General features: G+C 52.7%; 1 protein-coding gene across 1 annotated transcript; it reads right to left on the reverse strand.

Moving 5' to 3' along the window:
- Positions 1-22714: 22714 nt before the first annotated feature.
- Shisal1 (shisa like 1) lies at positions 22715-84128 on the reverse strand. Its single transcript, XM_036208205.1, has 5 exons — positions 83843-84128; positions 59006-59101; positions 55578-55791; positions 44249-44569; positions 22715-23177 (listed from the first exon to the last, which is right to left on the reverse strand). Coding segments are annotated over exons 2-5 (603 nt in total). The 5' UTR covers positions 59073-59101; positions 83843-84128; the 3' UTR covers positions 22715-23176.
- Between the last annotated feature and the right edge of the window lie 59096 nt (positions 84129-143224).

A 143224-nucleotide genomic window follows, 5' to 3' on the forward strand; every position in this document is an offset into this window, starting at 1 on the left:
TCCACTTGCTCAGGAGGGATGTCTGTGAAAGCTGTCAAGAGCTTAGCTCTTCATGAATCTGGGCCCAGACCACGCAGCACCACACCACGTCTGTAGTTCCCTTGCAGCCCCGCTACTGTAAGGCTTCTGAATGACTTGGGGAGTCTGTGTCCTATCAATCTCTGAGTCTAGATACAGCTCCCTATAAACTGTACCTTCAAAGGTCCAGCAGCTTACATCATAACTTCAGGGGCCTGGGGTGTGAACACATCTGTTAGGGACACTCTTCAGCTTGATGGAGTCTTGGCAAGGGCCCTGGAGGGACATTTGGGGTCTCTGTAGGGCTGTCCCCAGGGACAGTCAGCAGGAACATGGTCTCCAGGGCAGTACTGGACAGTGGGAGAGGTGGGGAGAACAGACTCACTGAGGGCACAAGCCTCACCCCTATGTCCACAGTGCACCCTCACCCGACCTCACCCCACCCCCGCTGCTCTAATGTCTAGAGTTCCGCCTGTCGGCTCTCAGATGAGCTGTCCCAATTTTGGTCACCCCATTACTGTCTCAAGTCACCCTTCATTCTCTGTCCCACGTTGACTTTCTCCGCCATCATCTTTTTCCCACTGATGCTGTGGTTTCCCGTGAGTCTCTCCCCTGTGGGCAGGAGCCCTGTCTCATTCGAGGTACCCTGTGTCTAGAGCAGGGCACAGACTTCAGAAAGAACTTGGTCGGATGGAGAAGTTTGATTCATTTGACCACGGACAGACTGACTACCAGACAGTAGTGAGCTCCCAACCCTGGTGGCATGTAGGCGGCATCTAGGGACAGATGACTCCTCCGACCTGCGCCCCCTGCCTCTCAAGACCCCGAGTCAGCCCTATCCTTCCTCAGGCATTCCTGTGGTCCTGAAAAACAAGAGGCAGCGGCAGCCTGTGTCTGAGCCATGCAGACACACGTTACTGAAGGAAGGATAACTATTCATTACCGACCTCAGACATTAGCCGGGGAGCCACAAATAGACATCTCTAGCAACTGTTCCAGCCTGCGGGGCTCTCTACACTTTCCTCCCTCGTCACATCTCACCACCTCCTGCTCCGAGAATTGGATATTTGCCAGGCGCTTGGTTATTTCCTGGGGGGATTAATGAGAAGGTGGGGTGTCCGAAAGCCGACAGGATGTTATTCTGAAAGCGCGTATGTCAGTATGTCAACCCCCACCCCTACCCCCGCCATCTGAGCACCCCAAGGCCACTTGTACAGGCAGCAGCAGACAGAAGAGTACAAGGCCTCCTCTTGGAACAGGCAGCAGCAGACAGAAGAGCCATGAGTGACAAGAGCCTCTGGCTGGGAGGCACCCTCGTGAAGCTGGGGCTTCAGCTTGGGTACAGCACTCCGACTTTATTCTCTCGTGTGCAATTGGCCGGAGTCCATCTGCACCCAGCTGAGGACAGGTGTGTGGATAACACCCTTCCCCACCCTTGGCTCCTGGCAGCTGTGTTCATGCAGCTGCTATTCCTCTCTTCCCTGCCCATTCCCTTCTCCCAGCAAGGCTCCAGGATACGATGCTCCGGATAGGCAGGGATTAGTCTGAATGATATAGAAGAAAATGGAAATAATAACTGGATGTTATAAAGCATATGCTAAGGAAATACTAACTAACACAAAGTGGAATTGAGCTAAAGGAGTACTCAGTGCTGAGTGGTATACACCACCCAGATGGTCATAGAAACGGCAAGAAGGACATATCTGTGCCTCTAACATAACTAAGCTTTAGGTTTGTCCAGAGCATATTTCTTAAGATTCTGTCAGAAGGTCACTAAGACTGTTGCCAATTAGGCTCTATTCACATAACAAAAGGAGAGATTCCCTTGGCTCACAGCCAGCCACCAGACCCATCCTCACATCAAAGAGCCTCTCTATAGGGCACTTCAAAGGGGACAATACTGGGTCAGGGCTGCATTAAGTCCATCATTATGCTCTGTGCCTCTTATCTGGAAGAGCATAATTTTGCCAGGCGGGCAGGACGACCCTGGCATTGGCCCAGGAAAAGCAGCCTTAGTCAGTCAGGATTTCTACATTGTAAGTCTCCCGGTTTGTCCTGACAACCAAGCCCCGGAGCTCTGTCTCTGTGGAGCACGGATAACTGCTCAAAGTGTAACTTGGGGCCATGAACTTATATAAACAGGGATATCCGTTCAGGGCCAGTTCCCTTTTGTGCATTAGCCAGAATGGGTAACGCACTATTATTAAAGAGTTTTTCCTTATTAATCTCTGAGTGCTTGGAATGATTTCTTGCTGGGAAGGCCCATTAATTGTTCAACACTAACCCAGAGTGCTGCATCACCTCTCAGCCATCCAGCCTTCGGGAGCATTTGTTCCCAACATTACATCTCCCCCTTATCTGCCCTGGCACCCCCAGGGGCTGCACATTATGACTTGCTCCAACCTGTCTGGTAGATCCTCCTTGCCCTCTCCACCTGTTGGTCCCCTTAACCTTGAATGTGTTGGGGTTCTTTTGAGTTCTGTATCTTTTTTCACTCCCTGCCCCCCATTATTGATCTGATCTAGCTTGGTGGCTTTACATGCCACGGAGATGTCCAGGTCTCAGCTGTCACCTCCAGTTGGGTTTCTACCTGTCTCCATGGCCTTGACACTTGCATGTGAGAGCTAATTCCAACTCCCCTGCTTCTCAGAGTTTAAGAGCCCCAGGTTCATCCACAAGGCTCCCACCCCAGTCTCAGGCTATCGGAAAAGCCTGCAGCTCTGTCTTCTGAAAGCATCTGAACCTGCTTGCTTCTCCCCACTGCCATCTGCCCCTGCTGGTCCTCCTCCACCCTGGCTCCCTGCAGTCAATGTTTCCCCAGCACTCCGGATCCTTATAAATGGGAAGCCACAGCTCACCACCCCTAGCCTCCAGACCTCCCTGAGCCATCCTGCCTTATACTGGAGGTACAGCTCAAGTCCTTACCAAGGTCCCTAGAGTCCATTCAGGGTCCCCCTGTGTTTCCTCTCATGTTAGCTCCCTGCACTCTCCTCTGCTCTTCACGTAATCACACTGCCTACCTTGAGATTCCCCTGACATGCACCAGGCACCCCCACCCCAGGACCTTTGCACTTGACATTCCTCTTCTTGGATGCCATGCTCCAAGATACCCATTGGGCTCAAGCCTTCACCTCCCTTAATTCTGCTCACACTGCACACTCTTGCCTTGCTCCTACTCGGTCTTCTCTGAGTGTCCACTGCCTCCCTTCATATAATGTTTAATTAGTTATCATTGCTTTTCCATCCTCTATTGTTGGAATGGAGGCTCCTTCAAGGGTATATAGTAAGCGGTCAATGTACATTTGCTGGGTCCTAAGTCAACAGGTGAGCGTGTGTAAAAAGGTGTGTGCACAAGCTGACCCCGGCAGACACACCATGATGCTAGTTGTCAGCTGTGGGGTTCATTGCTAATCTTTCTGACCTTCAACATTGTCGTCCATAGAAAGGAGTAATGGTGGGACCAACTTCTGAGGTTAGTTACAAAGAAACAAGGCAATGGACTACCATGGCGCCCAGTGCTGAGCTGTGAGCAAAGCATGTCTCTGTTTTCCTGTGATAGTGATATCGCCAGGATGCTGGATATCAATTGTTACTGCTTCTCATGGTGTCCCTGAAGCAGGGGGAGCATGAAAACGCAACTTGTGTGGTGCTTGCTCAGGATTTCAGGAGCATCTTTCTCTCCTGGGGCAGCTCCTTCCTCACCTGTCCGTCAACGGGAACATGGCTGTTCAGCTGTGACAAAATGCTACTCACAGGCTACTTCCTAGGACTGTCACTGATGGTTAAGGGCTGGAGACTTACCCCAAGGAATTGAGGACTGAGGAACAAGGACTGATGTGATTCATATGGGAAACACAGGTGACAGGCATCCACAGGTACACCAGCTTCGCTGTCCTGCATGGTGGCCCAGGACGTGGGTAGATAGTTGTAAGGGTACAAGATGAATGAATGGGCAGTATATTGGTCACTTTTCTCATTGGGGTGACGAAATGCCAGACAAGAGAGACTTAAGGGAAGAGGAATCCATTTTGGCTCACAGCTTAAGGACAGGGTCCACAGTGGAGGGGAGGCGTGGTACAGGAAGATGAGGCAGCTGCTGTTCACACCACTTCTGCAGTCAGGATGGAGAAAGAGCTGAATGCTGGGGCTTAGCTGGCAATCTTTCTCACGCTCTATCTTAGTCTTACAGAGTGATCAATTTCTCTTTTTTGTTCAGTCTCGAACTCCCAGCACGTGGGATGGTTCCACCCACATCCAGGCTGGGTCTTCCTTCCTTAGTGAAAGCTTCATGGAAACACCTTATAGGCACACCAGAAGTGTGTTTCCATGTCGGTTCTAAATCTGGTTAAGTTGACAATGAAGATTAATCATCATAGACAAATAAATGGTGAGGCGGATGGATGGGTGGGCAGATGTGTGTAGGTGTATAAATGTGTATGTCTCTAAGTATGGCAGATGGATGGTGTGGTGATTGAATAAAAATGGCATAGGGGCTGGAGAGATGGCTCAGTGGTTAAGAGCACCTGCTGCTCTTCCAGAGGACCTGGGTTCAACTCTCAGTACCCACATGGCAGCTCACAACTGTCTGTAACTCCAGTTCCAGAAATCTGACACCCTCACACAGACCTACATGCAGGCAAAACACCAATGCACATAAAAAATAAAAATAAATTTATAAAATATGATCTTGATAGGCTCATTATATTTGAATGTTTAGCCACTTAGGGAGTGGCACTGTTTGAGAAGGATTTAGAGATGTGGCCTTGTTGGAAGAAGTCTGTCACTGGGGATTAACTTTGCGTTTTCAAAAACCCATACCACACCCAGTCTTGCTTGCTCTCTGCCTATGGATCAGGATGTAGTTCTCAACTACTCCGGCATCATGTCTACTGCATGCCACCTGGCTTCCTGCCATAATGATAATGGATTAAACCTCTGGAATGGTAAGCAAGCCTCCAATTAAGTGCTTTCTCTTAAAAGAGTTGCCTTGGCCATGGTATCTCTTCACAGTGATAATACAGTGGCTAAGACAGATAGATATGTGGTTGGATAGGTGGGTGCGTGGATGGACGGATGGGCAGGTAGGTAGGTGGTGGGTGGAGAGATAGATGGATGGGTAGGTAGGTGGGTGAATGGATAGATGAATTAATAGTGGGTGGATGAATGGAAATATATGTAGTCCAGGCAAGGACAGGAAAACTAGTTGGTCTTGTCAATCAAGGGTCACTAGAGAAACAAGGGTGACCAAGGTACTATTTTGTCTGTAGACTCAGCTGCTATCTGTCCTCTGTCTCTGGGTGACAGTAGACATATTGCCTTCCCCACTGGTGCCTCTGTTTCCTCATTACCAAATGAGATATTTGGACTGGATGCTCACTGATGTTCCCTCCATTTCCCAGTCTCATGAACCCATGATTCTGTGTGCGCTACATGGACCTGGAGGGCTGTGGTGATTTCCAGAGACTCCCACAGTCTCTGCTACCCTGTGTGGTCTTACTACTTCCTCGTAAAGAGGAAAGCTGTTTCTCCTCCCTGTGGTGGTATCGTGTTCCCCAAAATATTGTGCACCCTAATAAACTTATCTGGGGTCAGAGACAGAACAGCCACAATATTAAACACGAGGATAGGCAGTGGTAGCACATGCCTTTAATCCCAGCATTCCAGAGGCAGAAATCCATCTGTTCAAGGATACAGCCAAGCATGGTGACACACGCCTTTAATCCCAGGGAGTGATGGTAGAAAACAGAAAGGTAAATAAGGCGTGAGGGCCAGAAACTAGAAGCATTTGGCTGGTTAAGCTTTCAGGCTTTGGAGCAGCAGTTCAGCTGAGATCCATTCAAATGAGGACTCAGAGGCTTCCAGTCTGAGGAAACAGGATCAGCTGAGGAACTGGAGAGGTGAGGTAGCTGTGGATTGTTCTGCTTCTCTGATCTTCCAGCGTTCACTCCAATAACTGGCTTCAGATTTGTTTTTATTAATAAGAACTTTTAAGATTCCTGCTATATCTGGCATACACCTTTAATCTCAATACCAACCATAGAAGACCTGGAGGTCTATACAGACAGGCAGTGATGAGGAGGTCATGTGGCTGGGTTTACAACCAATGAGAAGGCAGAACAGAAACTCTATAAGAAAAGACAGGACACAGGAAGTAGCTCTCTTGTGGAGAGGAAAGACAGCAGCAGTGAAGGCTAAGGTTTTCAGCTCTCCTCTATTGCTCTGACCTCTTGGCTATTAACTCTGTATTTGGCTCTGTGTTTCTTATTTAACAAAACGGTTACATCTACATCTCCCCATGAATCTGAGCTGGCCCCGAGGCTGACAGAACCTAGTAGAAGTGACCCTCTTCCAACCACTCTCTTTGGAGTGTTCCTCCTTAGAACCAGACCATCATCATGTGAAGGCGCTCAAGCCGCCACAAAGAGAGGCCCGTGGAAGAGAGCTGAGGTCCCATTCCATGGTTGCCAGCATTAGCCACCAGCCAAGGGAGGTCATGTGGAGCCTCACACCATCACACCCCACGCCCCAGCCGACACCACACAGAGCAACCGAAGGGGAAGCATAGCCCACGGCTTTGCCACAGAGCAGGGTTGTGGGTGACTGCTGCTCTATGTTGTGCTAGTTTAGCAGAATGCTCCATAGCCAATACTTTACAATGAACAAAAATGTATGTTCTTGCAGTTCTGCTGCCCAGAAGTCCAAGATGGAGTCCAGCATCTTGCTGCACTCTCAAATGGTGGAAGGCAAAGGGCAGAGAGCCTAAGAGTACCCCCACTTGCCTTTTTATGGTGGTGTGAATCCTCTCTGGAAGGTACAGCTACTGTGACCTAAGCATGTTCTAGAAGCCTCCACCTCACAGTATAGTCACTTAGGGGATCAAGTTTCCAGCGGTGGAATGCTGGGGGTGGGGTGGGGTGGGTGGGCAGGGTGTTTCAAATCAAAGCACCAGTTTCAGCTGGAGTGGCTCGATGCACAGGCAGAGAGCCCAACCACCGTCCAGAGGAGACCATGGCTGAAAAGTGGATTTTTAAGCAACATAAATAAACTAAATGCATCCATAGATTTTTTTACACAGATGCCAAATGGGTTAACATATGCACGCTTTGCTTTCTTGGCCGCCTCTTTGGTTCTGTTTTCCTATTTTGTTTGGCTCCTTTTTTCTTTCCCACCCAGCCCATCCTTGGGCCAACCGGGCTCTGATTAATTCTTCTGAGGCTTATGGTAGCATGCACCAGTGTTCACAGATGCATGTGGAGAGGTGTCAGGGTTCACGGTGCTGCAAAAACATGGATCAACTATATGCCTTGGCCGTCTTAGGTCTTCTCTGCTTTGTTAATTGACAGATCCCTTGTGAGAATCCTTTTAAATCCACTGCACAACACCCTGCAATTCATCCTTCTAAATAGTTGCACGGAATTCCAGGCCCTTCCATCCGTCAGCAGCGGCCTGAGCCAGTGTGGGTGCCTGTGATGGCACATTGTGTATGCCCCAGGGAGTTTATGAGTCACCTGTTAGAGTCAGCAAAGGTTCAGAATGGGAACTTTCCATAGACGTATTATGCCCCTCCTCCCACCCCACCACCCACAGCTCAGGGACCATCCTGGAAGAGAGGGTGGAAAGACTGTAAGAGCCAGAGGTCAGGCAGGACCAAGATGGAACAGTGTCTCCTGGACATGACAGGACCGCTGCACACATGAACTCCCAGCAGCGGTTGTCTGCGCAAGATCAAGCCAGTCAACACTGCAGCATGGAGGGAAGGAGCTCAGAGCCTCCACCCCTAGCTGAGGAGCTATGGACACTTGAGGGCCTCTGGGGAGGGAGAGTCAGTTTTCTCTCAGGGTGTCACTAGCCCCTGGTAGGTCAACCATGCTCCAGTGGGTGGCCACGCATGTAAGAATGTATGTGCAGCTCATTGGCTTTTATTTTGAAAGAAGAGAGAGAGCATGAGGTTGGAAGTGTATGGGGAGGGGGGTGAAAGTGGGTTTGGGAGGAGTTGGAGAAGGATTGGAGAAGAATATGATCAAAATACATTGTACAAAATTCTCAAGAATGAATAACATTTTTTAAAAAGCACATTATATTGAAAACAAAGATAATATGTGTTCAGAATATTGATCGAGAGCCTCCTTTGCATTGTAGGTACTCTGGAAGTTGTTGACTGTTGCTATGGGACGTGACCCAGTGATGCACGGCACATCTCTCCCAAGATAGTACTTGGGGATGACATGTTGGCATTTCAAGTTGGCTATGGGCGAGTGTGCCCCACGGAGCCTGGCAAGCACCGCATCTCAGGGCCAGATGGATTGTTTTGTTGACTGTCTAGACTTGAGCAAGTCACAGAGGGAACATTACCAACCCGGTCAACTTCAAGGTGTGTCATGTCTGTGGCTACTGTGTGGTGAACAGCAGGATGAAGCTGGAGAAATGTTCTTAAGATCTGAAAAACCCTTACTATACCCAGAAAGAGGCGGTTTGTGCCTCCGTGCCAAGGAGTGAGGCACCTTCCCACACCACTGATCCACTTCCATCTCACTGCACCAGTAAAAATCACACTGAGTGTTCTGGATGGAAATTGTTCATTAGTTGCTAACACATCCTGGAGGCTATCCCCTGTAGATAGAACACACGCACACACACACACACACACACACACACACACACACACACACACACACACAGAATTCCATTCTGTTCATTTCATGTAGGATCAGAGGGGGTGCTCCTTTCTAGGTTGTTTCTAGACTCTTCTCTAGAGTACAGAACAGGTGCCTACTCATAGACTTGCCCACAAAGGACTTGTAGAATTGTTTCTGCCAGTCCGGTGGGCACCCAGCTCATCATTTCACCAGATCCCTGGCCTGATGGCAGCTTCTCATGATCAATGCCTCTCCATGTCCCTCACACTTCCCTGTTGAGCCCCTGTTCCCGTCTGTCAGTGTGCCCATGTTCTCAGTGGGTTAAAACCAAGACTTGCTTGTGGCTTTTGTGTTCTGGGTCTCTGCTTTGTGTGTTGATGTTGACCGTGTCATCTTCTATCGGCTAAAAATTGAATTTTTTTTTTTTTTATGGCTAACTGTTCATTGTGTCTCTTGTAACATCAAGGCATCTAGTATCGGTTAGGAATATTTCCCTAAGTCTAGCAATTTTATATGTCTCTGCAGGACTTCTTGTTTCATTTTCAGTCTGTCTTAGTCACTTTCTGTTGTTGTGACAAAACACCCATGACCAAGGCAACTTATAAAAGAAAGTGTTAAACTGGACCTGTACTTCCAGACGGTTAGAGTCTGCAATGGCTAAGTGAAGGCATGGTGGCAATGGTGGCAGGAATGGCTGAGAGCTTACTTCTTTGTTCCATAAGTAGGAGGCAGGAGGCAGAAAGAGAGAGGAGAGAGAGAGAGAGAGAGAGAGAGAGAGAGAGAGAGAGAGAGAACTGGGAATGGTGAGGGCTCTTGAAACCTCAAAGCCCCACCCACAGTGACACACTTTCTGCAACAAGGCCACATCCCCTAATCCTTCCCAAACAGTTCCACCAAGTGTTCAAACATACAAGCCCATGGGCCATTCTCATTCAGACCTGCACAGATCATCAAGGAGACAGGACAAAGGGTGCCCAGTTTCCCCAGCCAAGTGTCACAGTGGCTTCTCACCAATCCACATTAGATTCTGTGTGAATGATGGGTGTGGTTTTCTTATGCCTACATATTGAGCTTAATTTTTTTCAATTGTTTTTAATTCTCCACCTATACAATCATGACAAGTTTTCAGGACACAGGTGTAATGCAGCCATATTGCTGGATCCTAACAACTCCCTCAGGGGAGGGGGTGAGAAGGTGCAGTGTCAATGACACAGACGTCAGGAGTCAGTTGAAGGCAAACAACAAACTCATTTATTTAATAAGGGGAAGGCCTTATATACCTTCCTCCTAGCACCCAGTCTGTGTCGCAATATGATGACATCACATGGTCGTCCCTCATTGGCTGGGCATGATCAGGAACTCTGACAGCTCCTGTTGCTAGGCCCTCAGGCAGACTCCAGGTTGGCTCATAAGAAGTACGTTGTATATCTGCCTTGGCGACTGGTCTGAGCCAATTCCTTCAACTCTGTGGGCCTGTCCTACTACACAGCCAGGTTCTTGACTCTGTCCAGTTTCTGGAAGAGTCTGCTCTCTCCTCTCTGATAGATCCTGAGTAAAGCTTTTTTTTTTTTTTTCATAACATTTTTATTGATTATTTGGGAATTTCATACAACACACCCTGATTACACTCATTTCCTATTCCTTCCATGTCCATCCTCCCAACTGTGCCTTCCCCAATAGAAGAAAAAAGAAAAAAAATACAAGTCCAACTTGTGTTGCCCATATACACACTGGTGCACGGTCAAACTCCCAGTGACCAGCTCCTTAAAGAAAACTGAGTCCTTCCCCACCACCCAACCCTGCCAATCAACTGTGAAGAGCTACACTTTAGCATTCTCATCACAATTTGTAAGGATTCTCTTCAATAGCTTCCTGCCTAGACCGTTTCTTGTTCTTGTTCTTTTCTTTTCTTTTTTTTTTTTTGAGGGTGGGGGTGCAGTTGTCAGAGAAGCCTTCAATGTCTTTCATTCTCAATTATGAGTCTGGAGTCATCGATATCACTGCAAAAGGAGCTTCCCCTGCCCATAACAGCCAATGGCAGCAGGAATCGTGGACTTCCATATGGTTTCTGACAGTAGCAGGGACCACAGACATCCACACAGCCTCTGGTGGCACAGAGCATGGACTTCCACGTGGCCTTTGGTGGCAGCAGAGACCACAGACATCTATAGTCTTTATTGTCTGTACTTTACTCGGCATTCTGACCTTCTAAACTCCCGCATGACTGGCCTGCTAATCTTTGCTCAAAGCATTTGTGGGCTTCTTCAGCTCTCAGCTCCAAACTCTTCCACATCCCCCAACCAGTTCCAAATGCCTAAGAACCACATGGCCAGGTTTGTTACAGCAGCCCTGTGCTGTGGAATAATCCTCTTGTACATTCTAAAGATTTGTCACCCGAATTGGTTTAATAAAACACTGATTGGCCAGTAGCCAGGCAGGAAGTACAGGTGGGGCGACCAAACTGAGGATGATGGGAAGGAGAAGGGAGGAGTCAGGAGTTGCCAGCCAGACACAGAGGGAGCAGGAGATGAACGTGCCATGTTAATAAAGGTACCACCACGTGGCAGAGCATACATAAGGAATATGGGTGAACTTAAAATGTAAGAGCTAGTTAGTAATAAGCCTGAGCTATCAGCTGAGCATTTATAAGTAATGTTCAGCCTCTGAGTGGGTTGTTTGGGATTGGGCAGTTGGGACAGGAAAACTGCCATTTACAGCACTGTTTCTCTATATTGCTTCTTTACATCAGTTGCCTTTTCTGTGCTGTGAGCAAACAGGCACAGCAAGTCTTGGAAGAGAGACTTATTTTGGCTTGTGGGTTGAGGTGATTCAGTCCATCAGGGTGGGGAAAATGGCAGCAGGTGACTCCACGGTGATGGGGGCTTGTGGCAGATGCCTGCTGGTATCTCAGCAGGACAGGGAACAGAAGGCTGGAAGCAGGACCATGCTGTAACCCCTCCCTCCTCAGAGACCTACTTCCCCGAGACTGATCCCACCAGCTAAAGATGCCATAGCTTCCCCAAATGGAATGAATCATCAGCCAGGAACTAAATGTTCAAAACACCAAGCCCCTGAGGGACATTTCACTTTCAAACATCCCTGTCATTTATAAACAATAAAAATATATGGGGCTTGACACATTGCCTAACCATACTGAAGAGTCAACCACATGATTGGGTTTGAAGGCCAAGATCAAGGTGCCTGTATGCATGGTGCTGGGTAGTGGCTACCCTCCATCTCTCAGGTACCCTTGTTGCGGGCTCTCTGGGGAAGCATGCTGTGTGCTCACACAGTGAAAGGAACAGAGGCCATAAGGGGCATGATAAGAAAAGTCAGAAGAAAACCTGACTGAAGTCCTTTATAAGATCACTATCCCATTCATGTTGGCTTCATGATCCCAATTTCATCCCCAACAGGACCCACCTCTCAGTGCTGTGGAGCTGGTCCCCCAGATCCCTCCATGTGAGTCTCAGGAATTCAGGTCCATCAAACCACAGTGGTCTCTCATCTTTTTTATGCTTGTTTCACATGTGGTGGCATTTTTTTATTTTTTTATTTTTTTGGAGCTGAGTATCGAACCCAGGGCCTTGCACTTGCTAGGCAAGCGTTCTACCACCGAGCTAAATCCCCAACCCCATAGTGGTATCTTTTAACAGCCTCCTTCCAAGACTCTGTGGTCCTAACTTTCATCCTGATGAGTTTTGCTGAGGACTGATGGGCTGTATTAACTTCTCTTGTAAAACCATCCCTTGGCCTCACAGCCCCCTTTGTTGTGTTTAGTCTCTTCCCCCCTTGGTCACACGTCTATCATGGTTGCTCTTTTCCTTCTGTTTTGTGTTTCTCTTACCCTTCTATTTTTAATCTGTGGGAGGTGTGGCTCACTCACTAGCCTTCAGCTAGCTAAGCTCCAGCATCAATTTGGACGCAGTTGCTGATCATGAGCTGTCTGTTTCTTAGTCATTCAACTCTTTTCCTTCCCTTCCCCTCCCCTCCCCTCCAATCCCCTCTTGTCCCTTCCCTTTCCCTCCCCTCCTCTCCCTTCCCCCTCCTTTCCTTCCATTCCCCTCTTCCCTTCCCTGGTTCATCAATACAAGCTCTGGTTGGTTGGCTGGTTTGAGTTAGTGACCACGGTATGTTTTCCTGCTGATTCTCTCCTATACACTCATGCTGTGAATATCTTTATGAATACCTGTGTTTTTTATTTCAGCAGCATTCTCATTTATTTATTTTTCTGTGCATGCACACACGTGCATGCATGTATATGTCACAGCACACATGTGGAGACATTGTGCTTCTGTTAGAGCTTTTCATTCACAAGTGTTTAATGGGGTCACTGTGGGGCTTGGGTTTAAATGTTTTAACTGTGTGTTCTTGTACTCTCTGTTGTGTTTGCAAATATGTAACTATGTAGACCAGGCTGGCCTGTAACTATGTAGACCAGGCTGGCCTGTAACTATGTAGACCACGCTGGCCTCAAACTCACAGAGATCCTCCTGCCTCTGTCTCTTAAGTGCTGGGACTAAAGGCCTGACCTGCTCCTCCCTCATAACCATTTTCAATTCCCTCCTGCCCTCCCACCAATACCTGGTAATCATTAATATATTAGCCATATCTTTGATAAACTTTAGGCATGTTGTAGAAATGGAACCATCCAGTATGTAACTTCTACATAATATACAGTATATTACAGTATATAACTTCTATATAATATATAGTATATTACATTATTATAACTTCTACATAATATACAGTATATTACAGTATATAACTTCTATATAATATATAGTATATTACATTATTATAACTTCTACATAATATACAGTATATAACTTCTATATAATATACAGTATATTACATTATTATAACTTCTACATAATATACAGTATATAACTTCTATATAATATACAGTATATTACATTATTATAACTTCTATATAATATACAGTATATTACAGTATATAACTTCTATATAATATACAGGATATTACATTATTACAACTTCTATATAATATATGGTCTATTACAGTATGTAACTTCTACATAATATATAATATATCACAGTATATAGCTTCTATATAATATGCAGTAGATTACAGTATATAACTCCTATATAATACACAGTATATTACAGTACATAACTTCTATACAATAAACAGTATATAGCTTCCATATAATATAGTTTATTACAGTATATTATATACAGTATATATATATTATAATATATAACTTTCCCCCCTCTGAACACTAATTTTCACATTTTTGTATATATCAGTAGTTTGCTTTTATTGCTATCTAGTGTTCTGTGGGATGGATGTACCACAGTTTTTTTAGTCACTGGCCTGGAGAAGAAAATCTGTTTCTTGTCTGATACTCTCATAAGCAGAGCGGACCTGAGCAGTGCAGGCTTTCATGTGGATTTTAGTTTTGAATCATCTGGAACAGATGCCTGGAGTGTGACTTCTGGGTTACATACTAGTCTCATGTTCAGTTTTAAAAGATTGATCTTTTATTTTTAATTACCTGCAAGTGGGGTGTGTGTGTGTGTGTGTGTGTGTGTGTGTGTGTGTGATACTATGTGCACTAAAGTGCGGTGTCTGTGGAGGCCAGAAGAGGGCATCATATCCCCTGGAACTGGATTTACATGTGGCTGCTGGTAATTCAGGTCTTCTGAAAGAGCAGTCAGTGCTCTTAACTACTCCCCACCTCACTTAGAAAGACTCTGACTAGTTATTCCCAGAGTGGCTGTTTGACACCCCACTGTGATGCGGATGTCACCCCCTTCTCCACGTGCCCACTAGTGTTTGCTGTAGTTCTTGATTTTTGCTGCTCTGCTGGGTGTTTTGTGATGTTGCAGTGCAGTTTCAGTTTGGATTTCTCTGTCACGAGGTCTTACACTTCCTTGTTTCCTTCCGTATTTAACACAAGGTGTGTTATTTTCATACAGTTGCTGTGATAAACACCATGACCAGAGGCCACATGGGGAGGGAGGTTCCTTCTTTCATTTTGTTCCCCTCCCCCTCTTACAATTCTAGGTCACAGTCCATCACTGAGGGAAGTCAGGACAGGAACTCAAGGCAGGAACCTGGAGCAGAAACTATGAAAGAACATTGCTTATTGCCTTGCTCTCTGGTTCATGCTCAGCTACATTTCTTATCAACCCAGGACCACCTACCTGCTCAAGAATGATATCCCCCACAGTGGGCTGGGCCTCCTACATTAATCATCAGTCCAGGCAATCCCCATGGACACACCCACAGGCCAGGCTGGTGGAGGCAATTCTTCACAACTTGAAAATCAAGATTAGCCTCACAAAGGTAAGACTCGGGCTCTGAAAGTGGAAATGAAGCAAGATTCGGGCAAATGAGAAGACATCCCATGTTCATGGATTGGAAGATGTGGTGGTGTTCAGATGGCCATGTTCTCCAGGCTGATCTGAAGGCACAATACCCAAATGACTTCACTGAGTGGACCATGTGGCAGATCCTAAAGTTCACATGTTCCACAATGAACCAGAACAGCCCAGACAGTATGGAAGAGAACAGAGAGGGCTCAGATGTCTACCAAGCCATGCTAGTCAGGACAATGTGTTCTTGGCATTAGGAGATGGATTATTCACTGGGATAGAATTTGGAGTTCAGAAATAAACCCCACATTTATAATGAGTTGATTTTGACACAGGATGATTTCTCACAGTACTGGGACTACTGGATATACACGTGCAAAAGAATGAAGTTGGACCTAAAATTCACCATATGCAAAATTAATTCAGGGTGGACCAAAGACATATATGAAGAGGCTAACTTGTCAGGCTGAGAGAAATCTTCATGAACTTAAATTAAGTTTTTTTGTTTGTTTTGTTTTGTACAAGGCTAAAAGCACAGCCAATAAAATAAAAATAGGTTAATTGGCCTCCATCAGAATCATTTGCCTTCTGTGTTCTCTTTAGTGAATGTCTCTTCATGTCTAGTTTTATTATTTTTTCTAACCATTTTCTCATCTCTTCTTCCCCTTCTCTCTCTTGCTCCCCCTTCTCTGAGATAGGGTCAAACAAATCTCGGGCTAACCTCCAACTTGCTGTGTCAGTGAGGATGATTCTGAAGGTCTCATCCTCCTGCTTCTGCCCCCGAAACCCTGAGATTACAAGCCATGCTTCACCACGCCCAATTCATGTGGTGCTGGGGGATCGAACACAGGGCTTTGTGCCCTCGAGATGAGCATTCTACAAACTGAGATACATCCCCAGCCCCTAATGTGGTGCTTTCTTGTTTAGTTTGGAATCTCCTTTATATGTTTTGGCCCACTGGTTATTTGTTGCCTATGTGTCTGCAAACGTTTTCCTCTCATCTATATAGGGCTTGTCTTTTCTTCTTTTTAATGGGACCTTTCACAAAGCAGAGCTTTGGGGAGAAAGAATTGACTTTTTTTTTTCATCATGCTAGGTCTTTCAATCCACGATCAAGGTATGTCTCTCTTTGGCTTAGAATTTCTTTGATTTCTTTTGGTGGTTTGTTTGTTTGTTTGTTTGTTTGGGGGTATTTAAATCATGCATGTTACTTTTATACCTGCATCTGAGTAATTAATTGGGGGGGGGGAGGCAGCTTGTGGCTGTTATAGCATTTTAAACATTCCTGTTCTTATATTTGGTATTAGTAGGTAAAAATCAATTCGTTAATGACCTCTCATCCAGTGTTCTGCAGCATTTTGAACTCCAGACCAGAGCCCCCAGACTCTGGTCCTCTTCCCTCCTCAGCCCACAGTGGCAAGTTCCACGGCTTCTGAATCTCTGTAAATTCCTTGGAATTTTCTCCATCATATGCAAGGAGGGATTTCTTTTTTTCCTTTGATACCTTCTCACCCTGGCTTCCAGCCTCCAGTACTACCCTGAGCAATGGATGGGTGCAGGCATTTTGCCTTGTTTCTGGAGTCATTTGCTTTTGATTCTTGAGCAACCGTGTTTTGGTTTCAGGTTCATAACACCACCAGCTGTCTTCCCCCCCCCCCCCCCCCCCCGCCACACACACACACTTAGTGTCCCCAATTCCAACATTACACTAGAGTCATGTTCACACCATGGTCAGTGACCTGTGTTCAGGAGTCATCATCACTAGGCTTCTGGGTTTTGTAGAGGGTCCGTGCACTTCCAGCTCTGTATCCTGGGTTTTGACACAGGTGTAGTGATAGGGACCCAGCCTGATGGCACCACATGGGCTACTCCAGCTCAGCACTTAGACCAGCAGTTCAGTCCCGCCCAGACTCCCAAACCTTCTGCGGTCTTCATCCTCATCATGTGGTCCAGGTTGCACCCACTCAGAACAGGATCTGCCTGGCTCTGTTTTCTGTTCTTGACCTCGAACAAATCTTGAGGTCTTCAGGATGGACCTGTGACCCCACCCTCTACCCCTCAGCTGAGCCCCCAGACTCTGGTCCTCTTCCCTCCTCAGCCCACAGTGGCAAGTTCCACAGCTCGGGTTCCCAGCCTGTGTTTGAAACATCAAAACGAACTTCAATCAGGAGAACAGTTAACTTTTCTCCTTTATTAAAACTAAGGACGTCATTATAAAAACCACTATATAGAAAGACAAACACAGCGAGACAACGCCAGTGTAAAACGTATCATTGTTACATCGGATTCGGAGGGGGAAGATTATCTGATATCAGTATTTTTGTTTTTGGTTTTCCCGGTCATGGGCTCAGAGAGAGACCCCCATGCCCTGTCAACAGGAGCCTGGCTCTTCTAACATAGAGATACCTTCCTGCCCCACCCTGCCTACCTGCTCTGTCCCATTGACCCAGGGAGAAACAAGTCCTTTGTAGGAAGGTCCCTTGCCCCTCTAGGGTGGCCAGGCTCTTACCCTACAGCTTTGTTGGTTATTGCACGTTGCCCGTATGCTCACCCATGGATATTAGATAGGGATATTACCGCCTAGCTTGAACACAGGCAGGGAGGAGAAATTTGAAGGGACTGGATATGAGAAACTGCGAGATGCAAGCCTAAGAGCTCACCCTAGTCAAGTACCAGCTGTGACCAAATGTGAGGCGTGTGGCCCTGTGACTCCAGTTGCTGATCTTTTGTTTAAGGTTGACATTGACTACAAGGGGACTCTATGCTTTGGAGGGTAGTTTTAGTTTGTCAAGGGTAAATGGGTCAGGGCTTTGACATAATTATAGATAGGAAGGAGTGTTAGCCACTAGTGGTTAAATTCACCCACTCACTAAGCATTTCTAGCACCGACTACCTGGCAGGAATTTGGACTGGAAACAGGGTGGGGTGGGACAGGCAACGCCACCTCCAAGGTCACTTTTGTGGGAGGGATAGATAAATGTTCTGTGTTTATTTTGCAGACGAGAGTGTTTCTGTTAGGCATGGCGAGTCAGGTCTGCAGTGGTGGACCCTGCCTCTCACTGGGCCACTGTGTGTTCTCTGATGCAACCCATCTGTCTACACAGGAGGCGCTTCTGGTGGATGCTGGCAACAGAGCAAGGTGGCAGGGGATACTCAGCAAGTGTCTGCGCAACAGCTGAGGATTTGTGCAGCGTGTGGGTGGTACACATCCCTGCGCTGATGGCCTCAGCTGCCAATCTTTCCAACCACAGCCTGTGAAGTGCAGGCACCTTGTTGAGGCTACCGAAAGGGTAGGAAACCATGGGGACCATGGGAACACCCGACACAGAGTAGGCATGAGGGCTCATTTTGTTTCCTTTTCTCTTCCTTCCTTCCTTCTTTCCTTCCTTCCTTCCTTTCTTTCTTCTCTCTCTCTCTCTCTCTCTCTCTCTCTCTCTCTTTCTCTCTCTCTCTCTCTGTTTTTGTTTTTGTTTTTTTGTTTTTCAAGACAGGGTTTCTCTGTGTAGTTTTGGTGCCTGTCCTGGATCTAGCTCTACAGCCCAGGCTGGCCTCCAACTCACAGAGATCTGCCTGGCTCTGCCTCCCGAGTGCTGGGATTAAAGGTGTGTGCTGCCACCACCTGGCTGAAGGCTCATTTTCTAGGGATATAGGATACCACCTTTGACCTGTGACATCATCTCCTCATAGTCCTCTGACAAGGCAGACATTGGCACACACATGGTGAGCAGTGTGACTCAGCCCAAGGCCGCCACTAACCCAGCAGAGCTCCCTGGCAGACAGTGTGCTCTCTCCCTGCCCTTCACATACACAGGAAATGCCCAGGAGGCCACTAAGATAGTAACCTGTGCCCAAATGCCAGGGGAACCTCATGTTTACCTCCCCAGCAATTCCTGTTAATGAGAACCAAACAGCCATATGGAAAAACTTGCACGGACCTGGGGGGGGGCACTAGACAGGATGAGTGAGAACCATCTCTTGACTGAAGACAACCTCAACCATCTCCCCTGGCTTGTTTTCCTATTATCCCAGATCTTTTCCACTTTGGAGCTAAAGTTGCCTGATGGGGTTTTTGGATGACCCAGGAAGTGGCCCTGCTTTAGGAGCACAGCTGTACACACCAATGTTGTCTGCAGTATCTGAGATTGTGAGAGACCAGATCAGAATCATGTGTGTGCATGTATGTGTGAGTTCACATGTAGGTGTATGCGTATACATGTGAGTATATTTGTGGACATATGTGAACATGTACATGTGGCATACATGGGTATGCATGCTTACACAGGGGTCTATATCTGTTCTCATATATATATATATATATATATATATATATATATATATGTGTGTATGTATGTATATATATGTGTGTGTGTGTTCATAGGTGTTTATTACTGAACCTGTAAACATGTGTAAATTACACTCACAGGTGTGTGTATACATGTGCACACATGGATGTGTACATATTCATATACATGTGAACATGCATGTGCATGTGTGGACACACAAATGCATACAAGTTATATTCATGTGGGTGGGTGAATGTACACATATGTGTGCATACGTGTGTGTGTGTGTGTGTGTGTGTGTGTGTGTGTGTGTGCGCGCGTGTGCTCCTGTTTGGATTAAGGCCCATTACACACTGGTGAGAGTCACCATCAGATGCTTGGCCACTCCCACATGGGGTGTGCAAGCCATCTCCTAGGAGACTATAGCCAGCTAGGGAGGAGTTCTGAATGGAGGTCCCAGGTCATACAGATGACAGAGCATAAAACTGCTCATAGAGGACACACAGTTCCCAGTGAGAAATGCCAGACAGATACAAGGACGTCTCATGACTTTCCTTGGGCACACGGTGTCACCGGCTTCTCTGCTTCCTGGGGCTACTTGTTATAACAGGAGTGTACTGTGGCCCGAGAGTCATAGAAAAAAAGGGGGGGGTGTCAACACAGGCATCCGGAGCAGGCAGCCGTGGGAACTGAGGCAGCCATGACAGCTCAATAAATATTCAGGGACTTGTCTCTACTCTGTGTCTTTTCAGGACATGCTACTAACTGGCCCATCTGCCAGCCACAGACACCACAGGCTGGGAACAGATTTTCATCGTGGCCACCTGGGGTCCTGCATCTCACCCCAGGACTCACACCCACATGGACACAGCTCTTGCCTTCAGTAGCTCTATGAGGCGGCATGGGGTAAGACCCTGACCTTTAACCCTGGCTTGCCAAATGAGGAAAGGAGGCTCGGGGAGGTTGGGTGGGTGATCCAGTGTTACCCAGCTGGGAAGGAGCAGGGTTACCAGTGCCTGGAAAGTCAAAGTCTATGCTGATTTCTGGCCATGGGAGCACTCCTGTGTCCTGGACAGTGTCTAGACTCTTAGCCTCAGACACATAGATGAGAGATGCAGGCCCTCAACCAGAATCTTCATGGAAGCCTTCAGCTATTCCCTAAGAGACCTCTGCTGGAGAACCCCACCCCCACCCTGTACCCTGCTGTCTGCATGGCCATGGCCTCCTGTGTCTGAGGAAGGAGGAGGCTTCACAGAGGAAGTAGCCCTGAGCCCTGCGCAAGCAGCCATAAGAGTATTACCCAGAGCCACCCAACGCCAGAAATCCTCTTGACATCTGATCTGACTCCTTCCTTCCTCTCACTATTGGGGAAACTGAGGCAGGAGGGCCCCAGGTCTTGCCTGTGATCTCTTTCCTCAGGTGACATTAGAATCTGCAGCTTGGGGGAAGGATGCCTTTTCCTGCAGAGGCTCTGCATAGGTGGGGGCTGATCCAGCCGGTCTATTGCTAAAACCCTCCAGGGCAGTGGCTGTACACACACCCCCTCGGATGCTGCAGGATGCGGGAGAGGGCCCATGTCCACCTTTAATCAAGATCCAAGCATAGACTTTCCAGGCTGTGTGCGGGGCACAGCAGGGCATCTAAGAGCAACCCGACTCGGTGCAGGGACAGAGGCCTTGGACCCAGTAGGGCCTCTCAAGCCTGCAGAGTGACAGCTTCCATGTCCACCAATGGGACCATCTCTCCCTCATGTGGGGCTGAGAGGATGAAGAGCCAACCAGAGTGGGAAGAGGGGTTTTTTGTTTGTTTGTTTTTCGAGACAGGGTGCCTCTGTGTAGCTTTGTGCCTTTCCTGGAACTCGCTTTGAAGACTAGGCTGGCCTCGAACTCACAGAGATCTGCCTGGCTCTGCCTCCCGAGTGCTGGGATTAAAGGCATGCACCACCACTGCTCGGCCAGAGTGGGAAGAGTTTTATGTCTAGCATACAGTACTATCGATGGAAAAGCAGTGTGTGTGTGTGTGTGTGTGTGTGTGTGTGTGTGTGTGTGCATGTGTGCATGTGCATGTAAACCATTGTGGGAACCACAGAGATCTGCATGCAGAATTGTCCCTTTACCTCTGCTGCATGTGAGTCCTGGCCACCCTAGCTTGTTTGCTTCTAGGAACTCAACAGGATTGTGGCTCTTGTGGCCCTTGGCTCTTCTCTAGGTCCCATTGCTGGTCTTGCATGTGATTTGGCCCCAGGCTTAAACATCCCTGACCACCCAAGCCTCCACACATAGCCTCCACAATATGCCTTTGTGATCCCCAAGGGCACCTCCACACTGACTCTTCCTTGCTGCCCCTTGCTCACTGTCCCCCACAGTGTGGCGGGCGGGTGGCCAGCCCATGTGGGGTTACCACCGATCAAGTGAGGATGCAGCTTCAGGAAGAATGGATCACAGGGAGGGCAGGAACACTTTGGCCTCACTCATAGGGGTGGGGTGGCTATGTCTACAATTGGCAACGTGGCCTCTAGAGAGCCACAGGGTTAGTTACTCCAGGGGGATGTCTTTTCTTCTGTGTGCCCAAGGAGAGTGGGTCAATGATGATGAGCTCTGTGGGCAGATGTTATAGGTACTCAGGTTTACTTGGAAAACCCCCATTTTAAGTAGATAGATTCATAGAACCCTCTGTTCTGGGTTTCCTTAGGACCCTTCATCCCATCTATGTGGTTCTTCTCCCTTCAAGATGCAGCACCCCAGGGGAGAGCCTGGCATTCCTCACCCCTGGATCTGATCGCTGCCTGACCTAGTGCACAGCAAGTGTGTGGCTAGTGTGAGCTTCTCAGGGAGGCTCAGGTGGTGATGGTGGAGGATCTGGGTTGTGGAGGTGCTGCACTCACTGTAGAAATGTTAGGCATGTGCTCCAATGACCATACTGAGGACCTGGGCTACGGAGCCTGTTACACCCTGGGATTCAAAACCTGGACTTGGGTTCCTGTCACCCTGGGGCCTCCACAACTATGGAACTGGCCATGTCCTGACCATATGACTGTGTCACCCTTCTCCAAGCTGTACTGTTTCCAGAGGTGTTACACGCCCACCCCCCAGGAACTGTGATGGTGCACACAACACATCCAACCTAGGCTGCCCAAAGCCAGCTGAGATATTTCCTCATTCCTGCTGCTATGGGAACAGATTTCACCAGAACCTATCCTCACTGGTATGCTTCAGTTCCCACTACCTGTGGCACAAGAAGGCTGGGCCCTGTGCCTGCCCACTCTACCAGCCCACAGTTGCTGGCCACTGCAAGAGGTCTGAGTCTCAGACAAGGACACAGGGAAGACTCTTCAGCCACATGGTGACCTGTGTCCATCGGAGAACCTACAGTCAGTGGCGATGGGGCTCGATTAAAAACTAGCTGAATGAACACATAGAAAGAACACCCTGATCATACACGTGCGCGCACACACTCACGGTCAATATTCCAACACGGATAGGCCTAAGGGGGCCGCTATTGGAGGGAGTGGAGGCAGGAAAAACGTCAGTGTTTGGACCATGGTGCAAGTCATGGCCCCAAATCCTTCTGGCTGGGGTCAGCCAGGGCAGCTAAGTGTTGGTCATCTCAGTCCACACCAAGTCTCTTCTCAGAAGCCACCAGCCCAGAAAAGAACTATTGCTTGCAGACAGGTGGCTCAGAGCCCCTTTCCTGCACCCTGTTTGCCCCCGGACCCTGAGTTTGCTCCTAATCTCAGAAGTCCTCGGAAGGGGGTTCTGGGCACAGGTGGTTTTTCCTCTTCTATTACCACACCATTGCCCCGGCTCTCCCTGGTGTCTTGGTTGAAGCTGTTCTTGGAGGCTGCACCAGGTGCTCTGGGTCTAACCTCCTCCATCCTGAGGCACAGCAAAAGGGTTTTCTGGAGAGAGTGGAAGAGAGAAGTATCAAGCATTAGAGTGAGGAGAAACCAAGAACACATGTCATTTGTACTTTAGACACAAGAAATTCTGTGATACTGTGGTTGCATGGGAGACTAGAGCTCCTGGCCCATGCAATAAGACAAGAAAACATGTACAGAGTGCCAGGATTTAAATACGAAAACCCAACTCACGATTAACTGTATATAATCTATCTGGAAAAATCTAACAGAGCCAGCAGGCTGCTTATCAGAACAGAGATTACAATAATTCTCACTCTAAGCCATGAGATCAACTTATAAGACTCAGTGGGGTTCATCTCCTACAGCTTGACTATATATCTTGGCTGGAGACAGTTCCAGTGAACACCTGTCATCACACATAATTATTTTGCTGTTAGTTTTTTTAGGCTTCCAAAGTACTCTGATTTGGATGAAAATGAATATAGCATCCTTTTGTAATGCGCTAACAACTATTCAAAACAGATACGGAAACCATTCATATGGATAACAAAACCCATTGTGCCTCTTGGACTCATAACACTGGAAGGGTCTCCATGGCTTTGGACATGATGAAGTCATGAAAAGGAACCCAAGGCATTCCTGGACCAGGGATGGGCCAGGAGACCAATGGGTAAGGACAAGGATGTAAGAGAGTCCTGAAGACTGAGGGCCCTCAGGGGATGAGCCAGGCTATAGGCCAGACAACAGGGAGCAGGAACAAACCCATCTATGCCTGCTCTACAGATCACCATGCTAAGAAGAACTACCCAGGGCTGGTGAGCTGGCTCAAAAGTAAACATGCTAGCCACCAAACCTAGTAACCCACACGGTGAAAGGGGATTGCTGACTCTTTTTTTTTTTTTTTGAGACAGGGTTTCTCTGTATCTTTGGAGGCTGTCCTGGAACTTGCTTTGTAGACCAGGCTGGCCTCGAACTCACAGAGATCCACCTGCCTCTGCCTCCTGAGTGCTAGGATTACAGGCATGCGCCACCACCGCCCAGCAAGAGCTGACTCTTACACAGGCACAGCAATGTACACACCCTCACACAGACATACACAAAATAAAGAGATGAATGTAATTTTGAAAAAATAAAAATAAAAATAAAACAGCTACCCAATTACAAATCCCTGTCTTCCCAGAGGCCTTTGCAAACTAGAGTGACGATATGACAGGGTGATATCTTCTAGCTTGCAAGAAGGCCAAGGTGATTGGCTGTTTCCTTATCCTGTTTTTCCAGGGCCTAGAATGGCAACTGGCACCCAGTAGGACTCAATAAATACTTGTGGAATGAACGAATGGATGAATGAATGAACCAATTTAAAGCCTAGGTATGGGAACCATCTTTCCAAGGTGAAGTCAGCAGTAAGAGTTGTTTGAATTACTATCCCTGTGAGCCTTAAATAAGTCACCAGAGACTAGGCTTGGGCCTGTGAGGGGGCACAGAGGAGGCACTTGCTCTAGGAGTATGTTTGAAAAAGCCCAAAGGTTCTGACAAGCACAGAAGAGAATGGAAATGAAAACAGAGAAATGGTATAAATAACAGATCGTAGGAGGGACGAGGTGAGGAGGAGGCGGTGTGGATAAACGAGGTCTGACTCATTTAGAGTTGGGGGTCTGAAGAATTCCTCAGCCGTTAAAGTCAAATCAGAAATGTGAAGGGGCCCAGGACCAGAGAATACAGGGATCAGGAAACAAGGGGGGAGAAAGGCAAAGACACCGAAGACCGACATTGTTCACTGTGGGAAGAAAATAAACGCCGTATCACAAAATAAACGATTAAGCCTATTGCATCCCATTATAATCATGGAGGTAACCATGGCATCCAAACACAGCTTTCCAAGTGATCAGAAGACATTTACACGGAAAATAAAACAAAGAAAAACCCAGGCCATATGGGGGGAAGTTGACAGCCCCCACCAAAGCTATAAACGCAAAAATGTATCATAAACCGGGACGACAGGAAGGGGACTGAGTGTGTCTGCGGCAGCAGTAGACATTAATGAGCCATACGAACTTGCTAAAAAAGAAAAGATGCTAAGCGGGATCGCAGATGCATCCCACTTTGAGCCAAGCAACTCCAGAAGAGCCTGCACTCCACACCTCTGGAGCCTACGCTTCAAAAGGCTCAGGTGATAGGCTCTGCTTCCTGCACCCCACCCCATCTCAAAAGAAAGCGTGCGTGGTGATACACACAACAGTATACCAAGAGGAGCTCTGGGTCACGGTCGGACTGTCAGACACAGCCGAAGTTGGGTCTAGCTGGGACGGAGTCCAGTTCAGTGCTCTCCTGAGGCACAGTCCTGGGGTCCGTCCTCAGCACTGAATCAACTGGGTGTGGTGGGGTTCTAGGTTACCCAGGCTACACGATACCTAAGATGAAATGGGGGGAGGCAGGGCAAGAGGCAGAGAGAATGAGCTAAGCAAGTACAGTGTGTGAGAATGGTAGGAACACCTAACCGTGAGGTCCAACACTAGTGAATCCCTGTGCACAAGACAGCACAGCTTTGGTATTTGCTCCACAGGAACAGCCAGGAATGCAGGAGAAAAGGAGGCAGAGTGTGCTGTTGTTGGTACACCCAGTTCTGCTCTCTCCGTGGCAGATGGAGTGGCCAGCATAAGGGAACCCCCCCCCCCCCACACACACACGCAGATGCTGACACACACACACACACACACACACACACACACACACACACAGAGATCACATACACACAGATGCACACACACACAGATACACACACATGGCGGGAGGGGGGAGAGATGCTGACAATCAGGCTTAAATTTCAAACAGCAGAAATAAAACATTATCTGGTCATAATATAATATAATTTGAACAAAAAAAACAAGTCAGGTGTAAGTGATACATACTTAGAATCTCAGCTTTCAAGATACAGAGGCAGGAGGATTGCTGCAACTTTTAAGGCCAGCCTGGGCTACATAGCAAGACTCTAAATAGACTAACAAATCAATAAATGGCTGGGGCTCAGCTGGTGAAGTGCTTGCCACACAAGTGTGAGGACCTGAGTTCAGAGACCCACATAAAAAGCTGGGTGCTATGGCAGGCTCCTGTAATCCCAGAACTGAGGAGGCAGGTAGGAGGATTCCTGGACCTCATGACCATCCAATCCAGACAAATTAGTGAGCTAGGTTCAGTGAGAGACCTTGTCTCAAATAGTAAGGAAAAAAGCAATTGAGGAAGACACATGATGTTACCTTGTAGCCGCCACATACATGTGCATACACATGTACATATACACATGAACACATACCAGAAAACCCCACAAAACAAAATAAAGTCTACCCCTAAAGATTTTATAAACTCCTTTAAATCATCCAAGTCAAAGAGAGTGAGAGAGTGAAGAGTCAAAATCACAAAACATCAGACAAGAAAAACAGGAATTTCAAAATTGGCCAAAAATGAAAATAACATTTCCAAAGCTGAGTGATGCAGCCAAAGCTGCACCAGGAGGTGGTTTCATAGCCTTAACTAAGCTCTTCAGAAACATGAAAACGCAGATGATTTACCAAGCTCAAACAGATAGAAAGGACAAAAACAAACAAACAAAACCAAAGAAGACACAGGAAAGCTAGAAAGAGATTAAAATAGAAATATCAGCCCAAAGGTGACTCTTAGAAACAAATCTAGATATTGATTCTTTGGAAAGCAATGGGCTATGTGAACAGCTGGGGATTCCAACACAGCAGAAAGTGGAAGAGACAAAAGGGGAGATGGTATCTGGGGAGGGAGTACCCATGTGCTTTCTGTCCAATTCCAATCTCCAACAAGAATTGCATCACAGTCTCCAGAGACCCCCATGCTGCTAAATCTATGACTAGCAATTGCCATCTCTGCCCCCCCTCCAGTACTGGTCTAGTGGTATTGACACAGTGATGCCTCCTGTTCTAGTATGCTCCTTGATTCTTCTTGGCTTCTGAGGATACTCTTGCCCAGGTCCCTGACTGCCAACCCTCCTAGACATCTTCACCAGCTCAGATTGTCTCAGCATTTCCCAAGGACTTTAATACTATCTACACTGTGCTGTTCTAATTTGTTTTCTGTAGCAGTGATAAACACCATGACCATGACCAACTTGGAGAGGAAAGGGTTTATTCTATCTTACAGGTTACAATCCACCATGGAGGGAAGCCAAGGCAAGAACTCAAGGCAGGAGCTTGAGTAGAAACCGATGAAAGAATATTGCTTAGTGGCTTGCTCCCAGACTCACCTTGGGCTACCTTCCTTACACCTTACCACGGTGGGCTGGGCCCTCCTACATCAATTAATAATCAAGAAAATGCTTCACAGACATGGCCACCAGCCAATCTGATGGAGGCCATTTTTCAGCGGACCTTCCTTCTTCCTGGGTGTGTTTCGGGTTGACAAGCAGGGATTAATCATCACAGGCTAATGTTATTTTTCTTGTTGCAGTGGCTCTGAGAAGTGAAACATACAAATGCGCCATCTGGGTCAGCTTAGGTCCAGCTATCGATGATCAGGAGATGCAGGGCCCACCGACACCGGCTCATCTAGCTTCCTCACCCAGGCTAGAAGTTTAGAGTAAAAAATTACTAACTGCCAAGCTTGCCTAGTGACCCGAAGATGTGACTCAGTCATGCACCCCAAAAGCTTTAAAATAAACAGGATGTAGGATGTACAGATAAACCCATGCACCTGTTTTGTAGGCGACAGATGACATGTACGACTGTACCCCTGCTTACTCAGCCAGTGAGGGAAGAAGAGAAGGGCCTGACTTGGGACTACAGAAATAGTCCTTTGGGTTCCTGCTGTGGGGCCCGTGTGCTGACCAAATTTACAAAGTCCAAATAAACTAACCCTTTGCTACTCCATTGTTAGTGGTTGTTACGAGTGGGGTTCCTCATTGCCCACAGTGGCCAAATTCCTGAACAGAAGCAATTTAGAGCATGGTCCACAGTTTGAGGATCTAGTCCATCATGGCAGGGAAGGGCATGGTAAAATAGTCCCACACTGTAGGCTTCTGGCTCACATCTGGAAGGATCCAAAAGCAGACGGTTGATAGGAAGTGGAAGCCAATCCCAGTTACCCACTTCCTCTGCTGAGGCTCCGCCTCTCAGAGGTGATGCTGGTGACGTCAGTGTATGAATGGGAGATGAGTGACATGAGGAGGTCTTGTCACAGTGGCCACCTGTGTCCCATGGTGGCTGAGAAGGGGAGATGACCTCTGCCAAACATCTCCAGGCTGGCACGTTGGTCTTTTGCCTTCAGACCCAGCTGGGACTGGATCTCATTCCTTTTGGTGCGTGTGATGGTTGACACCCATTGTGAACTTTGACCTAGGAATGACCTAGGAGACAAACCTCTGGGCATGCATGCGTGGAAGCAGGTAGATGAGCCTAATTGAGGTGGGGAGATCTGCCCTGAATGTAGGTGGCAGAGTTATGTGTGTGTGTGTGTGGTGGTGGTGGTGGGGGGGTCCTAGGTGACTAAAAAGTAGAGGTCAGCAGGATCTCTCCTCTCTCTGCCTCCTTACTGGATGTTGGTGTGACCTCCCGCTTCCTCCCACCCTGCCTTTCCTGCTATGATGGAATAAACTCTTCCACTATCAAGTGGCTTTTGTCCAGCATTTTGTCAAAGCATGGAGAAAACTGTGGCCCTGATTCCTACACCCTCATCTGGAACCCTAGCTGCCCTGTAGATCCCTGGGTCCCTGGCTTGCTGAGGCCCGTGTAAGTGCCTCCATGCTGTGTGATCTATCATTATCAGCCACTATTGATGCAGGAAACTCAGGCCATTTACCCAGCATGCTCTATCCATTCTCTCCCATTGGAACCTATTGGCGGCCACGGTCAGACCACACCTCCACCTTCCAGCTCAAACTGCTCTCTCTGTGGCAGCTCCCACCCTGCTGACAGCTGGAGTCATTTACACTGTGTCTCTCCCTAAGCAGGGATTAGTGTTGGGTTGGTCACACTGAAATCCCGGGGCCACTACGGTGCCCAGCACCTAGAAGGCACTGATTAACCTGATTGAACCAATAAACCAACCGAAGAAGGCCAGACTCCCATGGGACAGATGTCTGTGTCCTGATCCAGTGATGCCACTCAGTCCCTTCAGTCACAGGGTGAGAAAGTCATATGTCCAGCAACAGAGGTCACAGCTGAAGGCTGTGCCAGCTCAGAGACACCCAGGGGGACTGAACCAGAGATCAGAGTGGCCAGGATGCTGAGGCTGACCCAGGACCTCAGGTGTCTGGTTTTAATGTCCTTGGTTCTTGGTGTCCTTCCCAGGGTGTTATCAGTGACCCAGCTGGCGTCAATACATGCTGAGTGAGATGACCTCAGCACGGAAGTCCCAGCCTCCTGCCGGATGCCCCACCCACCCCACCCCTGTGCTTCCCAGGCACCTTACTTTTTTATCATACCTCATATCAAACTCGTAGACATCCCTCTAAACTCCCTCCTCCCTCCCTCCATCATCCTGCCTTCCTGCAGCTCTGCCCTCGCCCCCTCTTGTCTTTCACCCCCAGGCACAATAATCCATCGCCAGTGGACTCCCTGAGTCCACTTTCAAAACAGTTCAAGCACACCAAGAAAGTTTCTTCCAGGACCACTGGACTTCACATATGCATGCATGGTAGATCTCTTTTGCTGGTCCCATGCTTCTCCATGAGGCCACCTTGGTACCATGATGGTGAGTATCTGTGTGTGATGGGTATGGTATGCCTCCCCACCTCCTCTCCAGCCAGGGCCACCTTACTTCTCCTTCAGTGTCTGGGTACCTCTGCCTCAGGGCCTCTGCTCCTCTGGTCCCTCTGCTTGGACTGCTGGTCTGGCCATTAAGGTGGGAACTCAGTTTTCCACAGCCTCTAGTCCCAGTACAGATGGCTTTTTCACACCTGGATTTATTACATGGGTGCTGAGGACTGGACTCTGGTCCTCACATTTGCATGGCGAGCACTTTACTGACTGAGGTCAATGTAACCCCATTCCCTACCACGCGACTACATTTTAAATAATACCTTGTATGTAATGAAATATTAAAAAAAATACATTTGGGAAGAATCCATTCTATACAGGCTTTCTCAGTGGGTTCAGTCCTGATGTCTGGGCTGGGACCTCAGGGCCTCTCATTGCTGGACTGTACCTCTTCCAAGTTCATGGATTCTGTTCCAAAGGTCTCTCCAGAAATCCCAGTATACTTTTCACAAGCTAGACACATGCTCCCCTTTTCACTGGGAAACTCCTACACATCCATCAAGAACCCTCTTGGATGTCCTTTGCTGAAGCTTCCCTACCTCCCACAGGCATCAATAACATGTTACCCCATATCCCACATCACTATAGAGGGGTCTGGGTTGTTATTGAGCACTATCAAGCAGACCTAGGGTTCGAAATGGTGTGCGACTCTGGGCAAGTTATTGAACATCTGGAGGCCTCAGGTACCCCACCTGATGCCACTCCGGGCCTGCAGGAGTTTTTCTCAGCTGGCTGGGGACCACTGTGACATGCCTCGGCTAGACATTAGCCACAGCATAAACCAAGCATGTTGGGATGCCTGGCCTTGGCCTAGGCTTCTGGAAGGAACTGTTGGCTTTCATGGTGCCCACAGTTGGTCACGGGGAGCCCAGGATTAAGAAACTGTCCCTGACTGGCTACAGGCACCTGTCCCCCAGGGGTGCCTGTCCCCCCAGAAGTCTTGCTGGCCTCAGGCGCTCACTGGCTCTAGCCCCAGGACCAGCCATACGCCTTCCCTCAGAGTCAATGACACTGTCTCCCATGTGACTTTCGGAAGCCTGTCCTAACAGTCTTTTCCAGCCTATCTGAGCTGGTGCTGGGATCAGGGGACTAAGACACACGTCGCTGTCACCCTCCAGGACTCTGAGCCAGGACAGAACACGAGGACCCCAGATAGGAACGGGGTGGGGGGGTTACCTGCCATGTTAGCTACATCAAAAATGGGGTCCTAGGGGACCTGTCTTGGTCCTCAGCTCAGTGGGGGCCTGAGGAGGAAGTTGGGTAATGCTGGGGGATGGGTAGGCAGGGGACAGCCTGGTTGAAGACATTCAGAAAGTCATAGTGGGCCCAATAGGAGGAGCAATGGCTACTATAGACTTGGGCTCTAGATGAAGGTCCTCGGACTCCATCCTAGGGTTATAGGATTCTGGAAAATTCTGAGAAAGGCAAGTTAGGGATGGGCAGTGCTCCTGAGCCTCCTCAGAGTGCCGTCCCCTGTGCTGGTAAGCCTCATCCTCAGTAGCCCATTTTCAAAATTTACTAGGAAAGGACTTGGGCTCTGAGGGACTCTGCGGGGCTGACAGTTGGCTTACCAAGGGCCAATGGCGAGCTGGAGCGGGAGGGGGCGGAGCGGGGGAAGGCTTGGAGTCCAGTCTGTGCTGCTAACCACTGGACCACCCCGCCATTCTGTAGGGTGTCACGTCACGCACGCACAGGCGGGAGCACAGGAGGAGCTGTGCAGCTGGCAGGCGGAGTGGGCTGGCGTCTGCAGCCCGGTTGAGATGAGATGGAACACCTGGCAATTTGAATAGTAATGAAAGCTTCCAGAATGCCAGGAGAGTCTGGAACAATGAAAGCGAAGGAGAGATGAGAGGCTTCCGTCTAACTGCCGGTGAAGTGTGGACGCGGCTCCTGAGATGGCAATCGCTCATGGCCATTTAGCGCTGGCTGGCTGCCGCCGGGCCAGGGCAGGAACCGTGACACATTTCCTGGGGGGTGTTCTCCCAGCAACCCCACAGTTGGGACAGCTTTAAGTACATTTTTCCAAGGGAGCGGAAGGCAGGGGTGCTGGAAGAAGCATGGCGGGGACCAGATGCAGTGCCAGGGCACGGTGGCAGCCTGGGCAGCAGATGTGGTCCCAGCAGGTGGCAGGTCTCCAGTAGGAGATGCTCTTCCTGCAAAAGGATGGCGAGTTACCCGCCTGAGGATGCCACATGCTCACCACGGTGGGGCTGGATGAGGATGTGAGCAGGCCAAGCCCCTCCTTTAAACTGCAAGAGAGCTGAGTGCACACCCACCCCTGACCGCTGTCATATACCTGAGTAGACATATGTGAGCAAGGCCTCTAAGGTCCCCTGTCCGGATGCCTGGGAACTGTGGTCCCACCTTGCAAGTCAGAGAGCTTACTGCTGGGATTCCACTCTGGGTCCTAACAAGAGGCAGGGTCACACTCATCCGGCTGGGCACACTCAGGAGAGTCTTAGAGATGAAAGGGTCTTAGAAGCAGTGATTCAAGAGAAGGTTCAGCAGTTAAGAGCACTGGCTGCTCTTGCAGAGGACCCAGATTCGATTCCCAGTACCCACATGGAGGTTCACAACTGCCTGGAACTCCAGTTCCAGAAGCTCCAACTCCCTCTTCTGGCCCCAGCAGGAACTAGCCATGCAAGCAGTAAGTACACAGACCTAGGCTGAGCACCCATACATACATGAAATTTTTAAAAAATAAAATAAAATAAACCAAAAAACAAAACAAAACAAAACATAGACAGAGGTCAGACAGCAGTGGCTATGGCCAGTGAGGGCAAGTACCTCAAGAAGTCCTCCTAGAGCCTCCCAAAGGAGCAGACCTGCCACCTTGATGTAGGTGTCACAGCATCCCATGGCTCCAGGGACCAAGCCCAGGGCCCCTCGGCTCTGGTGTCCCTCAGCTCCGGCCTCACACTGTAGAAGTGTGTGTCTTTGCCTCTGTACCCAGCCTGACTGCAGCTCAGCTTTGGGTCCCTTCCCTGTTTTGAGTGAGTCTTGGGTGATCAGCAAGAATTCAGGCCCTGATTTTGGCCACTAGCAGCATGGACCAGGTCCTGGTTAGCCCTTAGGATGAGACTGTCTCCCTTCCTCCCAGCTACTGTCACCTGTCACCTGCCTCCAGGGGCCTTCTCCCTCAACTCACCCACTCAGCAGGGATGTGCATGGGTACTACGGAAGTAAGGAGAGCATCTCTGAACAAGAGGACAGCAGTGACCTTCAGAAGCCAGTGGCCTGTAAGGACCTTTACTCCAAGAGTAACAAGTCAGCCTGCCAACCTGCCTCCTGGAGCAAGGAGGTTTCCAGGTTCAGGTTCAACCAGCATGAGGTATCAGTAACCCATCGGTTCCAACACAGGCACCAGAGTGAGACAGAGGTGTGTGGAGCAGCTGCCCACCAGCAAGTACTTTAGTAAGGGTCCCTTGGGTCACTCAGCAGGACAGACATCGGCCATGGTCTCAGTGTAGAAGAGATGAGTAACGAGGGTGGTGTGGAAGAGCATGATTCTGGCTTGCACTCATCTGTGCTGGGGACATGGAGGCTTTGAGGGACCAACTTCTCCTGGGCTGTTTGACCTTGGATGTGCTCATGACCTTTCAGAACCCCAGGACCATTAAATGGCAGGAAGAACTCCCACCTGGGAGGTTGGGAGGGTGGAATGGCCTTCACCTCTCTCCACCCGGGGTCTGGATCCCTTTCACTCCCCACTGGGTCTCCCTGAGAAAGGTTGACGCCTTTCAATGACGATGCTGTCAGCAGAGAGTTGTCTTCCAGCGTCCACTTTTCCTGAGGACATTATGGTACAGTGAAGAATTTCATGTGTGAGATGAAGGTGTGGATCAGTTGGGAGAGGGCTTGCCTAGCATGTGTGAAGTCCCATGCTCCATCCCCAGAACCACATAAACCGGCTATGGGCAGAGAGGAGGATCAGAAGTCCAGGGCCAGCCTGGGCTACATGAGACTCTGTCTCAAAGCAAAGACCTTTAACATGAGCCCTGTTCTCTCCTTCAGAAGGGGGCTATCTGGCAGCTGAGGGAATGCCCTTGTCCTGCTGGCCAGGGAGCCTCTGCGGGGTTGCAGCCTGGAGGAAGGGCCAGGCATCTCTATGGCACAGGGCAGCAGGCAGCACATCTTGGAAACGGGGCTGCAGGGTGGGTTGGGGGCTCTGGAGCTCCCTGATTCTAGTCCTTCCTCTACCCTCCTCCCTGCCGCCTCTCTCAGCTGTGGGAGGCTCAGGCCTTTTAACACACACATCCTGGCAGTTAATTTTTAATGTCCCACTGGTCAATAATTGATGGTACCGCTTTAACAGGAAACTTGTGTTTTACATCAGCTGCCGCTCGGGCTGTCCTCTTCCCTCAAAGACCTCTGTCTGGAACTGCCCGCCTCCCCCGTGGGAATTAAGCCACCTTTACCTCCTGCGCCAAAGCTTTCAAAGCACGTACCCACTCTTGTCCCATTAGCTTCCTCAGCAGCCCAAGAAGGTCAGGAGGTTCTGCAGAAAGCAGACGTGGCGGGTCACAGCTGCCCACGGTTAAACAGCAGGAGTGAGTGGAGGGTACCCTGGCCCTATGAACTCCGATGACTCAGGGCATGCCCTGTCCCCCTCCTGTGGACCAAGTGGCTAGGGCTCTTACTGTGGACACAGGGAGAGCGGGTCATCAGAAGAAGGAGTGCCACCCCCTCCCCCACCCCTGCATCAGAGGAATGGCCTCAGCAGGGTTCTGAGGGATGAAGAGGAGTTTGCTGTGGCTGGGATTGAGTCTGTTCTGAGTGCTCAGCCTGGCCTGCAGCCCAGTCTCGAGTGTATGTCTTGTGAATCATGGGGCGCAAATATCATCTATTGTGCCTACGTGTGTCACTCCTTGTGCCTAATTATCCATGACAGTTGGTCACTCTGGTCCCACTTGCCCTCTCTCAAGTCTGGGTGCAGACTGAGACCTGTTCCTTCTCTCTGCTGTCCATCCTGTGAACCATTCAGTCTGCCCAGCGCAGACTCCCTGTCATGGTGAACTTTAGCAGTTGGCTTCACACAAACTTGGAGTTGCCAGGGAAGAAGGATCCTCAATGGAAGAACTGCCCAGATCAGACAAGCCTGTGGGCATATCCATCCACAGGGCATTTTCCTGATTGCTAATTGCTCTAGGAGGGCCCAGCCCACTGTGGGTGGTGTCATCCCTAGGCAGGTGGGCCTGGGCTGTAGAATTGAGCAGGCCGAGCAAGCCTGGGGGAGCAGCCACTGAACAGCATTCTTCTGTACTTTCGCTCGCCTGCCAGAGTTCCTGCTTCGGCCTCCCCAGATGTAACCCATAAGCCAAACAAGCTCTTTCTCCCCTCAAGTTGCTTTTGGTCTGTTTTATCAGAGCTCCAGAAAGCTTAAGACACCCTCCTGCTGCCCTCTCACAGGGGTGGGGTGTGGAGAGAAGCTCCATCCAGGGTCAAACCCAAGCACGGTGCGTGAACACATTCATTTCCTGCCTGGTATACAAGGACATACACTGTCACACAGACATCGCAGCACACCCACGTGCTGGTATGGTACACATTCAACTATGAATCAGAGAATACAGACACACACACACACACACACACACACATAGACATGAACATACATAGGCACACACACACAGCACATATGCACACAGACAGACAGACACACACACAGACATGAACATACATAGGCACACACACACACACAGACATGAACATACATAGGCACACACACAGCACATATGCACACAGACACACACACAGACATGAACATACATAGGCACACACATAGCACATATGCACACAGACAGACAGACACACACACACACACACACACACACACACACACACACACCACCCCTTGTCCTTGTCCGCTGCTGCCAGAACAGCCAGAGACAAGCCATCTTTCAGGGGTGGTGGCCTACCCAGCATCCCTCCTGGGCCAGCGGGCCTGCTGGAGACCCACTAGGCCTTTGGGCATCTCATATCTCCTGTTTCCCTGCGACTTGTCCTGCCTACTCAGAATCCTCTTCTCCCCTGAAACCCAGAGTGCCCAGCCCTCAGTACAGTGAGTGACCCGCCATGCCTTGCCCCAGTCTCTCTGGCGTCTACTGGACTCTCTTACCTGCCCTGCTTCCACCTCTTCCAGGTCCCATCCACCTCTAGAACAGCCCTTGCAGCCCCCACCCCTGGCCTGGGCACAGCCACTGCTCTTCTTGGTACCTCCTGCCCACTGTGGTACTAGCCCTCCCCACCCAACCCCCACCTGGCAGCTCAGATTCCTCAGACTAATGGACGACGATGATGACGCTGCTCCTGTCCCCAGGCTCCACAAAGAGTTCTGCCCCCCTCCTCCTGCTGTCAGTTGGGAGACACACTGCCACACTGCCATCGACTGACTAATGGCTTTCAGGAAGACAGTAACGGTCCATTACATGCATGTATTGATCGGGACACATCTGGATTTGAGCTCTGCGAGGCAACAAAGATGCATCCCTGGGAACACGAAAGTAGCCACAGTTAGAGGCAGGGGACACAGTGATCACAAGAGAGAGCCTGGGAGGGGCTGCTCTGGAGGCGTGTCGGCCAGTCCTCCCTCTACCCTCTGACCCCTGACCCCGTCCTATGGAGTAAGGTGTGCCATAGGAGAGTCCGGCTGCCACACTCTGGGGGTACTGGTCAGGGAATGACTATTTAGGCTATTGGGCACGTCAGGTCAGGAGGTCATGGGAGGAGGAGGTGGAAGTGTCAGTGGAAGTGAAGCCTGTCCCCCTGCTAAGTAGCAGCCAAGGGTCCCTAGATTGGAGGTGTCCCTTGTCTCCATGAAACTCCAGTAAAGTGTCTTAGGGGGTCATCTGGCTGGGGTAGGAGTGTTGGAAAGGAGGACTGGAGAGTGATGGAGACTGGGGGTGCTGGGGTTGTGGGCCCTGCACAGCTGTGCATCCCGGCTCTTCCCACTCAGAACCACAGTGCCCAGCTCCAGGTGTTGAGGCTTTCTGAGCCCCAGAAAATGGTAAACAGCTGGAAGAGGATGCTGGAGTCCAAAGATCCAGGGACCAAGCCGATAGCAACAGACTCAACCCCAGGTCCCTTCTTCTATGTGCCTGGGGAAATAATGACTTCCAGCTGGGGTGGGGCATGGAGCAGCGTCCCTTCCTCCAATTCACGTGAGTGGGAAGAAACAGGCAGGTGTGGGCGGTTGGGGTCCTTCTCATGGGTAGGTTGCTGTGGCTCAGAGTGTGGTTATAGGGATTCTATCGTGGACGTGGAGGGATGTCCCCTCCCTTCATGGTGGGGTCATACCTGGCCTTTATGAAATGCCTCTTTATTAATGACTCATGGGCTGGCATCTCTACTTAACACAATTACTGTGTTAGGACATTTTAATGAAAGTTTCATACAAGTGTGTGGGTTGGGTTCCTGCGGTCTCCACACCAGGGTGCAGGCCTGTGTGAGGATAGCTAACTAGGAAATGGATGCCTGTCACCAAGCTCCCAGCAGACCTTCCCAGTCTCCCAATGTCCTCACTCGCTCAGGTAGGCAGATAGTGGCTTACTTAAAGATGCAGGGACCCAGATACAAAGGCTGTCCTACCCCAACCTGCTGAGAAGCTCCTGGCCTTCCAGACGGACAGTCTACTGGGGACCGAGGCTGGAAGAGGCACCCACGACCTCCCTGCTCCATCAAGGTCACTCTGGAGTGGCCTTTGAAGTGGCTTCCCTGCTCATCTCTAAGGTGTGTTTGCCCTTGAAGGAAGGCATTGATTTTTCCAAGCGAAGAAGGTGGAGGTTAGTGTGGGCCGTCTCTGAGTCGGGGACAGCTTCTGAAGGCTCCGGGCTCTGCCTTGTCTCGTGACTCCTAACCCTTAACATGGGGCCTGCACCCAACAGCTGGCCTCCAACAGGCACTGCTTGTCTGTGATGTCTGTGGAACCCTTGCCACCACTCAGGTTGGCACGGAAGCAGGCTGGGGCCAGGAAGCCGATGAAGAGGAGCCTGTGATGGCCCCTTCAGGGACAAAGGATCCAGCAGCACAGAAAAAGTGGCCAGTCCAGCTGTCCAGCCTCCCCTGGAATGGTCTGGAGCTGGGAGGAGCTCATAAACTGACCTTTGAGAACCACGGTGGCCCCATGTGCTGACCATCAGCTGCCTGCCTGTAGGTGACTCTGTAGACAGCATTACTTGTTAACGTGTGCAGAAGAGACACGTTTGTCCCCAGAGAGGTCACAGGTCAAGGGGCAGGTGAGGCTATTTGAGGTGGCCACATTCCAGAACTGGGATCCCCATGCCCAGTGACAGGAAAATAGTTGGCAGGCACTGAACATCCTGTCCTCAGAGGCCAGCAGGATCCCCACACACTGGCCCAATCCCAGCACACTGGGCAGAGCACACGTGCCTGCTTTTGAGGTGCAAACACCCCAGCTCACTGTCACTAAGTGCAGAAGGGAAACCCCATCCTGTAGGTATCTTCCAGGTAGACAAGATGGACCAGTACATACATTCCCTAACTCAGGAGCACAGCCACAGCTGATGCAAGAAAGTAGCAAGAAGTGTGGAGTTTTGAAGGGGTGCCCTTTCCATGTCTATTACACTGTATTTAATCATCAGTTTATACAGTTTGGCTTTTTTAGTCATTTAACAGGAGGCTTCCAAATTCCCACCATCTTCCTAGCCAGTCTTGGCATGGGGCAGGAAACTCCATTGCACGTGGGACACCCGTAGGAAACTGAGCATCCAGGCTGAGCTGTGGCGCTCAGAGCAGGCCTGGGTTTTTCTAGAAAAGCAACTTGACTGAAAGTTAATTAAAAATGTATCTAGTAAACAGTAAGAGGGGGGTGGAGGAGAACCCCACGGAACCAAGGTTTGAGAAACAAATGCTGCTTTATGGAAGCAGAGACAATTACCCGTGGTCTTGGAGGCAGTAAAAGAGATGGGGGGGGGTGTTCACGGAGAGCAGAGACAGCACGAATTAATGACATTGCCGTGACGATTAAAGAGATAGCGCCCCAGAGCTGCATCGTGAACCCATCGGTGGTGCCACCGGGCCCGGCAGCTGTGCGTGGAACCATCAGACTCCACTCCAGGCTCAGGCTGGAGTCCCTCCGGAGGAAGCGGCTCACTTTGAGGAGGGGCCCTGAGCCAGCGGAGTGTTGGTTGGACCCCTTGTCTCCCACGGCCCCTGCCACTCTGTCACTGTTATTTGTCACAGCAAAAGAAAAGAGAAGGGAAAAAGAACACTGCCTTAAATGCCGCTCTGTGGGGAGCCAAGTTAATGCCAGCACACGGGATCTTCACAACTGAGTAGATGCTAAAATGATGTTTAGAGACATTAAGGAAATTCGCGCGATAATGGCCAATTTACTGTGAATAAAGCTAGAATGCAAAGTCCCCGCACTTCTTTGAAGGGAAGGCAAAAAGCAGGCACAGGGGACAGCAGGAAACCAAACAGCAGCCAGGTGGGCCTGATGGCTTTCCCTTCTCCATCGTTGACTAATTAAGTAACGGCAATAATAATAACTCGTGTTCCCCGAGAAACTTTCCATACCTGGAACACTGGAATCCTCCATAGGAGTCTATGAGGTGATCTGGTTTGCACCCATTTCACATATGGGAACACAGAGGCTCCAAGATGCTGAATGAATGATTGGCCTGAGGTTCCCCCACTGGCCCCAAGAGGCGGGCGTGTATGAAGCCAGGTCCAATTCCAAGACAACTGCCCTCAACACTCAAGTATGTTAGAGTCTGACCAGGAAATGTGGGGATTAAACTGATTGGAAATAAGCGTGGGTGCTGCACAACTGCACTGCCCCGGCCTCCTGTGGTGGGGAGGGCAAGACAGCTAGACCAGAGAGCAGGTGGTTGGCTGGTTGGGTAGAATGTCAGGGTGGGCAGGAGGGCAGGCAGGTGGGTGGGCAGGGGTTGGGCAGGCAGGTTGGGAGGTGGGTGTGCAGGGGATAGGCAGGGGGTGGGTTGGTGGGTGGGCAGGGATGAGCATGTGGTGGGTAGGCAGGGGGTGGGCAGGTAGGTGGCCTAGTTGATGGGCAGGGAGTGGACTGATGAGTGGGCAGGAGGTGGGATGGTGGTTGGGCAGGCAAGTGGGTAGGCTAGTGGGTGGGCAGGGGGTAGGCTGGCAGGTGAGCAGGGAGTGGGGTGGCAGATGGGTAGGCGGGTGAGCTGGTGGGTGGGCATGTGGTGGGCTGGTGGGTGGGAGAGGGTAGGCTGGCGGGTGGGCAGGTGGGTGGACAGGGGGTAGGCTGGTGGGTGGGCAGGTGGGTGGGCTGGTGGGTGGGCAGGGGGTGGGCAGGGGTGGGCATGTGGTGGTCTGGCAGGTGGCTACTTCTGCTGCGTCCTTGAGTACTAGACCAAGCTTGGCGCCGGAATAAAAGACAGGATAAGGACCCTGAAGCCTGAGCCCCTGGGCCAAGCAAGACAATGAACTGGTCGTCTGAGGCTTTGCAGGAGGGTTTGGAACAGCAGGAGCCCGGGCTGATTGAGTTCAGATCACTTCTGCCCCCATGCCAGAGAGCTTCTTATGGGGCAACTCAGAGCCCTAGGCTTCCAGGGATGGGGAAGGGAAGGGAGCTAGCCCTACAGGTTTCTTGGGAGAGGAGCTTGTTGGGTTGGGAGCAGCAGCTGCCCAGGCCCTGGGACACTGTCAGGGAGGCCGCTGTGCTGGGTGAGCATGTGAAAAGGATTTTGATTCCATTAGCTGGTTTTGATTTATGTTTTAAAAGGGTCACTCTGCTGTGAGGGACAAAGGATAGGGCAGCGAGAGACAGGCAGGAGGCTCTCGCCTCAGTGTGGGCAAGAGGGGGGATGGTCAGCCAGACAAGCATTCTTCTAAGCTGGCTGGAGTCAGTCCCACCGGCATGTAAGTGCTGACCGCTGACTGGCTAGGGTCAGTCACCCAATTGCTATGTGCCTCAGTTTCCTAGACATAAGTGGTGTGGAGCGTGGGGCAGGGGACCTAGCAGGCAAGCTGTGCAGATATTTGAAATACTCCCTCCTAGTTGAAGGGGAGGAAAGACAGAGAAGTCACAAGACTCAGACACCCACCAGGAGGTGATAAAACAGTGACTGGCAGCTGAGGAGAGGAGACTCCTCCCTAGTGCTGACTGTGAGGTGCACAGGGAACTCCAGGGAGCATTGTGAGCCACCATATACTGGAGTGGGCTTTTAGGTGATGTCGCTCCCGAGTCACCGGAGCTACAGCTCTGCCTTCAGCAACCACATGGCCCACACCCATACTGTATGTGCTTCGGTTTACCCATCTGGGAGGTGAGGATAACTCCAACCCTGAGATCCTGATGAGCTAGCTGACAAATGCCCAGTGGGACTGGGAAGGTGTGTCTGTGATTGTGGGCATGCTCTTGAGCATCTTCCCCCAGATATGTGCCAATGACTACTACATCAGCAGGGGGACAGGACCAGAGAGGAGACCTAGAAGCCTGGGTAGGCCCGTGGTCTGGGGCTAGCAGCTGCCACAATCTGCAGCCAAGAGAAAGGCTGGAGAGCTTCCTCCCGAGGAAGGCAGAGCCCTGGGGAAGGCAAAGAGAGGTTCAAGGTGTGGAGGGCACTGGGGCCTCAGGGAGCTGAGTCTTGGATCACCTGAACAGAGACTGAGTCTGAAAAGCTGGACAGAAGTTCCTCTGTAAAATTCAATGAAGGCCACCGGGCAGTGGTGGCACACGCCTTTAATCCCAGCACTCGGGAGGCAGAGGCAGACGGATCTTTGTGAGTTCGAGGCCAGCCTGGTCTCCAAAGCGAGTTCCAGGAAAGGCACAAAGCTACACAGAGAAACCCTGTCTAGAAAAAAAATAATCAAGGAAGGCAGTGAGTCTCCAGCTCACCCAGGGCTTCCCTGTTTCCTAACTCAGAGACATGGGACAGGACAGCTGGCTGAGGCTCCATATGCCCGGCTGTTTAATTGGCACCTGGTTCTGCCTTCGGCCAGGCAGTCACTTTGCTCAAGAGGAAGATAATTGGAGTCAGTGTTCACAGGGCCTGAGGGCCCAGTGCTGTGCCACAACCCCCAGGGTCTCCAGTATTGGTGTAGAAGTGGCAATTTAGGGGCTACCAAGCCCCAGCTGGGAGCCACAGCCCTGATGGTGACCCTGCTGCTAGTGGGTGGTCAGTGGTGCAGCTTACCCATCTCCCCCATAGCAGGGCAGGGGTACCCTAGAGCCTGGGCAGCTGAGACCACCCACCCACAGCTGCCAGGATCTTCATCTTGCAGGGAACTTTGACCTGCTCTGCCTAGCTGGCCACCTGGCCTTGAACCTCAGTTTCCCAATAGAGTCCAGATCTACTGCTCAAGCTCAGCTTACAGAAAGCCTCCCCAGGGGGCAAGGTGACATATGGGTCTGCCACCATCACCTGGCTCCTCTGCTGGAGGCTTTGTGCCCTAGCAAGGGGAGGCTGTGTGCCAGAGAAGCCAGAGAAGCAGGCAGCCAAGATGCTGCTTTCTACACACGTCAGGATGAAGAGAGAGAAGCCGCAGGCTGAGCTCAGAAGATGTCCTCCATAGTCCTGTCCCTCTAGTCTCCCAGAGGATTCTGGGGGTGATAAAGGAGGTTCCACATGGTTGTCCAACCCTTTTCCCTTGCTTCTCTCCTGACAAAACTGAAGCTTCATCCAACATCACAGCACATCCGAGGGCAGAAAGGGACTGGGAGGTGGTGTGTGAACGTGGCCAGTGACTAGAACATCCCTCACAACACATCATACCCTATGGGCTTCTAGGCTATGGTTTAATGGGCAACCGGTTGGCCCAGGCACAACTTCCCAAGTCTATAGAGGGAACCAGGAAGGCAGGGACATCTGAGCTCCACAGTGTGTGAGTCCCACATGCCCGGGCAGACACCTTCCCTTCGAGTCGACTAACTAGCTTTTGTACAATTCCGAGCTCTGGGCACAGTCCTGCTGCCTCCTCTACTTCTGTATCCCAAAGGTGCAGCATGGCACTTGGCATACGGTCAGTGCACCGTGTTCATGTTGATGATAGCCAGTGTGGGAAGGGTGTAAGTGCTCACAGCAGGTAAGCCAGGGCCATCGGGAACAGAGGTGGCGACTCAGAACCATGGGCCTCCATGAAGGCAAACACCCCAGCTGTGAGTATAGAACACTAATAACCTTCAGGAAGTCTTGCCATTGGGCACAGTCAAGAGTCTGCTCACCTAGCTTTCCCTGCGTCTGAATGTTGGCTCTCCATGCCCTCCCCTCCTACCACAGGAGCCAGCCCAGAGCCCATCCAAGGGAAGACAGACAGTGGCTGTCTCCTGCATGATAGACAGGCAGTTACTTGTTCTGTAAGCACAGGAGGCTGTAAGTGCATCTGATTAATTATTCACGCCATTCATTATTGAAAAGGTCGCTACCTGGGAGCCGCTCCAGCAGTGGCTAACAAGTTCGTCCCTACCTCCCAGGAGAAACAGCAAAGGTTCGCGGGGTGCTTACTATGTGCCAGGCACCCCCAGAATAACCCAAGGAGGGGTACACAGCCCCAACTTCTCATGAGGACTGGGAGGTCAAAGGGTGACAGAACTGTCTGAGGCTGTAGCACTGGGAAGTGACAAAGACTGCCTTGTGCTGGTCAGTCGCCCACAGAGCCCAGTGGTTCCTGTGCTGGGGGGTACAAGTCATGGACAAGAAGGCACAAGATTTCCTTGTAGCCTGAGATCTGGCCGTGACCTCCAGAGATACTGTGCCCAGAGTCTGAGTACTCTGAGTCTATGCCCACAGTTACTATCTAGGCCCCCAGACACTGTCTACCCATGACCCTGGGCAGAGGAGCAGGCCACGCCTGTCTCTGTCCTTATAAGACACCCATTCTCAAAGCCTCAACTCAGGGCAACAATGCTGCCATCCTCTGCCATCACCATCATCCTGGAATGTAGGGCAGGGATGACAGCTGCCCAGATCTGGCCATCCCCAAAGCCAATCCCTTGATATGTCACCTCCCTTGCCAGCATCCTTCTCTCTTCCGAGTCACCACAGGACAGCCTGCCTGAGTCACCTCCAGGTGTGTACAGAAAAGGAACTAAAGACCAGGTTTATATCCTGGTCTCATGCTGGAAACTCTTCCCTCAACCCCTGGACGAGCTTCTCTTTCTTTTGACCAAACCACAAAAACTTGAAAAGCCATCCAACTTCGCCTTTCACCTTGGTAACTAGGAAACTCAAGTGACGACCTGTCTTTGGCTTCTCCTCTAGACCAGGACTGGCTGCATTCAAGTCCTCCTTGGCAAACAGTAGGGACAGCAAATAGCCTGGTCCCCCATGATCCAAACGCAGCGGCAGGGATAGCGTCAAGTCCACCCAAGCTGTTATTGCAAACACTCACCAGGCAGATGAGCTTTGGAAGGCCATCAGGGGTGGGCTGTGTGTGTCTCCCCGCAGCGTGTGCACAGCCTGGGGGGCTTGTGGCAGGGCACCAGGGGGAGGCTGCTGCGGCTGCGGGGCTGGCTGTCCTGGTCGAGGGGCTCGAGCAGGGTTCCCCCACCGCCTGGGGTCCTGTTTCATCCACCTTCCGTGGATGCCCCACCGGGTCAGGTAAACCTTGCAAATGTCGTAGTTCATGGCGGAATAATAGAGCAAATCCAGGACCAGCAGGGTGAGCACGAAGAAGCCGTAGATCCACACTCCCAGCAGCGCTGTGTAGTTGCTGGAGAAGGAGAAGCAGAGACTGAGCCACACTCCTAACAGCACCAGCCCCGTGTGCCAGCATCCACCACAGGTGGACAGACACTGCAAGGCATCAGGGTTCACCCCCCATCACCTGCCTTGCCTCCCTCCCACCCCAGTGTCCAACTGCCCTGAACCTGACTGTGCTCTAGGCTAGACTCCCTGGGTCCTTTCCTAGCTGGCACTCTGCAAGAGCTTTCTAAGCTGGGTATTGGGGCTCCCATAACTAGGGCCCCTACCTCATCCCACTTTGCCCTGTATGTGCCATGGCTTTGCACATGCCACAACTGCCCCAGGGCACTCCTCATCCATCTGTCCTGGCCTCTCTCCCAAGGGCAGAAGGTAGAGGCCCATACATCTCAGAACCCCATACTAACTGCCCTCTGAGGGGGTGCTACGCCTCCAGGCCCTCTGCAGAACTCCCTTCCCAGTAGTCTGGGATACCCACATCAGCTCAGCACCCACCCTCACTAAGGTCCTTTCATTCTGATCACAGGGGAACCTTAATCTCCTCCACGACTTTTATTTTTTTAAAGAGAGGGCCTTATGTAGCGCAGGCTGGCTTTGAGCTTGCTATGCTATGTAGCCAAGGATAGCCCTGGATTTCTGATCATCCTTCCTCCACTTCCAGAGTGTTGGGATGACAAGTGCTTGGCTTGTGTGGTGATGGGAATGGGACCTTCATATATGCTAGGGAAACGCTACCCACTGAGCCACAATCCTGACCTCTCCCATCACCCCTCTATTCCCTCACACAGCATTTCCCCCACAGAGGCTGCAGAGGTGGCAAGAGCCATCAGGATTCAGCACTTGACATGCTCTCAACCCGCTGCCAGCCCTGATGACTCTTTGCATATTGGTTGAGCACTGAAGCACACATCTGGCCACTCCTAGCCCAGGGCCTTTGCACAGACCATGTCCTCTACGGGCTAGCCTTTTCTACATCCCCACCCCCCCCCCCTCACTTGAGACTCTCCCAACCCTCCAATCCTTCAGTAAGCCCAGACTCTCCTCTGGCCCCTATCACCTGGGGTATATCTGTTCCCCTCACGTCCCCTCCCCCAGCTTGGGATCTTAGTCCCCTAGAGTGGGCTGGCTCTGGGTTTGCCACTGCAGCTGGATTGTTGAGCTCCTGACAGCACCCGCCAGGGACTGGGGCTGTTTAAAGGGACTGACTTATCAACTGCTCAAGTGACACCCACCTCAGTCTGTCCCCTGCCATGGGCATCTGCTTGAGTGGGCGTGGGCCAGCCAGAGTGTCGAGAAGAGGCTGACCAAGCAGGATGGATACCTCTACTCCAGGGGTTCCTGCGGCTCTGTCAAGACAGGCCCCTGGAGTGCTGAAGCCCCTGGAGGCCCTGTCTGGGACTGGGGCTCCTGCCTGCCTGAGCTAGGAGCCTTGGCCTCCTCTGTCTACTTTGCCCTGTGGTCTAGGAGAAACTCCGCCCATCCATCTCCAGGTCTGTAGGGTACTGCCTAAGTCTCTCCTCAACTTAGGTTCCTGCCTCTGCATCTTCCAAGGCTGCTGCCTAGCTCCAGCTGTGGCATCTGGAGGTGAGGTGGTGGCTATCCCCTGCCCAGCCCTGTCAGGATGGAAGCAGTCCCAATATGCCCACTTTCATCCTCTACTCAGGGGAATGTTTCTCAGCTGGCCAAGTTCTTGGACTGATTTCCCTTCCAAGTCAGGGCAGTGGGGGCGGGGCTAATGGTGAGGCTTTGCTAAGCTGTGCGCATGGTGCTCAGAACTCAGTACCACTCAGGACTTGGGCTCAGGACCACTCAGTGCTCAGTTCCCCAGTAAATCCTAAACACTGGAAGTCTTAGCTCCTTCCTGCAAGCCCACCTCTCAGACAATAATACCACCCACAGGTGTGAATAACTGACAGGCAAGTTCTGGGCTTTTTATTGACGGACACTAGCTTTACCTGGGAGTGTCAGGGCACAGCAGAGAATGTCTGCCCCGAAGAAAAAGGCCAAGAGCCCAACTCAGCCCTTATAGGCTGGAGTCTCATGGGAGACAGATGCCTAGGCGGGCTCTGGTCCCAGGCACCCAGCTCTCCCCAGATTTCTCTCTCTTGCAGCCCCCATGGCAGGGCTCTGAGAACCAGGCTGTTCCTGGTGGTTCCCATGGCAGCAGCCTGGGGACTGAGGAGGCGGGGAGGGAGCAGGGCCGCTCTCTGCAGATGCTGCTTGGCATCCAGAGCAAGAGGGGTGGTGGCCCTGTCTGGAGCTAGGAACACTCCAAAAGTGAGCCTGGGGCAAGGGGCAGCCGAAGGTTCCTCTTCTCTGCATAGTGCTAAGAAGGAAGAAAATGGACCTGCCATGCCTAAGAGGGAAACTGGGCAGGGAGAGCCACCTCTAAGGGACCAAAGTCTACTCTAAGATCCCCCAGCCATGTCAGCAGTATCGGGACATGAATTCTTAGGAGCACCTGAGCCAAACCCAACACAAACAGTTCCAGAGGTGTCCCACGCAAGACTTAGGGACCAAGCCACCCCACCTGTGATACATCCCTGCTGGGCTCATCTCCCTGTTTCATGCACACCCAACTGACCCTGGTGCTAGGTCACAGTTTAGCCAATAGAAAGCCTCCTGGAGTTTCATGTGGGTCCCAACATCACCAGGCTTCTGAGGTCACACTGTGGCCCATTTTCATTTGTCCCATGAGACTGGGGACTCCCCGAGGGCAGGTAGGGATCAAACTTGTCTTTGCATGCCCAACACAGTGTTGTGTAGTATAGACACAGTGAGAACTGAGGATGGGCAGGTCATGGGTGGATGTGATACTGACCAGCACTGGCCGGGTGTTAATAGTGGTCTGCATAGCATACCAATGGTAAACAGGGACACTTTCAGTTCTGAGCCTGTGCCACGTGCCCTGGTCTCAGAGTGATGACCCCATTTTACAGATGAGCCCCGCAGGTGAGTAGTGCCACCACTCACAGTGACTAATTCACTCCCATTTTATAGAAGTGGAAACTGAGGTTCATCTCTCTAAGACTATGGAAAGTGAATTTTGAAGAGCTGAATTTGGGTCCCAGGGGCTCCCACCTGCAGAGCCCATGTCTCCATGGTAAGGCTCACCGGGCCACTTCCATGATGTCTTCTGTGTTCCTGCTTTATTGTTGAACTCAGCAAAGGGATGTTCCCATTCCACCCAGCCAACCCAAACAGCTGGCCAGGGATGCTGCAACCAGGGTCTTCCTGCTGTGATTGACAGACTGGACTACTGCTCCCATAACTTCCTGGTGCGGACGGATATTTCCATCCCAGGACAGAAGTGTAGAGCCAAGTCTCTACAACCTCAGAGTATGCTGAATCCTGGGAAATCCCAAGGTCAAATCTAAGGCAGACACCAGCGAGGGAGTCTCTGGCTTCTGTGCTCTCATCCAGACTCCACCTGTCCCAGGAATTAAGAACAAGTCCTGTACCCTCTCCCTTGAGTATTCTGCCTAATGAAAGGTTGATTGTTGCACCTGTGTGTGTGGCTTGGCCATAGGCCTCTACCTACCTGTTTATTCCTTCTTCTACAGAGGGTGCTGACTACAGGGAACATGCCCTGTGTGTGGTAGGTAGAGTGTCAGGACCACAGAGCTCTCCGCCACAGCTTGCAGCCCCCAGGCTATGCCCTCCATGGCCTGCCAGCTGCAAGGATTTGAGTCTTTAATTTTTAAAATGTAATTTAAAATATGCAATCTGGAAATTAACTGCATCCAGATGCCAGGGCTTGGCCCCCTCCTTCGTGGAGGGAGAAGACAAAAGACAGAGGCTGTGGTGGGGCATCTGTGACTGCCCAGCCTCAGACAGTGGCAGGCGCCGTGTGCGGGTCTGTGTGACTCAGCTTCCTTGGGGTTTCCAACGTGATAACAGAACCTTACCGCTGGAGGAATTACAGTGTGTCTGTGGAGCAGAGTGGCTACGTCAGCAGCCATCAACAGACAGCTGTAGCCTGGCCTGGCCTGGGATGGAAATCCCCATCCCCACCAGGAAGTCATGGGAATAATGGTCCCGTCTATCAATCAGAGCAGGAAGACCCTGGCTGTAGCATCCCTGCCCAGCTGGTCGGGTTGACTGGGTAGGAATGGGAACATCCCTCTACAGAGTTCATTCATAAAGCAGGAACACAGAAGACATTATGGAAATGGCCCAGTCAGCCTTACCATGGAGACATGGGCTCTGCAGGTGGGAGCCCCTGGGACCCAAATTCAGCCCTTCAAAATTCACTTTCCATAGTCTTAGGGAGATGAACCTCGGTTTCTGCTTTGAAGTAGGAGTAACTACATGTCCTACTTTGGGGGTGTAACTGTGAGGTCTCGCAAACTGACATGAGGTCCAGGGAATAAAAGGGACCTTGGAGGCTGGGGCTTAGCTCAGCTGGTAGAGTTTTGTTTTGTTTTTTGTTTTTCTTGGAGTGCATGAAGCCGTGGGTTTTAGCCCCAGTACTACATAAAAGGTTCATGTTGGCAGATGTCTGTAATCTTAGCACTTGGAAGGTGGAGACAGGAAGATTAGGCCTTCAAGGCCATCCTTGTCTACATAGAGCGTTGGTGACTAGCCTGGGTGACATAAGAAAGACCCTGTCTCAAACAAAACAAAAAGAGAGAAAAGACCGATGAGTCTCATGTGACACACAGAGGAAGCCAGGCTGTGGTAGCACACACCTGTGATCCCAGTACTTGGAGGGCTGAAGCACAAGGATGTCCAGTTCATGGCTAGCCTGGGCTACAGAATGAGACCCTATCTCTAAACAACCACAAATAAAAACCACAGGGAAGTACTCAATGGCCTCAGATAGGCATAGTACCTTGCCTAAGGCCACACAACAAGACGGAGTTCAGTCGGTGCAGCTGTGGGTGGCACAAGCCTGAATCGTAGGTTTAGTAACCTGGAAGGTAGAGTTCACATCTGTCAGAAATGCCCTCTTCCTTGCCAGGGAGATGCTCCAGTGGAGTCAGCTGCTGTCATTCCTGGCCCTGATGCTCATAAGATTCACCAAAGGGTTGGACCACCAGGTCAGGAAGCAACATGCTGCACACGAGAGCCCCCTGGACCTAGTGGCACACCCAGCCTCTCTCCAGGGCTGGGGCAGAACTGAGTTGGCACTGGTTAGAGCCATGTGAGCAGAGGTGCCATGGTCATTCCTAGTGAAAGCCACGAAGTGAGTGGCACATGACATCACTGTCCCTTTGCCACAGATCATCCTGCTCTAGATGGGGACCCCTACACCAGGCTGGGCCATGACACCCCGTGTGCAGAGCCACTAGTGTCCCAGGAGGACGTCACCTCGGTGCAGCTGGATCCAGGTGACAGCTGGATATGTGTTGCTGTGGCCTTGTGTGCTGTGTGGTTTCAGCCAAACTTCCACCCTCTCTGGGCCTCAGCCCTGGTGATGGAGCTTGTTCACGTGCAATCTCCCTGTATGGACAGGAGGGAAGTCCTGGGGGTGTCTGTCTGGAGTTAGAGGGCAGGGTATTCAGGCAAGGAACCATGGTAGTTCTAGATCTTCTCAAGCATGATGATGTGTAAGGAGCTTGGTGGGACTGTGGGGTACATACAATGACTCAGTGATTCCCACACTATGTTGGCCAGCCAGGTTCAGAGTTCAAAGCATGCCGGGAGGCCGCGGGAGGAGCCACATGGAGAGAGCAGAGTGCTGGGACTCAGGCTGATAACTCCACACTGAGGATGTCTCTGTGAGCACTAAGAAAGGAGGGCTTTGGCAGAGCCCAAGAAGGAGAGGCCTGGAGGAGCCTGTGAGGCCCAGGAGTGCCTGCTGTTCCGTCTCCCTGGAGACCCCATCCCTAAACCTGCAGGCCCCTCTTCCCAAGCCACCTCCTGGTGTCCTGTCCTTGGAGAGAGAGACAGAGACAGAGAGACAGAGAAATAGAAAGAGACAGAGACAGAGAAGGGGGAATGAGGGAGGTGGGAGGGAAGGAGGGAGAGGGAGGGAGAGAGAGACAGAGAGACAGAGAGACAGAGAGAGAGACAGAGAGAGACAGAGAGAGAGAGAGAGAGAGAGAGAGAGAGAGAGAGAGAGAGCTAGCTGTCTGCTCTCTCCTGCTGCTCTAACAAAGGCCTTCCCTGACTCTTCAGGGGCAAGGCCTGTCAGGGAGGGGTGCAGGGGGTGCCTGGCTGGCCCTCATTTGGCCCTTGGCTGCCTGCATGGCTGGAAGCAGGCATCTTTGCTGCGGTGGTGGGATTGGCAAAGCAGTTTCCTTTCATTCCATGGCTTGCCTTTCTGCCAGGCAGCCGGAACCGTCACACACCGCTCCTCCGTTCATCCAAAAAACACAAATAAATAAGACAGCAGAGAGCCTCCTTCGGCTAGGTCACCAGCCCGCCCCCTGCTGACTCACGGTAGAGAAGGTGGAGCCTGCACTCTGAACAGGGCCCTCTGGGGTCACCACAGCTGGCTTGAGCCATCAGGCTGAGCCCCCACAGGTTTGGATCTGCCTGAGATTCCGGGTCTCTGGCCTCAGTAAAGATGTGACAACATCCCTGGTTTCAGACAAGGCCTGGCTTCCTGGACATGTGTATGGAGTGACAGAATAAGGGCTCCCATGTCCCCAGCCTCAACTCTTGTCATCACCTGGTGGGGCCTAGGACAAGAGACCTCCTCAGTATGTTTCTGGTCCTTCCCTTCTTCTACCCCGGGGCCTATGAGGTTGATGAAGACTCCAGGGTGGCTGTGACCCTGGTGTGGCAAAGACCCTAAATGGTAGTACAGCCAACAGGTGGTTTCCCACTGTGAGCCCACCCTACAGGGATCGTCTTTGGCTCTCTTTCAGGCTGTCATCCTGACCTCTGCTCCTGTCGCTCCCTCTGCTCCTGACTCTACCTGGAAGCCAAGCCCTGCGGCAGCTCCTTGGACCTGGGTCCTCCCCACCAAGTCCCTGAGCCTGGAAGCAGGACAGAGGGTTCCCATGGCCCCTCGGTGGGATTTGCTTCCCTCGCAGGCCACATTCTGGCTTTTGTGGATGGATTAGGTTCCCAGGGGCTTTGTCCCAAGAACAGCCCCTGGGATACAAAGGCAGCTTAGAGCCCTCAGGAACAGATTCCGGTCCCAACCAATTGGGAGGCCCTGGCCCTGCCTGGAAAACCCCATTCCTGGCTGGGAGGCTCTGACCTTGGCTGACAAGCGCTGTCTCATCTGGGAAGCCAGGCCTAATAAGGTCTCATCCCCATCCCCTCCTCCTCTGCAAGGAGTCTGCCCAGAGTTACCCTTCCCTCCTCCCGTGCTGACTCCACTTTGCTTCTAGTTCTGGCTGCCTCATCGCCCTTAGAAGAGGCACTGGCTTGATGGTGAGGAGCAGGGCCCCAGCTGCCTGTATGGGCTCACTTCACAGTCTTAGAGGGCCATGCTCTCATCTGTGGTAACAGGGCAGGGCAGGGGAGGGGGTATCAGAAAGATGGCTACTTACTAAGGAGGATGTCCTAGGACTGCAGCCTCCACATCTGTCTGCAAGGGTGTGTGGGATGCTCCTGACATCTGGCAGGTACAGGCCGGGGATAGTCCTACAGGACCTAGGTGATCTCACAGCACAGAATGACCAGACCCCAGCATCAGGGTGTCTTATGGGTAATCCCTACCTGGGCCTCTCCCCAAAGGTCTGCCTCTATCAGAAGACTCTCCAGAGTTCCTAAGGGGCCTTCCAGAATCCTAGGATCACTGTGGTCACCTCGCGTGTCAAACTAGCTGTGGTTGGGAGTCCCTGTGGCCTGTACCTCAGGATGGACAGCACAGAGACTCACAGAGGCTGTACCCCAGCTGTGCTTCTGACGGCCGAGGGATAAAAACTCAGGCTAAGCCCTGGAGCGTCACTGTTCCCACTCCCTCTGGGGGAAGGCCCTTGTATTGGCAGCCAGCAGCTACAGCCAGGCCCCTGTGCCTGCTTTGTGGGAAACCCTGTGTGAGCAGATTATAGAAACCTGTGGGCTCCTAAGGGAGTCTCCCAGACCCCAGGTGCCAGACCTCGAGGAAGACTGGTTATGGAGCTTTCATGGGCTCCTGTAGCACCCTGACCTCCCAACCTCAGTCCTGGTACCATACTTCTTCCTCCTGGAGTTAGCCCGTGGTCTCACAGAAGGCTTAGGCCAAATTCCAGGCTTGGTTCCAGCCTTGCTGTGATGGACGGGGGCTTGCTGAGCTCCTTCACACACAGGATTATTCCGAGTCCCAAGCAGATGGCAGGATATTCAGGGGGAAGCACCGTGCATCTGAGAAAGGAGCTCTCAGGAGCTGGCCGCAGTGGGAGGAGGAGGGGTTTGGATGGTAGTCAAAGTCTGCATCTCCTGCCCACCCAAAGGAAAGAGGCACCTTCCCCAGCGTGAGCAGCGTCTGGTAGCAAAACCCCAAGCTCCAGCGTCAGACAGAGGTGGAGGCTCCGTTCCGCAGCCCTGCTGCCCCCAGCACTACCCTGGACCTTATCTACAGTCACTCCATTATACCCCTATCCAGTCCATCATTCCCACCAGGGAAAAAATATGCTTCGACACCAGGAGTCAGCCCCGTGTGTACTGGGAAAGTATTTGAAACTTCCCATAAGGCCAAGGAAGATAAGAATGCCTGACCATTGACCCATTTTAGAGATACTAGTCTATGCAGCTGGAAAAGAAAGAAAGGAAGGAAGGAGGGAGGGAGGGAGGGAGGGAGGGAGGGAGGGAGGAAGGAAGGAAGGAAGGAAGGAAGGAAGGAAGGAAGGAAGGAAGGAAGGAAGGAAGAGCTGAGGCCAGAAAATGCGGAAGCAAGCCTGGCATCAAGGCCCATTCTGTGATCCCAGGACTAGGAGGCTGCGTCCAAGTTCCAGGGCCTTCCTGCGAGCTCCTGCCTCAACAGCAAGGAAGAAGGGATACAAAGTTACTGCTTCCAAGTGGCATGATGGGATCCAGGAGAGAATCAATTGAGGAAGTATAAGGAAAACTGAGGAGGCTATTCATAAATAAAGATTCCTAATTTTTATCATCTATAGTCAGAAGAGGACCAGGAAAGAGGCTATTTCTGACAGCAACATGAAAAGAACAAGCTAGAAACAAATGCAGATGACATGCATGACTTCCCTAGGGAGGAAAATCAAAAGCATTACAAAAGAAAATGTGAAGGGCTGGGCTTAGCTCAGCAGTGGTGAACAGTTGCCTAGAAAATTTGAATCAGTGGGCAAAGAGGCTGCTGTGTGTCTTTTTCTTTTTTCCTTTCAAGACAAAGTTTCTCTGTGTAACCCTGGTTGTCCTGAAACTCACTGTGCAGACCAGGCTGGCCTCGAACTCACAGGTCTACCTGCCTCTGCCTCCCAAGGCATCTGACACTACCACTCCCAGCTGTGTTCTTGAGGAGAAACAGTAAACACCAAAAAAAAAAAAAAAAAAAAAAAAAGAAAGAAAAAGAAAAAAGAAAAAATATTACAAACATTATTTCTTATATGAAGCTGTAACTCAGTAACTGCAATAGAGGATACTAATAGGATTTTGGGGTTTGTTTTTGTGGGGGAGGGGGAGCAGGGGAATCACATAAGCACATTCTAAAACTCAGGTGCTAAAGAGCCTGGGATGTGCACCCAGGGTTGACTAATCCACAGAAACACTAAGACAGACTAGAAGTCAGCAGCTCACCAGCATAACACTAGCATATGACATGGACCAGTGAAGGTCACGGAGCTATGACACTCTGTCCTGGGGCTTATGTGCGGCCTGTCACAGCGGAGGGTGAGTTTGAATGCCACGCCAGAAACAGTTCAGAAGGGACATGGGGCCTTTTTGGTCTTTGAAAGTGTGATGCTCCTCACAGCCGCCAGCGCTGGTGGTGCTGCCGGGGAAGTCTGTGGAATCTTTAGGGCAGGAAGACTTGCTGAAGGAAGTGAGTCACCAGGATCCTGCCTTGAGTCTTTATAACCTGGATCCACCTCCTCTTCACCCCCTGCTTCTCAGGTACAGTGTGACCAGCCAGCTTGCTTTTTTTCTGCCACACATTCCCTGCCTGCTGCGATGTCTTCCCTGCCACGATGGACTGTATCCCCAGACACCGTGAGCCAGAATAAGCCCTTTCTCCCTGAGGTGGCTTTAGTGAGGGTATTTTATCATAGCGGAAAAAAACGTAAGACGCTCTCTATATGGAAGTGATCATAAAACCAGTTCTTGTTGAAAAAGTTACACCAAAATAAACCTGACCTAAACAACAGACTGGAGACTGGGAGGCAAAATTTGAAACGCAAAATAGAAGACATAGGAAACATTTTCAATGATCTTAGAAGTAAAGGCCTTTCTCAACAAGGGCAAACATTAGACACCATTAAAGAAAAACAAATAAGTGAATGTCCCGTGACTGTAAGACTGTTGAGTATGTGCAAAAAAAAAAAAAAAAAAAAATCTCAAAGTGAAAGGCATGCTGGAAAATATTTGTATCACATTTCCTTCATATATAAAGAGTTCCTGGTAAAAATAAGAAAAACAGCAAGAATGTAACAGAAAAAGAAAATGGCAAAACTACATCAACAGCCAGTACACCAGAAACTCAGTGACCTTGAACACAGTGAAGGACAGCCACCCGTGTGCAAAGAGAAGAGTGCCACTATGACCCACCACGCTCCTCTCAGTACAGCCCCCTGCTGCTCTGCCAGTAAATTCCTCTTGGAGACCTGATCTCAACGGGTTACCTCCAAAGCGTCAATCGCTACGTCAACGCTACCACCAATATTATTGGATGGAAACGGGGTAAGCAAAGCCAGCAAACAGTTCCAGTAAAATTCCAAGCTTCACAGACTTGACCCCACTCAACTTCTTCAGCAGAGCTGCCAGGTGGACACCCTATACCCATTTCTCAGGTGGGAACAATAAAGCTCGGAGTCAAGTCAGGAACCTAGGTTGCCTGAAGTCCTTGCAGGCAACCTCCTTCTCGGGGGCCTGCCCCCTTGCACCCGCTGTGTTGAGCATTCCCAGGGCAGGGGTGGGCAGTGGCCAGAGCAGTTGGGGGTGGGTGGGGTGAGTGGGGTACTCACTTGTGCATGTAGCCCTCGGGGCCGGCTGTGAGGTTTGCCTGCATGACCGCCTGGAACTCTGTCTCGTTGCAGCAATATTTGAAGACGGTGTTGTTATGGTGACAGCAGAGGACGAAAGTTTTGTTGTCTGAGAGCCGGGGGCAGTGGAAGCCAAAGTGGTAGCGGCCTTTGTGGTCGGTGTAAGGCTCACAGACCCGGAAATGTGCCGACAGAACTGGAACACAGAGACACCAGGTTCACCAGGGTCCCCTTGGCAGCCCACGGGTGCCGAGCAGAAGGGACTGGCAGCCTGTTCCAGGCTCCTGCTGGCTCCTCCCTTCTCTAGGAAGTCTTCAAGGTCCAGGAAGAGCCTCACCTCTACCCCAAAGCCTCCTGGGCCCCTGGGCCCCAGCTCTGTCACAACCACAGCTCTGCTATCCCAGGCTGGATGTTCCTTAGGGCTCCTTAAAGCTCACGCATAGGTGGGTCCCCTCCTGCACCTCAGCCCTTCGTGACTAGGCACCTGTTCTGTGTCCCAAGGGCCTCCCCACTTAATCCACATAGCCACCTTAGCAGGCAGGCTTGTGATGTCACTTTGCAGATAGAGAAACTGAGGCTCAGAGGCCTAAAGGACTTGGTGGAGCTGGTCAGTGGTGATGGTAACAGGATTCAAACCCAGCTCCTGCAATCTCAATCTCCTCTCTCTCTCTCTCTCTCTCTCTCTCTCTCTCTCTCTCTCTCTCTCCCCCTCCCCCTCTCTCCCTCTCTCCCTCTCCCCCCCTCTCTCTCTGTCTCTCTCTCTCTCAGCTTGCTCCAGAGTAGGCTGGGTGTGACCTAAGCTTTCCTGGGTGTCAGGCTGCATAGGGGTGTAGGTCCTAGGGTCCACCTGTATTGAAAGTGCCAGCTCCTATGTGCCTCACATTCTAGAAGCCGTTGCCCCAGACCCGAGCTAGGTCCTATCTGGGTCCCACACATACAGGCCTGTGCTGGCCCCAGATCCTCCCCACCCCTGGCCCACAGAAGGAGGCCCCTGTTCAGCCCCTGCTGCTGCAAACCAGGATGAACTAACTGATGGTGATACACAGGACTGAATACGAACAAAACAACAATGGAAAAGCTGGAGCGGCTGCCTCTGGTTTAATTAGTATCTTCATAAAGGGCTCACTGTATCTAATTTGTATCGCTAAAAAGGGGCTTCTTGGCGCAGGCATCTCCCAGGCACAAAGGCCCTGGCTTCTTAGAGCTGCCACAAGAAGCCTTGTCGGCTGAGAGGTTATTAGATTGCAGCCCACACAGCGCCACCGCAGGGGACCCCAGCGGGCCAGCTGGCAGGGGGGTGGGCACCCTGAGAGCTGGCACCTAGGTTGGCTCCAAAGGCCCTTTCCTGAAGGATGGTTCCTCCTTGTGGACACAAGCGGGGTGTGTGTGGGGCAGGGTTAGTGGCTCTGCAGGCTCCAGCCCACTCTTGTTCTTGAGAAGAGCCTCCTAGGGGCACAGAGGCCACTTGGTGTGATGTCCCAAGGAGACATCTCATCTACTCCCACCATACAGGAAGAGAAAGAAGAGTGAGGCTCAGAGCCTTGGCTCACCAAGCATGTTAATCAGAATGGAGGGAGGCTCTTTGGCCCCTCCGCAGCTCAGAGCTCTGGGATGGGGCGGGGATGGGGTGGGGTGTCAATCTATTCTGATAGGCCCCTGCCACGGGGATGTCCATGTGCTTGGGCTGGGAACCACTGGCCCTGAGCAACTGCACACATTGGCTTTAACAGTGAGAGGGCAGAGGAGCACAGTCAAGTCCCGTGACTCCTGCGTGACTTGAAGCCCTGTTGTGGCTCTGTGTGCTCAGTGTGGGCACCTGGGGATACTGGACACACCTCGAGTGCCAGCTGACAGAACAAGCCTGGCTCTGGAGCTGGCCTCTCAGCCATAAGACACAGCATACAGCAGAAGGCCGTCAGGCCTTTGCAGAGGCAATTGTGGACATGGAGGTGAGAGTGGCAGGTCCTGCCCAGGGCCCACCTCACAGTCCCATAGCCATCCCTGGATGCTATGGCTACTGTCCTTAGTCATTTGCCAGTGACCAGAAGACCCTGCTGCTTCCCTAGGGACAGAGGAGCCCTGAGCTGGGGCCACGATTGCTGGGTGGATGCCCAGGTAGAGGGTGGTACCCCAAGCTCTTAGTTCCCCTGGCCTCCTCTCCTCGTTGGAGAAGGATCAGCACCCCTGTGGTGGGGGCTTCAAGGAGCTCTTTGCACACTTGCACGTGCAGGCTCACTGCCTCCAGCTCTTGCGGGTTCCAGCATCCCAGCACTTGTGTGAAGCATGGTGAACCCCAACTCTGTAGTCAGACCGTCTCCAGCTGCGTGACTCCCCACCCACTTGCCTCTCTGAGTCCCTGACCCCAATGGAGACAAAAAAGGACGGGTTCTTCACACCCAGGGCGATGAGGACCAGCCACCCCCCCCCCCATCACATGGGGAAAGCTGAGGAGGTGAGGACCAGGGCTCCCCATCACATGAGGAAGAGCTGGGGAGGTGAGGACCAGGGCCCCCCATCACATGGAGAAGAGCTGGGGAGGTGAGGACCAGGGCCCCCCCATCACATGGGGAAGAGCTTGGAGTGGGGGTGCCCCTGACTCTGGCCTTAGTTTAGCCTCTACTCTTCTCTCCTGGGAGTCCTGTCCCCACGCCACCCCTTCACAATCTCCCTCTGAGCTACACCCCAAGCAAAGGGTGAGGGAAGGAAACCACCTCATCAATGGCTTGGCCACCGTGTGGGGAGTTTCAGAGAAGAGAGAGAGAGAGCCACACACAACAGACAGAAAGAGACAGAGACACACAATTGAGAAAGAGATATGAGAGACGTGGGAAGGAAACCGAGAGACACATAGAGAGGTGGAAAATATACAAAGACACAGAATGGCACAGAGACAGAGGAGGAGAGAGGGTGATGCACAGACAGACATACAGGGCCAGGAGAGCCTTTGTGCAGGGCCGGACTCGGACTAGGTCCTGGCTAGCCAGCTGGGCTGTCTCTGTTCTTGGCTCAGCTCTAGTCTGGAGGCACCGAGGGTCTGGTTTCTGAGTCCAAGCTTGCCTGCAGCTTCAATCCAGGGACTGACTAGGATCAGGAGGGTGTGGCTCCAGTGCCCGGGGTCTGCATCCTGGCCTCTCTACTAGCTATGTTCTCTAGCCTCAGTTTCTCACCTACCAAAGTGGTACACGGGCATTGCCTACTTTTGTCTTGCAGAACTAGAGGAACAAATGTGAGCGCAGGCTCCTGGGCAGCCCCATTGTCCCCAGCATCCAACAGCTCATCCCCTGATGGAGATCAGCATCAGGAGACTAAGATACCCTTGCCCTGTCGGCACACAGAACCCCAGATGCAGCCCCGCTCTGGAAGGGACCCCCCACTCCCCGCTAGCCGCTGGGCCCCACAGAGGTTTTTACCTGCAGGAAATAGCAGAGAGAAAACTGCGAGCACGTTCCGGGACCGCTGGCCACAACTGGTCATCATCCGGCTGGCATTGACCCGTCCGGCGCTGCCTGTGGAAGACACAGAGAGTCTCGGCAACTGTCTCCCCACACTTGCTTCGTTACCCGCAGCGGAGGGACAGCAGACAGGCAGCAGCCGGTAGGAGCTTTCGGGGGAGCCGGGGCGGGCGGATGGAGGATGGAAACACCTCCATCCAATTTCCTCTCTGGAATGAATGACCTTCCCCCAGCAGCCCCGTCACCTCCTTTGCTTTTCACAGCAAAATGAGACTTAATCAAAGGATGCCGACAGCTCAGGTGGTGAAATCACCAACTAAAGTATCCAGGCAGGGGGGGCGGGGGTGACAAGTCTACTACCTCTGCCACCTCAGGGCTTGAGACCCTGCCTCCTGGCTGGGTCTCTGAGGATGACTTCCATTAACCTTTCTGCAAGTAGACACTGACCAGGCCACCCTTCTAGGCACCAGGGACATAGCAGCGCTTAGAGAGAAAGCAAATGGTGGAGGAGGAAGCCTTCTCTGATGGTGTGTGTCCCACTGTGGAAGCCACAGCGTTCACAGGTAAGCAAGAGACGATGCCGGGAGACTTGGAACACAGCACAGGCTCCACTGTGTACTCACAGCCCCCCCCCATACCCACAGCCTTTATTTATAGCAGTCCAAATAACCTAAGTCTCCACAGATTTGAGGGAATTGACAACACACATGTATCTACACTGTAGAATACTACTCAGCCTTAAAAAAGGAAGGCAAGGAGCTAGGGGAATACAGCTCAGTGGTAGAGTGTTTGCCTAGTATGTACAAGGCCCTGGGTTCAATTCCCACTACTGCAAAAATGCAAGGAAGAAGCCTCGGAAACACTCTACAATATGGAAGAATTTGTTGGCCGTTGTGTTTGGTGAAATAAGACAGATCTAGCTCACTCTCACCCAGGGAAAGTGCAGAAACAGGCACCTAGAACTTGGCGACCACCAGTCGACATGATGCCTAGGTAGCAGACCTTGGCTGTACACCCCTATCCCTGCCATCTTCAGGGTAGACTCCTGACCAGCATCCCAAGGACAGACAGGGATAATGCCCAAGTGCACTGTCAAAAACACAGTTCAGCACGGGAAGGGCCATGCCCAGGGTGCCCCTCTCTCAACCCATACGGTTCCCAACCCTTACTCAACCTTCTGCAGCCAACTTGGTGCCACCCTGCCCTCAGACACTCTCCACCTGGCCGCAGAGGGCATAGGAAACCCACCTCAGGCGTGACCCAGGGAACACTGTACTCTGCCTCCATAGGGACCAGCCAGGGTTGGCTGAAGGCCCCTGGGGTGATCCAGAGGTTGGCATCTGGCTCTAGGTCAAGCATATAAGTGAAGAGCCCTTCTCCTGGTAGCCTGGGCCTTGGGGTACATATATGTACCTCTAGGGACAGGTGCTGACCTTGGGCAGAGGGGACAGGCTTGACGATCAGACAAATGTCACCAAAGCTCAGCACTGTGAGTCCTGGTGGAGGCATAGCTCCTATGAGTCTTAGAGGGGGGCTGTGTACCTCCTTCTATTCTCTCTTAAGCTGTAAGCTGCTTAATTGCTCTGAACTTGGCCTCCTGCCCCAGCCCTCCTGGGAGAAAGAGCAGAGATTAAGGCCTTTGAGGGCACTTAGGAAAGATTTCAGTATGGAAACCCACAGGGTCAGCTCTGAAAAACGTACTGTGAGGGGAAAGCATCTCTGAGATACGCACGCCACCCAGGGGCACTACAGACTCAGAGAAGGACAGGCCTGGGGAGACTGGCTGGGTGTTCAGGTGCCTATCACCCCCCCACACTTTTGGGCCTGTGGTGTGGGACTGCCCCACTTCGGTCTCTGTATCAGGGAGGGGCTGGGGGGAGGAGTTGAATCTAAGAGCTGTTAGGTATCCACCTCAACCCACCTCTCAGTTTCCACTCCCAGCAAAGGCTGGTGCTGAGGCTGATGTTCATGCTGGGGTGAGTCCAAGCCCTGCCATCTTGGAGTCACAGACCTACTGGCCCCTCTAGGATGTCTGCCCTTATTCAACATACCCTTCAACCCAGACCTGTGGAATCTCAAGCTCTTCTGAAACCAATGTATCAATTCACTGAAATGGACTCAGAGCTCACTCTACCTCCCATTGCACCCAGGGCCTGTGAGGCCTTTTGGGAAATGCATGCCATTGGCCTCCTCTGAGATGTGTGCTCCTGTATCCCAGCACTTTGAGGACTGACCAGGCCCTGGGTTTGGCTCTGAGCACATGAAGGAGCAAGTCACTGTCCATGAAGTGGGCTGTTCCTGGTACCCATAGTTGGACTTTTGAGGGCTCATCCCTGGGTTCCTCTGTCAGGCCAGAAGGGACCTGGGCTAGGGCCTGACTGCAAGGCCCAAGCAGGGGGCTTAGTTTAGGGTTCCCAGGCCCTGTGGGAATCCTGGCCCTACAGGATCCCAGCCTCAGATCCTCAGGCCTCTCTGGGATGGTGGCATGCTGCCGTCCTCAGGGCCAACTGTGTACACTTCAGCCTGTGGTCCCAGTGGATCCTGCCCATGGCTGACTCTGACCGTGAGCCAGCCTGAAGTCTCAATGGTCTTCAGCTCCATGGTCCAACATAGCAGTCAGCCCCCACCTGGGTCTGGCCTCAGAGTAGTAAACCAGGACTGAACACCCTGTCAGGGAGGGAGCATCGCGCCGTCAGCTACTCCTACCTGGGACATGCAGAAAGTGACATCTGCTGGATTTCACTCCACTGGAGAAGGGTAGGGACTCCCCTCTGTCCTGCCTCTGAGGGCTGTGACACCCCTAGAGGTGGCTTCTTGATGCTGGCTGGGTCTCCACTGAGCATGCTCCGCTCTGCACATCATAGTATCATCTCAGCTAATGTTCATACTAACCTAATACATGCAGACCAGTTCAGCCAACAGGAAATGAAAACTGAGAGGTGGAGTGACCTGCCCCATCTCACACAGCCACTCAGCCCCGAGACGGGAGGCAAAGGACATTCTACCTCTAAGTGCCAAAACAGTGTGGAGGCCCATGAGGCCTCCCAGGGAGTGCATGGCGCCAGCTCATCTGAGACTTATCCTTGTGTGTTCCAGCACCTTGAAAACCGGTCAACTGCCTAAGATGGTAGCTCTACAGTCAACAATCAAACCCCTGAGTAGTCATAGAGTGATGTGGAACTTCCCCGGCTGAGGTTTGACAGGGTCCAGGATCATGGCTGGCACGCACCACCACAACCCACTCTCTCCATGGGTCAGCTGGGGACTGGTGCTCTAAGATTTCTGGGTTATTTTTAAACACCAAATTCGGCGAGGCTGGGAGGGGAGGAAGAAGGGCATGTGAAGAGAAACAGACCTTGGTGAGATGGATGGGACCCCACCGCCAAGAATGGATCTGTTTTCCCGTCAGCGGGGCTCTGCGGGGCGAGGGCATGGTGAGTAAGGGACAGCAGGGATTGGCGGGGAGATACTGGAGGGCCTCATCAATGGCCCATGGCCTGGACACTCAGCAACTTCTGGTGCTTCTTGCTGCCTGTTTGCAGTCCTGATGTCAGCCTGCTGGGTGTGAGCAGGGTGTCCCGATGGCCTAGAGTCGGGGCCAGCCAGGCTTGTGGGTGGACCTCAAGGCCAGCCACTCCATCTGTGTCTACTTTCTGGCTTTGACATCTTTTAAAACCAACCACACCTCTAGTGACTTAGAGAACCGCCTTCAGTCTTCTGGGCTCTAGAACAAGGTAGAAACTGACTAAAGTCACATGGTAACTGTACTGCCCCAAGACTCTTCCTTTAGCATGAAGCCCTTGCACAAGGCTGCAGCCAGTATCCTTGCCTTTAGCTCTCTGCATCAGCATCACCCACCCATCCAGCTCCCAGGCAGCCACGGTCCACATTCCACAGTGCACATCAGACCTCTCACCCACCCTAGAGATCAAGACCTTGCTCCCCACTGGGGCCTCTGCCTCACTGCCCCATACCACCTGTTGCAGAGATTTCTGCCTCCAGGGCCTGTGGCTCCCCTGAACCTTTGCAGGGGCTGCCTCTCAACCCCAGGTCCCCCCTCCACACACACACCCTGCAGCCTGGGCCAGAGGCTCAATGGGTAGAGTCCGCCCTCAACTTTCCTTCCAGATTCCTGCCCCTCAAGAGACCCGCCCCCCAAATGGTGCCCCACCCTGAATGTCCAGATGCCTGGACAGGGACTGTGGTGCTCATGTGGTTTGTGTCCTGTCTTGACAGTGAAGTGAGGGGCCAGCGGCCTGCTGCTCGGTAGACAGGAACCACACAGACAAGTCACTGGTCACCCGCAGTCCCTGAAGCGCATGAAGGAGCCAAAAGCTGTAGTGAGGGAGTTCTCCTATGCTTTCTGGGTTCCAAGTGGCCTCAGGTGAAGGCCCAGGGTCTTGCCTGTGCTGTTGCCACCCACGCCCGGGTAAATTGTCTGAGATGTCTACATCAGATCTGCCTATGTGACACAGGTCAATGCCATCTTGCCTCTGAAGTAACCATGGTACTCCATGAACACCAGATGAGCTGCCATAGGGAGCCACACAGAAGTGATAGATACAGTCCCATGGCCATGGATGAAGGGCCTGGTAGGAACTGGCATTCAACCAGTCACATGATGAGCTAGTGTTTAAACTTGGGCCCCATGACTAGTGGTACTGATGTTAGTGCTAGCCTAAATAATTCCACCAGGCCTAGGCCCTCCAGGGTCCCATGCACAGTCTTGTGGGCAGATGGGAGCCATAAACAGGAAACGCAGGTGGCAGTTAGCAGGACCCACCTGGGTTAGGACAGAGATCAGCATCTTCCCCACTCACCTTGGTTCACCATACCAGTCTGTGCCAGAGACTGTGTGTGGGTGGAGGGAACAGAGGGCCAGGGACGAAGTGTCAAACCTGAGTCTGTACATCAGAAACCAGGATGTGAGGCTATGGGGACATGGGCCCATGTACACTCAGACACACACATCAAGACAACACATATGCCCACATGTCTGCTCAGCATATATACAAGCCAAGAAACATGCACTCATGCACGCACACACATCCCACACCCCAGAGACATGGATATGTACACCCAGGGCCCAAGAGCCACCCCCACAGTCTTGTGTGTACACATTATGAGGGACAATTGTCACTCAAGTTCCTGATGCTGTTCCCAGCAGTCAGCCTGACGTCAGTTTCCTGAGTTTGGGTTTTTAGGACAATATGTACCTGGCACTTAGGACACGTCACCGTGAGCTTGAAGGCAGATCAAAGCTTGTGCTTGTAATCTGTCTGAGGCAGTAGGAGGAACAAGGGTGAGTTCACTCACTGTGCTAGCCAGAGTGGGGTGGCTGCAGTCTGGGATGGAGAAGAGGCAGGAGAGGTGACCTACCTGCAGGAGAGGTGACCAGCTGCAACCAGGATGCACGGTCCCTACCCTAGGACAGCTTCTGTGAGCCTGTCCCTGCTGATGCCAACCCTGTGTCCCCCTGTTCAGACCACTTTGCTTTGGCTCTTTGTCTTATGGGGCAGTGGGTATGGCTCCTGGTAGGCATCTCAGAAACCCGAGCTGAGGTGCCTGAGTGGAGCCGCATCTCCTTTTAGGAGATCCACAATCCAGAGCTCAGAGAGGCCAAGAGATGTGCCGGAGCTCGAGGGTGTTATCCTGCAAGCTGAATTGCTGCTGCTTGGCTCCAGTGACAGAGCGACTCACCCTGGATTCGATATGCGGACCCCGCTCTGCATCAGTACAGATGGCTTTGAACGGGAGCCTTAGCACTGAGCCCTGAGCAGGGCAAGCTGCTTTACTGCTCTGTTTCCTGGTGTGTGACAAGGGACTCCTGCCACCCACCTTGCAGAGGGTAGTGAGGCTAGACAGAGGGCCCAAAGCTCGCCGGGCAACGGACACATCTGGCAACGGCTCTGAGCTCATAGATGGAGCTGCTCATATGCAGCTCCCAAAGGCAATGATTAAGTCCCGAGAGGCTCTATTGCCCCTTTACAAACACAAGGTAGGGCTGTGCTGATGCCACCCTTGATCTCCCTGGCTCTGCCAGGCTCTTCCTCAGCCCCCACCGCCTTTACTAGGCTTGCTGGTGATGGCTGGTGACGGGCTTCACAGCCTGGCAGTCTCCCAGACTTTTAACTCCACCTCTGTATTTTTGCACACAGCAGACACTAAATAAGTATCCATTTTTCCCTCAGAGTAGGAACTCTGCAGACACCCTGGACATTGGCAAAGCTTTAGAAACTTCTAGATGAAAAAACAAACAAACAAACAAACAACAAACAAAACCCAGAGGCAGACAGAGGCCAGGTGAGAAGGTTAGCTCCTTCTGCTGTACCACTCAGTTGGGAGCCAGCTGAACCTGCAGCCTCATCCAATCAAGGAGTCCCAGCTCCAAGGCTGGTGGGACAGGCACCAGGCTCAGAGCCTCAACATGCACCATGTCACCTTCTTGTCAGGTGAGGGAGGGGAGAAGGCTCGTATACTTGTGTCTAACTGGGGAAGAATGCAGTTTCCCGCTTCCCTAAGCCCCCCTTCCAGAGAAGAGTTTATCCCCACTCCAGGCTCCCTTACCTCGGCGTCTGCTCCCCACCTCACAGCCAACCAGGCTCTAGGGGCTTCTGAGCCCAACCAGGGCTGCTCCACCGCCCCCTTCCAAAGCCTCTCCTCTCTGTACCCATCCGCAGTCCCGTGTGCGCCGCTTGCTACGTGTTTGAGGCCCAGGCCCCCATCGCCACCCTGCTTCATGGGGGAGGAAACTAAGGCCTGAAGGGAGGCTTTGTGGAGATGGCTAACTGTGGCTTTCCAGGCATGCTGAAGGGGCACGGGGCCCTGCTCTTTGGGGGCCACAACCAGCTCTCCACTGGGCCTCAGTCTCCCATTACCCCCAGGTAAAAGGAGGGTCTCGCTGACATGATCCTTTCCCTTTTCCGGATGGCCAGCCTCTACCTCAGGCATCCCAGCAGTCAGCTGTTCAGAGGAGGGAAACCAGCCTCAGGAGCCCTAGGTGCGGAAAGAGATGTGACTTGAGGAATGTCCCTTACAGTGACAAGTGGGAGGCAAGGCGGGCACACGCACTGCCTATCAGAGTGTGATCTGGCATCTCTCCGAGACCTCCCTTGGTGCCAGGGGCCTTCTCCAGGGAGAAAAGCAAGGCCCTGAGCTTGTTTCCTATCTGTAATGAGGGCAGCCCACACATCCTAAGGGACATGGGGAGGGCTAAGGAGGAGATGAGGCATTGATTGACTGATTGATTTATTGATTGATTCACTCATTCACTCATTCATTCATTCACTTCTTCATTCATCTACCCAAACACTCGCTCCCTCATACTGCATGTGAGACTAGCCTGGGAACCCCAGACCTGCAGGGAGCTAAACAGATAAAAATCTTGAGGGCAGAGGGAGGGCCTAGACTGGTCTAGGTCAAAAGCCCTAGAAGTTGGGGTCTAGTAGATAAGCAGACCCAAATCAGACCACAGCGGACTGAGTCCGTATGAGAGGGCACGTTGCCAGCAGTGAGCCCATCATGCAAAGTCCCTGAGGCAGGAGGTGGATTTAAACTGTGGGAGTAGGGTAGAAAGAGAGAGGTGAGGCTGGGATAGCAGGCCAGCAGGGCCTGGTGAGTGCTCTGGGCACAAGGAGGCTATCACATGCTTCTTCAGAGTCACCCCACAGCTCACAGAGGCTGCCAGCCCTGGGGTGCAGGGGAGGAGGGGGGGAGGTGGAGAGGCTGCACCATGGAACACCTACTATGTACTCAGGGAGGGGCTCGAGAGGAGTGTGGCCCACTGCCCCCTCGGGACCTGATCTGTCCCCGTGTTCTGCCTAGCAACACTGGGCTGGCCTACTGGGTGGGCATGGAGGGACAGAAGAGCGTTCCTGGACACTGGGTGGGGAGGGGACCTCATGGAACAGCACATGTGTCTAATGCCAGCTGTCACCAGGGTCAGAGATCCTAAGGTCGGTCAACCTTCCAGAAGTTGAAGAAGTGGGAAGGCCTGGGTCAGCACCTGAACCTCCCCACCACCCACCACCACCATGTCTTGCTGGTCCATGGAGCATCCAACTTACCCCCACCTCAGGCCTGCAGCTCTCAACACACACCAGGCCCTGGTCTCTTACCTAGCTCTCTCTTCCCAGCCACCTTCCATGCTAGACTCTTGCATAAGGACATGGACACACAGAGAGGGTCAGCACTAGCCCAAAGTCACACAGCAAGGGGTGGCAGAGCAAGGACACAGGCAGGCCATGAGCCAGCTGCCTGTGCACCCCTACAGAGCATCTGCCCCTCAACACCCAGGCTCCTACCACTGGCCTCAACCATCTTTACCTTGTTCTAGAAACACAAGACATTCCCTATTTGCACAGTTCTGCGAGGCAGGGGCCAGAAATATCTGCACACACTGGCTGCAATCCCTCTGCAGCCGCTGGCCTCTCTCCTGGCTCTCTTGCCACCAGCCCTAAACCCCAAGAAAGGCGAGAAGCTAGGTCAGGCCTTGTTTAGGCAAAAGAGGCTTCCAGCCCGCCAACCTGCCAGCCCGCCACGCCACCCACCATGAGTGTATGTGGGAGGAGTCTGGCTGCTCCTGTGGCGGGAGAAGCTAGGAACATGTCACCAGTGACACCTCCCACTCCATACTCTCTGTAGTCCAGACTATGGGCTCCCTATTCCATGGGGGCCCCTTTAGCACCCAGTGAGAGTCCCAGTTCTCAGATGAGTAGACCGAGACAGTCCTGTGAAATGTCCCAGGTGTGGCAGGGTTCTGGGGGTCCTTTAGCTGGGGCTTAGCACACATGTGAATCCCCAAGTCTTGTCTGGGAGGAGGCAGGTGTCACTGTGTGGACTCCCTCCCCTGTGCCCTCAGTGTCCTGAGGTGGGCAAGACATAAAGAACTTCAGCATCAGCAATGAGAACAGATATCTCAGGAGCCCAGAGAGGTAGCAGGAACCCTAGGGAGCTGGTCATCACTGGTTGACTTCATGCTGACTTGGCCAAATTCCTGTCCTGATTCCATGATGGCTGTCATCATCACCCACCCTTTAACCCACTGCCCAGAGTACAGGTCATGTCCTGCTTGTCCATGGAGTACCTAACTTACCCCTACTCAGGCCTGAAGTTCTCAGCACACACCAGGCCCTGGTCTCTCACCTAGCTTTTTCTTCCTAGTCACCTTCCATGCTAGACTCTTGCATAAGGACACGGACACACAGAGAGGGTCAGTACTAGCCCAAAGTCACACAGCAAGGGGTGAAAGAGCCAGAACATGGGCAGGCCCGAAGGGCTTCTGTGGGGCCTCTCTGCAGGGAGAGTCACCCTTTCCTGCTCTTTGAGATACTTCAGGCTGGACACAACCCTGGACCCTGCACCCCGGTTTCCACATCGACCCTGTTCCTGGCTGCCCCACCTCACAACACCTCCCACACCAGATCTGTGTGGCTCAGTCCCCTTGCCTGCCTGGGACTGTCATCCCCACAGCAGCCTGCACTTCAGCTTCTGGGTGGTATTAAGAGCCCAGCCATAAAGGAGGCCAGCTCCCTGAGCTCCTGCCCGCTGCCCCTGGAATCCACCCTCCTGAGCCAGGCCAGAGATAAACCTTTTTTTTTTTTTATCCTTCTTGGCAGGCAGCACACATGGGTCTGTGTGCCCTTATCTAGCCATAATCCAGATGGACTGTGGCAGCCCAGAGTGGCTGAGTGCCACGCAGGGCACACAGTCATGTGACCACCTTGAGGTTGGGGCTGGGAGGTTACATCATCCTTGAGGTTAGGGGTGCTATGGTGTCCCCCAGTGCATAAGCAAGGGTACAGGGTGGGAGTAATGTGCCCAGTTAGCTCTCGACAAAGCTGAGACCCAAACCCAGGGAGCTGACAGGGAGCAGGAAGGGCTGTGAGTTTGGAGTCTGAACGCAGGTTCGAATCTCAGCTCCGACACTTCTTAGCCATACTTCCCTCGGGGAGTCACTTCACCTTTCACTTGGGCCACCAGGCTACTTTTGTCACTGTCCCCTGAGAGCCACGGAGGTACAAAGTTGACACCACATCAAGATCTTCTTCTTCCCCTTTTGACAGAGGCCGAGTCCCATGGAAACCAGCCAGGTGCCAGCCGAGCAAAGAGCACCAGGGTCAGGAGGGGCCTCACAGGGAGGTTCACTGTATCACGTCCTGGGTCCTTCACCCTCTACCCACCCAGATGCCAGGTCTAAGGAGTGCGGCTTACACCCCCTTCTTAGCCTAGGGGAGAAGCCCAAGGGCACCGAGTTCTAGAATGGTCTCACAGTGGCGCTGTTTATGAGCAAGACCTGGAAATAGCCCAAGGCAAGAAGATGAAAAAAACATTGTCTCAAGATGGCCAAATGCCAGAGCTTCCTCAACTGTCACAGCAAAGAATGGTCGCACCAGACATCCAGGCCACTCCAGCCATGTGAAACCAAGGGAGATGCTTCCAGCCCCAAGACTGAGCTCAGATTGACACTCTTTCACAAGGCTGAAGAGAGCTATGAAATGTATATCTACTGGATGTATCAGAATACATCCAGCTTGTGACAAGGCCCATGGAGGAGAATGGGGGGGGGGGCTCCGAGGGGACCCACAGCAGCTGGAGCCTGGCCCTGGTGAAGACAGACAGACAGACAGACAGACAGGGATATTCACTGTATCACCGCCCAACAATAAACAGGTAACCACTGACGGCACCACATGGCTATAGATGGGAGAGAGCCAGAAGCCAAGGGCAGCAACAGATCTGATTCCACGGTCTAGATCCCTCAAAACAATACAGAGCAACTCAGAAAAGTCCTACATAAATAGATAGATAGATAGATAGATAGATAGATAGATAGATAGATAGATAGATAGATAGACAAACAAACAAACAAACAAACAAACAAATAAATAAATAAATAAAACAAGACGGGGCCCAGGGAGACGGCTCAGTGGGAAAAGTGTCTTGTTACGCAAGCAAAAGGACCTGATTTTGGGCCCCCAGCACCCATGTAAAAAGCCAAGTGCAGTAGCAGGTGATTGTCCTCCCAACACTGAGGAAGCAGAGATGGGTGGATCCCTGAAGCTCAATGGCCGGCTGTATTTTGTGAGCACTAAGGTTGAGACAATGAGTGGCCCTGTCTCAAAACATAAGACGGAAAGGCAATTGAGGAAGCTCCGAAAGATACCAATGTTGAACTCTGCCCTACACACATACAAACACACACACACACACACACTTAAAAGTAAAATATAAATGTCTCAAGAGTGACAGGAAGACCCATGTCTACAGAGAACTGAGGCACACTGGGGCTCTGGAACCCAACTGGTGTTTCCTAGGGCCCTGGCTCTGACCCCAGGAGAGACTCCCCCCGTCCCGGCATCCTTCACGTGAGCCCCAGAACTCTGTCCCTTGGGAGATTCAGTTTCCTCACTTGTCAACAAGGACCAACAATCACAAATGTCCCCATATCTCAGTGCTTTGGTCTAACCTGGTAATTCTACTCCCAGAGCCCAGGTCACCTCTCACCAGCCCCACCGCATGGCTAAGGGACACCTGGCCTCTTGGGGGTTCACTCTTTCCACTGTAAATAGTTCTTCTTGGTGCCGGGGAAGGAATAGGCCTGTGCTTTCCTCCTTTCCTCCAAGAGTTCACAGTCCAAGTGGGTGGACACCACAGGGTGTGTGTGTGTGTGTGTGTGTGTGTGTGTGTGTGTGTGTGTGTGTGTGTGTGTGTAGGGGTTCTCCTGAGGATCACATGCCCACAGCAGGAGGGGGAACCAAGTAGATTTTTCTAAGACCTACCTGGAGGGGCCATCATTCCTAGGAGAGGCCTTTGTTTTGGATTCAGAATGGGAAGAGACTAGAACAGCAGGCAGGCCAGCTGGCTGGGGGATGCTCTGGGACAAGGGAAGAGTGCCAAGGATGACAAGGAGCATGGCTCTCCAGCTTGGGACCTTGGGCCAATGAGGAACCTCTCCCAGCCTCTGTGTTCCCATCTGTCTAATGGGATGGTGCTCGGGTCCCTCGGTTTCATGTCCATGCACTAAGGGTTTCATCTCCTGCTTGGCAGTATTGGAAGGTGGTCGTCAGTTCTCACTGAGCCTAGGTGAGAAGTCCTCCAGCCGCTGGGGGCATGCATGAAAGGGGTGCTGAGGCCTCAGCCCCTCTCCTTCCCCTTACTGCCTTTTGTTCTCAGTCAGCAAGTAAAGCAGTTTCCTCTACATTCCTACCACAATGCTCTGCCTTACCAGAGGCCCGAAGCGACAGGGCCAACAGACCACCGTGGGCTGATGGTCTAAAATGATGAGCCCAAATAACTCTTCTTTGTTTTAAGTTGATTGCCTTGGGTATTTTGTTGCAGGTGTGGAAAGCAGATTCCCCAGACAGGGCTGATTACCATGCCCGGAGTGTGGCTTGTTACAGATGATGGGTGGTGGGTTAGGAAGGCAAAAAAATCACGGCTCCAAGACCTGCTCGAGTTCAAACACTGCTGGTCTGATCAGAGGCCATACAGCCTTTCCTGTAAGGGGCGCTGGAGGGTGTTTCTAGGTCTCTGCCAGTCCTGTAGGTGGGAAATGGCTGTGGACAGAGCTAGTGAAAGGCAGATGCTTGTGTTCAATAAAGCTTTATTAACACAAACCATCAACCCAAGTTTGCAAGCCCTCAGGCTACCCCTGGCCCGGCAGGTCCTCTTCTCCTGGGAGCTGGGCGGAAGTGCAAGCTCTGGATTACCCCATCCTGCCTGGGAACGTGGCTACATGCTAACAGCTCGGGTGTCACAGCTCCCTGTGTCTGCAGGGTTGAGCTGCCCTAAGCTGGAGTACCCTCGGGGAACCATGTTGAACCCAGGGTGTGAGGGGGTGGGTGACAGTGCCAACTATAACAAATCAAGTCACCAAGGCAGCTAATTGACGGCAGCGGCTGCTGTTCCAACCAGAGGCTTGTCATCTGTGATCAAGTGAAGTTGCCTCTAGGCCAATCAACTTCAAATTTATGCAAATAGGACCTCCACAGAGATGGCAGAGCCACTCTCCCCACCCCAATCACAGTCAGCCTCTCAGCCAGCCTGGAGGACTGTGGCCACTCACACATCTGTCCCCAACTTGGTCCATAGCTGGTACTAATGAGCCCCGACTCACACTCCACATGACTGGCACTAAAGCTGCCAACTGTGAGCCAAGCAAGACTTGGATGTTCTTCCCAACAGTGGCAGTGGCCCCATAGATGACCTTTGACCTGGCTACTGGCCTCGGTGGGCCAGGCCAAACTGTTCTCATTAACTGTCATCCAGGATGGCTTCTCAGAGGCCTGGCTGATCACAGAGAGGACCAGGCACTTCGAAAGGCTGCAAGGAGTGGTTCTTGAGCCCCTTGGTGGGCATATGCAGCTCTTACTGGCCCAGACCTGAGCAGGCAGGTCTCTCCCTGCTGGCTTGCAATCCCGCGGCCCGTGGCACCCCAAGTGTGTCAGGCCTCCATCAGAATTCCTCAGTGGCCCGAACCCCAAATCTGTCTTGGATTATCACCTCTCTGACTTGCTTTTCACCCCAGCATGAGTCACTGGGCTTTGGGAAGTGAGACCTGTAGAGTAGGTAAATGACTCCCCAACCTGTACCCCAAACCAGACACCAGCTAAGACACAAATGTCCTATCTGAGCCAGCCATGTGGGGCCCTCACTCCTTACCCAGGCATGCCTAGGTCACTGTGTCACAGCTTCCTTTCCTCAGGACCAGACCAAACCCTCTGATCATCTCACCTGGAAGTGGGAGATCCTTGGCTCCCAAGGGTGTTCTTCTCCGGCCTGTTCCTCCTCCTAGGTCAGACCCCAGGGCTTCTGCCTGAGGGTTCCCTCCTCTGGCCCCCTCACAACAGAGAAAGCATCACTTACTGCCTCCCCTTCCCTGTACTCCTCAATCACCATCCCCCCAACCCCTGTGACCTGGAGACTAGAGATCTAACCACATTGGCGTAAGAGTAGCCTATCAGTAGCCTGTCTGTGGGCACCCGGCCTGCCCCTCCCACCACTGCCCAAGATGCCAAGAGGGGGATGATGGAAGGACCCTCTATCAACCAACCCAGCTCTGGGGGCACACACCTTGGGGAGAGCTCACTTTGGGGGACCTATCTGGGGAACTTCCTTTGTGGGGGTGGGTGGCTCACCTTAGGGGAACTTAGAAACTGTGCCTGTTAGTTTCTTCACCAACTCTACACAAGCTGCAGTTATCTGGGAACATCACCTGAGCAAAGGCCTCCATCAGACTGGCCTATGGGCATGACTGTGGTGCATTTTCTTGAATGATTGATGTGGGAGGGACCAGCTCACAGTGGGCGGTACCTTGTGGTCCTGGGTACTGTAAGAAAGCACCACCGTGAGCAAGCCATGAGAACCAAGCCAATAAACAGCATTCCTTCCTGCTTCAGCCCCTGTTCCCAGGTTCCTCCTGCCTTGACTTCCTGCTCTGACCCCCTTCCCCCCCCTCCCCCCGGTGGTGGAGGTGGAGGTGGTGGAGTGTGATCTGGGGTGTGTGAGCCAAACACAGCACTTCTTCATATTGGGTTAGCTCAGTGTTTTATCACAGCAACGGAAAGCTAACCAAGAAAAAAGCTCACTTTGGGGGCTCTCTCCAGGTGGGGACCTGGGGGGGGGCAGAGCCCCATCATGCACACGCAGAAGGCACCACGCCCCTCTAGCCCACCCTAGGAGACTTGGCCTTTTCCAACTGGAAGGTGTCTGGTTATGGAGAGGAAACTGCCATGTCTTGCAGCCTCGGTTGATGTCTGGGTATGCAGCATTCCGGAGGTCTAATTAGCACCACTTGGGGGGACTGTGGGCTCAGAACTTTCTTCCACCGGGGAGGTGACGTCAGAGGCTTTTGTGAAAGAGCTTGGCCTGCAAAAACACAGGGGGAACTGGCAACAGAGAGGAACTGGGTGGTTGGGTGCCCGCAGAGCTCAGCCACAGCTACATCCTTTAAGGACAAAGCGAAGTCAGTCTGGAAGAGAGGACCCTGCATACATGACTTAGCCCTTAGGGTGGCTTGAGGGTGAATCTTTGACCTTGGAGTGGTCCCTCTCCCTGACCGTCCTCTGTGTGTGCTCGGGGAAGACAAGGAATGGCCAGGGTCACTTGTGAGCCTCAGAGGAGAACCCAGGTCTGACCTGAGACATTGCCACTTGCAGGGGGCATGCGCCCTGTGGCCGGGTCACATGCAGCAGATGGGAACTGGGGCCATCTCAGACTTCCTGCCACGGGGCTGTCTCTACAGAGTCTCCAACTAATCCAGCCCCATCCAGGTGGCTCCTTCGTGGCCCAGGGTGGGCACTCAAGATACCTGGGACTCAAAGGTTCCCTGGTGCTCTGGCATTGATCCCATTGTCACCTGGGGAAACACCCCCTGTCCCAGGGACTGGAATCCATAGAGTCAGAGCCCCGACAGAGGTTGATCTGCTTCCACACAGTGGAACCAGGAAGCAAAGACTATCCTGGGCACCTGCTGTGCACCGGGTGCCACAAACCTCGGCACCTTAAATATTCAAAAAAGGAGGGGCCCCCTCCTCTCGTTTGCAGGACAGAAAACTAAGCCCACAGAGATGCTTTGCCTGCCTAAGATCACATGACAGCCGGGTTCCTCCTGGGGCTTAGACTAAGCTGATCTGGTCTCCACAGTTCAGAACATTTCTGAGCCTTGGCTCACCATGGCTTTGGACTTAGAGAGAAAGTGGGGTTTAGGGGAGAAAGCTGCCAGTCCCTGAACCAACCAGCTTCGGCCACCAGGAGTCCCCTCCCATACCTGTGACACATTTGAGCCACCAGCATTCCCACGGCCCAGAGGTGCCTATAGACACCTGCAGACATCAGCTCCCTACAGCCCCCGGACACCCCCTCAGGGAGCCACTCAGACACCCCCTCAGTGGGCCACTCAGGCCACCCAGGAAGTGTCAGCTTTCTGGCCTGGTCCCTCCTCCACGACTCTGCCCTGCCTCTGCATTCAGTATGTCACTTTAAAATAATTAGCTTGTGGCTCAGGTTCCAGCTGTGGGATAATGAAGAGTGGACAGCTCCACACGCCTGGGAAAGAAGGTGCTCACAGACATGGAGGTGCTACACCTTCCAGGACCACCTCCTGACCCCGGGGACAAGGCAGTAGAGACTGATCGGGCTTCAGTGCCAACCCCCACCAAGATCGGCGCGACCAGGAGCGTGACACTTTACCCAAAGCCTCATTTTTCTTCCTCTTTTCTCCCTCCTGTCCTTCGACTCACCCTTCAGATTAGAACTGTTTACTGAGCAGCTACTACGTATGCCCCCATCCTAGGGCCTGGGGAAACGTGCCAGACTAATCTTGGGGGCATCCTGGGTCCCTGGTATGCAGGGCCTTGGTCCGGTGCTTTTCCTGGGAGCTCCCCACCCCAGCAGCCTGGGGAGCACAAAGCCCACTGCCAGTGTTGACTCCCCAAGGCTGAAGCAGGGTGAGGCCCTTCAGCAAGCCCCCAGGTGTCCAGCTGGAAGTGGGTGCAGAGGAGGCGGCTGTGGGCAGGGAGGGCTGGAGTGGACAATGGGGAGGGGAGAGGCCTGGCTAGCCTTGGCCATGTTACAAATAAACTCCAGCCCAGCCGCTTCCCAGCCACGCGGAGGGAGAGAAAATAGCTTTCACACTGTATTTGCTGATTTTTTTTTTCACTCTGCTGCTTCTAAATCGATCCCGAACAGATTGTCCGATTGTTTGGATTTCAGGGGAGAAGTCGCACGCCTTTAGGCTGGTCTCTCTCCTGGTGACATTCTCCCCTCCTCTTTTAGCCGGGGTTTAGATGGAGACCCAAGGCTGTCTTGGGCTCATCCTGGGACCTGGGATCAGCAGGTGATGGGTAAGGGACTGGCTCCATAAGGGAGGGTTCTGCGTTCCACAGGGGCACCCCTGACTATGGATCCACAACGACAGGATGCCCAGGATATCTCTGCTTCCCTAAGAAGGACAGGCTCCTCCAGGCACCATGGGACCATGGAGCCTCACCCCCCAACTCCCTTGTCCAGGAGAGCACTGTAGACACAAAGCTGAGCCACAGACACAAAAGGACTACATCAGCTCTGTGATCCTGTTGCCCACAGCAGGCAGGGTAGCAACACACCCTCTTGGGGGCTCATAAGACCATATTGCACAGAGGACTGGGTCACCTGTCCTGCTAGGATGAGTTGATTAGTAATGTCTGCTTTGGGCACAGCAGTGGGTGGTGGTGACATTCATTCCACTTATTGTCATTCTAAGCCTATGCGCTGAAAGGCAGCTCTGTGCTGTATCTGAGTGGGTGGGATTCTCTGACCTCTGCTTCCACTCAGTGTTCCAAGGATGCTTTGGGATAGCCAGGCCACAATGTGGTGTGTGTGTGTGTGTGTGTGTGTGTGTGTGTGTGTGTGTGTGTCTCAAACTCATTCCTCAATGCTCTACTGTTGCTCCTTTTGCCTCTCTATCCCCCCCACCAGCACCTGGGGTATAACCTCCTCCAGGCAGGCCTCCTTGATGTCCCTACCCCTGCCAGACAGAGTTGCTCCATGTCTGTCGTCCTCAATATCTGTGAATCCCCTCACAAAGCAACCGTGCCCCAGGGAAGAGCAGGGGACTGTCGCAGCCCCACTAGAGGCTCTAACCCTGTTGGGCAGGTGTCCTAGAGGTCAGACACATGAGACAACGGACCCTCTCTGTCCTACTTTCCTGTGCTTCTTCTAGCCGAGGGAACCAGGCTTCGAGCGCTTCCCCCCTCATCTCATACCCTAGATGAAGCCCGACCACTCGGAGAAAGGTTCTGTACCTCTCCTGCAGCCCGTCCCTTCCCCAGGATGGCTACCTTGTCTTGCTGTCCCAGGCATTTAGGAAACAGGAGGTGAGGAAAGGACACTGTGCCCTCAGCCGTCTGATGTTGACCCACTTTACAAAGAAGTAAACTGAGGTAGAGAGGGGAAAAGGTACCAGGTGAGGCCACCACGCTGAGGGTGGGCCCAAGACAGAGACGGTCCTCCCTTCCCTCATCTGCTGACCAAGGCATTCTCCTCCTGCAGGTGGGAGAGGGAACGGAGCTGGCTGGGCTCCAGTCAGTCCTGCCTTAGAAAGACTCTGCTGGGACTGGCCATGAACCGGAAACAGGTGCTGTTTGCAGAGTAGCGGTATAGAGCTGCGGTCAGGAGGTGGGGGGGTGTCGCCCAGCCACTGGGGCTCCAGGGGAGCTAGCAAAGTTGCCTGGCCCTGTGGCTGCTTTTCAGCACCTCTGGCTTCTGCTGTCCCTTCTCTGTTCTGTGCCCTGGGCTCTTGAGAAGGACTGCCATCGAGGATTGTGTGGCGCTCACTCCTGTGCCTTGATGCTCCTGGGCCCCAAACCCACCCATTCCTGCAGCTCTGAGCCCAGGCTCCTCCTCTGATTTTGTTCCCCTTACAGGCGGCAGGTGCCCTCTGGACGCATGCACGCGCACAGTCTCTGCTCCCAGGGCTCTGAGCAATGACAGCACAAGGTGGCCTCTTGCGTGATGGGGAGGAAAGAGTCAGAGACAGTCCAGCATGATGGGGAAGGAAGTTCAGGCTGAAGAATGTGGCTCTGCCCAGCTGCGGGACCAAACTTTGGGACACCAAGGAGTCTGGGCCTCAGGTTGGGCCACCAATCCAATCAACAAATAGTGGCAGAGAGGAGGGGGGGGTGCTGCCTCTGCACTAGCCTTTTGAAGTTTCCCTGGGCTGCCCTGACATGAAGCTGTGGTGGTCCCCTGCCACGATCCAGTCATTCATTCATTCACTCATCTACTCACTCCTCACTCACTCATTCACTTGGCCATCCCTCTCTCCCTTCAGTTAGAACAGAGAATAGAATAGAGAAGGCTAGCTCTCCCCTGCCCTGACCTCTATAGCGTCTGTGTCATCCCATGACAGTGTGTACTGAGCATTTATTACGTACCAGACACACCTCAATCCCACAGGAACAATGAGACGAAGAAACTGGGGGCCAGAGAGGAGTCAGAGCTGGGGTGGGACAGAGGAGCCATTGATGGAACTGGTGGGGGGACTCAGAATGCCACAGTGCCTGCCTGCATCCTCTCTGCACCTGTGCGTCGGCTGTCACTGTGTTCATCCAGATACACCTGACGTTAAGATCCTGGGGCTCGGAAAGAAGCCCAAGGCACCTGGCTGGCTGACAGGAGTGGAGAGTCCCAGTCTGTCCCTGCCTCTTCACCCCCTGCTCAGCAGTTGCCATGGTGCCGGGGCAGGGATGACGCTGGGTTTCAGCATCCTTTCCTGATACTCCAGTGACAGCTACCATTGTGGATACGGCTGCTGCAGGGGCCAGGGCACCATGGGCTTGCTTCTTCCGGGTCTCCTCAACGTTGAGGCAGCAATGGCAACAGAGTGACAGGGATTTACATCACAGAGTGTGGCTTCTGAGAGGGCTGGCCCGGACCACTGAAGGCGGCAACAAGTGCATTCTCCACAGTCGCCCATTTTGCAGGTGAGCAAACTGAGGCTGCAGGGCTGCATAACTTACCCGGGGTCCCCCAGTGAGCAGCATGCGGAGGAAAGGCATGTCCAGAATGGAGCTCAGTATTGCCTCCAGGACTCCCAGGACTTGTTGCCTTGGTGATGGGCCCCAGCACAACAGCTGGGCTCGGTCCCAAAAGGGCTCCGATTCCAGGCAGTTACACCCAGCAATGCCACATCCCGGACCTGCTCCCAGAAGCCTGAACCATCTAAACACCACAGCAATCTAAACAAGGTGATGGGGTTGTGGGCTTCCTGCTGTGCTGACACAGGCTGAGCCTCTGGGGCCCAGATGCTGCCCTGCCTACAGACTCATAAAGCCTCCATCAGCCTGTTTCCAGGTGTGTAGAGTGGGGCTCAGAGTACGGGTGGGCTTGGGCAGCCCCAGGCCCCACATCCCGAAGTCCAGTCCCTACCACAGCTCAGGAGGGAGGGCTCCCGAGCCAGTGTCTGAAGCTCTTCAGTTTAGTGATGAGTTTCAATAACAGCCTCTATGCTACCCCCACCCTCCCAGAGACCTCTCAGTCCAGGGTCATGCCGCATCTGTCTGTGACTGGCCAGAGTCCCTCCGGCTCTCAGGTCTCAGCTCTCCTGAGAGAATCAGAAATCTGCTTCAAGCTGTCTAAGGGTGTCAGGTGACAATGGGCACAAAGGGCTAGGAAACAGACACATGTCAGGCTAGATTGCAACAAAGGAAATGTATTCAAGCCTGAAGATGTCACTTTGGGGCCAGGCCTCTATGGGACATATAACATTCCTTTTAGAAATATCCTCTACCTCCTCTGCTGGGCATGACTCCTGCACACCCTTCAAGATGCCAGCTGAGGCTCCCCTCTCCAACAGCCCTCCCGGGCCCCTCTTGGGTACCTCTGTATTCCTGCTTCCAATCTGCCCAGCGTAGCAGGGCAAGTGGGTCAAATTCTCTCTGCCGCTCTGAGCCTGGCTCCACACAGGCATGCAACGTGCTCTGGGAGTTGGGAGTGAATGAACGCTAACTATACGCTTGTTCTCAGCTGGATTCCAGCTGCAGGTTCCCAATGAGCAGTCCTCATCGCTGAGGAAGCATGCCTGGGGGCACGGACGAAATGCTGGAAGGACTCTGCCTTTCATTTGTGCTGATGTCTAAGAAAGCAGTGTTTTATCACGAGCCCCTCATGCATCCAGGAGCTTCAGGACCTGGCACAGGAGTTGAACTCTCCCAACCCTACTTCCCAGTACAGGGCTCTCAGCCAGGGCTGCTCTGCCCTCCTGTAGCCTTCCTCTGTCTATTCCTAAGAGGCCGCCCGGCAGGAATAAGCAGATTACGGAGCTGGCGTTTAAAAGACCGTGATTGCCCTTGTTTTCCAGAGAAGTGTGAACAACCAAAAATTTTTTTCTCTCCCAGGGCTCACAGAACTTAATTCACTGTTAAATGGGTGTCATTTGGGATGTTCAAAGACTATTTCTCTATTCTCCAAGATGTGTGTACCCATGTCTTCTGGGGTCAGCCATGCAGGCATCTGGAGGGTGGTGCTCAGCCCTCCCACAAGGGGGCAAGAGCAAGGTGCTGGGCACATGGGGAACTGTATGCCCTATTCATTGAGACTTACTTTGAAAATACAGATGGGAAAAGACACAGATGGATGAGTGTTCGCATGGCCAGGGAAGGGATTCCAAGGTAATTCTCAAGACTTGGCCTGGGTTGGGTGGGGGGAGTAGAGAAAGTCCACCTTTTAAGGCATTTGCACCTGAACCTCCAGGCTCTGAGTGACCCCCACTATCACTGGCTTGATAACCTTGGCTCTCAAGGACCTCCTGGAGATATGACCTGTCCACTCAGATTCCCAGTGTCCACATCTATCTATCCATCTCTGAAATAGGCTATGGAGAGCGGGGTTCACAGGCTACAGTTGTCAATGCCCTCAGAACTTTCCAAGGCAAGGTGTCCCCAACCTGCCAGGGACAGGCTAAGTCAAGATACCTAGAGAAGGACGTGATTATCCTCAAAGGGAGGGAGTGGACTGAGGTGTGTGTCTATGGGGGCAACATCAGCAGGACCAGCGCAGCTGAGACAGCCAGGGCCCGGTTGGAGATGGTCCATTCAGACAGCCAGTGCTGAATGAGGACCTGCCCCTGGTTGTATCTAGATGGGGCTTCCTAGGGGTAAGTCTGACAGGCCTAAGTTCCCTGCCACCTTGAGGGGGGGATGGGTATCATCTAAAAGCAGCTACAGCAAGGGGCCTGGAATGTGGTGAGCTTGCTGGAAGGAGGCAAGGGTAGGAAAGAGAAGGAGGAGGGAAGACCTTATCCACCAGGCCGGTAAGAGCAGCACCCACAGGACAGGGGACACACGACGCACCAAGGAGGTGTGACCCAGCACAGGCAGGACAACCTCCTCAGTCACACCTGCTGCCGAGCTTCTAGAAACCACTGTATAGGACAGTGGCTGGGAAGTAAGGCTCCATGATGCTTAGGGATTGCCATAGCAATGGAGGATGAATTATCAGAGGTAGAGCACCTCCAAGAAGGAAGGAACCACATTCTGAGACCTGCACAAGGAGAGCAAACAGGGTGACACAGGCGAGAAGCCCCCCAGTAGTGTCTGCGGAGCCAACTCCTTCCTCTCTCGAGGGTCCAAGGCTAGGTTCCACACAATGTGGCCTGGTCCTTCTGTAGCAGGGTGTCAGCTGAGCTCTGATTAGCAGCCTCTCCAAGCCAGGTCCTCAAATTTGTACAAAAGAACCAGCAAATGTATCCTGGGCGGTGGGGGTGGGGTGGGGGGTGGGGGTGTGGGTGGGGGTGGGGCTCGTGTGAGAGTCCATAAGACACACAGCACCAAGCTGGGCTTTGCTCCGAACAATGGCCCTTCCTGGCGCCGCCTGCCTCACGGAATCCCATCGCTGCAGCTTAGAGTCTGTGTCAGCGAAGTCCCTTCCTGCAGGCACAGGCAGCTGACACAGCCAGGCCGGGAGTCCACCTGCCACCTTCCCCCAGAAGCCAGGCCCCAGGCACAGGGCGCAGGAGAAGGGCCAACAAGGGCTGCGTCTATGCTAGAGGGGCCCATTCCTTCCTCTGCACACCTCTTCCCAGTGCTCCCCTCTGGGAGCCTTGAGACCTAGGAAAGCTTTGCTCCTCACTGACCGCCCTACTCCCCATCTCCACTCCCAGGCTGAAGATGGGGGTGTCCGTTCCTAGGGCCCTGCCATATCACCTCCTCTGCCCTCCCTATCTTATAGTGTGGCCTCCCAACCCTCCCTGGTTAATGGGGGCCTGTCCCCTCCCTTCCCTCCACAAGTTTGCTTGTGGAGAGTTCACCTCCCTTCCTCTAGCTAATCCTTGACTCTCTCCACCCTACCCTCTCCTGCATGCATGCCCACCTCTTGTGCCCCCGCGATCAAATGGCTCATCCGGGCCTCTCCTCAGCTGCTACCTTGGGAGCCATCAAGGGCAAGGCCCAGGCACGGGGGCCACTGAAGAAGGGCAGTGAGGGAACAGATGGATGGCAGGTGATAGGGAGTGGCCCCTCAGCTGCCTTCCGTTTGGACAGGTCCCAACTGCTTTCTTTTCTCTAGCCTCCTCCATAAAGGGCTGAGCAAGCAGAATTGCCCTCAACCCCAACCTTGCCCCTCCTCCCAGCCCAGCTGCCCCAGTAAGCCCCAGGCTGGATGGCAGAACAGCAGGGTGACCGTTCTCAGGAGCTTATCTCCTGGACTCCCAGTCTGTCAGTTCTGTGGCCACCCTGATAGACGACAGAGACAGCGCAGGAACCCAGAGTGCCTGTGAGGTTAACAGTACCATCTCCCCCACCCCCACACACCTTGGCTGGCCCACAATGGTGGCTCCCGCCTGTAATCCCAGCCCTTTGGCGGCTGAAGGAGGAGGATGGCAATGAATTTAAAGCCATCCTGAGCTACAGCATGAGTTCCAGGCCATCCTGGGCTACAGCGTGAGATCATGTTTCCACAAAACAAAAGACTAAGCTAAAACAAAATTAAAAAGAAATCCTGATCGAACGCTTTGGGCTTAGCTTGAGCCGCGAGGTTCAGGGGCCGCTGGGCAACAGAACTTTCTAGTCATCTCCCAGCTTCTCCCTCCACCAGGACAGGCCCCTCAAGCAGCCCTGTGTAGAGGAAAGAAAGATTTCCCTAGGGCATTTTCAATCACCCCCCCCAACCCATAGGGCATAGACAGTCTCAAAGGGTCCCAGGCACCTTTAGGCAGTTGGCATGAAGCAAGAGAACAAAGTGACAGAGGGGTAAAGTTCTGGGTTGCCTGACTCTGGGTGGAGCCCAACTTGCAGGATCACCAATATTTAGAGTCATAGAGTGTCAGTGACCAGGGCATCTTAGACAGCATCCGGGGAAAGAGGTCCAAAGACCGGCCTGGGGTCACACATCACCACTCCTCACAGGGAACTTCCCCTTCTGTCTTACAGATGAGGAGGAGATGGTCTCAGAGGAGTTGAGAGCCTTGCTCAAGGTCACACAGCCTCAAGAGAGGTTCCTGTAGTTTCCCACGCGCAAGGCACTTTTCTCTTCCTATGCTGGTCCGGGGTTCCTGGGCAGGAGCACTCACTAAACCCAAGGCTTCAGAAAACAGAAAAGTCTTGGTGGGGGGGCAAGGATTCTTAAATATAAATACTCTCGGGACTCATTATGTAACTGTGGTTGTCCATCCCTCCATGGCCCCAGGGGTCTGACTGGGGCAAAAAGCACCCACTTTGGCACCCACCCAGGGACCAGAGCCTGGGGGACCCCGTCAATAACCAGACTCCGTTTGGCCCATCAGGCAGTCAGCGCTGCTCCTTCCGATGAGAACAGTTGGAGGCGCCAGGATACGCTGTACCCCCCTTCCTTTCTTTTCCCCTCTGGCTGGATAAGAAATACTAATACTAATAATGATAATAATAATTAGAATAAATAGAACCCGAAGACGCTGGGGTCTCGTCGCTATGACAACGGCTGGTGCTAATGAGCTTTTCGGAGGCCGCCGCCGGGCCACCCAATCCCGGGCGCGGGATTACTATCAATCCGGCCCTGGAAGGCGGCGGCGGCTCAGCCTGGGGGTCCCCGGTGTAGCCAAGCCGGGAACCCAGGCAAGCCAGCGGCTCCCAGCGCGGCTCCATAGCCCTGCCCCGCGCGCACTGGGTCCCCAGCCGTCCGCGCTCCACGGCGACTCCCAGCCTGGCCCCGCTGCGGTCTGGGACAGTTGCCCGGATCCGGAGACCACCACTTCGCCCCGCCCCGGCGTCCCCGGCGCCCCTGACGCTGTCCGGCCCGCACCCGCCGCCGCGCGTGGACCCCGCAGCCCCGCGCCCAGCTCACCTCGTGCCCGCGCCGGTCTCTCCTCGCTATGCAGCCGGGAGCCGGCGCCCGCGGGAGCCGCCTGCAGGGGCGCGGGGCTGCCCACGCGCGCCGCCGCAACAGTTGTCTGCCAGGCTGCGGGCGCGTGGGGCTCCGGGGCTCCGGCCGCGCTCCGCCCGCTGCGCTGAGCCCCACGCGCGTCCCGCGCCGCGTTCAGCCCGGCCGCCGCGCCCTCTGCTGCCCTGTGCCGGCTCGGCCTGCGCTCCGCACGCTGCTGCCTCTCTCTGCCTTTCTCTCTCTCTCTCTCTCTCTCTCTCTCTCTCTCTCTCTCTCTCTCTCTCTCTCTCTCTCTCTTTCTCTCTCTCTCTCTCTCCACCCCCCGCATCCCCCCCCCACGCCCTAGTCTCTTCCCTTCTCCACCTTGCTCTCGCTCCGCCTTTGTTTTTTTTTTTTTCCCTACATCTCTCTCTTCTGGCTCTTTCTCCTCACCCTCCCCTTTCTTCCCTCTCTCTCATCCTTTCGCTTTCTTCCTAGCTTTCTACTTTTTCCTCTCCCACTCCGTCTCCCCCTCCTCCTCTCCTCCAGTTTCTTCCTTCCCTCCCCTCTCCCCCTCCCCAACCTCCACCAGGGGGATCTCCTCAATTCCCCTTATCTCCTCCTTCCCAGATGGATACCTGCTTGCTCCGAGAAAGAAAGACTCCTGGGAAAGACTCCAATATCAGCAATTGCCTGCAGGATCCAGCCTCTTCTCCTGCCAGGACAGACCCCCCTGCTCGGTGCAGTCAGTGGCGTTCTGACCTCACCCGCAGGGCGCACATCTCTGGCCTGCCACCCCTGAGCCAGGCAGTCAGCGTCAGACTTGGTTGGAGTTTCCCTGGTGGAAGGCTTCCCTAGCCTCCTAGACCTACCTGGGTCTAAGGCCTCACCCTATGTCTCTCCCCAGAACACCCCTAGTTTTGACTTCACCCCCATTTCATCTCCAGTCTGAAGGGCAGGGAGGTGCTGGACTCCACCCTCAAGCCCGTGGGCCTCTATTTTCCCACGGCCTGGACAACCTCAGAAAGGCCTGTGGGTAGCTCAGGGTGAATCTGCATTCCTCTCAGGACACAGCCGGGACAGAGCATCTTTACCATTCACTGAAGAAGGGGAAGACTCTTGAGTACCTGGAAAGGCAGACACCCCGCCCCAGATCCACCCCTCCAGGCCCAAACTGCTGCCACCCACATTTCAGGGTCACCTTTGATTTTTTGAGACCTCCGTGGAACCTTAAGGAAAACTGGCCTGAGCACTAAGTAGTTCCTTTCCACTGTCCTGACAGACAGACAGGCTCAGAGAGGTTAGGATAGTACCTTAGAGCCACACAGCTGACAAGGGGCAGAATGAAGGCTGAAGCCAACTGGAGCCAAACAGCCTCATTCATCTCTCCAGGTACTCACATAGATGGGGAGGGATCCTTCCAGAACCCCCCCCCCCCCACTGTAGAATCAGACTGAACTTTCTGCAGGCCCCATGGCATGCTGGAACCTGCCTGGCACTTCGGCTGCTTTTGAAGCTAAGGGGACTCCGAGAGATGCCAGATGGGAAGGACCAGTGGGGGTCTCTCACCCAAGCCTGTGTCAGCCAAGGCCTTGGTGTCCATCTGTCAGTATCCAAGCCCTTGTTCCCTTCGTGGATATAGCCTGGACTGACTCACGGGACCCACCTGAGACCAGGGCTGCCCTTGGGAACTGCTTCAGCCAATGGCCAGGGCACCAAAGCTGCCTAGGCTGGGTGAGGCCAGGCTCTGGAGAGGGCCTGGGTGGCAAAGCCTGTAACTGGGGGAGGGCATGGAAGGGAGGGAGTCCCCAGCACTCGGGGGTTTTGGACATAAACCAAAGCGACTCTGTGTTCCTTCTTGGCCACATGGCCTTGGGCTGGCACAAACCTCTCCTTCCAAAGAGGAAGTTGAAGAAGGAAGGACCCTACTTCAGCTGACGTCAAAGATGGCGGAAGCCCCTCTGAGCTCTCTGGTCTGTATCAGCATGGAGACCAGAGATTCTGAGACAACTTTAGGTCCTGGTAGTAGCAGGCTAGGTAAGTGTGGGCTCTCTGGCTCTGTTGAGACCCTGGCCTCAAGCTCTCAGCAGTGGAGGCTGAGACCGGAAACACCCCCATGTGGACAGCAGGGAGCAGGATATGCTGGGGGGAGCAGAGCATGCTGGGGGGGTCAGGATGTAGCACGTGATACACTGTATGGGATGCCTGTGGGTGATATCTGATACGTGTGTGTCAGGTGTGGGTATTGTGCAGTATATGTTGTGTGTGTTGGAACTGTATTATGTTTGTGTGTGTCGTCTGCATATACATTTGCATGTGTGTTGTATGGTACGATATGGGGTATTTGCATATGTGGTGTGATGAGGCATTAGGTATGGTGTGATGTGTGTATGGTGTATCTGGTGTGTGCAGGGAACTGGACGTAGCAGAAGTGTGTGTGTGTGTGTGTGTGTGTGTGTGTGTGTGTGTGTGTGTAAATTTGTGGTGTGTGTTAGGTGAGGTGAGTACGTCATGGTGTAGATAGTATCTGAGGGGATGTGTCAACAGATATTTGGACACGGGGTGGGTGGGATGAATGGGTAACTCACTTCTCCATATACTCCCATGTAGCCTCCAGGTATGGCATGCTTGCATGTGTCTCACACATGGGGCAGGCTATCTTGGGTGAAAGGGATCTGTGGATGGTGCATTCCAGGTGGAGGTGTCCTCTTTCTCCCTCCAACATGGATGCAGAGCAGGCTCATGTTGCAGTGAGTGGGGTCTCCCTGAAGACATGTGGGGCTTGCTGCCCTGAACCTCACAGGTTGCTAGGGACAGCTGATGCCTGGCCTTTGGCTAGCCCAATTCCACAGGACACAGCCCAGGTCTCCAACCCTTGATCATTCCTCTGCAGTCAGCCTGTGCCAGCCACACTGAGGCCAGCCTGTGCCCATGAGGTCCTTCACACCTCCCTTACACATGTACTTCCTCCACAGGTATGGGACCCGAACCTGTGCCCACTCCCCCCACCCTCACTGTGCAGGTGTCCAGACCTTGAACAAAGTCCCTACACCTCCCCAAGTCTCAGTTTCTTCAGTGGGAAGATTAACAACAGACCACATCACATCAGCCATGTGAGCCCAATGAGAAAGCACTGCTTTAGTAGGTCCTTGGTCCCGCCAGTGCCCTCCTGCCCTTTATAGAGAAGGAGGCTTTGTCCTTTGCCTGGCCCCACCCCATTTCACTCTCCCTTGCTTCCGCATCCCAGGGCCCTGTGGTTGCTATAATAATGACCATGCATGAAGCAGCTTAACATCTCACACATCTATTCCCGTTCCTTACAGTTCTGAAGCCTAAGTCAACAGTTCTGCTGGCCCCGGACCAAGATGTGTCTGAGGAGCTGTATTTCCCTGAGGGGCTCCAGGAGAGGGCCCTTCCTGCACCTGCAGTCCAGGTGACCCCAGGATCCTTCACTGGTAGGTATTGCTTCAGCTTGCACCAGGGGCTACCCCAACTGTCCCTGTTAACCTTCTGTCTCGGCATCTTTAACTCAACCCCATGCGTACCTATTTCTTCTTTTCTTTTTTTGTTCTTTTTAGACAGGGTCTCAGATAGTCCAGGCTGGTCTCAGACTTCCAAGGGTGACCTTGAACTTCCTGCCTCCACTCTCCAAGGGCTAGGATTATAGGCAGGCACCACCAGGCACGGTTTATGTGTTGCTGGGCAAGGAATCTAATGTGCGTGCTTGACGCACACACACGCTACCAACTGAGCCACACCCTGGCCTCCATTTCTCCTCCTCTTATTCCATTTTATTGACATAATTTGTATGTGCGCACACACTCACATGCCATGGTGCGCATGTGGAGGTCGGAGGAGGATTTTCAGGAGTCAGTTCTCACCTCCCACTCTGTGGGTCCCAGGGATTAAACTCAGGTCTGTCTGGCTTGGCAGGAAGGCTTTTACCCACTGAGCCATCTTGCCGGCCCTTGAGGGACTAACAACAGACTCAAGAGTGGGACTGGGGTACCAAGGGGAGAGGGGAGTGTTTCCCAGCCTCCTCCGAGTTGCATCTGCAGAGCAGGGTGCAGGGAGTATCAGGAGAGACAGACAGCTCACCGGTCATCTATGGAGCCATCAATACATCTGGGCTGAGTCCCCTCCTCCAGCCGGTGCTGAGCTGGGAGGTGGGTTTGATTTCTTCAGAGCTGACCAAACAGCTGCTCTCCCCCCATCTGGGCATCTGCAATGGGAAGCCCAGCTCTGCACCCCAGCACCAACCCTCATCCCCCAGCCTTATTTACTATTTCTCAGCCTTCGGGAGGCCTGCTCCCCCGCAAAAGCAACTGCTCACCGGGCAGGCAAGCAGGCAGGCAGGCGACCGGCAGGCGGGTCGGCCTGAGGATGACTCATGCTCTCTCTCCGAGGAGAGCAGCCTTTTCAAAGGGCTGGCTGGGGAGGAAGCTAAATTTAAAGCCAGGCTTCCCGAGAAGATCACCTGCCACGTCAAAATCGTTGCCATTTAATTAGAAGTTGGGGGCATAAGGCTTTCCACCCTGCTCTCTCTGGAATCCTCCTGGGGAAGGCTGAGGGGGAGGCGCAGCCCCAGGGGGCAAGAGCCAGCTGACTCCCCAGCTGTGACATGTCTCTCCCAGACTTCCTTCAGGGAGTGGCCCCCACCTTCCAGAGACCATCAGTCCCTTCCTTCCTCCTCTTCAAGCTTTTAGGGTTCTAACCCTGGGCCCCAATTCCCCAGTGTACAATACACACAGAGCTCAAGAAGTCTAGAGTAAAGATAAGGCTGCACCAGGCCTCAGCTCTGTCTTCAGACACATGCTGGACCGCGAGACTTTCCATGGGACTTTCTAGTCCTTGCATTGGGGGGTGGGGAGCCCTGTTGGCTTGCTTATCCACAAAGGATGAGAGGCCTGTGCTAGAAGAAATACCTGGAGGAGCCCTGGACTGCTTCCTGGTGGGAGATTACGGACCCTGAGGTGAAAGTCACCCAGGCAAAGCTGACTGGCTACTGCTGCCCTTCCTGCCTGGGTCAGAAGGTGAGACCAGCTACCCACAGCTGCACGTTTCCCAGTGTCTTCTGGGGCCACAGATCACAGCATAGCTGTGACCACCCTGTGCTGTAGGAACAGGCCTGCCAAAGCCAGGCTGCTCAGAGGCTTAGAAAGCCAGCTATGGTATCAGCCCTGAGCCAGGCTCTCCCATGATACTACCAGGGCTGTGTGTGTCCTTGGCTTCACTGCACATATCAGGGAGGTACATGCGGCTGACAAACCAGGTCAGACACACTGAAGTGAGCAGGATGCAGATGCCACAGCCGTCTCGGGGACTTGGGAGCTCAGACTTGAAGAACGGGCCCAGGGGTCCAGAAAACCTCCCAGACCACATGCCCTGCAGAATGGCCAAAGACCTGATTGTCTACACTGGGACTCCCAATTAGAGACTCCCAATCCTTCACTCTGTCCCAGCCTGCTCCCTCTTCACTGCAGCTGTCATGACCACTTCCCCTGCTAGTCCTGAAAGAGGTGAGGCAGGGCAGTGCCCATTGCTCACAGCTAAGACAGGCGCTTATGACTCACCCAGGTTCAAGATGGCCCCCGCTGCTGACCCGGGACTTTACAGCCAGGAAGAAAAGTGCAGACATTACAAAGGATGTTGATCTATTGAGTGTAGGATGAGGAAGCTATGAGATGTGATGACTATACCCCACGAGCCCTTAAGAACAGAAGACGACTCCAATGCCCCAGTGTGGGAGGGGTTGGGTGTGAGACCCCCAGATGCTGATGAGGTTCCCCAGGTGAGGAAGGGAGAAGCTAAGGGCATTCTGGGAGGCAGGACTTTGTAAGTGTAAGGGCCTGGGTTCCACCTGAGGATATCATTATGACAGCCTGTGTGGCCTGAGCAGATAAACCCCAGAGCCTGTTGGAGGTCTCTCTGCCGCTGACTGTGAGGGCCACCAAGGGATGCCAAGCCTAACTTTCTAACCAGCATACTCAGGAAAGGGCCATGCCTGTGGTCTCTGAATACATCAAGCCTGATAGCTCACCTGTCCCACTGCAACAGAACTGAGCCAGCAGAGCCCTGACCTGCTAGCCCCCTGCTTTGCAGACCTGTGGTCTAGCCTGTGAAGTGGGACCTGGTCTGGCGTTTATCCTAGGAAGACAAGGAACTGCCAGCATCAGAGGAAGCAGCAAGGGCCCTCCGGCTCCCAATGTACTGAGCTGCTCAGGTTGGGCCAGCTATGTAGGACATCAGGCTACCAGGGGGCATCTGCCTCTAGGGTCAGTAAGAAGTCAATGGATAGGTCACCTACTTCACTACCCCAAACTGGAAAACAAGAGCCCCCGGGGATGAGTGTCACGCCTCAGTTTCTCCATCTGTGCCTTCACTGATAGTTCCCCACCCCACCTCCCACCCCACCCCCAGGAAGCACCAGGCTCCATTCTCAGGGTGGAATGCACACCAAATTGTAACAAGTCCAGGGGAGGTGCTGTTACAGCCTGTCCTGGCAATCAGCTTCCCAGGTGACAAGATGACAATTGGGGTGAGAAGCCAAGGTGTGGGCTTCCATGCAGGCTTCAGTGACACTCTGAACCCTTGGGCCTGAGCCCTAGCTCACTGTGTGCCAGCTGGTGACCTAGTCAGAGGGTCTCCCAAAGCCCCGATTCTCACTGCTTATTCACAACAGGAAGAGTTCATGCTGGGAAAGGCCAGCCCAGGCCTTGGGGACATTGGTTTGTATGGGCAGTGACAACCTCCCTCATTTGGTCCATGTGGGTTTGGATTCTCCACGGCTGGTGGCTCTCACAGATTGTCTCATCTTCCCACGGAAGCATCATAGTCCCAATCCAGAGGCCACAAAAATGAATAGGGCATATATCAGCTGGCCGGCTGCAAACCCTAGCCACAGACCTAACCTCCACCCAGTCCTGATTCTCCTTGGCAGACCCAGAATTCTGGTGCCAACATAAGACTAATTATGCCTCTGGCACAAATAGAAACCTTCCTGGCTCACCAAGTGTCCTTGAGAAGTGCAGGGAGCAGGTCCAGGTCCAACCTTGTGTTTAGGCTATAGGAAGGGGGCTCAGAGAATTTGTCTAACTGGCCTCAGGCCACACAGCTCAGATACTGGGCAGGAGGAGCAATCTGCGGATTCCCATTGGCCTGGGCTACCCCTTCGTGGGAGATGGGGCTCTGTCTTAGAAGGTTATTGTGGTGGGCTTAGCTCCACAAGCCAGTTGTCTGAAGTTTCCAAGGGCCAAGCAAGGCACCCCTGACCAGAACAGGAGCTTCCGCTTGGCTATGTAGCTTCACGTCACAACCTGACACTCTGCCGCTCTCTCTGACCTGCTTGTTGGGGCTGGAAGTTGCCCTCTAGGGTTAGGTGAGAGGGCAGACACAATAGCATGTCTGTGTAACTGAAAGCCAGGAAGGGTGATCTACTCCGGCTCCCAGTACCATTCAGATACCCCGCAAATCTTCACAGCTGTTGTGGAAGTCACTTCTGAGTTCCTGGGCGAGAACAGAGCAAGCCCAGAGATGTGAAGTGACTGGCATAGAGTCACACAGCCTGGACCACCACTCTCTGCAGACTGCTACCCAAGGCCCTGGAATAGGGGCATGCTTCTCTACCTTCTAGACCTCAACTTCTCAGCTTGCTCCATGCTAACTGCCAGCCAATAATGCAAGGCTCTGGCAAGCTTGGCCTTGCTGGCTTCTGGATGATTCTGCCCAGGCATGGGGATGCAGGCTATCCAAGGTTCAAGGACTCAAGCACCAGGGCCCCATGGGATTCCAAGCCTCTCCAACACCCTAGACTGTTGGCTTGGCCTCCCCAGCGACCTTCATGACTAAAAAATTGTGTTTCTGTACAGCTCAGGGAGTGAAAGGCTTGGATTCTAATCTTGAGAGACTCCCAGGAGAGAGCAAGCCATATACTGACCACTGGCCAGCCACAGTGGCTCATGTATTTGAAGATTCTAAACATCCAAAAGGCCTGGTGGGGTGTGGGATGGAAGGCTGAGGGAGTATGTGTCATGGCCAATGGCCTAGGGGCATCCACAGACCCTGTCCGAGGGTTTTCCTAGCTGATTTACCAGCTAAGCCTCGGTTCCTCTGGAGCAGGGGAATGAAAGGAAATGCCTAGGTTTGCATACCTTAGCCAGGCCTAGGTCCCTTTACATGTTTTCTCCTGAGTCTCACCAGCTCACCATGAGCAAGGTATGAGTTATACATAGCAAAGGCTACAGAGGATCAGAGAGGTTAAGTATCTCTCTCAAGGTCACACAGCGGACCCCAACCTTGGAGGTGAAGAGGTACCCTTACCTAGCCCTCCCCACCCAAGCCATGCAAGGGGCCAGAGCTGTAAAGGAAGATTCATTCATAGTTGACTCCCAGTCTCCCTTGACTACTGGATCCCAGACAAAAGAGACAGGCTGCCTTCTTCCCCCAAAGCACCATGGGAGCATCCTGGACCACCTGCCAAAGTGGAACCCAGAGTCACAGCCCATCATTGACTCTAGGAAAGGCTGAGACTAACTGCAAATGAGGAGCCTGGAGATGAGAATTGGACGCTTGCCTCAGGCTACCCTGCTCGGAGCTGCCGTGTGACCTTCACGTCCCTTCCAGATGGGACAGCTATAGTAAGCCCAGGCCTTTGGGTCTGCCGCTTACCAGGGACATGTCCCTGGGGACAAGTCGCTTTCCTCCTTAGCAGCCTCATCTCAGAACCAGACTCACCACTCCTTCCTGGAGAACCTGAGATGTGACTGCATCTACCAGGGCCTTGGCAGGACACTGGGATGCTGATGGCCCTCACCATGCCCAGCCCTCTAGAGATGCAGGCCCAGAGCTCATCACTTCGTATGCATCAGCTCCCGTTTGGAGGGCTCTTAGCTACGTGTTGGCATTATCCCTGGAGACCATAGGGGCATGTGCCATTTGATGGCAGGGATGCCACTGAGAACAAGGATGTGAGGACACTATGTCACAATGCCAATATCCCATAGTAGGACAGCCTGTTGTTCCCAGGGTCACAATGAGCAAATCCACTGGCACTGAGAGATGTGGTCAGCAGAGAAAGGACAAGTCTGTGGCTGGAAGGGCATAGCAGACTGGCTTCTCTTAACTCCTTCTTGGTGAGGACAGAGCACACTCTCCAAAAGAACAGCATCGAGTCAGGCGGTGCTGGTTACACAGCCACTTACAGCCACCACCCAGTGCCTAGAACCCAGCTCCACACTGGCCATGCCGTATGTTCTCCACCCCAGTACCCCAGATAGGCAGGGACCTCGCTGCCTGCAATGCCGCTAGACAATGGGGGCTTTTCCACTGTCATAATCCTATGTGGCAGATGATGCCATTGAGCAAAACATCCTCATTTTATTTGTGACTACAGCCAAAGCTGCTGTTGGCCACCACGTATTGGGTAACAGCACTCAAGCCAGGGTCCGGTGTCATCTGCCCTACAGTGAGGTGGCCACCATCTTTGCCAACCCCACCTCACAAACATGCCAAGGCTGAGAACCAGCATGCTTCAGGGCCGAAGTCTGGCACCCTTCCTGGTTGCCGTGACCAGTGCCCCACAAAAGCAACTTTAGGAAGGGTTTGTTTTGGCTCACGGTTTGAGGGGGGACAGACCAGCAAGGCAAGGAAGGAACTTGGAGGCAGGAATGTGAGGCAGCTGCTTACTTTGTGCCCATGGGAAGCAGAGAAGATAATCGCCGGTGTTCAGTTTCCTCTCTTCTCATCCTTCAGCCCAGAACCCCAGCCCAGAGAATGATGATGCTCACATTCAAGATGGGTCCTCCCTCTTCAGTGAAACCTCTCTGGAAACACTCCAAGAGACAAACTCAGGGGTGCGTTTCCATGGTGATTCTAAATCCAGTCAAGTTGATGATGGAAGTGAGCAGTTGCTGCTCCATCCCTCACAAACTTGACACAAACACATCACTTTAACTCACAGCATCCCACCCTGGCCCGTAAAGTCTCATAAAGCAAGATGCGTTTAGTCCATCTCTAAAGGTCCCCATAGCCTTTAAAAGTTTAAAACGCCGTTCAAAAGCCCAAAGTCTCTTCTGAGACCAGGCAATCTCCTACCCATGAGCCCCTATAAAAACCCCATGAACCAAGTTACGTATTTCTAATGGTGTCACAGAGCAAATGTTCTCATTCCAAAAGCGATGAATGGGAACACAGCAGGGAAAGGTCAGACCAAAGCAAGACTCAGATCCCCTGAGACAAATGAGGAACACTGCAGATCCATAGCTGGCATCTGGGACTCAGGATGGAATTACAGGCCAACAGCCCTGGCCACCCCACATCCCTAGCTCTGACACCTCAGTGTATCTGACCTCTCTTTGAGGCCAGCCTCACTCCATTCCTACAGCTTTCCTCGGTGGATGTCCCATGGCCCTGTCATCTCCAATATCCTGGGATCTTCATGGCCATTGAGGCTTCATCTTCAGAGCTGCATGCAATGGCCTCTTGGGCCCTCCTTGAAAAGACTCTGAGGTTGATCTAACAAATCAATCTTTACTTTGGAGTCCAGTCTCATCCAAGGTCTCAGGACATGGACAGAATGAAGCTGGATTCTTGGCCAAGTACACGGCTCTAGCCCAATTCCTGATAGAGTCCCGCTGCCCCCTCTGAAACTTCGCGATCCTACTAAACTGGACTTACAGCACTCTGGGGCTTCCTTAGCCTGTTACTCCAAACTGCTCCACCCCTCCCACAAACTGGTCCCAACGTCCTGAGAACCACACAGTCAGGTTTATCACAGTGTCAGCACTAGTTTTCTATTTTAGGCACCTTCCTTCTGGCTGTGAGCAAATCCTTGAAAGGAATCAGAGGGAGGGAGAGAGGAAGGAGGGAGCCTTGCTGTTTCAGAAGATTTAGTCTGTAATAGCAGGGAAGGCAAGGCGGCAGGAACATGAGGCAGTGGGTCGCACTGCGTCCAATCGTAGTCAGAAAGCAGAGTTGAGGGGGATGCTGGTGAACAGCCTGGCTTCTCCTTTTCACTCACTCTGAGACTCAGGCTCCTGAGCTGGTGCCTGTCCACATTCAGGATGGATCTTCTCCGTGAAACCTTTAGGAAAGCCTCACAGATGCACCCAAGGTGTTCTAAGCCAGTCAAGTTGACAATGAAGATTAACTATCACAGCTGTAGCACCAAGATCCTACTGTGCCTGTGAGAGACTCCTCAGCCAGCTTGGGGACTCTACAGCAGACCCTGCCTAGCAGGAGAGGCCGCAGATGCAACAGGAAACGTGGGTGAGCATGCCTGGGACCTCCCCCAATGAATGTCAGCAAGGCTGAGGAGCCTTCCCAAGGTCCCTTCCCAAAACTGGAGTTGGAGCTCAGGGCAGGCAGCTTGTGCGATGGCATGGGGGCAGGGCTGAGAGTGATGGGAAGGACCCACCTTGCCACCATGAGCTTGCTCACCCTTACCAGACAGGCTCCCCATCATCAGCATGCTCGCCTCACTGAGCAAAGCTGTTCTCTTCGGCTCTCAGCTGCTACTTGATAACCACAGGTGCCCTGACCCACACCTCACTCTCCTCAACGTGGACTTGTGTGATAGCCATCAAGCCTTACCCTAACTCCATTCTCTATCCCCCGAGTTAGCAATTCAATACAGCACAAAGATGTCTATGAAACTCCAGTGCGAAGAGTCACTTCCCTGCTCACAAACCCTACTCTGGCTCCCTACTGCCCTCAGTGAAAAGATGCAGTGTGCTTGCCATCTGTCACTAGAAAGATGACAAGGTAATTCAGGCCGGCCCCTGCAACTGAGTTCCTGCAAGTCACTGGATCTGCTCAGTGGACAATGGAACTCAAATCTTTCCTCCTCCAGGAAGCCTACCAGGTCTGGCCAGTCCGTTCAGGATGGAATTGCACTTTGCAGCTTCCTTTCATCCTCAGAGCAGTTAGGCCTGGCTTCCCTGACTACACTGAGAAGCCTCACCATGGATTCAAGTTTTCCACATCTGTGCATCCTGGGAATTGAGGACAAGTGGGTGTCCAGAGGTGATGTGTTTGGGTCGGTGGATGCAGGATTGAGTAATTAGAAAGATGGATATGTGGGTGGATGGATGGATAGGTGTGTGGGTGAATGGATAGAAAGGTGAGTGGATGTGTGGATGGGTGGATGGATGGATGGATGGATGGATGGATGGATGGATGGATGGATGGATGGATGGGTGGATGGGTGGATGGATGGATGGGTGGATGGATGGGTGGATGGATGGATGGATGGATGGATGGATGGATGGGTGGATGGATGGATGGATGGATGGGTGGATGGATGGATGGATGGATGGATGGGTGGATGGATGGGTGGATGGATGGATGGATGATGGATGGGTGGATGGATGGATGGATGGATGGATGATGGATGGATGGATGGATGGATGGATGGATGACGGATGGGTGGATGGATGGATGGATGGATGGATGACGGATGGACAGATGACGGATGGATGGATGGATGGAAAGGTAGGTGGGTAGGCAGATGAGTAAGAAGATGGATTAGTAAATAAGTGGGTAAGGGGTGGGTGGGTGGGTGAGTGGACAGCTGCCTATGCCTTGATACTTATCCTTGCACTTCTCAGAGCTCTGAGTGTCTACACCCCCAACTTAAGCCCTTAAAACTCTGGCTGGATTTTTGTTCCCACCCTCCTCAGCTGATTCTTACATGCTCCCCACCATAGCAGCTAAAGGGGCCTTGCTAGCCAAACTTAATTTTACTGCCTCCCTTCCCCAAACCCTGTTCTGTTCTGCCCCAGGTCACACATATCTAGTGGGTGCAGTTTCCAAAGGACTGGGCCACCATCCCACCATGTCAGAGGCCAGGGTCCCTTCATCTCCTGGCATGGTCGTCGTCATCATCATCATCATCATCACCATCATCATCATCATCATCACCATCTAAAAAGTCAGCACACCCTCTCTTCCACGCAGAGTCTGAGACCAGCATGTGGTGATAACCTTGGCTTCTTCTGTGGCTTTAAAACTGGCCCCAGCCACACAGGAGGGTGGGAATGATGCCAGCTCATGTCTTGTCGTGGGGACTAACCAAGAGAAGTAGCAGCCTATGACTTTGTTACTGTTGTCACGGTACTGGTACCCAAAGCCAGAGTCTTGCACATGCTAAGAAAGTGCTCCACCATGAGTTACACCAACTGCTGGGCCTTGTTTCTCCTTTCTACTTGGAGACAGGATCTCACTAAATCCCTCAGGTTGGCCTGCGACTCACTGTGCATCCCAGGATGATCTCGCACTTGCCGTTTTCCGTCTCCTCCTCTTTCTCGAATAGCTGGCCTTGTAGATACGCATCATGCACCACCTGCATTGGACTGTGATGTGTCTGTCTTTCACTACCAAATGGTGGGCTTCTGGAAAAACAAGACCCCCAGCTTCCCCAGGGATGCACAGTTACATCTTGGAGGTATTTATGAGATGCCTACAAGATGGACATCTCAGTGAGTATGGACTACGCCAAGACATGGTCCAGGCCCTTGCCACCTATTAAAGAACAGTAACCAAATGGTGGGATCCTCGATTTGTCTAAATGACAGCAATGGGACAAGACATGGGGCCTAGTGGGCCCCACTGTCACCTGGTTGTTCACCTATGTCAGTTGCTAGGCACTGAACACTCTCCCTTCTGCCCGGGCAAACCCACTGCCTGGGTCCTCTCCATGAGAGTGTCCTGGCTGAAGTCAATTCCCTCCCAGGAATAGAAGGTGACTTTTTTCCTTCTACAGCTCCAGGATCTGAGATGAGCCTGGGATACAGCAGTCCCATAGCCCACACCTGCTGTGTGCCATGCTCCCCACAGTGTGGACAGCTGCTGCTGGTGTCTCTGGGCACACAGCTAAGCCCTGCCAGCTGTTGGAGGCCAGGAAAGGTACCTAGATGGGGAGAATTTCCACCTTCAAATGTGCTGAGCCAGAACCTGGCTGTCACTCCTGTTTCTGAAGTCTCTGTAGAATGAGGACATCCTTCTGCCATTTACGAAGGGATGACCTTAAGCCTGCTGCTCAGAAGAACCTTGCCTTGCCTGGCCTTAAGGTGGGGGAAATGGTTCCCTACTACTCTGATTCTGCCCCCACTGAGTGACCCGAGGATAGTGGCCCCTGATCGGTCCCCCATCCAGCCCTGCAAGCTCTTCACTCTTGCTAGCTGTCAGCTTGGCAGTGCCCTGATCCACTTGCAGAAGCAAGAAGGACTACACCCTGAGCAAAGTCCAGGTCAGGCACTCCTGGACCTGGTGACACCAGAGGGGTCCCTGCACCTCTCCCAGCCTACCATCCTGCATCAAATGGGGATGTGCATGTACATGACACACAGTAGGAGCTTCTGACACTCGGTGGATACCTCCCGCTTCCTCATGGGACCGCTGCTTTGGCGATGGTGCTTGGAGAACAAAAAAGCATCCCTGCTTACTGTGTCCGAGGGCAGGGGGACCCTGGGGATGTCCCAGAACAAGAGCCCCAACAGTCACTTTCTGAGCATGGGCTGCCATTCCTAGTAGGACGCTCCCCTCTCCTTGAGGCTCTCAAGTATCCTCTGGGCCTAGGGACAGCACAACACAGGTACACATGTGTGCATCAGGGACTGTCCTAGTATTTCATGACCCAGTGGGTGGTGTAGCTCCACAGGCAGCAGATTCAGACTAAACAGACCCTGTGGGTCCCCCTCAGTCCCTTGATGGAGCTCTGTGTTCCATTGCAAAGGACAGAAGACCAGCAATGTAGACCCGATGCTTCGGGACTGAGGCTCAGCTAAAGACCGGGCAATGACGTTAGGTTTGGGCTTTAGAAGAGTCCATTAACAAAATGGAGAGAAAAGGTCAGCATCCTAAATGGAAGCAGGAAGTTTGTCCCTCACACTGCTCTGAGGAGTACCGCCCTGACTGTAAGCCCTACCCACTGCATCCTTGCTGATGCAGAAACGGGTCCTGGTACATCAACCTGCAACAAAATGCTCCAGAGGCCTCTGGGAATGAGGAGGCCCAGGAATGCTGATGGGGGAACATGGGAGCCTGCTGCATTGATGACGGCAAGTCACAGCCAGCAGAGGTTATGGGGTGGGGGACATGTGCAGCCACTCTTTCTAACTGGCCACTGGGCACGTTGCTGGGGGGCGGGGGGGTTCCAAGGAGAAGGTATTACAGTGATGGTATGCTGGATTCCTCAGCCCTCCATGTCCCCTGTGTGGCACCAACCTGGTCCATAGGCCCCTCTTTCTAAATAATGGCCCAACCTAGGGTTAACTGGATTGGCTCATATGAGCCTTTCCAAGCGCTAGTGTCTCATCAGGGCCCTTTGGCCCCACTCACCCAATGGCCTCCCATTTGTTCCTTTTCTGTTGTTATCTCTTGTTCAGCCTGATGGCTTCCCAGCCCCTCGGCAGCTTGCTCTTTATCCTTGTTACAAACTCATCTCTTTGATTTAGGTTTGCTCTCCAGAGCGAGTAGGCCCTGGCGGTCTATGTGTGCCTCCCATGAGCCTTAGGGACACGCTGTCAGATGAAGAGATGACCCTTGGGTATCACTTTGAGGGCAGCAATTGCCTGGGGCTCTGGAAACTGGGGGGCAGGAGGCTCTTCCTTGGGCACTGAAGTTTTCTCTTTTCATTTATCAGCACCCATGCATCTAACACAGAGTAGCACACGAGGAGGAAAGGGATGCTCGGTGGCAATTAAGGTGAGGCCAGAGGACTCAGGGAAGTCTGCAGATTCCTTTGTGGTTTTTCTAGAGGAGGGGGGGGGGACTGATTCCCACGCAGCTGTGGGCTTTGTTTAATTATTTCTAGGGCTTTCTTCAGCTCTCTGCCCACGGGTTACATGATATCATTACATAAAGCAATCTCAATAATGAAGCTCATGAGACTTGGTTCTTGCTGGTATAGTCCAGGCTCAGTGCACACAGAGAGCAGCAGATGGGGCTGGAATGTGATCTGGGATGGGGATTGGGATTGGGATTGGGATAAGGAGGTGCTGCTCCTGGCACCAGAGATGGGGAAGTAGAAGGGATTGGGCTCCGGAGAAACCAAGATCTAGGCTGGGCTGGGACCTAGAGTGACAGCCACCCTGAGGCTCTTGTGGGCCTTCAGCTAAGCAGTCTCCTGCCTCAGGACCTTTGTATTAACTGCTCTCCCTCTCTTCTCAAGGAAGTGTCTTTGACATAACTATATCCAACACTTCATTCTCCTCCTTCTTGGCTACCATTCTGTCCCCACTTCCACCCTACCCCGACTTCCACACTTACAAAGAGTGAGCAACTGGATTCGAGATTTCTGTAGACTATGTGGGAGAGGAGGCAGAGGACTTGCAAAAGAGGAGTGATCCCCTAGTTTCTGGTCTGAGGGAATGGGGTGTAGGTGAAGCCATTTGCCTTGTGAAAAGATCCTGAGATAGTACTTGCCCAGCAAACTCAGGTTTCCACATGTGCCCAGTGGTCTCGATGTCCCATGGTCCACCCCTCCACCTTGGCTATAGCCAGTTACACCTGGTAATTGACCTAATTGTAACAGGCCCCAAACCTTAGCACAACTGACTCCATGATGGAAGTATCATCCAGGCTATAAAACTCAGCATGTAGACAGTACCTCTTGCCATAATGAAAACAAAGACATAATCTATCCAAGTCCATAGTTCTGGGAAAGTCTCTAAGTGTACTAACCTTGCATTTTGGCTTCTGTAGTTCTGCTTCTGGCTAACTGTTCTTGTTAACTGAAATATGTCAACCTAGGATATGGTTTTGTGCTCAGACGCTCACCCTGAGAAAGGCTCAGGGCTACACTGGGAGACTGAACACCCAGTGTAGTTGCCGACTGGCTAATAAAGACTTCCTATTGGATTAAACCCATGTCTGAGTAGTCTCTGGTGGATACACCACAACACTAACCAGCTTCCCAGGTTGGCAGCTGTTTTCCTGCAATGCTTGGGTGCTGCTGCCTGGAGCTGAACTGTCTCCAGATTCACATGCAAAGTCCAGTCCTTAGGGCTCATAATGTGACTTTGTGTAGAAGGAAGAGCCTGCCCTGTAACTGATTGAAAGGAGAGTAGCAGCTAGTCCCCCAACGCAGGGAACAGGAACTGGAACAGGCATGCTAAGAAAACCGTGCATGCCTGTGAAGACAGTGGTGTGACCACAGGACCAGGGAGGCAAGAACCAAGGCTGAAGGCAGCCTAGATGGCTGCTTTCTCCATGTTTTGGGAGGAATCTCACCTGGCCACACTTTGGTTATCAACTGTGGATGCCATATTGTACACCCTTCAGTCAGTGGCACCTTTGAAGATAGCCTTAGGAAGTTAATGGTGTCACCACACTGAACCGGCCCATACCTCATCCTTAACCTTCTGCCCTGCTCCGTCGAGGATGCTCTCTGTGCACTTCTGACATGTTCGGGGAGCCCAGAAAGCCTCGAGTGGATGTGTAAAGAGCAGAAGAAATCTTGAGTAAATGTGTTTTGTTGACAGCCATGTCAGCAACCAAATGCATCAGACCCATGGGAATGGCAAAGCATCCCCCTGGAGCAGGCTCAGAGGGATGGCAAAGCCTTCTGCTGATCTGAGTGTAAAAACTAGCAAACACCGCTTTCTCCTCCCAGAATCTAGAAGAAATCTAGGAAGAATCTAGGACCTAGATGAATGCAACCTGAGACCTCCCACCTACAGAGTCCTCCTACAGAAGCTCCACCTGCCTACCCCCTACCCCACTCAGCCCTACCTCTGCACACCGCACTGTACATAATAAATGTGTGTACAAATAAATGGGTTGTTCTGTCGATGCTGCTCCATCAGAGTGCATGCAACCCATCTGACCTCAGCTTTTCTGTACTTCTGTCTGTCTATCTGTCCTTGCTTCTTTTCATTTCCTCCCCAGTCAGATCAAGTCTAAAGCCATGTAGGACATGGTGGACATTCACATCAGAATTCATGTCTTTAATGCCCCTCTGTCAGCTCATTGACACCAGCTTCAAGGAAGGAATCATACCCAAAGGTAGCTCAGATGATCAGGGCTCTGAGGATATGACCTCAGGGGCCTTGAAGGCCCAGGGGGACCCTAACGCAGCCTAAGAGAGGCTAGGCTATTCAAGAAAGTGCCACAGAACAGGTGGTCTTGGATGTTTCACAACTGACAAGAAACAGGAATTCCCAAGTCATCCATTGCCCCCTGGGAAAGGCTCAGAGACCACATATTTGTTGAACCTCAGTATCACTAGGACCTGCTCTTAAAGCCAACTGACGTAAGGACACATGTCACCTGGAGACACTCAGGCAAGATAAGCCTGGCTGTATTGACTTCACAGTTAGAGCCCAGAGCTGCGTGCCTGAGGATAAGAAAAGACCTCCTGACCAGCTGCTGAACATTCCCTAACAAAAGACAGAGCCCATCTGGAGGGAGACCTATGCCCAGTGCCACTGCTGCCAACAGCCCGTACCTACCCCTCCCTGCTCTGGTGAACGAGGCTGGCCACCCACCCGTCCTTTTGTTGGCTGAAAGGGAGGGCTAAATGGGGAAGCTGGCAGATGTGGCCAGCTCTGAGAGATGCCACCTGGGATTTTGCTTTTTCCCATTGCAGACAGAAAAGCCTCAGCGACACGCAGTCTCTCTTTGCTGGCAGGTTTAAGGCTTCGTGTAAACAGGAGCCGGAGAAAGAAAAAGAAACAAGCTTGCCAAGGCTCGTTCCTGGCCAGGCTCTGGGCTCTGGGCTCTGCGTGTGGTTCCTCTATTCCACCACGATTTTACAGAAGATGATGAAGGAGCAGGGGCTGAGGCCACTCTGGAGGGTTGTGGCGTGGGTGTGGCTTGAGCGTGTGCCCCAGGAGGCTCAGCTGTCAAGAGGTCAGTCTCTAGTGTGGGTGTGTAAGAGGCACCCGGACCTTTAAGAGGACCTTTAAGACCTTTAAGAGTAGAAACACACCCACTTTTACAGGTTCTCTGGGCTCATTCAAGCCCGCCCCCAGGCACACTGGTTTCCTGTTTCTTTCCTCTCCTGTACAAGCTCCCACCTTCTGCCTCACAACCTTTGTGAGAGCCAGCCTGATGCTGTTTGGACTTTCAGCCTCCAACACAGTAACTTAAATAAACCCTCCTTTTTTTTTTTAACTTTGTAAAACAATCTGCCTTGGGTATTTTACTATAGTAACAGAAATTAGACTAAAACAGGGTGCTAGGTAGTAAAGCCACCCTTCTGAATGTCAGGCCCCAGCTAAACTAGTCATGGACTAGTTTCAGGGACTTTCAAGTGGAATGCTGCTGGGGGCTGCATGGGGGTCCATGGAAGGGAAATTGCACCAGGTGCCAGTTAAAGTGGCGTAAGGAGGGTTGGGAGTTCCAGACCAGCCTTGAGGACATAGCAAGTAGATCCAGGCTGATGAGGAGGGAAGGTGATGAGCTTTTGTGAAACTGTCCATCAAGGAATCCTGCTCAGGGGCTGAGGGCTTGGACCACAAGGGTAGAAAACAAGGAAGCTGACTGAAAATGGGGGGCCCCAGAGCTGAACCATGGCACCAAAGAGGTGGTCCTCGCCTCTAGCTGAGAGCATGTCTCAGGTGGGTGGGTGCTGGGCCAGGCTACCCCCAGGCAGTTGTCTCCCGGGTCCTACTAGCCGAACACAGAATTTGGTCAGATAGCGACATGCCTCGTCTCATAGGGAGAAACCAGCACAAGAGATCTGTCTGGGGGATGGGCCAGGGCCACCATCTGCTACCCCAGGGTCTCTAGTGAGGCCAACAGTCAGTCCTTGTGACTGTAGAGACCCATCCAGCTTGCCCGTGTCCAGGCAGGGCATACGACATTCCAAATCCATGGCCTGCAGACAGGTAACCAAGGCACCTGCTCCCTGGGGACTGTCATGGTTTTACATGGCCTTAGCCTGGTTCAGGTAGAGACTTCATGCTAATGAAGGATTAGCTTACCTAGTAGGCTCATGCCAGCAAGCCTGGCTGATACATTAAGTCCCTCTTCTGTGGGACTGCATAAGAGTTTGTGCAAAGGGTCAGGCAAGCTTGTGGTAACATCCTTTGACACGGGAAGCCATTCCCTCCTAATTCTCATCCCTCTTCCCACGACCCTCGACAGGACCATGCTCACTAGCCCATCACTGTTCTATGGAGCAAGTACAGGAAGCTGGCTGACCAGGCTTCCCCTGAAGGAGAGGAGTTCAGAGGAACACTGAGCTTTGGGACCCAACAGGGGCTTTCCTGTCCCCAGCAGGGGCTTAATTGGGCTGAGAGAGAACAACTCTGCAGAAGCAGGAAGGAGCTGGGACCTGCAAACTAGGGAGAGGTGTGAGAAATGGCATCCACTGGAACATACTCTGGTTACCCTCCAAATGTTACAGGCAAAACTCCACTCCGTCCCTCCCTGGGGCAGAGCCTGCACCATTGAGTTGACCCTCTGATACAGGATTTTGACAGCCTAAGTGAGTGTCTAGGAGCACCTTGTACACACAAGAGGAACCCCTACTGGTCCTTCTCTGCCCAGTAGCTCAGGGTTTTGCAAATTGCCTCTTCACAGGGCAGGTCCACCACATGCAATTCAATCTGGAGAGAAAATTCTCAGCAGGAGGCAGGCACACATTCTTCACAACCACAGCTTCGTGCCCTACAGTGGCTTGGGCTGGTGACAGCTGGCAGGGCCTGGGGGACCAAAGTGGAGGAATTCAGGGCTGAGGCCAGCATGCCATGTCCTTTCAGCCAAGACGTGTCCCTGATGCACATATTTCTGGTGGCGTGTCAAGTGGCTCCATCCGGCAGAGGAAGGGGCAGAGAGAACATATGGGGGCCAGATTTCCCTGGGCAAGGCACCACCTTCTCAGTGACTCAGTGAGGGCTTTGGGTGGAGCCAATATGGGGCCAGACTAGAATCTGACTCTGAGTCTCCGTCATTCTTGGTGTCCAGTGTGACTAGCCAACATGCTACATCAAGGACCACGTATACTTCTCGAGGCTGGAAACTAGCACTATGTCACCCACAGATTCAGCCAACAGCTTCCAGGCAGCAGCCATTGCTGAAAGAAGTATACTAGATTCCCTCTCCTACCTGTAACCAGTGCATCCCTGTCAGAGCCACCGCAGGTGGCTTAGAAGCTTCAGTGCTTGGTAGAGAGACAGCAGGCTTTGGGTCTGGTGGGGATGGCAAGTCTCATGCATAGCATAGTTATGGGTCTTACTGAGTGATATTTGTTGGGACCCAAGGAATAGGTGATTTGGAAGCTCCAGAATCCTGATCAACCCTGTGGCTGGGGCCACACCAATGTCTCCCTTCTCAATGAAATTCAGCCCCCAGCTCCTGAGGATGCCACGATGTTGGAGACTTAGAGAAGGAACAGAGTCAGAAAGAGGTAGCTAGTGTAGACAGGGTCCTAACAGGAAGGGGTCAGGACATCAACCAAGACAGACAACCTTATGAGGACAAGGACAAGGGGTCTCTAAAGTAGAGGCCATGGCTTGATCTTGGACTTGGGGCCTAAAGTCCTAACCCATGCATGCAAACTCGGGTGTTTGTGGAGGCGGCAGATAACTGAGGAGTAGTAGTACCACAGTGGTGAGGGGTTTAGGTACCTCAGTAGTGAGGGGGAAGAGAATGGCCTGAAGGTCAGAGCCTCTGGTGGTCACCATGGAGTCTCACTGACATCAACCAGCTCTCCTCACACCTTGAGATTCCAGGCCGGGATGCCCCTGAGCACCAGAAGCCTGCCCAATGTGTTTGAGGCTCTGAAGTCCATTCCCAACAATGCAAAATCAAGAATTGGCTTGAGGCATACAGCTGTTCACGGTGGCATCATCCTGCTCACAAAACCACTGAGGAAAAGGGGTGCATCAATACAGTTTGCACCAGCTCAAACCAGGTGGATCTACAAATTACACTTGGGCACGAGGGGCTGGGGACCCAGGCACTTACTGCATGGCCTCCCAAGTGACTGCTGGTCTCCAACCTGCCTTTTATTTTATGTAGTTTCTTATCACTTGAGGACAGTGGACATTTTTATCTTGGCTTTACTCTCCAGGCTGAAGAGCACACCCCAGAGCATGCAACAGTCAGCCTCAGTGCTGGGGTTAATTCACTAACCCGAGGAAACAGATTTAATCCAGGCACCGGTGAAGCAGGGTGAGCTTCGCAGCAGCATCCTGGCCAGGAGAGGGTGGTGGGATTTAGAGGGCTTTCTTTTCCAAACAGCACCACAAAAGACAGAACAAGAGTGTTCAGCACAAGGTCTCCATGAGACCACCCCCCATCCAGACTCACACTGACTTCTGGACTGATCGAGGCGTTGTCTGCCAGTGTCCTGGGCATTGTGGAGGCAAGAGCAGTGACTCTTCACAACCCCCATGTCCCCACAACTGCCCCCCTCAAGGCTCTATGGCAGCAAACAACTGGGCAGCCAACACTGGGCAGTACCCTAATATAATATAATAATATAATAACATGCTAATATCCAATGCCCACTGTGGCCAGGCCTATTTTACAGATTGATAGATGGGGTCCAGAGGTGCAAGTGACCCACCCAAGGTAGCCACCCAACACATAGCAAGAACTTCAGTGTCCAAGCCCAGTGTTTCCTGACTCTCAGCACCTGGCTGCTGAGGGCCGGAGATATGGTTCTGATGCTGAATGGCTATGAGGTCTGTGTGATTCCCTTAACCTTCCCTACCAACTGGGCCTCTGTCTGTCCCCACCAGAGCTTCCTCGGGGTGCTGTGGGAGAAATCGGACAGGAATTGGTGATAAGTGGATTTCCAGTGTGTGAATGGCAGACTTTGAAGCAGAGGATAGTGGCCATGCAAATCCACCTGTGACTTGGAAGCTGAGAATACAGTGTATTATCGACAAAACAGCCTCAGTCTTGCAAGTATGGTGGCTTTCCGCTCCTTTGGTCCCTTGGCAGTCCCAGAGTTGGCTCAAGGAGCTTCCAATGGGACCAGATACATATTAGCAAGCCCTAGAACCCTTGAGGGCCAGACAGGATCACTTCCAAGCTATGAGGTCCTGGTGACCATACCCTGTCCCTCTGCCCAGGACAGCCCTGGTCTTGATGGTTTCCAGCACTCCAGAAGGAAAGAGCCTCTCCCACTGGATCTGGGATCCTGGCAGGTGAAAAAGGGTTCCCTATGAATGAGAGAGTTTCCATCAGTGAATAGTGTGACCTGGACAGTGTCCAGAGCCTTCCCAGGGCATTCCGGGAATCCCGTCTGAAGCGGCTGGAGTTGGGGCTGGAACCAGCTGGCTCTGAGCTCACCCAGAGATGGGAGAGAGTACAGGAAGAGGCCACAGCCCTGATGTAGAGCCTCCCTCCCACCTGTCCATCATTACCACCCCTCCTCCTCGTCCTGATACACGTAAGGTGGAACCAGTATGATAGGATCACCTGTACCCCATCTTGTGCCACTGGGGACTCACTTAGCTCCGAGAAGACAGGAGCTTTGTGTGTGGGAAAAAGGCCTCTAAGATGAGCATAGGAAGCCAAAGCGGAGGGTTATAGCAAGGACACTCTCAGGACACCCACCCCGAGCCAGGCTCTGTGGGCCAAGTTCCTTTCCCAAGGAGTTTTGGCTTGCTCACACACTGGCTGAAGCCTTCAGTTGTCTATGAATGCCTTCATCACTGTCCTGTCCAGGAAGGTTTCTTTTCCCTGAGCCCTTGGGGCAACGTGGTTACCTCTCAGCACCATGGGAAGGACATGGTGTGACTAGGCGAGCAAGGGAGGAGAGGAGTTTCAAGTCCGCAGCTCATCCAGACATGAGCCACCCTGTATGGCTGGCCCTTCCAGGTTCTCTGACTGCCATGACTCAGGCAGAAGCCACAGCCAATGGCTACCTGGAATCGTCAGCAGGGGCCATGGGCTGTAATAGAAGCTGGACTCGGCCACTTGTCCAGCTAAACCATGGTGAGGCCAGAGGAAGGGCTTGGTTGTGTCTGTCCACATCTGAAGCAAGTTCTGGGAGCCATGTAGGAGAGTGGAGACAACAAGCTACTCAAGAGCTAGACACCCATGCCATGGTGGCTGGAGTCTATGCTGCGCTAGAAGCCACTAGATAAAGGGACTTGATCCGGTCTTCAACCAGTGTGGATTTGGGAAAAGCCAACAGATCCTGGAAAGCTAAGGATAAGGGGAACATTGGCCACCAGGGGCCAGTAGAGAAGGTCACCAAAGCAAAAGGAGAGGAGATACAGCCCCAGTCAGTTCTTGCTGTCTCTCGGAGTCCATGTGAGGGCTCCAGGAAAGGATGGTCCCTAGGGCCAGGAGAGGACAGGCAGACATCCGGCCTGATGGCTTTCAGCTCTCCAGTGCCAGTGTCTGGCGTACCCAAGTTCACCTGTGGAGGCCTTCACACCCTTAAGCTGCTGAGAGAAGGTGACTAGGTTGTGAGTCAGAGCCCTCTGAGGATTGGGTCCCCCAGCATGAGAAGATACACCAGAGGCGGAGCTGGTGATCCTCTGTGAGGTGCAATTGTGTCCTTCTGCCCAAGGTAGCCACCTACCTATTGCCACAGCCTGGTGCCCAGCCGGGCTGGGTCAGTCAGGTATGGGAGGGGGAAGGGCAGGAAATCAACTGAGACTGGGGGCTGGTGCACTGGAGTGAAGGCTAGCCCTCCTCCCAGGAGACCAAAGGCCCGCATTAACCATGCTCAGCTGTGGTCAGCAGAGCCATCCCAGCACACAGTGACTCTTTCTTCCCCACCAAAGAGTGTCCCACACTTCCTGAAACTGGGCCTTTATGGCAGGCCTTTCCATCGAAGCCAGGGACATTGAAAAGAGGCTCTGGTCTTCAAAAGCTTTCTGAAGCAAATACATCTTTTCACGGCATAAATGACAGTTTGAAAAAGCCAAGTCTGGGCTTCAGCTTTGATATATCCTTAGATGCATTGCACAGAGGAGGGGATGGCTACACACACACACACACACACACACACACACACACACACACACACGCTCACATATGCTCTCACACACATGCGTACACACGCCTGTACGCACACACCCACACACCCGTACATGTGTGCCACATATGCCCACACACTGACACACATGCACATACATTGACATGCACGCACACAGAGACACATGGACACACATGAACACATGGACACACATACATGTTCACACACATGCACTAACTCTTACCTAAGTCACATGGTCACCACCAATAACAACACAACTACAACGGAAGGGCAGCATCTGGAGAGCGGCTCTTAGTGACCTGCAGCAGCCCAAGCCAAGAGCCTTAGAGCTGAGACCCAGGGGCTGGTCAGGGATTAGCTGGTTGGTGGAAAGACTGGGCTGGGGGAAGCCTGTGCAAAGGCCCTGAGGCAGGATCTTGGGGTGTAACTGAGGCAGAGAAAGGCCCAGGATGGTCTGAACAAGACTGGGGGACTTTGTGAATTCCATTGAGACGTTTGGTTTTGAAGGTTGCTTGTGGAGGATGGTACCAGGCCTCTGGGCTCTCGCTTAGCCATCACTCTGGCCTCTGGAAGCCCTTGGGCGCCTCTCTCCAGTAACATCCAAACCAGATGCCATGGGCAGCACTGATGAAGTGTTGACGCTCGAACATCCGGGACCAGTTTCCTGGCTGAGAGTAGTAACTGGCTGCAGCTGCTCCTGGCAAGGACAGCTCGAAGTACAGGATCCCACAAGGTAGCCTTGGGGAACGTGACCTGGCTCTGGTTCTGGAGGAAGTGGATGGCGCTGGGGGCCCAGGGCAGGACCCTGTGCGGAAGGTGTGATGGCTCCTTGGCAGTTACATGGGGCAGCACACTTCCTCTGGCTCACTTGTGAATACCCACAAGGCTCTGGTATGAGGTGAGCCGTGTCCCAAGACCACCTGGGAGCTCAGGGTGTGAGTGTGCCTGGTACTCTCACGTCCTTTCTGTTGGTGCGACAAACACTGTGACCAGTACGACTTAGGGGAGGAAACTGCGTGGCTTTCACTCTCCAGCCACAGCTCATCATTGATGGAAGTCAAAACTGGAGCTCAAGGCGGTCGTCAGTCCTGATGGCTAGCTGCACAGCGCCACCTCCCACCGATGGACTCACTTCACAAAGGAGTGTGGCACGAACACAGAAGAGCTGCTGGCCATAAGTATACCCGTGAGTGGGTCCTAGTGAAGGAGTCTTCAATGGCTGATTTGCATTGCCTCTTACCCAGCCCCATGCCCCCTGTACCACCTCTGCCCCCCCCCCATCCTTGCTTACCCTCTGTGCTGGGACCCACTCCACAGGAGGCCCCAGTCCCCTTCCCTCCCATGTCACAGCTAGTGATGGCTGCTGCTGTGAACACAGGCTCTCCTCCCCATCCCCACCCCTGTCCCTCCAACCTAAGAGTGGGAGGAGGCTTGGACCAGAGTGCTTGGAAGCTGGGGACAGACCAAAGTCAAGGGAATAGCAGAGCAATAGGCTTGGGACTCAGTGGCCCACTTAGAGCTGGGTCCAGGCATGCCAGCTGCCTGGGGAGGGGACAGATGGTATGGGGCCTGGGGAGCATCCAGCTTCACCATGCCACTCAAGCCTGGGCAGGGTGCAGAGCGGTGGTTTTCCGGAGCCTCGCGTCTCACCACTGTTCATCACATCCTCATATCTTTAACTAGTTGATCCCCTTGTGGTGACTGGGGCTGGCTCACGGTTTGGAGTGTGGTGGGGGTGGAGGTGGGGGGCATTAAGCCAAGCTCCCGCCAGCTGCCAAGGAGACAGATAAGGACACACGCAATGGACACATGGAATGACCAGGGGTGTGTAGGGTGCTCAAAGAGGAGGCTAGGAGCCCTGCTGAGCTGGGGAGGGACTCTTGGTGGTATAAGCCTAGCAACCCAAAGAGATAGAGGACATATTTTCACTATGCATCCCCTTCTCATCTGGGAAATCACCAGAGAGAGTTGCCCCTCCCCACTTCCCTCACTAGTAGACAAAATTTTAAAATTTAAATCTCTTACAATAGCATCAGAAACACAGAACATCCAAGAATGCATCTAAAAAAAAAAAAAAAAGGAAGCCGTGTGTGTGTGTGTGTGTGTGTGTGTGTGTGTGTGTGTGTGTGTGTGTTCTGTCCAGAAGCATCGGAAAATTACCAAGAGAAGAAAATAAGGCTTTATAGCAACAGAGAGACCCCCATGATGAGACTGGGCCTTGTGAAGAGCCTTGTCCCACCCATGGTGACCTGTGCATGCCATACCCTCCCACACCTGGCAGGCTTTGGGGTATGCATTTAGAAATTGATAAACAGCCCCTAAAACTTGCAGAGAGACAAAAGTGTCCTGTCATATTCAAAACAGCACAGAGGTGGATGTCACAGCGCCAGATCTGAGACTTCCTAGTGAGTCTTGGACACATAGCTTTAAGCTTAGGGGCCAGGCCAAGCAGGCAGCAGGGGTGTAGAGACAGTAGCCAGTAAGGACAGGTACGGGGAAAGGTGCCAAGGACATCTGCTATTTGCCTGATGCCACAGAGAGAATACATCGTAAACTCATGCATGAGCAGTCTGTGGAACTTCTTGTTATCCCATTTCACCCGGTAAGTAAACTGAGCTCCGAGAGTGACCCAAGTCACCCAAGGTTGGGATTCTCACAGATCTAATAGTCTAGGCCTGGGCCAGAGAGGAACTCCAGGAGAGATCAGGGAACAGCCACACTGATAGGCCTCCATCCTCCCTCAAAGGCGAAACCCTTTTGAGAGGTGGGGCACAGTGTGTCTGGGCTATCTTCACTATTTCCTCCTGTCAGCAGGTTGTGGGCTCCCGCAGCCTCCGCAACTGGGTGGCACACAGCTCAGGTGGAGTCTGTCTATGCCTCCTAGGTCTGGGAGGGAGATGAGCTGTAAGAGGTAGTGAGGAGGAGAAGGAGGATGAGGAGGAGGAGGAGGAGGAGGAGGAGAGGAGGAGGAGGAGGAGGGGAGGAGGAGGAGGAGGAGCAGGAGGGGAGGAGGAGGAGGAGGAGGAGGGGAGGAGGAGGAGAAGGAGGAGAAGAAGAGGAGGAGGAGGAGAAGGAGGAGAAGAAGAGGAGGAGGAGGAGGAGAAGGAGGAGAAGAAGAGGAGGAGGAGGAGAAGAAGAGGAGGAGGGGGGAGAAGGAGAAGGAGGAGGAGAAGAAGAGGAGGAGGGGGGAGAAGGAGAAGGAGGAGGAGAAGAAGAGGAGGAGGAGAAGGAGGGGAAGAGGAGAAGAAGAAGAGGAGGAGGAGAAAGAAGAGGAAGAAGAGGAAGAAGAAGAGGAAGAGGAAGAAGGAGGGGGAGGAGGAGAAGGAGGAGAAGAAGGAGGAGGAAGAGAAGGAGGAGGAGGAGCAGGAGGGGAGGAGGAGGAGGAAGAAGAAGAAGGAAGGAGGAGGCGTCGGCGCAGCAGTAACGGAGCAGGTGAACAAGGCAAGAATGGGTCCCTTGCTGTTCAACTGAGCTCAGCCACAGCTGGGAGGCCCCTAATAAAGACCACCTGAGCACCTGCTCCCCAAGCAGAGGAAAGCAGAGCCGTGAACTGCCCAGAACAGCCCCGGTGCCGGCAGATCCTGAAGTGTATCCGCTGTTCTCATTGGCGCTGTTACTGTAGGGCTTGTGCTAAGAAGGACACAAAGGAGTAGACAGGGTGCCAGGGCCAGGTAGGCTTGTGACCCTGCAGCAAGGAAACATCTTACTGGGTGTCCCTGTATGCCCCTTATCCTTACCCTCTGTGGACAAGAGGAGAAGGATTTGGGGGGAAGAATGAGCCCACAGTGTGACCAGAGCTGTGAGGAGTGTGTGGCCCTCACCATCATGGCCTCTGGGATCAGGTGTGGAGCAAGAGGATGAGACAGAGGCACAGATGGGTAGAGGCCCAGTCAGGTGTAATGTCCTCCCCATCACCCACCTGGATCACCGGGATAGTCAAGATTGGTAGTGAGCACCCTATTGTTCAGGGTGTGCATGCACAGACTGGGTGTGTGGGAGAGACTCCTGGGCCGGAGGTGCCTCTGATTTTCTGCATACACACAGGATGGTATAACACATGGGATGGCTCCCAGTTTAGGGGTTCCTGTGAGTGCAGAGTACACACCTGGTTTGCAGAGCTGAGACAGATTGCTGGTGTACAGGGACACTGGCTGGGACCACCATCCTGTGCTTGTGAGATTTAAATAGTAATTCAACCTGCTGCCTGGCTCCTCTAGACTCAGTTAAAGTACAGGAAGGTTGAGGGGCAGAGAGGGGGGAGCTGGGCCTGGGGACCGACACTCAGCTTGGCCGGCCCTCAGAGCATTCATCTTGATCTCAGATCTCAATTAGCGTTGCTAGACCGCAGGGCGGCTTTATGGAGTGGAAAAAATCCATTAAGGATTTTAAAGCAAAGCTCAGGACATCATCGCCTCATTTCCAGGGCTTCCACATGAGCTGCGGTCTCAGCCAGCTCTCAGGAGGCCCTCACCCTTCACCCACCTGGATGGATGAGGTGTGGGTTGTGCCCAGGGACAGCTAAGTGAGCCAGGCCCCTAGTAGCAGACCCCATGGCCACGGTCACACCCACTTGGGGGGGGTGCCTTTTGGAGCTGTTCCCTGCATAGGAATTCAGTCAGCCAGCTCCCCTCCACCCTGGGAAGCAGGGTGGGATGGATCGGACCTGATGCTGTCTTTCCCCTGCCAGACACCCAGCTGAGTACACATTGTACCCAGGTTTCCCCTGCTAGATGCCAATCCTGCCACCCGCCAGTGGCCACCTAGTCTCTCTGGATCTCGGTACTCCCCTGCCTGTATAGTGGTAGGAACAGAGGAACTGCCCAAGGCGGTAGGGGTGGGGGTGAGGGTTGCTAAGGAAGCAGGTAAGGTGACAGGAGCTGTGGTCGGTACCAGCCACCTCCTTTGCCACTTTTCTGCCTCCACCTTTCCCATGGGTTAGCTCTGTCTCTACAAAAACTGTTCCCATTCCAGGCCTGGCTGCTGTGCAGGATCTGTCAATCACTGCCTCCAGGAAGCCCTCCATGGTTACCTAGAACAGTCTGGCTTTCCCACCACAGTGAGGAGCACACAGGATGGGTGGAAGGTGGTTGATTTTTGCATGACCTGCCTTTCTGAGGCAAGGCCCAGGTTGAGGCACCAGCACAGAAAGTGTCCTGGGGATTCCAGAAGCTTCTGACACAGCCTTGAGTCTGGCCGAGCTCTCCTTAGCTTTGTCCCTCTGCTGTGGGCTGGCACAGCACTCCCCTCCCCTCCCTTGGTTCTGCCATCTTCTATTCCTCCCTCTTTTACCCAGGCTAGCCCTTCTACCCACACCTCCTGCCCTGGCTTTCCATCTAGGCTTACAGAATCCAAACCCACCTGCTGCAGGAAACTCCCAGCTCCCATCATGGTCAGTCACCCCCACTCTTACCTTTGCTATTGGCCCCAGACACAGTCACATGGACGCTTTGCTTTGAGAGCAACAGGGGACACAGAAGACTGAACCAGAGGGGTGTCCCACAGCCCATCCAGACAGTCCGATATCCCTGAGCCTGGCTCAGCAGGGAGCTTGTTTAGGGTCACACACCAGGAGTACAATGTGACCCAGGGCAGCCCTGTCTCCTTCCCAACTCAGACCCTTCCTCCAGCTCCCACTGCTCACGGAGCTGAGTCTCTCAGGCCATGGCTCATTGTGCTAGGCTGAGTGCGGAGAGGAGCCTGCAGGGCCCTAGAGAGAGATGAAGTGCACTTGCCTGGAATTAATGGGGGGGAGCAGAGAGCTTCTCCCTAATTGTCCTTGTTTCTAGTGTCTGCAAGCACTGATTTCCCCTGGCTCCAGGCTGCCTGTCTGTGGGGCCAAGAACGCAAAAAACCCAGGTTCTTCTGAGACCCTGGGCTTGACCACTCTCAAGTGGGATACCACAGGCAGAAGCATGAGAACAGTCTGCCTTGAAAGGAACTGGAGCATGGGGTGGGGGTCGGGGGTTGCCTTCCAGGACCTGGAAATAGCCAAAATGAGCTTGAGGAAGAGCTAGGGATCTCAGTGCCTGCGTCCTGCTGGTGGGGTGGTGTGGGGAGACTGGCATAACAAAGTCCTCATCCTGGGCTCCTATACTTCTGCTTCTAAGGGCCAGACAACCTATGACCCTGTGGATGAGGTCTAACTCAGAGGCAGGTGTGAACAGATCTGTCTCAGACTCTGTAAAGTGCTAATCCCTGTGGTGAGTGGATTCAGAGGCTTTTCATAGTACAGGTGAGGATGTCTGGCCAGCTCCCCGACCTTTAGGGTTAACTTCCTGGGCAGTGGCATTGTGCTGTTTATGGATTGCACTCACTGTAAATCGCCTTTCAACCGTGTCTGTACTTGAATCCCCAGAAGCTGTGAGTGTGTCCCCTCCCACAGCAAAGGGGGCCACCCACCAGGGATAGCCACGTGCTTTCTCTTTTCTCCACTTGGATGCAAGACCCTGGCCAGCAGGGACCCAGTCCTCTGACAGCATGTCACCATAACATGGCCTGGAGGACCTGGGGCTGCCCTCTTCTATGACAAAGGGATTTTCCAACCGGATGGAGGGAGGAGCCTCCTGGGAAAACTGGGCCTTGCCTCCTGACTGAGGCTGGGTTAATCACAGTCCCTGGACCAGGAACCAGGAAGATGGGTGAAGTGGGGAAGATGGACAGATGTGACCTCGACTGTGGACCTGGACACTGGCGGAGGTTGTGAGCTGGGGACCATAGGTTCCTTCTGGAAGCTGACAGCAGTTTTCTGTCTTCATCCAGCAAGGGCACAGTGGACCCACCTTAAGGAGCCGATTTCCCAGAAACTCCCACTGAGGAGTGCAGGGGCTTATGCCTTGATTTCAGCCGGGGAAAGCGACCAGGTTCCTCCTCCACAGACAGGGGGGAAGCAGGTAGTTGTGGGGCTGACTTTGTTTGTTTGTTTGTTTGTTTGTTGTGGCACAGGTGCAGAACCCAGGGCCTCACATGCGTTAGGCAAGCATTCTATCCCCAAGCCTTCCTCCAGCAGAAAGTGCTGCTTAAACTCCTGAGTTTGCAGTTGTTTGGGGACACAGCCAAAGAAAGCAATCCACCACAAAATCCCTCCAGAAAGGCACTGCCTGGGAGCTTACAGTGGTCCTCACTGGCCGCTGGCAGACCCTGAGGTATAAGAATCCTCAGGGCAAAGAACCAAGGAAACGTAGGAGACAATGGCGGAGTCCCAGGCAATCAGTGCAAAGATGACAGGCTCACCCCAATCCCTATGGTGGGTGGTTTCAGAGGCATGGCAGCCAAAAGGTAGGCAGGGACCATGAAGGCCTCCTCTCCTGCTTGTGTGGTGCTGAGGACAGGTGGCCCTAACAGTGGGTCTACAGCAAGACTACCCTGATGGCCACAGAATGCTTCCTAGGGGTTGTCGCTGGAGACGGGCCTGCCTGAGCAGGGAAGACCCAGAGAGGTGGGCCGAACCCAGAACTAGGCACAGCCAAGGCACATCAGCTGGTCCACACTTCTTTCCCCACTCGTTTTAACCACACGTGACATCTCCTGGGGTTTGGGGTCTGTTGTCACCAGGGGTTCCTGGAGGGCAGGGGTGCACCGGTGCCTGTGTGTCTCCTCTGTCCTGAGCAGTGCATGGCACAGGAAGCACCCACTGTAGGCCAGACCCTGGGCTGTGGGAGTTGTGAGTGAGGGGCCTCTCATGGGGGTGCTCAGGCCTGGGTGGTGATGATGGAGAGAGAGAGACATAAGTATCCGTGGGTATGGTGTGCAGAGCAGCTGTGAGAGAGTGGGGGAGACGCAAGTGGATGATAGGGCATGCAGACGTGGTGATGGATGTGCAGTGCTGGGGGACTAGCAGGGGCTTCCTGTGGAAACTGAGGCAGTGTGGAAATCATGTAGGCGCTGAGCAGGGGAGGAAGGGGGGGATGTCCCAGGTGTCAGGAACAGTGCAGGCAAAAGTATGGAGGGCCAAGAGTGGGTCATTGAAGCATGGTAGATGGATTTCAGAGGTCAGGAGGAGGTGGCTGGGTATAGGAGCAGATCCCAGGCCCTCGAAGGAGTTGAGATTTTTGTGTGTGGATAGCTGGGGGATGAGGGAAGGGCCCTAGGCAGAGGGGCCCGGGCAGGTTTATGGCTGAGAAACTGGCACTGCCCCCTCACCCCCCTGCACACAGCATTCTGTAAGCACTATTGCCAGAGGCAGCTGTCCAGCCCTGCTGGGGGAGGTGGGACAGGAGAGGGCCAAGCTCGGGGGGTGGGGGTGGGAGGGGGGGGGGGGGTGGATGGGGGGCGCTCCATCAGAGTAGGAGGTCCCGGCAGGCAGGCCTAGCTCCTTTCTGGGATGCCGACAGCATCTCCCTGACAAGTTGTCTAAAAATGTTCTTGATTAAAAACAGAACACCAAGTGACAGGATTCAAACAGCCCGTCTGTCCCTCTCTTTGCAGGATTAGCTGCCGGGAACTAATGGTTTTTATTAATGCCATCGGCTGTCACAAGTCTGATTACAATGACCACAGCCCATGGTCGTTCCTGAGGACTGAAGGAACATTAATCACACTAGATGATTACTTCTGAATGCTGATGGGCTGAGCTCAGGGCCCACGGCCAATGGCAGAGGCCAGCAGAATAGCCAGGCCCTCTCTTCCAGGCAGCGACGGCAAAAATGGATGAATACCAACTCGGCCACAAATGAGCTGCCTCTCCTTCTTGGCATCTGGCCTCATTTGTCACCCCTTGGACCCACACTACCACTGCTGGCGGAGAGAATATTATTTGTGTTCTCTGGTGTGCAAGAGCTGTGGTTCAGAGAGGTCTTGTGGCTTCCCAAAGGTCACACAGCATGTTGGTGCTCAGTTGCACAAAGTCTGGGAATGCTGGGTCATACTTCATCTTCCTCTTTGGGCTAGTTGTTCTCAGGGAAGCAGATCAGATAGAGGTAATCCCCACAAGAGAGAAAAGGGCACAGAAAGAAAGGCAGGAGGAAATGGTTGGCATCCTCTGTGATATCTTCCTAAGGGGACCACGCGCACGAGTCCTAGGTGCTGGCTGGTGCCTGCGCCATCTCCACATGATGACGCAGACTTGATGCCCATCTCCCCCATACATTGTGTGGCTTTAAAATGTGAATGTGATGTGACACTTTGGGTCCCTCCTGGTGCCCACTCCTGGTCCGTGGTCCTCACAGCATTCCAGGAATGCACCTGTTCCTTCATGATCCCTCTTCAGTTCCTGCCTCCAGGTTCCTGCATTGAATTCCTGCCCTGGCTTCCCTCCATAAGAGACTGAAACCTGTGGGCAGAAATAAACCCTTTCCCCTGTGGATTGCTTCGGTCATGGTGTTTACCACAGCAGCAGAAGGCAAACTAGGGTGGTTGGTAGCAGCCTGAGGGACTGGAGGAAACTGAGGCAGAGGTGGTGCTGCTTGGTGGGGCAGACACAGGGTGAGCCGAGGCACAGAGAGGGGAGGGGTATCGGGGTGGAATGAGTCCAGCAGATGTCGCAGCTCAGGTCACCTGGGCACTGGACCCTGGAGAGTTGGAGTCCAGCTTTGACCAGAGGTGCTGTTTGCGGGTGCTGGGAGGTTTGAAGCAGGGGACAGCCCTGGTGTCACCCGCATCTGGCTGACGGAAGACACAGGGGCAGAAGGATGACAGAATTAGGATGTGACAGTTGGTGTCAGGCAGGCCTGAGCGGCCTAAGTTTGAGATCATGGAACCATAAAGAGTCGGTGAGGGAAGAAAATTCCATGAGGGGGGAATGGCAGGAGATGAGGGAGGGAGGACCAGGTCATGGAGAGTCACACTAGGGAGCGGGAGACCCAGGTGTGATGCCGAGCTGGTAAGATGTGTGGACGTGTGCTGCTAAAGGCATAAAGAGAACAGACAGGGTTCAAAGCCCAAATGCAGAAGAGCCTTCGTTTGGGGGGAGAGAGCCTGGGTGGAGGATGGGAGCAGGTGGGAGAGGCTGGCACACTCTATTTTATGCTGTCTGTGAGATTTACATGCATAATTCACGTGGCCGTGCTCATGTGCAACTTTTTAAATTAAAAAGGGGAGTTGAGAAGCTAGAAAAATGTCGCCTGGGCCCCCTTCAAGAAGAGTCAAGTTACTGAGCTGTGGTTAGCAATGTGACCTTGAGACACACACAGCTGTGACCCCAAAGCAGATGGGAAGAGGCAACCCATCTAGGAAGCCAGGAGCCTAAGGGATGTGGAAGTGTTGATTGGTGAATCTTGGGGAGGTGGGAGCTGTGGGATCCGGAGAAGCTGTGAGCATGTGATTGTTTTGCTATGTGGGGTAAGTAGGGAGATGAGGCAGGAGAAGGCTCTGGCCTGGGGTTGGAAGGCATCCCTGGATTTTTGAGCTGTTTAGTAGCAAGCCTGGCCCTGTGTGTAATGTGTGGTTATGTCTGAAGTTCACTGTAGGCAGATGCTCTCTGCACCATGCTTTCACCGAGCATGGGACACAGGCTGCTTCCTGACCCCTCGAAATAGGACTGTAGAGTTGTGCCCATTGTGTGGATAGCCAAGTGGAGGCTCTGAGTGGTATGTTAGCTCGCCCAGGGTCAGAGGACATGTCAACAGCAGAGCCAGGACTTAAGCCAAGATAGCTAGGTTACTGGCTTTCCATGGATAGCCCCTGCTGCTTCCGTCAAGGAATAGGGCCACCTCTTAGAATCTCCACCTGCAGGCAGGTGCCAAAGGTAAAAATATAAGCCCATTCCCACAAGGGGACTTCATGGCGGTGGCACCAGCCAGGTCCAGGACTTCCCAGGGAACAAAAGCAGTAAATGCATCAAAACAGCATCAGAAGCCTTGGGTCTCTGGAGACTCCCAGAGCACAGAGGTAGGTGGCAGCAACCAGTCCTGCTTCCTGACCAGTACTCCAGATCTCAGCATAAGTGTCCCTGGCTCCCTGAGCTGGAGGTGCTGGGGTTCTAAAGGAAGCATGGTCAAAGTTGGGGCCTTGACTCTCTGGAACAGAGCAAGGCAGGAGGCAGAAGCCAGAAGGAGCTGTAGAGGCCAGAAAGGGCCAGAAGGTGGGAGGGGCTTTGTGTTGGGCGTGAGAGCAGCTGGGCGTGGACCAAAAATGCAGAAATGCAGAGTGTGAGGTGTACCAGAGTGAAAGGTCAGGGAGGAACTGCCCCAGCTCTGTGCTATGCAATGTTGAGTGGGTGAAGGGGCAGGGGGGGGATTGTACCACTATAATGGATAAACCTCTTTATATACATGGTACTTTCAGGTCCCAGAGAGATCACACACAGCCAGACAGCCAAGGCAGTCTTCATTCAGAGCACATCCTCTAGCCTCCTGAACTGTACCTCCTGGGACAGACCACAGAGCTCCCGGGACCAACACAAAGCAAGTCCCATGCCCTGACCACACGTGTTCATGAGCACAAATGGGTTCAAGCAACTTCCTTTGCTGTCTGGCTGTGTCATCGCATGAGATCTGGACAACAGCCTGGTGATTAGTTACCTGTGTCTGTCACCTGGCCTGCCTTGCGTTTAGCAGCTACTTGCTAAGAGCTGTCACCACTGACTCTGTTGGTTTCTCAGACTTTGTCACCCGTCCCAGGAGACCCAGAGGCCAGCATTCTGCAGCCCCTGTTCTGTTTCCCCATAGTGCTGGGATTACAGACGTTCACTGCCATTCTCAGCTCTTACGGCTCTGATCACAGGCTGGGGAAGGATCCAAAGTCACTTACAGAGGTTACAGGGCATCAAGTAGGGGATGAGCCCATTCCCACCTCAGTTCCGGTCTCCCCTCAGCATCCTGCTGTGAGAGCCCAGATTTGACAACAGGGTAAAGCCAGCCCCTTTGGGTCCCCTTGGCCCTGATCCCCTTGGTCCACCCTTGGAGCTCAGATGTCAGACCTAGGATGACAACAATCCCAACCGTGCTCAGAATCCTCGGTGAAGTGGCTCTTCTGGGGAGCAGAGGCAAGAACCAGGAGCGCAGTGACCCTGATTGCCTCCCAGGCTTTCATCGTGTGCAGCGGTCTCTCCACAGATCTACAGGGCTAATTGGCAGGCGAGTGGAGCTTGCCAGGAGCAGCTCTCCCCTCCAAGTGACTGATCTCCAGGAGATCAGAAAGCTGGGAGGCACCCTCTGAAGAAGCTCGGAGTGGGCTGGTGACAGGACCGCACAGTGCTGGGGGCTCACTGCAGGATGGCGGCATGGGGCTCCAGCAGAGGTGCTGAAAGGATTTATGACTTGGAGCTACCAGCTGAGGCCCAGGGAGCTCCACTCTGAGGTAAGCTGGCTAGGTCAGGAGGCATTGGGTCTTGACTCTAAAGTGACAGGGCACAGTACCGGTTGACAGCCACCAGGCAGAGGAATTTCTCAATCTTCACTATATTACCCAACCCCAAAGAATTGCTAGGCCTATGTCCAGACTCTGTACTGGGCCCCAGTCAAGGAAATATCAAGTGACCAGGAGGTGACTCACAGCAGATTCTACCCTTGGACTGATGTTCTCAAAGGACCAGAGAAGAGGGACCAAATTCCTCTCTACCCAGCCTTCAGATCTCCCAGAATCTCTTAGGCTCTTCCCAGAACCTGGAGATAGATAGATGATAGATGATCGATAGATAGATAGATAGATGATAGGTAGGTAGATAGATAGATAGATAGATAGATAGATAGATAGATAGATGATAGGTAGGTAGGTAGGTAGGTAGGTAGATAGATACACATACATACATACATACATACATACATACATACATACATACATACATACTACCCACTTCCAGCAGCTATCTCAGGCCCTCTTGCATATCTCAAACACATTTAAACACCACCTCAGCCCTCCCCAATGATTTTTCTAGCTTTTTCTCTACTCCCACCCCCACCAACTACTGAGGAGAATCAGCCACAGTGAGGAAGGATCCAGAACGGACCCAGCTCTGCCTTTTCCCTTGGTTCAGTCAAGCTTATCTTCAAATTCTGTATCTCAGAGATCCAGGGACTAGCTGGTCTCAGGACTGTCCTGGGATTGGAGGACCAACACGAATGTGTGAACTGATCCTGCCTAGGAGAAGGTTGATGGTCAGGGCTTCTGTGCCGGGAGCATTGTGCTGCTGGGGTTCGTGGGAGCTCAGGCTACCTCCTCACCAGGTTCCATGCCGAAGTCCCCATCAGCCACTGCTCCTACCCTTAGGCAATGGTTGAAGGGGGACTAATTATTTACCAAAACGACAGGTATCCTTGGAATAAGGAGAAGAGGGGGTGGGGATGGAAGGGCCAAGGAACTCTACAGTAGAGGAAGATGAAGGACCAGGCTTTGAAGTATCCGGGTACGAGCTGCTCTTTCTGGGTCAGCACAACACAGGCTGGGTCCCTTTAGTTATCGCCACACGTTAAGTGGCCAGCAGGGTCTTTTCATCCTTGGTCCTCTTCAGAAGGGGAAAGGGCAGATGGTGTGTTCTGGAAGGAAGCAGCTAGGAAAAGAGATTGGCCAGCAGGACCCTGAGACCTGACTGCATCGCCTGTGTCTGAGACCTCAACAGTCATTCTTTTCCTGTGTACCAGGGGAGGGCTCCACAGGACAGAGGAGAGGGGAGGTCTGCACTCTGGAGGCTGAGCTATGGGACTCTGGAAAAGGTAATAAAGATAAGCATTGTACGACCAGCACCGTCATCACCAGCCCCGCCATTACCCGATGACAAGGAAAAACCGGAGCAAGACCTCCAGACCCGACAGGGCAGGTTCCCAGCATTAAGTACCTCTTGCTGGGGAGGATTGGCATAAACGAGTGAGGGCCAGAGGCCTCTCAGGGAGGGCTGGAGGATGACTCAATTAGCTCGGCGAGTGGCTTTTATTGCGCATTTGTGAGACAGGAGAAGAGAAAATGCCCCACTCATCCACATTTCAAATCAAGAAGGGAAAACATGCCCTGCATTTGAATTACTGAAGAGGCCACTCGGGATGAGAGAGGGAGATGAGGGAGAGGGGTCAGCAGAGAAGAGAGCCAGGCACACAGGGGGCCATCTGCAATCCTCTCCAGGAACTCAGAGGTACCTCAAGAGGACCCCAGGTGACCCATCTGCCCACACAAGTTCCTGTCAGCCATCCTGGTCCTCTGGTATAGCTCAGGGGGGGTGTCTAAGGCAGAGCCAAGGGAAGGCTGGGAAGGGAGGAGGGAGACCCAGGAATGAATCCCCTGGGCCCTTTGTCCCGTCCAACTGTCTGTTGCTCCAGAGTCAGATGGGCTTCCTGGAAGACATAGGCTCTGCCAGGAGTTGCCATATTGTCTCTAACCAAGAGTTCAGGAGGTGGTTCATGGAGAAGCTGGCCCCACACCCTCCCACAAGCAGGGCATTCACTTAGAAGAGATGGTATTTGAAAGCCCATCAACGGGAAGCTCAGACTCTTCACATGGCTGTCCACTGTACCCAAAGTGAAGGCATGCCCATCCAAGGCCCAGCCAAGGCTGACCTTCCCCCAGGAGCTGCTATGAAAGGGCCATTGTTGCCTAGGACCAGGGGAGGTTTCCTGAGTGCCAAGGATAACTCTGTGTTGTCGTTAAGACTTACTTTGCAGCTGAGGATGGCCTTGAACTCCTGGTCCTTGTGCCTTTACCTCCAGAGTGCTGGGATCATGCCCAGGGGCTTCATGCATGCCAGGCAAGCACATTCCTAACTAATGCACAACTCACTTTGAGCAGAGACATAGGTACTGTAGCCATGAGGCACTGAGAGGTAATGACCACTATCTGTCATGGTGACAAGTAGCAATCTAGGGCTATGCCCAGGCCTGGCTCCAGAGTCCCCCCCCCCCCTTTCCTGAGCACACAGTTACTACAGATGTGAAGTGACCAAGTTCTTCTCTCCCTGTGCCAAGGCACACCTTCCATATTCCCCCTTCACCCAGCCTTGTCCCCACTGGCCTTCATGCTCATGTCTTCACTCCCAGAGTCTCCACTTCTTAACTCTCTCTCTGTCCTCTTGGGGAATGGTCCCCAGCAAAGAGCATCAGTCCATTCCACACGTGGAGAAACAGAGCCTCCTGGGTGCTGTAGACATGCCAAGAATATACTCTGACCAGACACAAGGGCCCTAGACTCCTACCTCTTGGGTCTCAGCACAAGGCTTGTGTGAGGAGGAGACATCTCACACAAATGCCTTGGTCTTAGATTCCAGTGTCAGCTCTCTGCCCGGACCCTGGAGGTCTTGGGGGGGGTTGGGGGACAGGGAGGATTTAGCCAGAAGAAATAAGTTCAGTTTCTTTAGCTCTCTGCACCGGCTGGCATTTAAACACACCTTCGTCGATTAAGGACACGGAGCCATGGATTCTTTACGTTGCCGATGAATGTGAAGCAATGCTGGAGAGTGACCTTTACAACTCCGGGTCTCTCTTTACTCTGGCTGGCTGGCTGGCTGGCTGGCTCTCCAGAGCCCAGTCTCTGCCTCCGAGGCTACACTGGCATGAACAATTAAAGATGTGTGAGGGCAATACCAGTTCCAGGATCGGCATCACAGGGTCCTGGCACTGGATCCAGGCCTGGAACCAGAGGGCTTATAGCCATTCTGAGGGAGCAAGTCCAGTCAGTGACACAGCCTCTGATGGGGTCCCAGGATGGCCCCTTTGTAGAGTCCATAAACTGGAGAGAGATAGGCTTGCTCAGCCTGAAACAGCAAGACAGATTACAAATAGCCTTCCAATCCATCCCAGGTACCCTCTTCTACCTGCTGAGACCCAGGCATCTTGCCATTTTGGGGACACCTTCCTGGGAAGAGTCTCCTGTCCTCTCCAGGGTCCTTAGATACTTGCTGGTCTCCATTGCTTGTCTTGGGCATTGTGCACTTGGAGGGATGTTTCTGCTTGGTGGTGTCTCTGAACTTGACTTTGCTCATTGTAGTTGTAAGGAAGGGGACAATTATTTGGGTCACAGTTGCAGGGCACAGTCCATCGTGGCAGGGAAGGCATGGCGACAAGTGCATGAATGGAAGCTGCCCCCATTGCATCCACAGTCAGGAGCAGTGAGCCAGGAATGCTGGTGCTCAGCAGCCCAGGACCCCGACCACCACATGACGCTGCCCATTGTTTACAAGGGGTCTTCCCTCCTTAGACCACCTAATCTAGAAACTCCCTCTCAGGCATGCCCAGAGGCTTGTCTCCTAGGTGATTCTGATGATCCTGATGAGCTGTTGATATTAACCGTCACACTTGCTGACCTCTGTATCCACACAGCTTAAGACACCTCTGCTCTGCCCGCTCCTCCCCCACCACCATGGGAAAAGCAGCATGGGTGGGCCTGCCTTCGAGGAGTCGTGGCAAAGACAGGGTGGGCAGATGAACCAGAGAGCGGAAGATGAAGGTGGGTGTGGAAGACAGGGTCCTTTCTGTCTGTTCTCCCCTTTCTCTAACCTTTGACCTTTCAGGGTGTCCAGGAGAACAAAGGAACTCTGCGGCCTGGGCTGCAGCCCTGTGAGTGAGCGCTGTGAACAGGCAAGCCTTCAGTGGGCTAGTGGAGTTTGCCTTGGCCTCTCTGCCATTACCAAGAGAGGCATAGGCCCCAGACTAGCTGAAAGGCCAGCATCCCTGACCAAGACAGCCACACCACAGTGAGAAAGAGTGAGAAGAAGCTGGGTGTGCTTCTGTGAGCCACAGGGCATGCTTGTTACACAGCACTGTTGCCTCAAAAGCTGATCGATGTAGTGGAGATGCATGTGGACTAAAGGAAGGTTCTTTCCTCCCTGGTGGGCAGTTAACGTGAATGAATGGTGCAGTAGTGAACCATGGTACACTCATGGGCAGAATTCATCCTCTGTACCACCAGCTGGGTAGCTGATGCCCCAACCCCAAGTTCTCTTCAAAGGCAGCACACACAGCAGCATTTGAATCTGGTGTGCTCACACTGGAGTGTGAATGGAATCAGATAATTTTTCAGTGGGAAGGACCAGTTAAACATCCTCTCAATCCATAAGGGATAAGTAGGCTGTCAATGCCACTCTAGGACCTTGCTTTGGTTTCCAGGCATCCTTTACAAAGCCTGCCTGACCATGGCCTGGGCCTTTCTGATGCCATGCCATCTCTGACTCCTCCGCCTCCATGGAAAACTGTGGACACAGAACTCTATCCAGCCCCAGGCAGGTATAAGAGCAGCCTTGGAGAACAGGCTAGACTCAGAGGCACTTTGGAGAACAGGCTAGACTCAGAGGCACTTTGGAGAACAGGCTAGACTCAGAGGCACCAAGGGAAGGGATGTGACCTCAAGCCTGCATTAGATAGGAAACCACATGGCCAACATAAAGCCACTGTTCCCAGGATAGAGACCCAGTGGTTAATAAACTGGCAATGGCCTCCAGACTGGGCCTCAACATTAATATACTCCCATAGAAAGGAGTTGTGCAGGGCTGTGGACCAACCTCTGTCTGTAGTACTGGCTGGCTCCTAAGGGCAGAAGCAGCGGGAGTGAGGATCGGGGAGAGGAGCTGCTTCCAGGCCAGCATCCTGACCAGCTGAGTTTGATGTGAAAGTTGGAGCCAAGGAGACGAGGCCCAGGGCCTAGCCCGGTGTGAGTGCTTGTGTACATGTACCCTGAGCATGTGTCAATGTGCATGCCCACCAGGCTCTGCTGTAGGCCTGTGACGTGCCAAGAAATGCTGGCCCTGGTAGCACAGAATTTAATCAGAAGGTAGGAGCCATCCCTGCAGCAGCTGAAGCAAGAGGATTACCACAAGTTCAAAGTCAGCCTGAGCTACATCACAAGTACTGGAGCAATCCGGGTTACAGAGTCAGATCACATCTAAAATAAAAAAGTCCAAAATAATAGAAGACTGGGATGTGCAAAGCCTGATCCTCCCTGGGCATGACCCCATGTTGCTCTCCTTCCTGCTTCCTGTACCTGAGCTGCTAATCCTCTGGCTCCTTGATAAGAAGGGGGGAGCCTCACTCCATTTTTATTGATGAGAGCCTCACTCCATTTTTATTGACGAGAAGATGGCGTTGCTGAGGGACCAAGGGCTTTGTCAAGTTCACAGAGCCAAGGTGTGCTGACCCCAGGAGCAAGCCCATGCTGGGATTTTAGCTAAGATGATGATCACCTGGTCTTGGTCACACAGGTCACATACAGAGATTGGGAGTTGTGTGGAACCTGGGAGTCAGGGTAGGTGGACTGGGATAGAGTCAGAGGGTAGGGCCCCTAAGCAGATTATCCAGTACTAGCCAGAGAAGAGATAGCAGGACCCCACACTTATATGACTGTGAGAGGGCAGCAAGGGAGGTGTGGGTGGGGCATGGAGTCTTGGGTACTTCTAGCAGGAGCCATGTGCCTAGCCCTACCCTCTGCCCCAGCCACCAGCTCCCAGCCCCAGCCCGGTCCCAGTGTGGGCTGCCTGACATTTCTCAGCTGACCACTGTGGAATGCCTCCCTGCCAGGCCCATGTCCCTTCTTGAAGGCGCATCCATGGGCCAAACCCTCCTGGAAGGCCCTGCGTGACCTATCACTCCAGTGTCACCACCCTGACTGGAACCGGCTATGGCAATCGCCAGCTCTTCCATAACAAGGGAAACCATCACAGCTCATTCCTCCCTCTCCAAATGCCACTGGGTATCATTCCAGGCCCCTCAGGCCTGCCCACGGCACCCGTACCCACAAAGCCCATCAACGCTAACGGCCTCACCATTGGGGGAAGATGCCGTGTGTCCAGGGACAAGGCACAGAAAGCCAGGCAGGCAGAAAGCCCAAGACGACAGCCCTTCTGAGCTCCCAATGCTTGACAGGTTTATGCTTTCCCACCCCTTGGAGCTGGCTTAGCACCCAGAGCAGACCCCACCAAAACGGGCTCCTCCTAGTGAGCCTTAGGAACAGCTACAGGGTCAGAAAACCGGAGACTCAGGCCCAGAACGGCCTCTATCACTTTGGGGGATCAGTAACTGTCCCCCCAGCAGAGCAGATCCTCAGCCAGACTTGGCCCACTCACCCCTCAGAACAAGAAGGAGCCACCCTTCTCCTCCCGAAGGCCCAGGCTACTTGCCACCCAGTACAGCATCTCTTCTGAAATTGCACTGCCACACCAGCCACACATCCTCAGGAGGGGACAAGACTGTGATGTTTGGGTGGTGGCCAGAAGCCGTGAAAGACAGAAAGGCTATTAAGCAGGCACGGACGTGGCTCCCCTCCCCAGGAGCCAGATCCTTATACCTCTCCTCCCAGCTAGAGCGGACATAGGAACTACAGAAAGCCACCTCCTACCTCCCCTTGAGTCCCTTGCATTCCAGGGCCACAGGCAGCCCCCCTTCCTGAGGGAACAATCCCTCACTCCTTACCTGTGCACGAAGCTGGTCACTCGCTGTCCAGCTGAAGGGGAAGGCAGGCTCTCTAGACTACTCCAGGCTTTCCAAGGCCAGGCCACATCTTTCCTCAAAGCAGCCCCTGGCCACCCTCCCAAGGCATGCACATCTTGGTCACATGTATGCAGGTGCTTGTGGGGGTGGGGGTGTTCAGAGCCCGGGGCAGATATTCTTAGAGGTCATGGGCCACTAGCCCACCCTAGGGGACAACTACTCCAGAGCAGGGCTCCACAGCCAGGCAGGGACCACTGTCATCTGTGTGAGTGTCAGGCACTGTGCTGAGACTCCGGCTATGCTGGCCGCTCTCAGACTGAGGCTAGGTTTATTTTTAGAGCCCGGCCCTTCCCTAGACGCCAGGATCCCAGCTGAGATTTCCAGCCACTCAAACTAGCCCATTATGGGCAGAGCTGTCCCTGATTGGGAATGTTCTAGAAGGGAGTGGAGACCCTTAAAGGATTTGGTCCTACTCATCCCCATGCAAAAACTGAGGCTGGGCCTGGGTCCTACGGTCCTTCTGACGATAGGCTGGCTAAGCCTGGGATGAACTGGGGCAGGGTACTCCCTTCTCTAGACTGCCTGGGTTCCCTCATCCCAAAGATGAAACAGACCAGACCCACCTGTCCAGAGCACATCTGGGTTGGTGTCACCAGCAATTCCTATTCCAGGCTTTCCCTAACTGGGGTCACACAGGGGTCCCATCACAGCCCCCCTTGCGCACATCACAAAGTACTGGACAGTCTTTAACAGATCAGGGCACCGTGGCCTTCCCCTCTGGTGCACTAACTTCAGCCCGCTCCTATCCTACAAGCTCTCCAGAACAGCACACATCTGACTGATGGAATCCAAGGTCTAGGGGGGTAAGGGACTTGCTCAGAGCCCCACCAAACGGTGGCAGTATGGGGCTCTCGATGACAAAAATTTGCTAATCTTTGCAAACTAGACTCAGCAAGCTTTGGCCTCAGTGTAGTAGTAACGTGTTCCCATTGCAGACACTGGAACCTGAGCTAAGGAAGCTGGACCTCTTTGGCCTGCCCACTGGCCTCCTGGGCAGGTGTCCCTCGGGAGCCTAGGAAACTCCTCTTCATTTACCTCCTGGGGGACACCTCAGAGCCTCCAGGCTGATAGCATGACCTCCATTCTTTGAGACTAGCCTGTGTTGTCAGAGTCCCAGAGGGCTAGGGTCAGACATACTTGTCCCCACCTCCAGCCCCTGCTATTGGGGAAAGAGAAGATCGACTGACCTGATGGTATAGCAGGGCAGCTGGAGATTCAGGCAGAGATCCCCTCCGCGCATGGATAGAGGTGTCAGCATTGGCTGTTCATGCTGCAGAAGGCTTTCTCTGCCTTGCTCACAGACTTCTTATAAGTCCCACCCCTGGAGACCTCAGGCCACCAGGCTCCTAGACTACTCTGATGACAGGGCCTGACCCCTTGAGGTACACAAGTGACCAGCCTCCCACCTCCCTACCCTCACCCCCCAGCCCTCCCCACTCCCCACCCCCTATCTGCACCTAAGGAGTTCTACCAGCTAAGCCCCGCCCCTGAGGAGCTCCAATGTCCAGGCCCTGCCCTACAGGAAAATCCCTGTGCTTGCCCCGAGATCAGGCCACATAATCCCTCCAATCCCAGGCCACCCTGGAAAATTCTGCCTCCCCGCCACCACCTAAACCATATATAAACCCTGTCTTTTGCTCAGTTCTCTGCTGCTTCTCACCCAAGCAGAAGCAGCCACTGTCCTGGGTTTGGTTTTTTTGTTGTTGTTGTTGTTGTTGCTGTTGTTGTTTTTCTCTCCCAATATATTCTTGCTTGAGGTTTGCTGTGTGGTATGACTTCGTGGTATTCCTTGGCTCCTGACTGCCAGGATACCTTTCCATATGACCTGTAATACTTACAGTCCGTCCACTGGGGGACTTCCAGTCTTGTACCAGGAAAGAGGGAGCCCCTTCATCCCCGCCTCCACTCCTCAACCATGGCCATGCATTTCAGGATGGCTCACCATGCTCAGCCAGAGGATTATGCCTGGCCTGTGTTACAGAAATGCCTGGGGAGGTAGCGGCCTGTCCATCTCCCCTCACTCGGGAGGAGCCAGGACTTCCCACACCTCACAGAAGCAGGCCAGTGCCAGCCAGCCTGCCCTGCAGGAGTCACTGTTAGTGTCCCGACTTGACTCCACGCACTGCTCCTCCACAACAGGGGACCAGTCCCCAAGGCAGGACGGTAGCCTCAAAGGGCCTCAGTGCTTGCAATTCCTGTTCAAGGACAGGGTCTCCCAGAGGAGGGGGCAAGGCATGATGGGCTCCCCATGACGTCATACCACAGGGCCATTTCAAACTGTTTCCTAAAACTTATTTAATATCCTGGGGAACGGTGGTGGTGAGGGAGTAAAGTAGATTACAGGCTGTAAATATAGAATGATTTCGATTTCGTCTAAGACATATATTTATAGTTGGATACAGGAGCTGGTGCAGCTCCCAGCCTCAGCCCGGTGCCAGTGCTGCACCAGGACACTTTCCTTTTCCTGTTGAAGTTTTGGTGGGTTCTCCTTATTTTACACCCTGAGGAGGGCTTGTTCAGAATTCAGAAAAGGACATGAGACACTTTTTAAAAGGGTTTTCTCTTAGCCTTGCCACCCCTAAACCACCATCCCATCCCTGGTCTCTTGTTTCAGAGGGGTCTGTGATTGACAGGAATGGTGGCCATGGCAACCACAGTGACCTCTGACCTCTAGGAGGCTTGGCTCCTAGTGTCCCCTGAGTTGCCTGCTTCATTGAGGCAAGAAGTGGCTCCTGAGGCCTCTGCCTCTGATCCCAAGTTATAGACACAAGCCCTCCTTAACCCAGTGACCTCAGGAAAATGAGAGCCAGGCCTCACTGTGGCTGGTGGAACAGGCTAGCCTTGGGAAGCCCCTGGAGACTCATGGGAGGGCCGGGCACTTGGACACCAGGGTCTTCAGGGGAATGATTTGGTGATGTCATTCTGAATGTATGAAACCACAGTCCCTGAGGCCAGTCAGATTGGCTCTAGAGGGAGGTGGACGGGGCAGTGCCTTGATGGACAGACACCCAAAGATGGCTGTGAATGCGGAAAGGCAGGGCAAGCCATGGTGAGGGGGAGCTGGCTCTAGAGATGTACAGGCCTGACGATGTGACTCAGGCAGGTCCCTGTTCTCTCTGACCTCCGTTCCCCATCTGCTCAACCAGAGGTTCAGGCTGCAGTACCTATAAGGGCCTGTGCACCTGACTGCAAGAGGGCCTGAGGGCATCACTAACAGGTGTGCACACTGCCCCTGACTTGATGTAGAGGGCTGGGTACTTGTCCTCTTGGCACCAGCCAGTCACCTGCCTGGGCAGCTCTTCAGGGTCCTGGGGACCGGGTGGGTCAGTGCTGTGAGTATCTTGTTAGCACATGTTTGCGTCTTTCCATGGTGTCAGAATTTATTGAATTACAGTTCTCACGGTTTGGTGGTTTCAATGGCAGCAATGCACTTAATGTCCCCGCTCTCCTTGATGGTGAGGAGGATGCAGGCTTTTGCTTTGATCTTAATTACTAATATTAATTCTCCAATCACACACTATGCACCACACAGTAAACCTCGCTATAGCATGTGGATATACAGAACGGCTGTCGAGGACTCACAAGGCAAGGCGCTGAGATCAAAGCTGGGAAACCAATGGGGACTTAGGAGCCTCCATACTGATAACAAATCAAGCTGAGCCGGAGAGGCTGCCAGCCACTGAGTCAGGCTCGAGAGTCAGAGCTGAGCTGCAGGAGTTAAGTAAAGTATAGGACCAGGTCCAGACAAGTGGATGGATGGAGGATTCTAATGGTGAATATGAAGATGGACAGATGACAGACCCAGTAGGCTGTATCAACAGTGGGAACAGAGTCAAGCTGAAGCCCGGGGATGGTTAGGAGTTCTCTGCCTTCCAGTCCCTTGGCACATACACTGGACGGTCAGGTTGACCAGTTGGTGGGAACCTCACCACAGCAATGCCAAATGTCTACCTCTCTATGGGTCCAGGTGAGAGAGTTATCGCCTTGCCTTGGTCCAGCATGTCTGGTAAGTTCCTGGATCTGTTTTACCTGATGTGATTTTGCTGTGCTTGTGTGCCCCTACAGTCCCAAATCACCCTGATAAATTTACAGGGTGGCACCCTTTCTAGTCTAAGGAATAAGCCATTTTTCAGTATGTGTTGCAAAGATGGTGCCAGGCAGACAAGCTGTTCATGAGCCCACTCACGTGTCCAGCCATCCTCCACCTTCAAAATGGGTCCAAAACTTCTTGTAAAATGGAATCTCTCAGGAAAAGACACATATGAAGTAACACAGGACAAGGCACAGCCTGGTGTCCACAGTCAGAGGGAATCTTGCCCTTAGGAGCTCTCCAAAAGTGCTGGAGATGGGCAAGAAGTGAGAGCTAAGGGGGAGTGTCTTGAGTAAGTGCAGGATTGTGGGGGGGCACAGAGCCAGAGGTGTATGAGGAGGAGGGGAGTCAAGCATAAAACAACTTCCCAAATGGGGCTGGAGAGACTGCTGAATGGTCAAGAGCACTGGCTGCTCTTCCAGAGGACCCAGGTTCAATTCCCAGCACCCACATGGCAGCTCACAGTAACTCCAGTTCCAGGGGGAATCTGATCCCTCTTCTGGCCTCTATAGGCATTAGGCATGCATGTGGTGCAGATATACATGCAGGTAACACACTTACACACCGAAAAATAAAAGTTTAAAAGAAGAACTCCCCAAAGCAGGCACAGGGCCCCTGTTCACAGAAGGAGAGCAGAGCCTGCTCCTGACAGTTGGTGCCAAGGGTCTGCCATCAAGGGCGGCGGAGGCTGCAGACAGGAGGGATGGCCTCGGTACACATAGCATGACCTTGAGCTGAGCAGACTGTCCAGATGCCAACAGACCGGTAAACCGAAGACAGGAGGGTCAAGGCCAGGTGACCTATCTACGCTCCCCCAGCACCCCCAGCTTCTTTCTGTCTGGAAGCCTCATTTCAAACCTCTCCGCACTTTATGCTGCTTCTGCTGAGAAATCCACCCCAGGCGTTCTCACCCTGCTTCCCTGCCTGGGATGTGACTGGCTTTGTCTGGTTTCTGTTCCTCCTCCTCCTCCTTTTTCTTTTTCTCTTTCTTCTTTTTTCAAAGATCTATTTATTTTGTTTTTGTGGATGACTGTTTTGCATGTATGCATGCGTATCTATCATGTGTTCGTCTGCACTCTCTGAGGTCAGAGAGGGCATTGGATGCCCTGAAACTGGAGTCGTAGATGGTTGTGAGCTACCATGAGGGTGCTGTCAATCAAACCTGGGTCCTCTGCAAGAGCAGCCAGTGCTCTTAACCACTGCCCATCTCTCCAGCTCCTCTCAGGCCACTTCTAAGATTCCCTCTATACCTTCAGTTCTGACAGCTTCAGTATGACATGTAGGATGGCTTTCTTTATATGCATCCAGCTTGGTTTTACAGACTTGTTAGTGTCGTTTTGCTTTGTTTTTTGTTTGTTTGTTTGTTTGTTTTGTTTTCCTTCATCAAATTAACATTCAATTCTTAAATCTTCAAGAGTTTTCTTCTGCAATCTACGTCTTTACACTACCAGCTACACAAAGATTGCCTGATGTTGTTTTTCAGATCTGTGTGTGTGTGTGTGTGTGTGTGTGTGTGTGTGTGTGTGTGTGAAATAAATAAATAAATAAATAAAAATGGATAACTGCTGTAGACAACATCTGAGGCTGACTATGTTCATTGCACACGTGTGTGCATATATGTGTGGGGACCAGTGACCAACCTCAGGAGCTGTGTCTGGGTGTCATCCATTTTTATTTATTTATTTACGTACTTACTTACTTACTTGAGACTAGACCTCTTGCTGTCTTGGAACTCAATGATCCAGTTAGGCTTGCTGGCCAGGGAGACAAGGATGCTCCTGTCTCTACGTCCCAGTGCTGGGATTACAAGGGTGCGCCACCACACCAGGCTGCTTTACATGGAGGCTGAGTCTTGAACTCGGGCTTGCTCAGCAAGCATGTCATCCACTGAGCCCTCTCCCCATCCAGGTCTCTGTTTTCAGGATTTTTGTTTTCTGGCAGTTTTGCATTTGCAGAATTTTTACAGAACCAGTGTGGAGCTCCTGTAGACCTCAGCCTGCTTCTCTGCTATCACTTGTCACAACGGGGCATGGCTCACCATGAATAAACATGATTGTCAGCCAATGCACATACGTTATCCAGGTTTCCTGGAGTCTTTACTGCCCCAGGATCCTGCCAGGGGGGTACTTTATGATTTCTTGTCTTTTTTTTTTTTCCTTCGCCTTTTCATGCTTTTAAAGTGTCAACAGCTTTGTTTCTGATGCCTTTATGGTGTAAAGGCTTTCTGAGTAGATATTTCATAGACTGCTCTGTAATTGGGGCTTTAATATGGGTTTCTTATGGTTAAACTGAGGATGCAGGTTTTGAGGAGCAGGAGGAGAGCCACTGGATGAGATGTCCACACCCCCTCACCTGGGACACATGCCATCAATGGGACATTTCTCTGTTGGTGCTGGCCAAGTGACTTGGTCACTTTGAAAGCAGCTGTCAGTTTCTCCCTTGCAAGCTCACTCTTCCCATCAGCCCACCCTGTATCTTTAGGGGAGAGCCATTGTGTTTTTCACTCACTTCTGGAGGGAGGACTTCCCCCACACCCTTCAACATGGAGTCCCCACTACATGAGTGTCTTGGAAGCCCTCAGCCTGGGAGATCTGAATTCTCTCCCCATCTGCTTGTGGCTTGTGGAGGTGTGGGCTCACGAGTTCTTGCCTTACACTTAAATTCTCACACTACTTTATGTTATGGTTCACATCAGTCCATCCATCCTGGGCAGCTCTTTCACTGGCTTGTACGTCTTCCATCCTCCCTCACTTCTGGACACAAGGAGATGTCCTAGGCTCATAAGGTGTTTGCTGTCTCTGTCTTGGAATCTGCCTGTCAAGGCACCCTGAGAGAATGGTAGAAAGACAGATTTTGGTGCTGTGTGTGGGCTTCTCCTGGATATTACTACCTTTAGGTGGTTGCAGCTGGCAAAGCAAGGAGTGTGTGTGTGTGTGTGTGTGTGTGTGTGTGTGTGTGTAAGTACATGGGGTGCACACACATTAGTGGAAGCCAACATTAGGTATCTCACTCACTCTATACTTTTTGAGACAGCCTCTCACTGATCCAGGAGCTCCCTGATTTGGCGGGGCTGGCTGGCCAGCAAGTGCCAGGGATCCTCCTGTCTCCACCTCCCCAGCATTAGGATTACAGATGTACATGACCACACTGGCTTTTAACATGAGTGCTGGTAATCCCAACTCAGGTCCTCACGCTAGCTAGGCAAACATTTTCCCACTGAGCCATCTACCCCACCCCCATAGTATCTTCTACTGACCATCACAGTATCGTAGGGAATAGTCTCACAGCCAAAGAAAGACTCCTGCTCTTCAACCTTTCCCATCCCTCCATCCCCCCCACCAGGTCTCTTGTCAATGACTGTTTGGTTTAAGAAGTTCTCGCTCTCCTCTCTGCAGCATGCTTCACTAGGAAGCATGCTCAGCTCATCCTCCTGCACCAGCAGCGATGAACATTCCCGATGCCTCACACGGCTTCCTCCTGACAGCTCATCCCTCTTTATGGCTGAATGATACTTGGCTGTAAGGACTTGATACAGTTTAGCCATCCTCCTACCGGCCAGTGTCTGACAACTGTGAATAATAGCTCCATAAATAGCCGCTGCAGGTTTTTGTATGGGCATGAGTTTTCAAGTCTGTTAGGTGGATACCAGGAGAGCAATGAGGAAACTGTCGAGCAGCTGCGCCTCTGAGTAGCCAGGCCAGTTTGCGTTCCCTCCAGTCAGGGACACAGATTCTAGAGCTTTTTGCTCTGCATCCTCACCAGAGCCAGGCGCTGTAAAAAAGCTCAGCTCAAGTCCCAGATCGGTTGGTTTTCTTCTGCTCCTCTGTGATCAGTTTTACATTTTCCTATCTCCCATTTGGGTCCCAGATCTCCTTTGAGCCAGTTATCACATAATGCCCTTCTCTACTCTTTTTGTTTCTTTTGTGCATCTGAACATATTGCATATGCTGCATGCAGGTGGCACCTACTGTTGCTGCCGCATGCAGGTGGTGCCTACTGTTTTACACCATTGGTGCAAAGACCGTTTTCCCCCTTGTTCACTTCTTATGTTTTCTCTGTTCTTAGGTTTGGGTGACTTCTATTGTCTGTCCCCTGTCACTTCTTGTCATTGTCATCACCCAGTGGGTTTATCATTGTACCTATTATACATTTTATTTCTCAGACTTTCATTTTTAAAAAAATAGGGTTCTTTTTGTTTGTTTGTTTTGCTTGGGCTGGCAAGATGGCTCAGAGGGTCACAAAGCCTGTTGCCAAGTCTGGGGGTCCCAGGAATTCAATCTCTGAGATCCACACAGTGGGAAGAGAAAGCTGAATCCTGCAAATTGTCCTCGGATTTCCACACACGTGCTGTGCTACCTGCATACACACACACACACACACACACACACACACACACACACACACACACAGAGAGAGAGAGAGAGACAGAGAGAGAGAGAGAGACAGAGAGAGAGAGAGAGACAGAGAGAGATTGTAAAAGAGGCCATCTAGATAACTGGCCAGTCCCTGATGGTGGGAGAGGCACCCTGTATCTCGATGGGTTCCCCCATCCTTAGTTCTGCCTGACGTACTTGCTAGCTGTCTCCTTTTCCTTGACTGAGCTGTGGCAAGCCCTCCTGTACCCCTTTGCCATCTGCTGTGCTGTGCCTTCCATTAGCACCCTGCCCCCATGCGCACACATTCTCATTCATTTTTTTCTCCTGCAACAGAACCATGTAGACACCCTATCCTGATAGAGCCAGGTCTACCAGAAACCTCCATCACACTCCCATGCCCGGGCCCAAAAAAGCATAGCAGGAAGTCCCTGAAACATAGGAGGTGAAGAGCAGGAAGCAGGGCTCACACTGGCCGCTAGATTCTGAGTCCTCTATCCTGGGATGGATACAGAGCCCCGAGATAGCCATCACATGGGCTCTGAATTCCTAAGGGGGTTGGCCTGGAAGAGGGGCTTAAGTGTCCTTGGAGACGGATGGAGTTGAGAGCAGGCAGCTCAGCATCTTCAACACACATTAGGGCTCATCACTCCTGGAAGAACAGGGCATCACACTCGGGCTTTAATGATTGGGCTGGCGAGATGGCTCGGCAGGTAAATGAGCTCTCCCCACAAGCCTGGTGACCTGGGTTTGATCCCCAGAACCCATATAAAGGTGGAAGAAGAGAACCAACTTCAGCCGGGTGGTGGTGGCGCACGCCTGGAATCCCAGCACTCGGGAGGCAGAGGCCGGCGGATCTCTGTGAGTTCGAGGCCAGCCTGGTCTACAGAGCTAGTCCAGGACAGGCTCCAAAGCTACAGAGAAACCCTGCCTCGAAAAACCAAAAAGAAAAAAAAAGAAAACCAACTTCACAAAGCTATCCTCTGACCTCCACACATCCACGCCACACACACACATCATGAACACACCCCCAAACAAAGAATCTTTAACTATGCCGCTGCTAAAGTCTGTCCTCATCAGGACCACACATCTACAGTCTCCAGGAGTGACTTGGCACTGTGTCTAACAGAGTATCTGGAGATTCTGAATCGCCAACTTTAAGGGACAGAACGGTGCCTGACACCTGCCAGCCCCAAGGTGGAGAAGCTGAGTTGCCTGGGAGTCTCAGGGAATACTCTGCTGCCTCTGCCCTGCAGGACTCTCCCCCAGCTCCCTGGGCCAGCAGGCACCAGGGTCAACAAGATGGCTAACCTGTGGCTGCTGGAGCTGCTCCTAACGCAGGCTTAATGAACTATTTGGCAATTCAGTGGCAAGTCAGAGCCTCTCCAACGGACATACCCGGCGTTTGTTTTCCTCTGTTGCCAGAGGCAGGTGGGAAACAAGGAAATTAACAGTTGCTGAGTCTCATCTGAGTCTAAGACCTTGGGGGATGAACTGCGGGTTGAGGCGGGGGAGGGGGGCGGGGGGGACCTCCTCCACCTCAGCTTCTTCTCCTCTTCTGTGGACCCAGCCAGGCCAGGGTGAGGCTTGTGCACTTGGGTACCCACTGCCAACCATACAGCCCATCCTCACAAAGTATACCGGTGCTTCATAAAAACCTAAACTCTCAAAACCAGTCTCTAGAAAAGTTCTACAGGGTTCCCACTGGTGCGTGCAATGGGTACCTCCAGGACTCTTCTCTTGGAGGAGTTGGAGGGCGTAGACGGCACAGAGAATGGGAGATTGCAGGTCCTAGGTTCAATTCTGCCTATGCCATACCAAGCCACTGGGAGGGAGAGGATTCTCTCACCTTTGCTACCCGAGGGAGGCCCTGTGGGTTCTGTTGTTTCCCCCACTTACCCAGGCTCTACACGGGTACCACACTCAACACCTCGCCGCCGCCGCTTTTCTCGTCACAATGGGGGTTTTGTGCAAAATGACTCTTTTTGCCCAGGCAGTATTCCGTTGCACACACCTGCTCGAGACTGCTCTTAGCAAATGTTTCTGGCCAGCGGCGTAGGCTGTTTTCAAGGCCCTGTTTAGACAGAATTGCCTTGTTCTGCACCTCTGCACACATCACCGGTGATTCTTCAACAGAAAGCCCTCTAGGGGAATTTCCGGAAAGAAATAATCAGATTTTTCAAAGCTTATCTCTGGTGTTCCTATTGATTTTACAGTTAGGAGCTATTACCCTCGCTCTGCAGACGGTAAGCGATTTCTCTCCTACCATCTGGGAAAGGCTCTCTGTACACTCTTGCCCTCAGCCCCGCGCTACCTGTCTCCAGGCCTCCTTCCAGCCCAAGACATTCCAACCTTGAGTAGTTAGTTCCCTGGGCCTGCCTGACTCTGGGCTCTGCAATGCACATTCTGAGGCTAGAGTCTTGTGGTTGGGGGTGGGGGGGAGAAGCTCCTTTCACTATTGGGATTTGCATGCCTTTATTCTGGACTGTGAGCAGCATCCAGGCAGTCGCAATTTTCCCAATACCTGTGCCTCTCTGTCTCCCTCTGGGGCTGTCTCTCCAGCTGATCGGCTGACCCTCCATTCACCAGGCTGTGAATACTTACTCACAGTATCTGTCAAAGAACTCAGGAAAGCGATTTTAGAAAAGAAAGCCCTTTTTCTCGCCTGGTGGCTTTTGTTGTGGGGGCAAGGGATGGTTATGAATTCCACCAGAGCTATTCTGGGACATGTGGGCAGGGCAAGAGCCCCAGCTCCGCTCTGAGCAGGCTCTGGCTTTCCAGGTACCAGGGATTTGTGCCCTAATGTCACCCCAGTAGGGACAAGAGAGTTGCCCTGAGATGCTTGGTATCTACTTGCTGAGTATCCTTGGCATGGAGAACTGTCATCAGGGAACAGGATGCCCCCAATTTCTAAAGAGCATCTAGAACAATCTTTTCATTAAGGAACCAGGAGCTCTCAAGAAGGGAGGTTATTCCTCATTACAAAAGGACTGATGGCAGCCTGGGCCCTGCAACCTTCACCCCATCCCCTCACCAGGTGACCCCTTAATTTATAAAGGGGGGGCATCATCTTAGGTTGGTTTCCCTGGAAACAGATACTCAGCACAGAAACAGCGGTTGGGGAGGGCGCTCCTCAGACACTTGGGGTGGGCTGGTCAGTGGGGAGGACTCTACATAGATCAGTGGTTCTTAACCTTCCTGATGCAGTGACCCTTTAACACGGTTCCTCGTGTTGTGGTGACCACCACCCCTCCAAGATTATTTTTGTTGCTACTTCATAACTGCAGTTTTGCTAATACTATGAATCATAATGTAAATATCTGATATGCAGGGTATTTGATAAGTGACCCCTGTAAAAGGGCCATTCAACCCTCAAGGGGTCTCAACCCACAGGTTGAGAACTGCCGCCATAGATGCTTCCATGTTGCATGGTGGCCTCATCCCAAACCCTGAAACCTGAGAACCTGACTTTCTTTGGAAATGAGGTCTCTGCCCATGTAAATCACACATCTCAAACTGCAGTTACTTGGGACAACTGGGAAGAGCTGTAAATGCAAGGCCATGCATCCTTATAACAGAGGAGGAGGAGACAGGGACCAGACAGCTACATGGTGACATATGGCAAAGTCTGAGACTAGAATGATGGGGCCACAAGACCTCTGGAGCCATGGGGAGCTTGAGCAGGGAGGAGGGCCCTCCAGGAGCTGGAGGCATGAAGAATGATCAGTGGCCAAGAAGCCTTCCAGCTTTGGGCATCCAGACTAAGGGGCTGTGCATCCTTTTGCTTTGAACTACTGAACATTGAGTACTTCTGTGTGGCAGCCTCCAGGAGCCAGCACCATGAATCGGCAGGATGGTGAGGTCAGGGCAGAGGGGCTTGGGTGGATCCTCTAGGGAGCTTGAGGGCTGGGTGGCTCTTGAGAGGTTTCCAGTCGCCTGCAGGGAGGCATGAGACCTGCCTATGACTCCCCTCATCCAAGTCTAGGCCCGGCCCAGGTGCAGCAGAGCTTGGTGCTATTGCTACACTGTGGCAACATAGTGGGGAACCGTGACTCCTAACAGGAAAGAAAACAAAAGGGAGGTGCTTCAAATCCGAGAGAAAGCAGTGCCAGCCCCATAACAAAGGCTTAATCATCCCCTGAGAGCGGACAGGGTGAGAACGCCTCACTAGCAAGCAGAAGGCAGGATAAAGACAATATTATCCTCTCCCCGTCAGGGTGGCTCGTGGAGAGGTGGGAGTCTCGAGTGGAAGTCTCACACTCCAGCTGCACACACCTTTTTCGTGCAGGCAGGTTTGTGCAATGGAGAATCTCAGCTGAGCCGCTCCACAGGTGCACGGAGCACGGGCCAGCCTTGGCTACGGCACTATGCCTCACAAAGCCACACACATGGCGCCTTCATGTGTGCAGGCCGGATTCTCAGCAGCATGCATGCGAGCCCAGCTTGGAAAGGCCTCCACGAGGACGCTGAGCAGGCCAGTTCTAGTGTGACCTTCACACCAACGAGGATGTGAGCAGACCGCACTCAAGGCGTCCTCACACTCCCTGATCTGTGCTCGGCCGTGACCTTGCCACGCTCTCTCTAGGGAACAGAAGCCACCAGTTGAAGCTGACCTGTGCCTTTTTCACACATGTCCCCTACCACAGGGGGAGAGCACATTGCTATCCCCATACAGACCCAACCATGCCCCTCCTCTCTCTTCCCATCAGCACACAGCACCCCAGCCATCCTGCACTCCAAAGAAAAATCTTGTCCTTGAGTGTCCTTCAGAGCCCCCCCCCCGAAAAAGGGCAATGTCCCCAGTCTCCCCTGAGGTCTCAGGTCACCTCCTGGCATCCTCCCGAAGGTCCCTTCTCGGCCCCTGTCTGCCTTGCTGCTAGGTAGCTTGCATATCCCTTGCCCACAGCCCTTCCTCTCTCCTCTTCCCCCTTTTTCTTCCTCTTCCCTCTCCCCATAGTCTCCTGCCTCCTTTTCTCCTGCCTTCTCTGCACGTGGAAGCCAGAGAACAACCTCAAGCATTCCTCAGACACCATCTGCCTGAGACAGGGTCTCTCATTAGCCCAGGGTTTGCCAGTTCAACTAAGATGGCTAACTAGTGAACCCCCAGGAGTCCACATCTCTGCCTCCCCAAGCCTAGGATTATGAGTGTGTACTCCAGATCCCAGCTTTTTTCTTTCCACAAGGGTTCTGGGGATCAAACTCAGCAAACACTTCTGGTGGAGACATCTCCCCAGCCCAAATCTCAATTAGTTTATTTTTAACTGTAAACATTATTTTGATGTATATGGATGCTTGGGCTGCATGTATATCTGTGCACCATGTGGAGGGCAGAGAGGGCATCAGATCCCCTGGAAATGGAGTTACAGACAAGGGTGAGCTGCTGTAAGGGTGCTGGGAATCGAACCCATGTCCTCCATAAGAGCCAACACTGTTCTTATCTACAGAGCCATCTCTCCAAGCCCCTCATTTAATTTATTTTTGGGATAAGTTATACATAGCACAGACACATGGCTTTGAGCATTTTTATTGCACCTAGAGTAGTATTGGGTCTGACATGCAGCTGTGCAGCCCCCATGACATCACCCCCAGAATGTCACCTCCATGATGTCACCCCATGACGTCACCCCCAGGATGTCACCTCCAGAACTGTCCTCATTCTGCAAAACCAAGTCAGTATCTGTGAACGTAGCCCCAGAAGCCTCCATCTACTTCCCGTCTTGGTGAACTTGATGACTCTGGGATCCTGTGAATGTAGAATTGTTCTCTGTTGGTCCATTCTCCTATTTCCCAGTCAGGATAACAGGCATGCACCACCACATCTGGCTTGGGAGGTGCTGAGCACAGAACTCAGGTCTTCCTGCCTGCTAGGTGCACCTCATACTGAGGCACATCCAGCCCTTGGACTTGATTCTTTCGTGAAGCGTCCAGCCCCCTCTCCAAAGCTATAGCAGATGTCGGGATCCGTTCCCACTTCGAGGCTGACTCTATTGTTATCCAGCCCATCAGTTTGGTGCTTGCCAAGGCTCAGCTCACTGGCATTGTCTATTCCACAAACCCAGCTGAGCACCAGAGAGCATGCCAGATACCACTGAAGGAGCTTGGGTTCCACTGAGGCAGAGTCTGTCCTGGCTGTAGCCCCAGAAGCAGAATGGAAGCCAGCAGCTTGTCATGTGATGTAGGACATGAGTGAGGTCATCTGTGAAGGCTGAGCAGGGCTGAACATAGGTGGCACTTCCTGAGTAGCTACAGTTACTGAAACCCCACCCCACATCTGCTCGGTGCCTGCTGTAGATGGTGCATTTTTCTGAATGACACACACCAGCTTCTAGGGAGGACAGTCAGCCTCCACCCCTCCAGGGGGTGTCTCCAGGCCCCACTTGACAGAGGAAGACACTGAGGTAAAGAGAAATGACCCAGCACTGGCACATCTGGGCTCGGCTTTGCAGAGTCTTCACCTGAGGCAGGCAGGCTTGGAGTTGCAAGAGTCTCAAGGGAGAGGGGGTGCTGAACTCTCCTCCCCAACAATCAGAGCTTGCCCCTCCCAGATACGGGAATGTGGCTATTAGCCTGGCCTCGGAGGCACACACGCTTTGCTTCTAGAAGTTTCCAGGCCCTGCCCAGGCTTTCAGCTGGATAGTGATTGTTCAGAAGAATCAGGAT

This window comes from Onychomys torridus, chromosome 16 (assembly GCF_903995425.1).
Source record: "Onychomys torridus chromosome 16, mOncTor1.1, whole genome shotgun sequence".
NCBI classification, from domain to species: domain Eukaryota; kingdom Metazoa; phylum Chordata; class Mammalia; order Rodentia; family Cricetidae; genus Onychomys; species Onychomys torridus.

Bases quoted from the DNA above. Each gene is read 5' to 3' on its own strand.
- Shisal1 (XM_036208205.1), bottom strand. From the start codon at position 59,072: ATGATGACCAGTTGTGGCCAGCGGTCCCGGAACGTGCTCGCAGTTTTC. The intron at 55,792-59,005 runs GTAAAAACCTCT...TCTGTGTTCCAG, and splicing joins CTCTCTGCTATTTCCTGCAG to TTCTGTCGGCACATTTCCGG. The intron at 44,570-55,577 runs GTGAGTACCCCA...CTCCTTCTCCAG, and splicing joins CCCGAGGGCTACATGCACAA to CAACTACACAGCGCTGCTGG.